The following is a 101,832-nucleotide window of genomic DNA, read 5'->3' as shown; positions in this document are numbered from 1 at the left end:
TAGGCAGCACCACACCAGGCCCCATCCCAGAACATTTTCATTAAAACATCTCCGCTTCTGTAGCCCATTTATTTACATGCAAAACACGTGAGCCCTGTATTACTACATATTCCTATGGCCTATTGGATGAAGTACAGGCCACCCCAACACAAAACAAATGTCTATTAAAAAAGGCTTTCCTGTGAAAGTTTGGCCATAGGTCCTTTTTAACCAGGCCTTTGCCTGACTTGATCTACATCCTATACCCTTTTTAAAATGCTGGCTCTTTTTGGTTTTTTTTTTAATTGGGTGGTTGTTTTTGTTTTGATTTTATGCACCGTATTTTTTGCTCTATAAGACGCACCAGACCATAAGACGCACCTAGTGTTTGGAGGAAGAAAACAAGAAAAAATATTCTGAATCCCAGAAGCCAGAGCAGCAAGAGGGATCGCTGTGCAGCGAAAGCAGCAATCCCTCTTGCTGTTCTGGCTTCTGGGATAGCCGCGCAGCCTGCATTCGCTCCATAAGACACACACACATTTCCCCTTACTTTTTAGGAGGGAAAAAGTGAGTCTTATAGAGCAAAAAATACAGTATTTAATATTTTATGTGAACCGTCCTGAGACCTTCAGGTATAGGGCAGTATAGAAATTAAAGAAATATTAAATAATGTTATCACTCGAAGCATCTTTAGAATTTGTGTCCTCCCTTTACCCCAGCAGCTTAGCAAGTGGATATGCAAAATAAAAATAAAAAAATGGGACCCTTACATTGCTACATTCTCAACTCCAGCCACCCAAAATGCCTCTTTAAAACGAAAGGATAGATTGGAAGGTTGTTAGTGTGACAGCAGGGCAGGAAGACCTGGGGAGGAATGGGGTGGCAAATAGAAATGGTGGTCTGGTCTCCAAGCTGCAGTTTGCTGCTCCAGATGTTTTGCAGGAGGGATTCGATTTCTTGAATGCACTAAAGATCTTTAACAGATACATCTTCTGACAAGGTGGGCCTGTGAAAGCTTCTGCCCTAATCAATGTGTTAGTGCCTTCAGGTGCCACAAGAATCTGCGATCGTTCTCATGCTCTGTTGGTCACTCTTGCAAAACCCCAAAATAACAGGAGTTGGCAGAATGATCTGCCAGCTGTGAGTCTTCAACACATGGATTCAGAAAGTAATGGTCTCTCCCCTATCCACACACTTTAGACAGCCATATGTGTTCCTTTGGTTGTGAAGCACACAATTAACATTTCTCTTCCCTCCCCCCAGTCAAGCCCCCTCCCCCATTAAGTTCTTTGGTGGAATTTACAGGAAATATAGCAAACCAATAAACAATGACTACTAATCGACCAAGACACAAATAGGTATCAAAGCAGCCAATTCCTGTACAAAAGTATTTATTTAACAGACTACTGCATGGTGGAATGTGCACAACTCAGGCACCAATCCTAGACAATTACCAGGAAGTAAGCCCCAAATAACTTAATGGGACTTAATTCTGAGTAAAGGTGCACAAGATGATGCTATTAGACAGTTTCTCAATAAAACCAGCCAGTGTCCCTAAATTGGAAGATCATTTGGATTTGGAAACAGGATTCTCTCCTGAATCTCTCTCTCACACAAACCCCACCTCAAGAATATACCTAAATTACCTAACTGGTCCACTCCCTTGTGGGTTGGAAACCCCTGTTCCACCCACACTGATAGAGATTTGGATATAGGATGTATGTAAAAAAGACACAGAAAAGGGGCAGTTCTACTTAGGATATTTTAATTATTATATTTTAATCCTACTCTTCATCCACGAGACTCAGGCCAGAACAGGTAACTCTCTCCCATTTTCTCCTCACAATAAAGCCTTCAAGGTAAGTTCGACTGACAGTGACTGGCTGAAGGAGACCCAGATAGAGTGGTGCCCGGCAAGACGAATGCCTCGCAAGACGGAAAACCCGCTAGACGAAAGAGTTTTCCGTTTTGGAGGTGCTTCACAAAATGAATTTCCTATGGGCTTGCTTCGCAAGACGACAATGTCTTGCGAGTTCCTGCGGGTTTTTCCCCCCTCCCCCCCTTTTTCTAAGCCACTAAGCCGCTTATCAGCTGATCCAATCAGCAGATAAGCCGCTAAAAGCCGCTAATAGCGCTAATCCGCTAATCCTTCAATGGGCTTGCTTCGCAAGACGAAAAAACCGCTAGACGAAGAGAATCACAGAACGGATTCTTTTCGTCTTGCGAGGCACCACTGTAACTCCATGGCAGAGCAAAGGTTTGAACCCAGGGCCCTCTGACCCAAATCTAGCACTCTCAACAATCCCCATACTAGACTACCCAAGCCAGACAATCTGAAATGTGCTTTGCCATTCTTTGCAATGTTGCAGAAAATGCTCTCCTGTTGGTGCTTTCTAAGATGTAGTGCTGCCCGAACGATCGCTTGGTTTATTTATGTCAGCATCTTTTCCTATCATTGTTCTCCTGTCCCCCTATATTCAGTCACGGTTGGTCCAAGAAGCAAGAGCATTTTCCCTTCCTCATCCTTTTTTTAAAAGGATTCCTAGCTCTGCTTTCACCCCAATGCCTCCCTCAGTTTTCCTCCTCCTCCTGGTTACATTAAGAAAATAAAACTGGAATTGCAATTTCTTTTTCAGCCTTAAAAGCTGCTTCATAGTCTTGTTCTTATGACGGCTTCTCCATTCTGAGGGTTGCTCTAGATCAGTGATGGAGAGACTGTGGTGCTCCAGGTTTCGTTGGTCTTCGACTTCCATCAGCCCCAGTCAGCATGGCCAATGGTCAAGGGCAGGAGATGTGGTTCACCAACATCTGGAAGGCCACAGCTCCCCCCAGCCCTGACCTGAGAGCTGGTCCAAGACTGCCAAGAGTCGCTTGACATCTCCAGCAGGAATCCTAAGGGGAGGTCAGTCAGGTAGAAGTCCAGATTCCTGGTTATATTCTTGCTTGTCCTCAAGTTGGTCCCTCCATTAGGCAGAATGAGATAAGACAGGTGTGATTGCATTCTGGACAAATCCACTTTGGATTACAGATGTGGTAAGGGACATGTTTTTAATGAAGGGGAGGTGGCAAAGCTCAGAAGCGAAGCACCTGTTTTGCACGGAGAAGGTCCCCAGTTCCTGGCATCTCCAGTTAAAAGCTTCAAGTAGTAGGTGGTGGGAAGTCAGCATAAGCCAGGGCCAGCTATGAGAGTAGTGGGCTTGACGATCAGATAGTCTGGCTTTGTATAGCGCTGGTAATTCTCTCGTTCCTATAAATCTCCCTGCATGCAGTAAGCTAACATATCAGCAGACTGCTCTGCTAAAACCCTTGACTGACATGCCAGTTTACTACGTGCAGAGTATTAATTTTCTTATTTTACACAAGGGAAGATGAAAAAAATATATGACAATCCTACTTGCAGGGCTAAAGTGGTATGGGCTCCAGAATGCTACCTGGCTCCAGAATGCCAGGGCAGGAGAACCTGTGGCCAACCAAATCCAACTCCTGAGACCCAGCCAGCTTTGCCAAGGCTTAGGGATGATGGGGAGCTGGCAGTTCCACAATATTTGGAGGCAGACAGCTTCCCCAGCTCTAAAGCAGACGTCCCCAACCTGGTGTTCTCCAGATGTTTTGGTTGCAACCCTCTGCTGGTGCTGGGAGTTGTAATCAAAACATCTGGAGAACATCAGGTTGGGGAAGACTGCTGTACATGGTGTGAAAAACGAGCAGACAATGTTGTGCCCTGTAGATGTGGTTGTACTACAACTCCAATCATCAGCAACTACTGGTTATGCTTGCAGAGGCTGATGGGAGACCGACAACATGGGCAACATGCTGTCTATCCTGGTGGAGAACAAAGCATAGGCTACTGGAACATAGAAAGTGGAGGAATTGGCCCTTTCCCAAGTTATTCGATGGCCTATGAGGGCTTGGTACCTCCTTTCTCTTTGATCCTTAAAATTCAAGCCTGTGAAAAGCATAAATAAAATGCATAATCTAACCAAATCCTGCTGCTTGCCTCGGTTAGACTAGATGACATTTCAGGCTACTTCTGGCAATGAGATTCTTAAATATTCAGAGAGGACAGGATCCTGTGCTGGATGTTGGGACGCTCTCCTGCAGCAGAAGGCTGGGTTTCCTTGCCCGCTTCTGTGAGGAGACTTGCAAGACCTCAGCGGCAGCCAATAATTTCTCAGCTCAGGAATTCTGGTGCTCAAGGGCAAAGACGACAACAAACCCTACAGAACGTAATGGCACCTTCCTCTCGTGAACTGACAGGAATGCAGCAGAATCGAAACCGAAAAGAACGTGAACTATCAGAGCGAATCACCTCCCCAGTCGATGGTACCCAATGGATCAGACTTTGCCTCCATGAGACATCCAGAATCTGCCGCCTGAGGCAAGGGCTGCCTCACTTTGCCTCATAGTAGGGCTGCCCCGGCATCTAGGGAGTATAATGCCGCCCAGGATTCAATGCTAAACTCTCTAGAAAGCCTGGGAGTGGGCTGTGGAAGTGAGAGGCTCCGAGGCGGGTCAGCCGCTTCCTCTCAGGGGGACCTGCTGTGCTCCATGTCCCGCCTCTTCCTCCACTGGAGCATTTTGAGGAGGCTGAGGCTGGCTTTGAAGAGCCGGTCGTGCTGGAAGATCATCTGATGGAAGGCGTTGAGGGGCAAGTTCCCACTGGGGTCAGCGTGCTTGAGGGTGGTGATGGGCGTGTAGAGGCTGTTGGTTTGGTACCGAAATGGAGGCTTCTCTGAGGTGATCACTTTCATAGTATGCTGCCAGGAGGAGTGCGAAGCAGAAGGTTAGAAAACAACAACAACAACCACAACAACAGTCAGCCAGGATCACCATTTCAGAATTCAGCAGGGGGTGCAAAGAGACTGCTGCAGGAAAGGCAGAATTCCTTTTCTGAAAGCCTGCACTTCAGCATGGTTAAGATTAAACACACTAATGATAAAGTGACACGTGCTATTAAAGTAAGACGGAGAATATGCAGGAGAAATGATTCTGAGGAGATATGGAAGGTGTTTGTAGAATTTGTACTGTTAAAATGGAAAGGGGTCGAACCATCGCAAGAGGTGTTGAAATTTTGGGAGGCTGGATAGTTACAATGGAATGGTCTCATGGTAGGGTGCATATTTTTATTCTTATTTATTTATGATTATTACTTTGTCAAAATAATATATATATACATATATATATATATTTGCTTTCGTAGATTTTCACGGGTACAGGAATGCAGGTTTTGGTGTCTTCGGGTGTCTTCCCGTGTAAGAGTTGGGGTGTCTAGGCGACGTTTCGACGAGGTCTCACTCGTCATCTTCAGGCTGGTGCTTTCGGCTTCTTGTTACTGGAACAGAGCAGGATCTCAGTGTTTGAGTTCCTATAAATACTGTTGAGGGGGTGTGGTGTATAGACACCCGAAGACACCAAAACCTGCATATATATATATATATATATATATATATATATATATATATATGCTTTCGTAGATATATATATATATATATATATATATATGCTTTCGTAGATATATATATATATATATATATGATTAAACACACACATTTATAAATAAATAAAATTTTAGGAACTTTTCATCGGGAATTAATCATAGGCAACCATATATCCTGTGCTTATTTTTGATAACCAATAACAGACCGTCAGGAATAAGTAAATAAAATACCGTACTTCTCCATGTATAAGACTAGGTTTTTTTTTCCTTTTAAAAGCATGCTAAAAAATGGGGGTAGTCTTATACATGGGTAGCGCATAGGGTGGATGTTTGATGGGTTGCTGCCGCGGCTGTTAGCAGCTATTGTGCGTGTTATTGGCTGCTGCGTCAATGGGTGGTTTGACTGGCTGACGCTGCAGCAATTGGGCGAGCAATTGGCAGCTTGTGCCAACAAGGGGACAGATGAGAGGCGGATTTTGCGATGAGTGCAGGTGAGAGATTTTCAGCAACTCCCCCCCAAAAAGCTCAACAACTCTGTGCTGCCATCTCCCCCCATTTTCTTAAATCTGAGTCCCCCAAAATAGGGGGCATCTTATACACGGAAAAGTATGGTACCTTGTACACAGATCTGCTATACTGTGGGCGGACTAGAAAGCACTCCATCCCAATATTCCTGTATGTTATCACTAGGGGCTGCACCCCTGTTTGCTCTGCTTGCCGGCACCCTTTTGCTATCCCCACTCCCCCCACACCTGGCCAAGCCCTCCCCCTTTAGATGCCACCCACCCCCTTGCCTATCCCTTCATAACTTGCCCAAACCTCTCCTCTCCTCAGTTTGCCCCTAAGCCCAAGGCCTTTTAACTCCAAACTGCTCTCTGAACCCCACCACAAACCCCACTGCAGCCTTTTTAATGTAGCCTTTCGCCCTCCTTTAAGCAGCTCACCTGGGGGGCTGCCTGCAACCTGGGCTGCTTCCCCCCCTTGCCTCCCTGCTGTTCTGACACCACACTGGAGTTGGTGTGGCCACCGCAAACTGTAGCACGGCAGCAGCCTTGCACTTTTGTGTACAATATGGCTTTAACTATGTTTTCCGTTTGATTCCGTCTGCAAGGAGGTTGCTTGAGACCTGATGGCAAAGGGGGCTGGAGGAGTTAAACCAATCACCTCATTGGACCCAAGACTGGAAGTCACATATATGCATAGAACGTGACCTTTGGCATTTTAATCAAGGAGATACAAAAATAGGAGATGAGCCTATTGTTCATGTCCAAACGTAATCAGTGACTATCACTGCATGTCTCCACAAAAGAAAACGCTATCTGGGTTGGGACTCACTTCATCCTGTCTCTCCAGAAAGCATCTAAATATAGTCGGAAGTGAGGAATGCCAATCAATTGTTCAGTTTGTCTGAAGCTTTTGATTATGAGGGTATAAATACTACAGGCTTCACAGCAAACAATTGTTCTGGCTCCTCAGATCTACTTTGCTGAATATCAGCAAAGCACTTCTCTTAGCTTATCACTTTTTACTTCCCTAAAACATTACTATCTATTTCCTGCCTCTTGGACATTTGTTTCAAGAAATCATCACCCACCATCTCAATGGGATGATGCTCTGCCATAGATTCTGACCAAAGGGTTGAATTCCTTCAGTAATTGTTCCCCAGCTACATTGGCCGGTGGAAGCAGCTACAGTGGTGCCCCGCAAGACGAATGCCTCGCGAGACGGAAAACTCGCTAGACGAAAGAGTTTTCCGTTTTGGAGGTGCTTCGCAAAACGAATTTCCTATGGGCTTGCTTTGCAAGACGACAATGTCTTGCAAGTTCCTGCTGGTTTTTTTCCCCTCCCCCCCCTTTTCTAAGCCGCTAAGCCGCTTATCAGCTGATCCGATCATCAGATAAGCCGCTAAAAGCGCTAAAAGCGCTAATCCGCTAATCCTTCAATGGGCTTGCTTCGCAAGACGAAAAAAACGCTAGACGAAGAGAATCACAGAACGGATTCTTTTCGTCTTGCGAGGCACCACTGTATCTGTTTTCAAACCAAGAACTGGGAATTATGCTGCATCATAGAATCACAGAGTTGAAGGGATCCCGAGGGCCATCTAGTCCAACCCTCTGCCATGCAAGAATCTCAACACAGTCTCCCATCCGATTTGGAACCGTATCAGACCCTGCTTAGCAAATGTGCTAGCAGTATTATTGCTGCACCACTAGGAGACAGTGGCAGGACTATTTTTTTGAAACAACCATCTGACGTTTAAAAGACATCTGAAGGCAGCCCTGTTTAGGGAAGTTTTTAATGATTGATGTTTTAATGTATTTTTAATCTTTTGTTGGAAGCTGCCCAGAATGGCAGGGGAAACCCAGCCAGATGGGTGGGGTATAAATAATAAATTATATTACTACTACTACTACTACTACTACTGTATTATTATTATTACTGTATTATTATTATGAACTGACGAACACTGCTGCGAGGGTGCTGATGCTTCTTGCAGCTGAACCACACATCAAAGTGGCAGCAATTTTAAACCTAGCAAGTGCTGCCTGCAACAAAATATTGTAGCACAACTTCCCTCCTGATTCAGGATTCTAGTTAGCTCTTACCTCCAATCAAGGCATTCTACTTCTCCCCCCCCCCCATTGTAATAGTTTCTCTTTTCTTTCCCTCTGCATTAATGGCTACTGAGTGTTCTCAGGCCTCACTGGGAAGTTTTGGGGTTCTTACCAGCACCACTTTTAAAGCATTGCACTTCTGCACACCTTGGGGCACCTCCATCTTATTCCTCTGTTTGAGCTACAAGCCTAGAGACACTCAGCACCTGAGGTTGCTGTTAGAAGGAACAATGGGCCAATGCCATAAGCCAGAGCTTTCCAAACTGTGTGTCACGACATCTGAAGGCAGCCTGGTTTAGGGAAGTTTTTAATGTTTGAAGTTTTATTCTGTTTAATATTCTGTTGGGAGCTGCCCAGAGTGGCTGGGGAAACCCAGCCAGATGGGCGGGGTATAATTAATTAATTTTGCGGGTGGTGCTGTGGGTTAAACCACAGAGCCTAGGACTTGCTGATCAGAAGGTCGGCGGTTTGAATCCCCGTGACGGGGTGAGCTCCCATTGCTCGGTCCCAGCTCCTGCCAACCTAGCAGTTCGAAAGCACAAAGTGCAGGTAGATAAATAGGTACCGCTCCAGTGGGAAGGTAAACAGCGTTTCCGTGTGCTGCTCTGGTTCACCAGAAGCGGCTTAGTCATGCTGGCCACATGCTGTCTGTGGACAAACGCCGGCTCCCTTGGCCAGTAAAGCGAGATGAGCGCCGCAACCCCAGAGTCGGTCACGACTGGACCTAATGGTCAGGGGTCCCTTTACCTTTACCTATTATTATTATTATTATTATTTTGGCTGCAACGTTCAGGTGTGTCACGCAAATGCTCCCCACACTCTTATAAGGGGCTAGTTTAACCTCCAGTTTGCTAGTAAAACCGAATTGCTGCGTCACGAAATGATGCGTGTCTAAAAAGTGTGTCGCCAACACGAAAAGTTTGGAAAGCTCTGCCATAATAATGAGCTGGGCTGGGCTGCCCGTTCTCCTCCCCCCAGAAGCAGATCCCAGCTAGCTTTCCTGTGGGCTTGAGAGCAACAAGGGAGAAAGCTTATAATCCTACCTCAGCCACCTCTTCTGGAGATTGCCCCAGCGCAGTGAAGACTTCCTTGGAATAGGCCATGTAGAAGCCCTGAAATATATCCAGCGTTTCTTTATCCACCTGAGAGAGGTCCATATTGGCTGCTTCTTCGTAGAGCTTCCTCTCGAATTCTGTTATCACTGGCCCAGGCTCAATTAAACTGATGCTGCAGAATGAAACAAGCAGTAATTGGGACTAATGAACTTCACTGTCTGCTGAGCTGAGAAACCGGGTGGGGTGGGGGGAGACTGCCTGCCTTCACATGACTGAGCTTCACCAGCCAGCATGGATTTTGCCTATAGCCCTCTGGCATTCAGGCCGATCACTTCATCTCTGCTTTAGTAGACTACTATCTGGGTTTAGCATATTCTGTCCTGCTCAGTCTTGCACCGATAATGACCTAAAGAATGGGCTGTCTGCACAAAACACGATACCTGTGTTATAGGAATTCTAAGGTCTTATATATAAAATAAAAGTTCATAAATGTACAAGGCAAACACAGACATAAGTATATAAACCACGTGTCTGAAACAGTACAGGAGAACAATCCTGAAGCCATTTTGAATCTCCCAAATTAGCCTCAAATATTTCTCTGCAAGGAGGAAGGAAATGGGGAAAGCTTTCTTTGAACTGTAGGGGCTTACACCTCCCTGTAAATACAGTCTGACAAGTATCTGTTAAGCTGAGCACACTATCAATATGCGTAAGAGATTCCGGAACTAAGTATTTACCATCTCAAAGGAATGACCAGGCTACCCAGAAAAGGCAATCAGACAATAAGGCATTATCAGGTATCCTGGCAGACAGGAGAGAAGCAACACACTCAAATTTCTGCTGCGGACCGCCTCCTTCTGTGATGTATGTATGATGTTTTGGGGGGTGGTCCTGAGCTACAGGGTAGGCAATTTCAAAAGTCTATATAGGAACTTGCACACCAATGTTCTGGGTTCCTCTCCTCCTTCCCTGCGTGGGGGGAGTGGGAGACCCTGTTGCAACAGTTTAATAAAGATCATGCTTACTAGCTGCTTTGCTTCTCAATATTCTCTGGTTGGCCTCTGTTATTTTCTCCTACCGAAAGAGAACCTACATAAGGACTCTATACCCCAGAAGGGAAAAAGGAGCAGTTTTTTCTTATAACACCTTGTAAGCAAGACTGACCAAATTCACCTGAGAGAAGACACACTGTGGAGTTAAGGCTGTATAATTTTGGTTCACCAGCAGTCCTTTTATATTAACTCTTTCCCCTCAATTTTCAAAAATTTATCTGCCACCAGGAAGTCTTCTACGTGGGCTATATTAAAGCTTCTGCGCAAGTAGATAAATGAAAATACTTACATCCTGTCTTTCAGTCCACAAAAACCCCCTAATAAAACAGAGTGCTAAAACCAGAGAAAATTGTACAGATATTCGAGAGAGCAGAGGTAAAATGAACTCAAACCAAAACACTGTCACTAGGAATGTGAATTTAATTAGGGCATATCTCTCATGCCTTCCTTCAACCTTGAAGCCTTGGGCACATGAAAGGAAAAGTTTCATTCATTGTCCTCCATGCTAATACTGAACTTGGGTGGTCCTGCACATATCAGTTCAGAAGTGAACTCATATTTTTGGGTGGAAGGGTTACCCAAAAATAAGGTGAGGGTTTCAGTCTTCTTGGGCAAATGGCCAGCTACAGAGAAGAATATGAGTTGGTAAATTATTATTTTTTGGGGTGGGGGAGGGAATAGCCAGTAGGCGTCCAGGACCTACAGCGTGTGTGTAAAAAGAAAATGAGGGCAAGGCATAGAATTGGCCTGCTTGTGTTTTTAACAGCTTACAGAACTTGTGGGATTTCAGACTCTGTGAGCATCATGGCATGTGAATTGTGTTTGGCGGAACTCAAGAAACGGCTTCTCAGTGGCGGCTGTACCCTGACTTTGGAACCTCTCTAACCTACTCATCAATAGGTTGCTCGCCAGGGCAAGACTGTCTGAGCATATCACACAAAACCCGGCCCAACTGCACTGGCTGCCAATTAGCTTCCAGGACCAATTAAAAGTGTTGGTTTTGACCTATAAAACCTTAAACGGCACAGGAGGACTGCAGTATGTCAAAGACCACCTCTCCCCATACGAACCAACCCGGCAATCATCCTCTGGGGGCCCTTCTTCATGGGCCTCCTCCATGAGAGGTCCAGAGGGGGGCAACACAAGAACAGCCCTTTTCTGCAGTGGCTCCTCATTTCTGGAATCCTCTCCCCAGGGTAGGGACGCAGGTGGCGCTGTGGGTTAAACCACAGAGCCTAGGACTTGCCGATCAGAAGGTCGGCAGTTCGAATCCCCACGATGGGGTGAGCTCCCATTGCTTGGTCCCTGCTCCTGCCAACCTAGCAGTTCGAAAGCACGTCAAAGTGCAAGTAGATAAATAGCTACCGCTCCGGCGGGAAGGTAAATGGCATTTCCGTGCGCTGCTCTGGTTCGCCAGGCTGGCCACATGACCTGGAAGCTGTACGCCGGCTCCCTCGGCCAATAAAGCGAAATGAGCGCCGCAACCCCAGAGTCGACCACGACTGGACCTAATGGTCAGGGGTCCCTTTACCTTTACTCCCCAGGGTGGCTCTCTAGGTACTGGGTGAAAACATTTCTCTTGACCAGGCCTTTGGCTGATTAACATGCTGTGGCCTTTTAAATGTGTTTGTAGGAGGGGGGGGGGTTATAGGTTTGTTTTGGTTTCATTCTGTATTTTGTGTTCTCATTTTGTGTTTTTATGTTGTGAACATGATCTTTGAATGTATGGTATAAGTAATCATGGCAACGACGATATTATAACCTTCTCCTGTTTAAGCAGGCACTGCCCTTAATGAACTGATTTGTTTGGTATTGCTGTTCCGTTATTTAAACTTAAACACGTTTTCAACTTGCTGCTCCTGCTGTCTTATCTTTTATCTGCTCTGACTTTATTATACTGAGTTTTTGCTCTTTTATTGTTTGTTTGTTTAGAAAGACTGATAGAGCACTTAACTGCAAAATTCTCTAAGCAGTTTACCATGTTACGGCTTATTATGTTATTTGTTTAAGTGTACTGGTTACTTTTTAACTACATATTTTATTGCCAGCTGCCTTGGGCATTGTATAGGGAAAGGTTTATTTAGTAAACGAATAAAAGAAAAAAATCCCCCATTCTTGCACTGCGTGGGCAGATTTCAGGAAGGGGAGGGAAAAGAAAAAGGACACTTTTCCCTTTGCAAACATCCAGGTGCCATCCTTACAAATATATAGCAATTAAGTGTTCCAGTTTAGTGCTGAACCTGTGCACTTTAGCTCAGATATAATAATGCAACAGGAAGTTGTTTCTAGGCAGGAAAGACCAAACAGAAGTGTCCTTCCTGAAAAGCTGTTTGCCCTCCTCCCAAGGGGGCCAAACATAAGAAAATAAGAAATGTAATGACAAAGAGAAGAACGTAAGAAGGGCCTGCAGGATCAGGCCAATGGCCCACCTGGTCCAGCATCTTGTTCTCACAGTGGCCAATCAGATGCCTGTGGGAAACCCACAACAGGTAAAGGTAAAAGGTAAAGGACCCCTGGACAGTTAAGTCCAGTCAAAGGTGACTATGGGGTTGCTGCACTCATCTCGCTTTCAGGCCGAGGGAGCTGGCGTTTGTCCACAGACAGCTTTCCGGGTCACGTGGCCAGCAGGACTAAACTGCTTCTGGCACAACAGAACACCATGATGGAAGCCAGAGTGCACGGAAACACCGTTTACCTTCCTGTCACTGTGGTACCTATTTAGCTACTTGCTAGGTTGGTAGGAGCTGGGACAGAGCAATGGGAGGTCGTTCCGTCGCGGGGATTTGAACCGCCAACCTTCCGATTGGCAAGCCCAAGAGGCTCAGTGGTTTAGACCACAGCGCCATCCACACCCCTCCCACAACAGGGCCCTCCTGTCGCTTCTAGCAACTAGTATTCAGAAGCATGGCTGCCCTGAACTCTCAAGGCAGAGGATAGCCTTAATGACTACTAGCCATTGATAGCTTATCCTCGGATAATTTGTCTCTTTTAAAGGCATCTAAGTTAGTGGCCAGCACTGCCTCCTGTGGGAGAAAGTGCCATAGTTCAGCTATGCGCTTCATGGAGTTATCCGTCCTGAATCTTCCAACATTCAGTTTTGTTGGATGTTCACGAGAAAAGGGGGGGGGGGAACCATCTTTTCTCTATTCAGTTTCACTGTGCCATGCATAATTTTATAATTTTATCTCTAAACATATAAGTCCCAAACTCAGCAACTGTTTCTCATAGGGGACTCGCTCCATCCCCTTGGGCATCTCAGTTGCCTTTTTCTTAAATTTCCCCCAGCCTGACAGTATCATTCTCGAGGGAAGGCAACCAGGCTGGCTAGAGCACAGAAGACAAACGCTCCTGTTAGGGGTACCCGACAATATTTGATTGCAGGTGCCCACCGTTATTCTTATCTAATTTATTGATGTATCTCAGTAAAAATTCCCCCTTTGCTTAAGCATCATACACAGCCAGCGTATACCCCTTACAAAAAAAAAAAAAAACAATTCCTGGTGTGACCTTTTATTACTCCCCTCCCCTACGCATGTCCAGTATAGATGCCTCTGTTATTTGTTATATAAAGCCTCTCACTGTGGAAAAGGAATGCTGCAAATGTGCTGATCTTAGTTCCACTGGGAACATGAATAACTTGCATCTGGGCAAAAGGGAGGACTGGCGTAGGGGATGTGTACACACAGACAGACCTCCTAACCTAAGGATAGAGAGGAAGAAAGAGACCTCTCTATGTGCCTGCTCTTTGCCTGCTGTGGGCTGGATAGACATGGAAACAAGTCCCAATGAACTCAGTGGGATTTTCTTCCAACCAGATGTGTGTAGGATTGGGCATTAAAGCATTTTTTTTAAACCACTAACCAGAAGCTTCCAGCATTTAAATAATGTCCCATGCTCCCTAGCACCTGTAATCTAGTTTATTAAAACATCTCCTCTAGATTCTAAGACCTTTTAGGAATTCCTCTAATGAATTTAAGAACTGTTGGATCAGAAGCCCCCTGGAAGGCTGGTGGGCTCCTGCTGATCAAGCCTTTTCCGTCGTCGTCTTTTAAGCTTCCTGTCACTACAGGGCAGATCTAGGTATCTGAACCATTTATGTAGACTTGCTTTTTGGATAGGCCTTTCATGAGTAGTGGTATGTTGATCCCTTTTAATGCTGACTCTTGGTCTTGGTTTTGCCTTTCTGTGCAGAATTTGTGCTGTTAAATTATCTCCAGTGGGAGATCAAACCTTGCTTTGGAAATCTAATAGGACTGAAGAATGGGCTGCGAACAACCATTTCATGAAATGGCATGTTGATTTCTGCACAAACATAAGGGACAGAACCGTGAAGAATCACTGCGCTTTGCCATTAAAGGCCTGCAAAAGAAGGACACGGGACAGAATACTTATGTACGAGGTTAAGTTATTATAAGAATCTTGGAAAAAGTTGTAAAATAAAACAAAAACGCTGCTAAAATTTTATGCAGTATGGGAATCAGAGAGCAAACTATCAGAATGCTGAAAAAGAAGCCAATTATTTTTTGGTGGGAAGAAGAGAGGTAAACATGGGACTCATTAGTTATTTACTACCCTGTGTGTTTAAATATATATATATATATAGAGAGAGAGTGTGTGTGTAAATCAGGTTCTTCCTACCTGATGCCCTCTAGATCTTTTTGGACTACGATTCCCATCATCCTTGATGCTGACTGGAGATGATGAGAGTTGGAGTCCAACTATACTAGCGGCCAAAATTGTGGAAACCTTTTGGAAACAGTGTACTTCCGAGGTTTGATGGCTCATAACACCACTTTTTGGGAGTAATGCCATAAAATTATATTATCAATGGAAAGATAATTTAATGAAGAATGTAATTCACCTGATAGGTTCTCTAAACCAGTGTTTCCCAACCTTTTTTGGGCAAAGGCACACTTGTTTCATGAAAAAAATCTCGAGGCACACCACCATTACAGCCCCGTGACGTCAGCGCGCAGCGTCACGCCGGGAGGGACGCACGAAAGTGTAAGTTTCAATTTTTTCCCCTCCCCCTTGCCTTCCTTCTGTGCCAACCGCCAAAAAGCCAAGAATCGCGGGACCGCCGGCGGAGGGGGGGAGGGCGAGCAGAGGCAGCGGTGAGCCCCGTTCCTCCCCATCCGCCCCATTCCGTGCAAGGAGCGCGAACAGGTGTGAGAAGGGGGTCAAACCTGCGGGTCGGCGCCGGGGAACCTCCAAGCTTTGGGGGTGGGGGGGGGAGGAGGCAGCAAAGCGAGGCAGGAAGGAGAGCGCGGCTTGGCTGGGTGAGCTTTGGCAGGGGCAGGGAATGAGAGCCGTGAGGCGGGCGCTGCGGACGGAGGCACTGCCCGCCGAGCTCGCAGGCAGCCAGGCAGGCAGACGGCGAGAGCCCCGCGCTGGGGGGCCTCTCCTCGCCGTCGCCGCCCCGCCTCTCGCCGCCCGACTCGCCCGCCTCCCTCCAGGCAACATCTCGCGGCACACCAGGCAACATCTCGCGGCACACTAGTGTGCCGCGGAACAGTGGTTGAAAAACACTGCTCTAAACACTCATGCTCATTGGTCACATTCAAACAAATGAAATCTACTGCATACAACCTAAGCAAGTATTGCTTCCTTTTTCTGGTTATTTGGCTACAACTTTTGATAGAATACAGACAACTGAACAAACCTTGTTGCATTACATTCTTCATTACATTATCTTTATTATTATTAAATAATAATAAATTATTATTATTATTATTATTATTATTATTATTATTATTATTTCCACTGATATATAATTTTATGGCATTACTCCAAAATAAGTGGAGTTATGAGCCACCAAACCTTGGAAATACACCTTTTCCCAAAAGGTTTCCACAATTTTGGCCACTAGTGTACATCTGAGGGGGCAAAAGGGCACAAACAACCGTGAGCGAGGCAGACCAATGAACTGATTCACCAGGGCTGCTTCCTACCACACTACACTAACCTGGCTCGCAGGAGTCTAGCTCAGTGGTAGGAGAACCCCCAGCCATGATGTCTCACAATCCCCCAATACTTACTTGACCCCAAATTTCAGGGCCTGCAGGGCCAAGCTCTCGCAGAAACCTTCCACGGCAAATTTGGAGGCAGAGTAGATGTCGTTGAAGAGGAGACCTAAAGGGAATGGAGTGTTGGCGTGAGAGGTGTAAAATAACTGTGGAGAAAGATGGTTCCTCTGCATGTCCTCTTGCTCCAGAGTTGGGATGGGGGAACTGTGGGCCTTCCAGGTGTTGCTGAGCAGCAGCTCCCATCATCGCTGACCATTGGGCTATGCTGCCTGGGGCTGATGCAACTTCTGGACGGTCGCAGGTTCCCCATCCCTGTTCTGGGCATGGGGGAACGGTTGTAAGAAACACCACAACAAACAGAAACCATTTGCCAGTCGGGAGCAGAGCTGCCAACATTTTTACTGCCCCAGCTCCTGTGCTTTTAACAATAGGGACAACACACAGACGTAAAGCAGGGAAAGTTCTTTCCTGCATGGAAATGTTGATGGGAATCCAACATTTACCTGTATTTTTTAGTTACAGATAGGTAGCCGTGTTGGTCTGCCATAGTCAAAATAAAAAAATTCCTTCCAGTAGCACCTTAAAGACCAACTAAGTTAGTTCTTGGTATGAGCTTTCGTGTGCATGCACACTTCTTCAGATACCAGATTCTTCAGTGGTATCTGAAGAAGTGTGCATGCACACGAAAGCTCATACCAAGAACTAACTTAGTTGGTCTTTAAGGTGCTACTGGAAGGAATTTTTTTATCTGTATTTTTTATTTATTTATTCCAGATTGCTTTTAAAAGCACGGGATCAGGGTTGGTGAAATAGGTGACAACCCTAGTCAGAAATCATGGGCATAGCCAGAGAGGCAGCTGCCCCCCCCATCAAGTAAATAAATAAAAATACTTAACTAACTGACCAATTGTGTCACTGATAACTCAGTTCTGCCCCCCACCCAATAAATCTTGGCTATGCCCATGGTCAGAATGTGGGAGTTTGCCCATCACACCCAGGGGAGGGAGGAAATAATCTTGCTAGCATAAAAGTCCCACCTCATTCATTAGGCCGATTAAGTAAAACAGCAGGAATAGGCAATTTATTTTATGAGCAGCAATTAAAAAGAAATTAGCTTGTTCAGGCAATAGGAAACAACAGCAAAGCAGACATCGCTTTTGCAAGGTATTCCACGATACCATCTGAGATAACAACACGGGAAAGAAGGGTGGCCTTTTAAAGGGTTCAAAAAAAGGCTTTCAGGAAAGAGCTAAAGGCTCCTATGCATGTATTAGAAATCTTTTTTATGTGATTTTACAATAAGATGTCTCCTATTCAGGAGTAGTCATCAGCGGAAGGGGCTTCAGTGCGTGACAGAACTGTTGGATGAATCTATGAAGGATGTGTTAAATTTCTTTCTTGGTACTTCCTTGGGTTCAGAAAAGACCTGCCACCTCACCATGTATGCAATCTTAGGCCCACTCCCCCTTCATTGTTGTCCCTTTTTCCTCCTGTGCACAAGTTTTATTTGCAGAATTTGCCCTCACCTCTTTGCCCTATAGCAGGCCCACCCAACTCCCAAGAGACTGCGATCTACTCCCAGTATAGTGGTACCTCGGGTTACATACGCTTCAGGTTACAGACTCCGCTAACCCAGAAATAGTGCTTCAGGTTAAGAACTTTGCTTCAGGATGAGAACAGAAATCGTGCTCTGGCAGCGCAGCAGCAGGAGGCCCCATTAGCTAAAGTGGTGCTTCAGGTTAAGAACAGTTTCAGGTTAAGAACGGACCTCCAAGGTACCACTGTATTAATAAACTGGCAGTACTTAAGCCGAGGTACCACTGTATTAATAAACTGGTAGTGATCTACCCATTGGTCATTGAGGATTGACCAGAGTTGTTGAGCTTTCTTTAAGGGGGGATAACATAAATTGCTCAACTGAAACAAATGCACACTGTGCTAAAATCAATCGTCATATTCCCAATTGCCAACTGAAAACTCCCAAACACCGCCCACTGGACGCGACAGAGGAACAGGGGTGGGGCAGAGACATTCATTCCCCAGTTCTTTTAAGGCCGCGATCCATAAGGATCCCATGATCGACTATGATCACCTGGGGATCTACCTGTCGATCGCAGTCGACTGGTTGGACATGTCTGCCCTATAGCAACAAAGGCCCATAGCTCAGTGGGCAGAGAATATGCTTTGCATGCAGATGACGCCAGATTCAACCCACAGCATCCGCAGGTAGGGATGAGAAAGGTCCTGATCTGGAGAGATGCTGCCGGCCAGTGCAGGCAAATGAGCTAGATGCTTCCTGCACAGGCCCCCTTGGGCCATGTTCCAGGTCCATACTGTGTCACACTACTGTAGTGGGATGATAAGGTGATCAGTGTGGGGGCAAGAAACTGGCCTCAGTTCATAGGAGGGAGTTAGCTCTGATGGACTTTTTGTGTTCTGCCTGTGGCATTCACTGTGGTCCCAACAGGAGAGGAATGTGTGGAACATGGAGGTTGCTTTGGCAGAACAGTACAGTGGTACCTCTGGTTACGTACTTAATTCGTTCTGGAGGTCCGTTCTTAACCTGAAACTGTTCTTAACCTGAAGCACCACTTTAGTTAATGGGGCCTCATCCTGAAGCAAAGTTCTTAACCCGAGGTACTATTTCTGGGTTAGCAGAGTCTGTAACCTGAAGCGTATGTTACCTGAAGCATATGTAACCCGAGGTACCACTGTACAGGACAACCAGCTCACCTAAAGATTGCAGTGGTACCTCGGGTTACATACGCTTCAGGTTACAGACTCCTCTAACCCAGAAATAGTACCTCGGGTTAAGAACTTTGCTTCAGGATGAGAACAGAAATTGTGCTCCGGTGGCACGGCGGCAGCAGGAGGCCCCATTAGCTAAAGTGGTGCTTCAGATTAAGAACAGTTTCAGGTTAAGAACGGACCTCCAGAACGAATTAAGTACATAACCAGAGGTACCACTGTACTGTTAGGCAGATGTTTGTATTCTCCTAAAGTGAAAGAGAACAGAAGGGTGGCAGGCTGGGCATTATGGGGAATACCATTCAAAGGCTGTAAGAGGTTATTTAAAAATGGCTTGAGGTAGGGAATGAATGAATTTATTATGGTCACAGACCAGAAATATGGACATATACAGCAATAGAGAACATATATACATACATGTATTATTATTATTATTATTATTATCATTATTATTATTATTATTATTATTATTATTATTATTATTATTATTCCCCACCCATCTGGCTGGGTTTCCCCAGCCACGCTGGGTGGCTCACAGCATATATCAGAACATACTAAAACATCAAACCTTAAAACTTCCCTAAACAGGGATGCCTTCAGATGTCTTCTAAAAGCCAGATAGTTGTTTATTTCCTTGACATCTGAAGAGAGAGTTCCACAGGGTGGGTGCCACTACTGAGAAGGCCCTCTGCCTGGTTTCCTGTAACCTCGCTTCTCACAGTGAGGGAACCAGCAGAAGACCCTCAGGGGAGGACCTCAGGTGTCCGGGCTGAACGGGGACTATAAGCTAGTGCACAGTAAATAATGCAGATATAAAACAATTAAAATATCTAGGTTAAGACCTTAGCTGCTAATTTAAAATATGCATATTAAGACATTGGCCATTAGATTCATTCAGAGCTCGTCTCCTTAGTTTTATAGCAGCAGCATCTCTGGTTCCATGACCTCTATTAGATATTTTAATTAGTGGTCACCTGATCTGCTTGGGGTTCATTGCATAATTGGAGTGATAAATATCGAAGTAGGGAGAGATCGGAGGAAAGGCCAAGGAGCAGTTGACAGACCATGTGCTTTGTCCGCAGAAGGTTCCAGGCATATTCATCCTGGCAACGCCATAAAAAAATCAAGGGGACTGAGAAAGACCCAAGAGCCACTCTCAAGTCAGAGCAGACAAGTGTCTCATGTTCCAAAAGGGAGAAATGAACTCTTATTTAGAAGGCTTTGGAAATAGAAGGAATCTACTGCTACCCTGTGTCTTCCTTCCTCCAGAGCTCACCTCACCATCATCCTGTTGGTCAAACAACATTTGCTACCCAAATGCTCCGCATTAGAGTCACCCCCCCCAGCCCACCTTCTTTCTGGCTGAGCCTCACCTTGCAAGCCCAGGACGCTGCTCATCACGACAACATGTCCCTGTCGGCGGCGCTTCATGCCAGGGAAGACTTCTTGGATAAGGCGCACCAAGCCAAAGAAATTGGTATCAAAGAGCTGCTGCATTGAGGCCACGCTCTGGCTTTCGACCGGTCCAATCATGCCTAAACCAGCGTTGTTCACTGCAAGGGGAAGATGTCAGTTAGCAATAGAGAACAGGGCAAAGTGGTGCTTTTCAGAGATGATTATTATTATAAATAATAATAATAATAATAATAATAATAATAATAATAATAATAATAATAATAATAAATTATTATTTATACCCCATCCATCTGGCTGTGTTTCCCCAGCCACTCTGGGCGGCTCCCAAGAGAATATTCAAAACACGATATATCATCAAACATAAAAAACTTCCCTAAACAGGCCTGCCTTCAGATGTCTTCTAAAAGTCAGATTGTTGTTTATTTCCTTGACATCTGATAGGAGGGTGTTCCACAGGGTGGGTGCTACCACCAAGAAGGCCCTCTGCCTCATTCCCTTTAACCTCACTTCTCGCATTGAGGAAACCGCCAGAAGGCCCTCGGCGCTGGACTTCAGTGTCTGGGCTGAACGATGGAGGTGGAGATGCTCCTTCAGGTATACAGTGGTACCTCGGGTTAAGTACTTAATTCGTTCCGGAGGTCTGTTCTTAACCTGAAGACCACTTTAGCTACTGCCTCGCCGCCGGAGCCTGATTTCTGTTCTCATCCTGAAGCAAAGTTCTTAACCCGAGGTAATATTTCTGGGTTATCGGAGTCTGTAACCTGAAGCGTATGTAACCCGAGGTACCACTGTACTGGGCCGAGGAAATCCTTGCTGGAGGTGTCTTCCATCAGTGGAGATAATGAAAGGATGGCATTCATTCTGCCACTTACCTTCCACCAGCCTCTAGATACTGTGCAGCTGGATACCTGATTTAGCAACCAGTTGCTCCTTGAAGAGCTAATGTCCCACAGTTTGAGCTACAAGGCTCCTGCTGAAACACACCACTTCCAGCTGAGAATTCCTGTGGCCGTCTGGGCCTGTTGCAATGTTGCGCTCATGGGCTTTATGCTCATGGGCTTGCCTGCTTCGCCGTGAGCACAGATTACATCTTGCCCCATCCGCATTCAACCTGCTTGCGAAGGCTTTCACAATGGGGTGGAGCCCCACAACCTGTACGTTTAATGAAGCGCTCATGCAAGTGTTTTTTGCGTGAGGAAAAAAGGCACCCTGGCTTGCTTCAGCTCCAGACTGTGCCTGCCAAATGAGCCGTGAGAATTGGCGTAATCTCTACTCCGTACAGTGGTTTAATGAAGTGGCTTAATCCACAGTGGACAATGTGAGATACTTGTAGGGTCCAAGTCCAATCCAGAGCGAGGATGACAATTTAGCCACGGCTGGCTGGGCCCAGCATTACACAGGCCTGTCTGTGCCGAAACAAAATCACGATTGTATAGCCTATCAGGTCTTGTTAGAATACAGACACTGCCCACTTCGAAGCAGGAGGCAGCTACCTGTAGTCTGTTACACAGGCATTTATTACAGCACACTGACCAATAAGAGAAAACGCAAAGTCTCCGAGACCAGGGAGAAGAGATAGTGAAAGAAGACTGGAAGAAATTTAAAGACTATTTACAGAAATATTGTAAAATTAATGAATGCTAGAAGGATGTTGGATAGAAACTAAGGGGTTTCCAGCTGTAATGCTTTAGGAGATATGGAAAAAAAAGGTTTACAAATGGGTAAAAGCTTAATGGTAAGGATTTGCTGAACTAACAAATTGAAGTGGAATACAAAGAAGGGAGGTATGAGGAGGTCTGGGGAAATAAGTGCAAGGAAGATATGTTATGGAAAATTATTTGTTTTTTAACTGTTTTTATGTTGTATTTTGTTTCTTTTTATTTTTCATTTACATTGTTATATTTTAAAAAAAACTTTAATAAATATCTTTTTTTTAAAAAAAAGAGAAAACGCAAAATGTAAAATACAAAACCAAGGCCTCAAGAAAACCAAATTATAAAGAATGACAAGGTAAGGTCAAACGGTCATAGCAGATCCAAGAGACGACGACATTCATCACCTCAGAAATAAATTTACTGAGAAGATACTTAAAATAATTTTTAGATACAAACCAGGAATCAATCTCATTTTAAAAAATGCATAATGATTCTCTGATAACATGATTTAGAAAAAGAACACACAGGAGATCTTTCCCACCTCATAGGATTTATATCTAGCTATAAAACAACCTTTTAAGAGATTCGCCATCTATTCTCTTTGAAAGCCAAATGTTCAAATGGCCCAATAAAACAGCTCTACTGTATTTAGGTCTTGATGAAGCATTCACATAAAGGCGTATAATTGTTAAAAGCAGACCAAGTCATGCTTAAACAGCATGGCTTACGTGGTCCGCTAGCTAATGCATGTAGCTGCCACACTCTCATATCCTTTATTCTCTGTTTACCCAAAGATTTGGCTTGCTCTACTTCCAGTGTCAGCAGATAAGAGGAGAAAAGCCAACAATGTAATTTCTCCCCATTAAGCTCACTTTTCTACAAAGGCCAAGAGGGTTAAACAGCACCTGATGTGCCAAAGACCTGAAGGAGGCAAAGGAACAAATTTGGAGCTAATAAATAACAAAACTTGTCCATTTACAGATAGGTAGCCGTGTTGGTCTGCCATAGTCAAAATAAAAAAAATCCTTCCAGTAGCACCTTAAAGACCAACTAAGTTAGTTCTTGGTATGAGCTTTCGTGTGCATGCACACTTCTTCAGATACACACTGAATATCTGTACCTGAAGAAGTGTGCATGCACACGAAAGCTCATACCAAGAACTAACTTAGTTGGTCTTTAAGGTGCTACTGGAAAAAACGTGTCCATGCCGCGCTACTTCATGAGGTAAGACCAGCTTCTAAATTAAGAATATCAATATCAACACATTTAGGTAGGTAAAAGGTAAAGGTAAAGGACCTCTGGCCGTTTAGGTTGAGTCAAAGACAATTATGGGGTTGCGATGCTCATCTCACTTTTAGGCCGAGGTAGCTGGCATTTGATCACAGACAGCTTTCCGGGTCAATTGGCCAGCATGACTAAACTGTTTCTGGCGCAACAGAACACCATGATGGAAACCAGAGCGCACGGAAATGCCTTTTACTTCCCGCTGCAGTGGTACCTATTTATCTACTTGCACTGGCGTGCTTTCGAACCACTAGGTTGGCAGGAGCTGGCACAGAGCAACGGGAGCTCACCCCGTCGCGGGGATTCTAACCACCGACCTTCCAATCGGCAAGCCCAAGAGGCTCAGTGGTTTAGACCACAGCGCCACCCACAATTAGGTGCGCCTCTAAGGATTGAATTCCTTCTTTAAAAAGTCCTCAAAACCAATACTGAGGCTGCAGAGGAACAGTTTTCCTACCAAGCACATCCACCCTGCGCTGGGGGATGGTGTCCACACAGCGCCGGATCGATTCCTCGCTGGTCACATCCATCTCCTTGATCTCCAGAGTCTTCTCCAGCACAGGCCCTGCATGCTTCACCAGTTCTTGATTCTTCTCTAAATTCCTCATGGTGGCAATAACTAGGGAGAGAAGGGAAAGAGTTACATGACACCACTGGGATATTGAGGGTGAGGGGTGAATTCTTTCAGAAATACTCAAGGCTGTGGGGTTGGGCAGGGGGCATGCACCAACTAGAGTTAGTACTCCAAGATGCTCCTCTGTTAGGGAAGGCAATCTAACAATGCTCAAAGGTGTTCAGAATACCAAACAATAACTGTAGCATCCAAGGCCATGTTCCACTTCAGGCTGCAGGTGCAAAACTGAATGCCTAATGTCTCCACAAACGTGGAAGGGGCAGAAGCCAGAGACCTGCACACATGAGTTTTCCTCACTGCATATAGGAAAACTACAGCATTTTTTGCTCTATAGGACACACTTCCCCCCCTCCAAAAATGAAGGGTAAATGTTTGTGCAACCTATGGAGCGAATGCAGGCTCCTTGGCTTCAGCGAAAGCAACGCGAAGCCTCCAAAGCGCAGAGGGAGCACTCCCTCCACGTTCCGGAGGCTACGCGTTGCTTTCACTGAAGCCTAAAGAGCAAGGGGGGTTGGTGCGCACCGACCCCTCTCGCTCTCCAGGCTTCTGGGATAGCCGCCTGAAGCCTTTGGAGCGCAGCGGGACCTCGCGCTGCGCTCCAAAGGCTTTGGGGTTAGCTGCGCAAAGCCTCCGCAGGGCAGCGGTGTGAAGGCACCCCACTGCCCTGCGGAGGCTTGAAAAGCTGTCCCCGAAGCCAGAACACAGAGACGGAGCGCTGCGCAGCATCTCGCTGTTCTAGCTTGGGGATGCCGGGGCTTTATGGGGAAACCTCAGGCTTCCCCCTTTAGCCCTGACACTGATTTGATTCAGAATATTTTTTACTTGTTTTCCTCCTCTAAAAACTAGGTGCGTCCTTTGCTCGGGTGCGTCCTATAGAGTGAAAAATACGGTAACTTGTCAGGAAGAAAACAAGCCTAGGACTTGACAGGGAAATGGCTTTTTAACCCACCCGCTTTATATACTCTTACACCAGTGCCAAAGTTTTGCATGTTTAAACTGAAGTTGCCACACCTCAGTGTAGAACCTGAAAAGCACCTCTGGGTGCAAAGCCTGGCAGGGACTGAATGCAGCAGTAGGCTCAGGAATGAGGAAGGGGATCCATTGCTCTGATTCTTCCAAGGAGCTGCACTGTTCCCTCCCCGCTCCCTACCAACTGGTCCCTGGGTCCAGGCAGCTCCTCACCTCGGAATCGCTTCAGCTCGTCTCTGGCCAGACGCACTGCCAGGGCGAGGCCAATGCCGGAAGAGCAGCCTGTCACGAGTACATTTCGAACGGCCATCTTACTGTCTGCGGAAGGGAGAGGAGAAAATCAGAGGAAATCCTGAGGAAGTGCGGGGAGAACCATGGTATACGGTTCAAAGGATGCTAGGATTGGATCTCTTCACTCTGACCGTTTCTGGAAGCTTGGTGGCGGTCAAGCTGTTGCAACTCAAATGCCGCCTCTGCCAGGAATGTTTTAAGTGCTCTGAACACTTAAAAAAACAAGTCCGTGCTAAGCATTATTGTGGGCTGGGCTGGAAGCAATACAGGTCTGATGACGTGCCAGCCACAGTCTTACCTACACCACCAAATATTGGACCACGGGATAGAGAGGAAATCACAACACTTGTGACTAGGTGAAAAGACGAGAGAGTAACTTTTATGTTTCTGGTGTCAATGACTGGCTCAAGGTCATTCCCCCTAAAACAGGGGAAGCCAACACGGTACCCTTCAGCTGTTGCTGGATTATATACTATCCAGGATTTGACAGGGAGATATTTGAGTAAGAGAGGCAGCGTTTTCTCCCCCCTAACCCCCCTAAACTTGTTTTCAAGACACCTTGCAAAGCCACAAAACCCTGTGTAATAGATATTACAATGAAAATTGGTACATACATTTAGGGCACAACACAGTCATTCCTCATGTTACGTCCGCTTCATGTTACATTCTTTCAGGTTACGTCCCGTGGTGACCAGGAAGTACCAGAAAGGGTTACTTCCGGGTTTCGCCGCTCGCACATGCGCAGAAGCGCAAAATGACATCACGCGCATGCGCAGAAGCAACAAATTGCAACCCGCACGTGCGCAGACGCGCCGCTACAGGTTGCATTCCTTTCATGTTGTGAACGGGCCTCCAGAACAGATCCCGTTCGCAACCAGAGGTACCACTGTAATCCTTTAAGGCTTCAAACACTAACTCCCTCCCCACACCCATTTTATGTAGCAGAAAGGCGTGCAAAATATATTGCAGTTCGGTATCTGAATTACTTATTATTTATTAAATTTATACACAGCCCTTCACCTCAAGATCACGAGGCGGTTTACAACATTAAAAACACAAAAACGCATAGCATCACAACAAACGGAAACAATAACCCCTGCCCCCCAATTTAAAAGTCCATAGATTGTTTAATTAGCCAAAGGCCTGGGAGAAGAGCATCGCTTTTGCTGGCACATAAAGATATGTGATGAAGGCACCAGGTGAGCCTTCCAGGGGAGAGTGTTCCACAAGCAGGGATCCACACAGAAAAAGAGGCCCCGCAAACAAGGTGCTTTAAATATGTACACTGCACGTTTTCCTGAAAGGAAGCCCCACTGAACAAAGTGTGACTTCCAAGTTATCCTAAATAATGCTGGAGCTGTTTACCGCAAACAGTTCTGAGTCTACTGTCACTAGGTACCACTTTCTGCGCCAAACTGGGAATGGGTGGCCAGTAGTTATAACCCTTGCTCTGTTTGATTTGCCAACAGAGCAGCCTGGGCAGAACCAGGGAGAGAGACTGGTAACTTTTGACACCCCCAGAGACACATTTTCCACCGCTGGTGGACTGAGGGTGTAGAAGCCAGAGCACATCACCTTTCTTCCCGTTTTACCCTTTTAACATAACCAATAGATTCCTCCCCTGCTTGTGAGCCTCTTCTCTCCTTCTTCATAGTGGAAATCAGATTATTACTCTAACATTATTTCAGAGAGCTCTATAATCTATTTACGAACGGTGTGCATTGCTCTTATGCCTGTATTCCGTACAGCATAAAAGACAAGTGCTGAACTAGACCAAACTCAGCTTTGGGTCGTCCCTGGAGCCTGCATCTCACGCCACCCAGTCTGGCTGCTCCTTCGTCACCCTTACCCAGTCCATTTTTCCACCACTCTCTCTATCCTCGTAGTGCACATTTTCAGCTGGGATTATTAAAGCTGTATTTAAACAGTACCCCTTAAATAAGAAAACAGGGGGCTATTATATACATTATATGCTGAGTCAGAGTTCCAAGGCCTAAAATGCTGCTGTGACTTGTTCAAGCTCCCACATGGAGTTTCAGACTAACCTGAGATGGGTCTGAGCTAGTTTTCCATTGCAGATCGGGTCAGTGGTCATCGGAAATACCTCCAGTGCGCTTTAGCTGCCTGTACCCGTGACATGCAGCATATGGTGTGCTGTTACCACTCAAGACACATTCCCCTGCTTCATCCTTCAGCATTACAGAAGAGGGTTTGGAAATAAAGCTGCCACAACAAGGACCAGGACCAGTCTCTTTTCACAGCCTGGTTCAACAGGTGAGGCTCGCTGGGTGGGAGGAGCCTGTGTGGTCTTCTCCAATCTAGCTGGGTACCACGGGGTCTTTTCCACAGGACCTCCTGATGTGATTGTCCTCCAGATACCTGCTGGACTACAATTCACATCACACCTAACCACTGGTCAAGCTTTATGAGGAACAGTTGAGGGAGCTGGGTATTGTTTAGCCTAGAGAAGACTGAGAGCTATATGATAGCCATCTTCAAATATCTGAAGGGCTGTCACACAGAAGGTGGAACAAGCTTAGTTTTCTGCTGCTCCATAGACCCAAACCAATGGATTCAAATTGCAAGAATCATACAGAATAAGAGGGTAAGAGCTGTTTGACAGTGGAATAACCTCCCTGGGAAGGTGGTGCACTCTCCTTCGTTGAGAGCTTTTTAAAGAGAAGAAGAGTTTGGCTCTGATATCCCGCTTTTTCACTACCCTAAGGAGTCTCAAAGCAGCTAACAATCTCCTTTTCCCTTCCTCCCCCACAAAAAACACACTCTGTGAGGTGAGTGAGGCTGAGAGACTTCAGAGAAGTGTGACTAGCCCAAGGTCACCCAGCAGCTGCATGTGGAGGAGCAGGGACGCGAACCCGGTTCACCAGATTATGAGTCCACTGCTCTTAACCACTACACCACACTGGCTCTTTAAACAGAGATTGCATGGCCACCTGCCAGGGATTCTTTAGCAGTGATTCCTGCACTGCAGGGGGTTGGACTAGATGACCCATGGGGTCCTTTCCAACCCTGCAGTTCTATTCTTTGAATCTATGAGATCTGGGCAAAAACAAGATGCTAAGGCACGAGTGTTCAGGGGAGAAACAGTACCCAGCAAACAGAAGTGTATGATGAGGGGTGGTCCAAGACTGCATTTGGGTTACAAAACCCTCCCTGCCCTTCCCAGGTGCATATCTGTTGGTGTATGTATTGCAAAGACAAGAAAATGGACTTTGTGTCATCATGCCTTGGAGCTACTTGTACAAAACAAAGCCTTGGCCTGGAGAAAATGTGGAGGCATCTCGATGTCCCTTGAGACAGCCCAAATTATATTCAGGGTTGCTAACTCACAATTCCTTAATTACACAGACATCAACTGCTGTGGATATGCCATCTGCGGCGATTCAAAGCTTGGATGTAGGAGTACACAACCTAAGATTCACATTCTTTATAATTTGAATGAATATAGGCTTTATTTACAGCCCATTGACCGTCAGTAGAAAGCTACAGAACACGAAATACATAAGATTGTTAAAAGGAAGGAGAGACCCGGGTAAGCAATTGGGGCTTGTCTGAAGGAAATTGAAACATTTAGAAATTTTGCAACTTGCTTAGCAATTTAAAGCAAAACATGAGTTCTCCAATAAAATGGTCAAGAGAGACTCGGAAGAATGTCCTTGCAAAACATGCCCACAAAAAGTGGCCTGGACTGTGGACCTTTGTAGGCTCCTGGTGGTACAGATATATCAATGCTTATTTTGGACACCCACCCACACTTTATTAATACTGGTAATTACTGGCATGGGTAGCATGTTGAAGAGTGACTTGTCCCCCCCAAAGAAACGCTAGCTAGGGTACATTCTTTCACCTTTGGTGGACGTGCCCAAGGATCAAGGCCTTCTGGGAAATGATATATAATGAACTGAAAAAGGTATTTAAATATACTTTCTCGAAGAAACCAGAGGCCTTTCTCCTGGGCATAGTCGACCAATCGGTGCTAAAGAAGGATAGAGCTTTCTTTATGTATGCCACAACAGCAGCAAGAATTCTTATTGCAAAACATTGGAAGACACAAGACCTACCCACCTTGGCAGATGCAACTAATAGACTATATGGAGATGGCGGAAATGACTGGCAGAATCCGAGACCAGGGAGAGGAGTCAGTGGAGGAAGATTGGAAGAAATTTTAAATTTATTTGCAGAAATATTGTAAAATTTTTGAATGTTGAGGACATTGAAGTGAATCGCAGGGGCTTTAGCAACAAAGTAAAATGTAATATTGGATTAATAACAGATAAATTAATAGGATATGAATTTGCTGAATTAATTTCTAAAAAGGGATACAAGAACGGGAGACGTGAGGAAGTCGGGAAAATAAGTTAATTGAAGATGAGAAATTAATAAAGAGGGAATTTTTGTTTTCTGTTATTATATGTGTTTTTATCTCTTTTTTCTTTTTCTTTTGATGTGTTCAATGTTTGTATTTTTGTATTGTATTGTTTTTTGTGATTTTGTATTTTCTTTGTCTTTGCATATTTTCTTGAATGCTTTTTTATTGTGAAAACTTAATAAAATATTTATAAAACACACACACAAAGAAACGCTAGCTAGAGCACTGTAGGAGATGGTCTCCCAGTGTTGTGGGTGCATCATGCGGGGTGCCCTATTTACTTGGGAGTAAAAAAATATCCAGACCCTTATTCCGAAGTGCAGCATGGAGGTGCACTGTTCAAAGTGTGTGCCACGAGTTAGGGATCATGCAATGAGGAGTCTCCCAGCCACAGGATGCATGGTGTGATGTAGCCCAAAACTTATTTTGGGGTGCAGCAGCACAAAAGCTTAAGATCCCCTCTCAAGCAGCTCGTGCATCCCTGTCTAGAAGGGACCCCAGCAGTCTATGAAAGTTCACGCCGGAAGAAACGGAAAGGTGCCGCATTGCCCTTTGTTCTTTTCGTTGCTACCCGTCTGTGGAAACTGTGTAGGCAGATAAGCAAGTGGAAATCGGAAACCGGCCTCGGCCTGCCTCGTTCTCCAGGGGCTCCTGTGCAGCTACAGGTTCTCTATTCCAGGCCCGGGCAAGGAGAGTGATGGGGAAAGCTTCTTGCAAACAGCAGCTCGGAAGACACCGGAGGAGCCCCGCCACCTGGCAACCCAGCGCCGCGCCAGCCAGCCGGCGAGCAGCAGGCGGCGGCAGGGCGATTACTGGCCACGTCATGGGGGATTACAGGGTGTCCTCACCGAGCGGAAAAGGCCGAGGGAAAAAAGGTGGGGGGGGGGACCTTCCAGCCTAGCGGTCACCCGGGATAAATCCACGCTGGGGCGCGGACGCAACAGCCGCAAGCTCTTTATCTGCTACCTCTCCAAGGCGCGCACGCAGCCCGGGGCTATGCAAGCCACAGCCGGCTGCAGCCCGGCCGTGCCTTGGAGAAAGCGGGGGGCACCTCCTGGCTGGGAGATTTCCTGGGCCATGCTGCTGCCCACCCCGCCGCCAGGCACCTACCTACCTCTCGCGCCCCTCTTTACGCACGATCCCTCGTTGAGAAAGGTGAGGAGAGAGACACAACAACAAAAAATATGACCCCAGCGCCCACCTCTCCAAAAGCGCAGAAGCGGGCGCTCGCCCGCGCACCAGCCAAGCCTCTCGCCTCCGGAGTCAGCCGCCCCTCGCGCACTTCCCCAAATTCAGCCTCAAGCCCGGCGATCGAAGGACAAGCGAGCCCGCCCCGAGCCGGAGGACGCCGGGCGTTGTAGTCCCGTCCTCCCCGGCGAGGTCCGGCTCCTCCTTCTCCTCCTCCCCACTGTCGCCGCCCCGCCTTCCCCGGGCGAAGAAAGGGAGGCTGCGCCGCGCTCGGAGCGCAGCCTGTTGGTAACTTAGGAAGGCGATTAGAGAGCGAAATCGCGGAGGAGGAGCGGACGAGCCCGAGAGCTCCGCGGATGCTGCGCGCCTAGGGGCAGCTGCGCACCAGAGAGGGGCGCTATAGGCTTCATGCCTTGCTTGGGCGGGTTCCCGGATTATTTGGTTGGCGCTGGGGAAACAGGATCCTGCGCTAGCTTCTTGTTGTTATATTTAACAACAACAACAACAGTTTCATTAATTAAATGTATATTGTCTCCCTGCTTATTTAACTTATATGCAGAATTCATCATGCGAAAGGCTGGGCTGGATGAATCCCAAACCGGAATTAAGATTGCCGGAAGAAATATCAACAACCTCAGATATGCAGATGGCACAACCTTGATGGCAGAAAGTGAGGAGGAATTTTAATTTTAATGAGGGTGAAAGAGGAGAGCGCAAAATATGGTCTGAAGCTCAACATCAAAAAAACCAAGATCATGGCCACTGGGCCCATCACCTCCTGGCAAATAGAAGGGAAAGAAATGGAGGGAGTGAGAGATTTTACTTTCTTGGGCTCCATAATCACTGCAGATGGTGACAGCAGTCACGAAATTAAAAGACGCCTGCCTCTTGGGAGAAAAGCAATGACAAACCTAGACAGCATCTTAAAAAGCAGAGACATCACCTTGCCAACAAAGGTCCATATAGTTAAAGCTATGGTTTCCCCAGTAGTGATGTATGGAAGTGAGAGCTGGACCATAAAGAAGACTGATCGCCGAAGAATTGATGCTTTTGAATTATGATGCTGGAGGAGACTCTTGAGAGTCCCATGGACTGCAAGTAGATCAAACCTATCCATTCTGAAGGAAATCATTCCTGAGTGCTCACTGGAAGGACAGATCCTGAAGCTGAGGCTCCAAGACTTTGGCCACCTCATGAGAAGAGAAGACTCCCTGGAAAAGACCCTGATGTTGGGAAAGATGGAGGGCACAAGGAGAAGGGGATGACAGAAGACGAGATGGTTGGACAGTGTTCTCGAAGCTACCAGCATGAGTTTGACCAAACTGCGGGAGGCAGTGGAAGACAGGAGTGCCTGGCGTGCTCTGGTCCATGGGGTCACAACAACAACACTGCTCTTCATCCGAGGATCACAGGGTGCCTAACAGTATAAAAACACAACAATGCATAGCACCATTGCAGACAAAACAATGCCCCCCACCTCATTTTAAATGCCATAGATGTTTAATCAGAATGTTTTCACCTGGTGCCTAAAGGTGTATAATGAAGGTGCCAGTCAAACGTCCCTGGTGAGGGCATTCCACAAATGGAGCCACTGCAAAAAAGGTCCATTCTTGTGTTGCTGACCTCAGGACCTATGATGGAAGAGACACAAGGAAAAGGACCTTATCAGTTCATATGATACTATTTTTTACTCCTTAATCTGGAGTAGGTATTTTGGTGATACATTTTTGTATGACTTTTCTTAGGTAGAGACAACTAGGAATGTGGCCTAAGGAGAGCTTGTGAGAGCCAGCTAGAAAGACCTACCCCTGCCTTAGAACCATTCTAAAAATGTCACTCATTTTTCCTCTTGTGCCTTTAAAAGGTTCATCACAGGCCGGAACTGAACAGGTGCCGCTTTCCAGGGATAACAAAATTGTTATTGCTATTATTATCTTTCCTCCCAAAATAGCCCAGGGCAACAGACGCACAAGCAAAAATAATAATTTCAATGCAGATGCAGACTGGGAAAGTGTTCTACTTAAAAGATTTGTTATAATATGACTTTCTTGCTTTCGAGTCCTAATACTACATCCACAACATCACTGAGTGTCGGTGGAGGTTCGTGCTGTGATAAGACTGCATTTAGGATTCATCTGAGGGATCCAGAAACAAAAGATCAGGAGAAGGAAATGTGTCTTGTGAGCATGATATTCCACTGCTGCTAGTTGCAGATAGGTTCTAGTTCTGCAAAATAGGGGAATGCCTTTATTTAATTTATACACTGCCTTTTCTCCAATGAGCTAAGGGCAGTTTACATGGCCCCCCCAATAATAATAATAATAATAATAATATTTTTTTTAATTTTTTAAAAAATAATTTTATTGCTTTTCACAAACACAAAAGAATTAAACAATAATGACCAAGGAAAAAAGAACATAGAAAACAAAATAATAAATGAAACAATCTTTTAAAGTCTACATTCTACGTTATCTTATTTACAAAGCGCATATTAACGCCCTGACTTCCCTCCTCCCCCCATCAGTTTTCTTAATTCGAATCTCCTTCAGATTGTTATACCCCTTCTATATACATCATATGGTTTAGATCAAACCCACTACAGTTTTTAAACTTCTACAGTTTATCTTAATATACACAACAAATTTACCCCATTCATCCTCAAACTTTGATCCCTTTTGATTTCATATTTTGTGAGTCATTTTGGCCAGTTCTATGTATTCAAAGAGTTTACTCTGCCAATCAGTTAATAATAATAATAATTTATTATTTGTACCCTGCCCATCTGGCTGGGTCTCCCCAGCCACTCTGGGCAGCTTCCAACAAAGATTAAAAATACATTAAAATGTCATTCTCACAACCGTTTTCTATGAAAGATGAGGCTGAGAAACTGTGAATGGCCCAAGATTTCCCAGCAAGCGTCACAGCCAAATAACCAGTCAGAAGCTGGAGCCAGGAGGTCAGTAATAAAACTGCCACACACAAGATGGAGCAAACTTGTTTCCTTCTGCTCTGGAGGGTAGGATTCGAACCAATGACTTCAAGTTACAAGAAAGGAGATTCCGACTAAACATACGAGGGGGAAACGTTCTGACAGTAAGGGCTGATTGACAGTGAAACGGTCTCCCTTGTGGATTCTTCTTCCTTGGAGGTTTTCAAACAGAGGCTGGATGGTCATCTGTCATGGATGCTTTCGCTGAGATTCCTGCATTGCAAGGGGGTTGGACTAGAGGACCTTTGGGGTCCCTCCCAACTCTATGATTCTATGACAACACCCAGTGTCAGTGCTGACATCACTTACGCATTCCTCAGGGCATGCTATGTGTCATGCGCACGCTACACAGCTTGCACAATTGACATCAGTACCCCCTGCAGTCTGTGCACACGGCCACTGTGGAATTTTGAGGGGGCTGAACCTCCTCGAATTTTTGGGGGGCCTTGCCCCCCATGGCACCCCTGGCACTGGTTTCTTCAAAATACCTGTGGTGCTTTCTGACTCTCACTTGCAGCCCCTATCACCACCAGTCATTTTTCACCCAGTACAGTGGTACCTCAGGTTAAGAACTTAATTCGTTCTGGAGGTCCGTACTTAACCTGAAACTGTTCTTAACCTGAAGCACCACTTTAGCTAATGGGGCCTCCTGCTGCCGCCGCGCCGCCGGAGCATGATTTCTGTTCTCATCCTGAAGCAAAGTTCTTAACCCGAGGTACTATTTCTGGGTTAGCGGAGTCTGTAACCTGAAGCATCTACAACCTGAAGCGTCTGTAATCCGAGGTACCACTGTATTAGGGCATTTGCTTTTGAGTTAGCCAAACTGCATATTTGACCTAGTAAACATGCAGACGTGTTGCAACAATGTCTTTGGAGATTGTCCAGGTTCCATTTCTATCCAGACCTGTTACTGGAAGCCAGCTGATAACCAACATTTCCCAATTAACTCTTTATTCGGTTGTTTATGCCCATTTTATTGAGCAAAAGTCATCATAACCATACCCTTATTTCTCTACTCTGAATTACCTCCTCCTCAAGTTTCTTTCTCTGTTCAGGGATAGAGATAATGTGACACTTCAGATGTTGTTGGACTCAGGGAACAGGGAACTGTAAATGCTTTCGTTTGTACTGTGATGGAGCACGCGTGAAAGACTACCGTATTTTTCCGTGTATAAGACTATATTTTTCCTTCAATTTTTGAAGTTTAAAATAAGGGGTCGTCTTATACACGGATAGTGAATACAGTGGTACCTCGGGTTAAGAACTTAATTCGTTCCGGAGGTCTGTTGTTAACCTGAAACTGTTCTTAACCTGAAGCACCGCTTTAGCTAATGGGGCCTCCTGTTGCCACTGTGCTGCCACCGCACGATTTCTGTTCTCATCCTGAAGCAAAGTTTTTAACCCGAGGTAATATTTCTGGGTTAGTGGAGTCTGTAACCTGAAGTGTATGTAACCTGAAGTGTATGTAACCCAAGGTACCACTGTAGTGCAGTTTCTTAATTCTGAGTCCCAGTCTTATACCTGGGGAAGTCTTATACACAGAAAAATATGGTATATTTGAGTGACAGTGGCATGCCTGGGACCACACCTTTTCTGTGACATATCTATGATGTCTTGATGATCCTTCTGGAAATGTATTATGGGAAACTTTGGGAAACTTTAAAATACTGATGTAACCATTGTTCAGGGCTTCGGGCTTCTTCTCTTTGTGGTAGCGAGAAGTCTTGTCACAGCAATAAAGATCAGGTCTACAGGTTGCTGTTTTGGTTCTATCTCCTGGCTGAAGTCTCTTGCTTGTGACCCTTGACCTGAACCTATGGGAGCCAAGGTTAGGCAATTGTGGGGTGCTCCAAGGACTCCCTTACACAACTCTCATCGGCCCCAGGCAACATAACTGTCATATTCCAAGTGGATCTCCACAGAGCTTAGGGGCCCAGACCCAGGAAGTATAAGTCTCTCACCAACAAGGGTAGAGTTGCAGTGCGCAGCACACCGAACAAACCAAGACCAGGCACAGAGAATCAGGTACAAAATATGACCTGGAGACCAGAGCAGACAACAGTCCAAGGTCATTATCACAGGGGGCTCAGCAAGGAAGATCACAAATCAGGAAACAGACGCTTGTACTATTTCCCGCAACTGGAGGGTCTCAAGAAAGCTGCTGGTAGAGTTTCATGGGTTGCGTACCCATGAGTAGAGGCCACTTAACCATGACCCTCACAACGACCCTGGGGTGACAGAGCAGGTATGGGAAATCTTTAGCCCACCAGATGTTGTCAAGAGTGTGTGCAGGAGCCAGACCCTGTGACCAGTAGGGCTTCGCAGGACTGGAGAGGCAAGGCGCGGCCGCACAGGTGAGGCCGCTAGGTAACTCACTGGACCTGGTGGCAAGAGCGGGGAAGGGATATAAGGTCAGCATTTCTCTTCGGCTCTTTGCCACAGCAACACGCTTCCTGCCTTGCTACATTTGGCTTCTTGACTCCTTGCTTCCTGATCCTCAGACCCTTAACTCCTAGTTTCCTGACCCTCGGACCTTCGGCTTCTTGACTCCTGGTTTCCGGACTCCCCTTCCTGCTCCCACCCCGCCATCTTGCCCCCGGTCCCGACATCCTCAGCTGGGGCTTCAACCGCCCATAAACTGGACCATGACAGATGTTGAACTACAATTCCTATCCATCTCAGCATGCATAGCCATTGGCAAGAGGTGATAGAAACTGTATTTCAGTAGTATCAGGAGGGTCAGGGGTTCCTCACACCTGACGCAGAGGCCTGCTGTGTCACTGTCCAGCCTGGACCTAGACATTATGTCACCAGCATTCTAGTGGGCTGAGGGGTTCTTTAGGAGGCCTCTGAGGACTGTGTGTCTGGCACCAGTTCAGGGTTAAGCATGACAATAGCCAATGGTCAGGGGTAATCGGGTGGGCACCATCCCCATTGATTTTCCCTCCTAGATGTGTCGGTACAATGTGGATAGTGGAAAGCAGCAAAAAGCATTTTTAGAACACAGATAACAATGTGACATCTAGTAAAGGAAACCTCAGTAAAATAATTGACTGATAAGTGGTCACAAAGCCAGAAAAGAGGGAGAGATTGCCAACCTTCTTGGACCAGGGGGCAAAATGTGAATTTTGAGAGCATACTGCAGATGGCATTCACAAAACAGCTGCCCTGGGGAGGCCTGGCATAACACAAAATGAGAGAGAATGCAATTATTGCTGCTTCCCCTTGACTGCCACCATGAATGACCTGTTTCGGGAGAGGCACGGGTTTTTAAAAACACACAGATAAATCCTTGTGGTTTTTGACAGGCTTGCTAGTTTATTTTGAAATTGCCAGGTTGCTCCAACTCCTCCCCATTTACTGATTAAACATGGAGAGATTGCAAAAGGGCTTGGAAGGGGGCTCAGAGGATAAATACTGAGACAGTAACCTGCCTCTCCTGTTCCTCCAGATCACCATGGAGGGGACTGCTCTCTACCTGGTGGCTGCCCTCTTGGTCTCTTTCCCGACTTCTTCTCACAGCCAACTGTAAGTACAGGTTAGATTTCAGCAGTTCACACCAGCACCACATTTCTTAAGAAGTGGGGTACAAGCCCCACTTCTTTCAATGGTGCTCATTTCCATGTAGACACAGTTAGAATCGATGTCTTGGTGATGGGTCAATAGCCACTTCATTCATTCTGTCTTTAAGGTGCCGCAAAACTTTGTTTTTGCTACAAAATAAGGCCTCCGACTAAAGTAACGGGGGGGGGGAGAGGAGTGTGCTTTAAAAGGGACAAAGATGCCACAAGACAAACATATTTCAACACCCATGGGGGCACCAGGAGTGCCAACTTGAATAGAATATTGGGGAGGCCCCACATGACATGGTGAACACACACCATTTGAAGGCCAATGCCCATTAACTTGGGGGTCCTGGCACCCTCAAATATCTTATGGGGAGGTGAAGCCCCCTCGGCCCCTAGGAGTTGGCTCCTATGGGGGGCCATGCAAATGGGTCCTCAGAAGTGGTGGGCAATGATTAACAGTAGCAGAACTGCAAACAACTGCAAACGGTGAAATCCATTGCGCAAGGAGTGCCCACAACACATCCTGGCAGATGCAGCATGGAGGGGCTGTGATATGAAATTTAAATGCACCAAACAAACTCACTGCTGTGAGCTTTTTCTCCTCTGCAGCTACTCCCTCATCACCCCAAGCGTCCTGCGGGTAGAGACCGAAGAGACGATTGTGGTGGAGGCTCATGGGGCCAACTTTAGCGCAGAGGTCACCATCTCTGTCCATGACTTCCCACAGAAGAGAAACACCCTGTACATGGTCAAAACTCGCATAGAGTCAGCAAGTGGCATGATGGTGACCCCAACCATAAAGGTGGGTGCAGAGCGACGATTAGGGATGATGACATTTTGTGCGCTTCAGTCCTATACATGCAGAAATCATGCTGCAGTCCTATACACACTGAACCTGGTTGAACACAGTACTACCAGCATAGGACTGCACTGTGTGTCAGTTATTTTGGGGTGTCTATGTGTGCTTATAAGGGACGCGGGTGGTGCTGTGGTCTAAACCACAGACCCTAAGGCTTGCCGATCAGAAGGTCGGCAGTTCGAATCCCCACAATGGGGTGAGCTCCTGTTGCTCGGTCCCTGCTCCTGCCAACCTAGCAGTTCGAAAGCACAAAGTGCAAGTAAATAAATAGGTACCGCTCCGGCAGGGAGGTAAACGGCGTTTCCGTGTGCTGATCTGGTTCACCAGAAGCGGCTTAGTTATGCTGACCACATGACCGGAAGCTGTACGCTGGCTCCCTCAGCCAGTGAAGCGAGATGAGCGCTGCAACCCCAGAGTCATCCGTGACTGGACCTAATGGTCATGGGTCCCTTTACCTTTACCTTTACGTGTGCTTATAGTGCAATAGTGGATCATCAGACCTCAGTGTAACAGATGAGAAGAACCAGATTGTTAGTGTCTCTTATACAGCAGATCAGCTTTAGAAGTTAGTAAAATGCACCTTGAGGGTTTTTTTTGCAGGAAATCTGAATTTTGGTGAAAGAGCGAGATATACATTTAATACACAATAATAATTTCCATAGTTCTCAGTAAGCAACATAATTATTTCTCCTTTTTTGAAATCATTTTTATTTGGTTTTCCAAATACAAAATTTTAAATAGCAAATTCCCCCGAATCTCCAGACTTCCCCCCACCCCCTCCATGGGGTCCCATTTTAAACATTTACTACTACATATTCTTCGATACTCCAGTTTTTATATCAAACCATATTATCCATGGTAATTGTTATGCTACAAGCGAGTCAAAATCCTGCTAATGTTTCCATCTGTTTACAGTGGTCTCCTAAGCAACTTATAAATTTCCCCCATTCTTTTATAAAGTTTTCGTCCTCTTGGTTTTTGAGTTTTCCAGTCAGTTTTGTCATTTCAGCATAGTGCATCAGCTTGGTTTGCCACTCCTCTCTGGTACGGACTCTGTCTTCTTTCCATCTCTGGGCTAGTAGCACCTGTGCGCTTGTTGTTTCATACATAAAAAGCTTTTTTCTGTTCTTTTGGGATATCAGTACCTATAATTCCTAATAGAAAAGCTTCTGTTTTCTTAACATAGGTTATTTTAAACATTTTTTTTTTCATTTCATTGTATATCATCTCCCAGAAAGCTTTTATTACCTTACAAGTCCACCACATATGATAAAAGGTACCTTCTTTTTTCTTTACATTTCCAGCAGCTATCTGTACTTGTCCTATAAATTTTTGCCAACTTAGTAGGGGTTAAATACCACCGGCACACCATTTTCATATAACTTTATTTCAATTCACAACCTTGAATACTAATTACTTCTTTTAAATCCACATCTTATTTTTTAAAACCAGCATCACAAAAAACAGTGCACTTTCGCAACCTGAATGTGTTATTTCTCCCACCCCAATCTTACAAGAATTCTGTGAAGTTTTACTAGGCTGAGAATTAGCAACTGGTCACCTACTGAGCTCCATTAATGAGCAGGGATTTGAGTTTGCTACTATTTGCCTTGTAAGCAAAAACCAGGAGATATCCGATTTTTAGCTCCTGATTTGCCCCTGCAGGTTTCTGCCAATGATATGAAGAAGGGTTCCAAGCAAAAGCAGTATGTGATTGTTGTGGCCAAGTGTCGTCAGTTCACATTGGAGAGGATGGTTCTGGTCTCCTTCCACAGTGGATATCTCTTCATCCAGACAGATAAAACCATCTACACACCTGGGTCCAAAGGTAAAGCCTTCTGCTAGTCCCTCCCATAACATTATCTGGAACTGCAGGAGGGGTCTGGAGTGGATAACCTACTTGCAATCTGCAGATCTCTGCTGTTCCCTTGCCACCAGAGCTAGGAACGGATGATCCCCACCTCACACAACTGACAGTTAATGATGATGATGATGATGATGATGATGATGATGATAATAATTTATTTATACCCCGCGCTCCCCAGCCAAGACCGGGCTCAGGGAGGCTAACAACCAATGATAAAAACAAGTTGATTAAAATCCAATTTAAAAGATTAAGATACAACATTAAAACATTAGGGTGCAGCCTCATCACAGGAGGAGAAAGGAAAAAGAAAGAGGGGGAGGGAATCAAACTGATTGTAAGCCAAAGGCCAGGTGGAACAACTCCGTCTTACAGGCCCTGCGGAAGGAAATCAGATCCCGCAGGGCCCTGGTCTCATGAGACAGAGCGTTCCACCAGGCCGGGGCCAGTGTTGAAAAGGCCCTGGCTCTGGTTGAAGCCAATCTAACTTCCTTAGGGCCAGGGACCACTAGGGTGTTGCTATTTAGGGACCTTGAGGCTCTCTGTGGGGCATACCGGGAGAGGCGGTCCCGTAGGTACGAGGGTCCTAGGCCGTAAAAGGCTTTAAAGGTCAAAACCAGCACCTTGAACCTGACCCTGTACTCCACCGGGAGCCAGTGCAGCTTGAAAAGCACTGGGTGAATATGCTCCCATGGCAGAGACCCTGTGAGGAGCCTCGCTGCAGCATTCTGCACCCGCTGGAGTTTCTGGGACAGCTTCAAGGGCAGCCCCGCGTAGAGCGAATTACAGTAGTCAAGCCTGGAGGTGACCGTCTCATGGATCAAGTTGAAGTTCGTCTTAGAGAGACATACACATCACAACTCTTTTACCACTGGTAAACAGGTTTTGCACTTGTTAAAGAACCAGCAGACTCTCTTCTACCAAGACAATCATGGCAAGACAGAAGTACTGTTTTGGGGGGACAGGGGAGGGCAGGTGTGGGGGACGCCCTGGTCCTGAATGAGGTAACTGCCCCTGAAGGACCAGGTGTGCAGCCTGGGAGTCATTTTGGACTCACAGCTGGCCATGGAGGCACAGGTCAATTCTGTGTTCAGCTGCATCTGTGTTCACCCTATCTGCCCATGGACTGTCTTGCCAGAGTGATGCATGCTCTAGTTATCTCCCGCTTGAACTACTGCAATGAGCTCTACGTGGGGCTACCTTTGAAGGTGACCCAGAAACTACAACTAATCCAGAATGTGGCAGCTAGACTGGTGACTGGGAGTGGCTGCTGAGACCATATAACACTGGTCCTGAAAGATCTACATTGACCAGCGGCGTAGCGTGGGTTGTCAGCACCCGGTGCAAGGCAAGTAATTTGCGCCCCCTAACCCCTAACCTGCCGCCGCTGCCAGCTTCTTGCTGCTGCCTGGTCTGGTCTGGTGTGGTTCCCTCCCGCACTCAGCGCTGCGCTGGGCGGCCGCTGCACTGTCCCTCCCCCAGATAGTCCCTCGCTCTCTCTCCGCACCGCACGCCTGGCACCCACCCCCTCCACAGTGGGCGGCGACCCAGCGGCTCGGATCGGATTCGCACAGCCAGCACTGCAGTGAGAGAAAGTGAGTGAGCCAGGTAGGGGCAGAGAGCTGCGAGTGCGAGCGTGCCCCCCCCCCAGATGTTGCGCCCGGTGCGGCCGGCCCCCCTGCACCCCCACGCTACGCCACTGACATTGACTCCCATTACTCAGAGCCATAGCTAGGTGATCTTGTGCCCCTGGCAGAACCGTCCAGATTGCGCCCCCCAGCCATGGACAAATTAGCTCTTCTTTCGGCCTCTCCTCCAACCCCCCCCCCCACCCATTCAAATCACCCTCTATTTAAAGCCTTTTCTTATGAGGCAATAATTGATATTTTTTATTTACAGACATATTTATGGAAATATTTTTAGCTGATTTTGCGCCCCCCCCAATCGCCTGCGCCCCTGGCAGGGGCCCACCTCACCACCCCTTAGCTACAGCCCTGCCAGTACATTTCCAAGCGCAATTGGGCGAAATACGTTGGAACCGCTTACAACAACTTCACATTTGCTTAACTATTTGTAAAAAAAAAAACACTTGAGAGAGTTTATGTTGCAAAGAGTGTTTGTTTCCTGACTGGTGACACTTTACATTAGAAATATAAACTGTGTTCTAGTCAGTTTAACTTATCCTGATCAAGTAAGCCCAACTCCCATAGTTCTCCTGTGTAGGATCTAGAGATCTCCAGCAAATACCGTATTTTCCCGTGTATAAGACTAGGTTTTTTTTAAACCAAAATTTAGGTTTAAAATTGGGGCTGATCTTATACACAGGTAGTGCTGAGGGATGTTTTCTTAATTTGGAGTCCCCCCAAATAGTCTTATAGATGGAAAATTCAGTAATTATCAGCATTCTTAAAATATTGCTGTTCAATGAGTGCTTTGAGGGAAGACATGAAATTTTGTCAAACCAAATGTACAGGGTATATGACAAACATCTTCTCTTCTTTCTCAGTGCACTACCGTATCTTTTCTGTGAATCACAAAATGCAGATTTTGGATAAGCCTGTGATTGTCGAGTTTGAGGTGAGTCGTTCGTGTATGTGTCCTTGTGGTGGGTACAGTGAGAGCCATTTTCATTGGAGAAATGTTGGAGAGTATGCTTTATGGCTGAGCAAAGATTTGCTGGTCTCGATCCAGTGCTCTATTTAGCGCATCATATCTGGTCTCCTCATCTCGATGGTGCACAACTTGTGTGGACACAAGCTCTTGTGCTCCATAAGAACTCTTGCACTATGGCAGGGCTGGATTTCGGTTTGATGATGCTCTAAGTTACTGAAGGTAATGGGGCCCTTTATATGTCCAGCTGTCCTTCGTTAACAACAAATTGTTGCTGTTTTTTGTGTTGAATATATGCTATATAGTAATTTATGGACCTAATAGGTGTCTAAAGCCATTTGCACATAACAAAACATGTATTTTATCAAAGTAATTCTTGAACTGAAATACAATTAAGAAGAAGTATATTAATAATGAAATAATTATTAAGCTCTAAATGTATGTAGGTTTTATTTTATTTGTTTTTTATCTTATATTTTTGAAATGTACATCCAGGTTTTTTCCCCTTTAAATTTTTTTGGGGCCCCCAAGAGAGTGGGGCCCTAAGCTATAGCTTGTTTAGCTTATACGTAAATCCGGCACTGCACTATGGAATACAAATATTAAGTGCCAGCGTTTTTATTATTACTTTTCCAACATCCCTTTAAATATACTTTTCCTCTTTCAGACACCTGAAGGAATTGTTGTCAGGCAGTCATTCATCAATCCTACTTCAAGAAACTTCCAACCTCACCCCTTACCAGAGATTGTCAGGTATTTGGCCATGAATATTACCTCAAACTTAAGGGACACAGGTGCTGCTGTGGTCTAAACCACAGAGCCTAGGGCTTGCTGATCAGAAGGTTAGTGGTTTGAATCCTCGCGAGGGGTGACCTCCCGTTCCTGGGTCCCTGCTCCTGCCAACCTAGCAGTTCGAAAGCACACCAAAAATGTTCAAGTAGATAAATAGGTACCGCTCTGGCGGGAAGGTAAATGGCGTTTCCGTGCACTGCTCTGGTTCGCCAGAAGCGGCTTAGTCATGCTGGCCACATGACCCGGAAACTGTACGCCAGCTCCCTCGGCCAATAAAGTGAGGTGAGCACCGCAACCCCAGAGTCGTCTGCGACTGGACCTGGCGGTCAGGGGTCCCTTTACCTTTATTACCTCAAACCAAATTTGTACACAGGACTGTTTTTTTTCAGCCAGAACGTGCCTGAACTCAGTTCCCGCCCCTCTCAGGTTGGTGCCATTGCCATTCTAAGAGAACGAGGGAGGTCTTCATGGTGGGTTCCAGCACCTATTTTTCTAGGAAAAAATAGCACTGTTTGTACAGAAAGTGAGCTGAAACAGCAATAGGCAAAGAAAGCACATCAATGATGAATTAATGATGTAAGGAGGGAGCTGCAGCCCAGGATAGGAAAAGAGGTAGTAAGGGAACATCTAGCTACTTTAAATGAATTCAGGGCCTGATAAGCTGCAACCAAGGGTACTAAAAGGAGCTTGCAGATGTATGTTCCTGCCCACTTTGGCAAACTGAGCCCCCCACTGTAGCAGAATCATCCCCCTCCCTCAGCCACGGTGCGTTTCTCTACTGGCCTCCAGACAGGACCCTAAACACCATTTTAATTCCAACCACCATTGGGGGGAATGAGCATTAAGGGACATAGACTACATCCTAACCTCACCCATGGTGAGAAGAGGCCCTGCAGCCGATTCTGATTTCACCTTTAATATCATGAGTTGACAAAGCAGAAGCAGTGAAGATTCCTTCCTTTTCCTTCTCTAGTTTGGGGACCTGGAAAATTGTGGCCAAGTATCAAGATTCCCCACAGGAGACCTTCAGCACGCAATTTGACGTCAAGGAATATGGTAAAGAGGACCATCTCTGCTTAGCACTTTTCCTGGTTCATCACAGGCATTGTTTCCTCTTTAATCCCTTGGAAGACGCCCTTTGGTTCTTCAGCTCTGCTTTGGGATTGCTCATTGAAATATACTCGGAGTCCAGTGTGGATTTCATGCTCTTTATTCAACTCATAGTAATGAGGAATGGAACTTCCCCCGAAATGTCTGCTTTATATACGTTATTTACACAATGGGCCCCATGTGATTGGCTAGTTCCGGGATTCTCCTGTAGGCCAATCAGGTTGCAGATTCACTTCCACCTGGAGTTGGATTGGGTGGCTCCTGCGGACCAGTCAGTCTGCTGCCTTCTGGATCCTATTGTTCTAGGACCAATCAGACTGCTGCAATTTGGATCCTATTCAACTCAGTACATAACACTCATACTTTTCAAATTGCAGACACTGTCCTAAAAAGTCACATCTCTCCTCAAATATTTATATGTTCTTCTTCCCCTATTTTTTTCTTTAGTATTGCCAAGCTTCGAAGTCATAGTGGAGCCATCGGCTAAATTTTATTACATTGACAGCAACAGGGATTTCAGAGTGTCTATCACTGCAAGGTGGGTGTCTGCAACTGTGGGAAGGTAAAGACGAGGTATTACCTGCGTGAAATAAAATTAACATATCTAGAATTAATAGCATAGCAGGGAGCAGCTGTGCCCACTGAAGGTGGCAGAGGTGCCGTCACCCCCTCAATATTCCTTACCAGGGGGTTTAGCCATCCCATTAGTGAGGGGCGGGGGTGGTTGAACCACAGAGCCAAACACAGCGCAGCATCAAAGGCACTGTGCAGCAATCAAAGCCATTGAAGCTGCGCGACTCTGGGCAAGGCCTCCTCCCGACGATGTGCGTGTGTCGCGTCCCACATTGGGTGTGTGATGTCACAGGCGCATACCAATCTTTGCCTCAGGGTAGCACCTCTGGCGGGGTGTTAATAGCAGCGCTCTCTCTCTCTCTCTCTCTCTCTCTCTCTCTCTCTCTCTGTGTGTGTATGTGTGTGTGTTTGTGCATGGTTTATGTTGGGATCCCAGCACAGGAGGAAAGTTTTTCGGTGTGATGTGAGCGCAAAAGCCCTTTCTCTCCTTGTTATTCCCAGCAATTGTTACTGAGAAGTAGGGTGCCTCTAACAGATAGCCCTTTCCTTTTTTAATTTGGCCCTTATTTTCATGGAACTTTGAAGTGTCAGGCATAGCTCTAATGGCTTTAGCCCAAACGTAGCAGAGTTTTCCTGCACAGCGAAGAAGCTAGTCGAGGTGGAAATGACTAGTCAGCTAGACTCAGAATAACTATTTACAGGATTTATTAAAAGGAAAAATAAAACCAGCAGAGTTTCTGCATACAAAACAAAGCAAAATAAATCCTTTCTCTCTCTCTCTCTCTCTCTCTCTCTCTCTCTCTCTCTCTCTCTCTCTCATAACCATACACAGCACTTCTACTCCTACTCCTAACACCAAACTGTGCTAGCATTTCTAGATAACAGAGTTGAGTGCTGGTCGTTAACCAATCAGAGTAAGTAGTTTCTAGGTCAAGCAGACCTTGGCTTTCTGCCAAGAGTAAATTGACACTGCCTTGAGTTAATTGTGTGAAGCCAGAATCTGTAAGTTCCCATGAGAATCAATTAACAGAAACTGAACATATTTGTCGTTGGATTTTGTTGTTTTAGGTTCCTCTATGGGAAGAGTGTGGAGGGTATGGCCTTTGTCCTCTTTGGAGTGAAAGTGGATGGTGTCAAACACAGCATTCCAGACTCACTCCAGAGAATTCAGGTAGGGTGTGTTTATGTGTGTGTGTGTACTCTCTCTCTCTCTCACATACACACATGTACAAACACATGTATCACTTGGCTTACCTCCCATTTTCCTTTTCAGATGAGTAATGGAGAAGGGGAAGGAATCCTGAGGAGAGATATCCTTCAGACCCGATTTCACAACCTCAACAATCTTATTGGGCACTCCCTCTATGTCTCTGTGACAGTGATGACAGAGTCAGGTGAGTGTCAGTCTGAAAACCAGATGGAATAGGGTGGAATTTTATTATTCATTAAATTTTTATACCGCCCTCCTTCTGAGGATCACAGGGCGGTTTGCAATATAGATAGACAAAAATACACAACATAGTAACAAACAAAATACCTCTCCCTGCCCCTGCAGTTTAAAAGGCCATAGATTGTTTAATTAGCTGAAGGCTTGGGAGGAGAGGAATATTTTCGCCGGGCACCTAAAGATATGTGTTGAAGGTACCAGGCGAGCCTGTCTAGGGAGAGCGATTCACAAGCGGGGAGCCAGTGCAGAACTCTCGTGTGTCACCGTCTTGGTACCTCTTGTGAATGTTGGAGTCTGACTAACCTGCCGCAGTTCATAATGTTGCTTTGAGACTATTCAGCCCCTTCTGATTTGGATTTTTACAGCCAGACATTTTATTATGTGACATTATGAAGCCAAAATATTTAATCTTGCAAAGAAATAATCTTCACCCAACTCCTGGAAAGAAAAATATATTAGACCTGTATTTTGCTGCCTGCGATGAAGAAGGTCAAATGATGCTCTCTACCTTGCCATTAGGGTTGGGATTTTAAAGAGCCTTGCTGTATCATTTAGACACCAATTCCTGCCTTCATTTATCCCTTTACAAGGCTGCAATCCCTAGTCACGCTTTTCTGAAAGTAGGTCCCTTTGAACTCAGTGGAATTTACTTCTGAGTAGACCTACATTGGCTTCTCCAAGGTATCTTATTATTTTTAATGATTTTAACTATTTAGTTACTGAAATTTTCAAGTGGTGTACTGTACATAAAAATGACAAAAAAGCATACAGTGGATAAAACTAATTAAAATTCATCGTAAAAACAGAAAACCTCCTTTAAATGCCTGCTGAAAGGCTCTGAAACAATTGGAAGATTTCTCTCTCCCTGTCAAGCAGCTTGGCTTCATTTTTTCCTCTGAGTCCGCTCTTCTCCTTCCTGCAGGCAGCGACATGGTGGTGACTGAGCGATCTGGCATCAGCCTTGTGACATCGCCCTATCAGATCCACTTCACGAAAACCCCCAAGTACTTCAAGCCGGGGATGCCCTTTGAACTGATGGTAATGTTCACCTGAGTCTATCTTCCTTTCATGGCCCAGTCCCAGGCTCTTGGAAATCCACAGAAGCGAACATAAGGAGCTGTGGGAAATCTCTTAAATCCACGGATGTCTTGGGAAAAGTGGTGTTGGCTCTGCAGAGATGGCTGCATCTCACGCTCATTCACCTCTTCCTTCTCAATTGCTTAGGTGTTTGTCACCAATCCTGATGGCTCCCCAGCTTCCCGTGTACCTGTGGTGACAGAGCCAATTGGAGCTGATGGAACCACCCAGAATGATGGGACAGCCAAGCTGATCCTGAACACGCCAGCAAACAGCCAAGAGCTCAGAATCACAGTGAGTCCCCCTGAGGCCCTGCCAGGTTCCCTTCAAATGCATGAATTGTGCTATTGGCAGTTCCTGTGTGTATCTTCTGCACACAGAATCAAAGCAACTGTTCATGGGGGTACTTAGGGATTTTTAAGGAAGGGTCCATAGCTCAGTGCATAGAGTGTTTTGTTAGCCCAAAAATGGGAAGTGAGCGAGGTCCCAACCAAAGAGGATTGACAACTTAAGTTGACAGAATATGCACAACTTACAGATTTAACATATAGAATAAGAGAGCAAGAAGAACATACGTTTAAGGAAGACTGCAAAACATGTATTCAGTATATGGAAAATAACTATACAGCTGAAAACGCTGGCAGCTTTAAGATGAATTCAACAGAGTAAATAATTTTTGATGAATGTAAAAGTGGAAAACTGATTTGAATGGTTATACAGTGGTACCTCGGGTTACAGACGCTTCAGGTTAGACGCTTCAGGTTACAGATTCCACTAACCCAGAAATAGTACCTCAGGTTAAGAACTTTGCTTCAGGATGAGGCCCCATTAGCTAAAGTGGTACCTCAGGTTAAGAACAGTTTCAGTTTAAGAACGGACCTCCAGAATGAATTACCGTATTTTTTGCACCATAACACTCACTTTTTTCCTCCTAGAAAGTAAGGGAAAATGTCTGTGCGTGTTATGGAGGGAATGCCCACGGGTGGCATGCCTACGGATTTTCCTCCTCTAAAAACTATGTGCGTGTTATGGTTGGGTGCGTGTTATAGAGCGAAAAATACGGTAAGTTCTTAACCCGAGGTACCACTGTAGTAAAATATGCAGGGATGTATGATATGTAAAATGAACCATGGGAAGAGAAGAAGGGAACCATTGGATATTTTAAAGTTTGTAAAATGTTTATTTGAAATTGTAAAATTGAAAATTTAATAAAAATTATTAAAATAAAAAGTACTGGGAAACAGACCGGGAAAGTGTGGACCTGTACCTAGAAAGCACAGGGCAAAAGTGTGGATAAGCCCCTAGATAACTTTTTCCACTTTCCACTTTCTGTAGGTAAAAACCAAAGATCCCCAACTTTTAAATGAACGCCAAGCAACCAAGACCATGATAGCTACAGCATACCAGACCCAAGGAGGATCTGGAAATTATCTCCATTTGGCAGTCACAGCTATGGAGCTGAAGGCTGGAGACAACTTGCCTATCAATTTCAATCTGAAGAGCAACAACCAAGAAGTGCTGGATCAGATCCAATATTTCACCTATATGGTAAGTACTGGGCAGAATGGAAGCCTGAAAGCCAAGTCTCTATACGCCTGTTAATACTGAAGGTGGTGAGAGAGGTGTCTAGTCCTCATGGAAAAACAGGTTTCAGCAGTCTTTCCTACAGCACCTGCCTTCTTGCTTTGGGTTAAGCTTCACATTACAATGGCACTTATAAAGGCATTCCCCAGAGATGGAAGGGAGACAAAGTCCCGACCTGAGAAGAATGGCTGATAAAGATGATGGATTAGGCCAAAATGGCAAAAATGACTGGGAAGATCAGAAATCAAGAAGATAGAAATTTTACTAAAGAATGGGACAAATTTATAATTTACCTCAGAGAGCACTGTAAACAACTAAAAACTTTGGCAGGACTGTAACAACACTTGTAATGTAACAAGAACAATGGGAAAACACGGATTTTTAAGAAAATGGAGAATTTTAAATATTGCAGTTAAAAGAAAAGAAAAGAATGCAGACGGAACCCATAGAGGGGCAGAGGGAAGTCCAAGGATTCATGGAATCCTATATGTAAATTGTGAAAACCAATAAAAAATGTAAAAAGAAGAAGAAAGGTATCCCCCAAAACAAACTTTTCCATGTCGCTGTGCTCCATGAGGTGAAAAACATTTGCATTACACTTGTTATGTGAGTTAGCCCAATTGCATGGAGTTTTGTTCAAACCAATCTATGCTTGCTAACCTGCTTCATGTTAAACAGGATGTCTTGTTCACCACCAGATCTTGACGAAGGGGAAAATGTTCAAGGTTGGGAGGCAGCGCAGAGAAGCAGGACAGAATTTGGTGACCTTTTCCTTGCCCATCACCCCAGAGCTCATTCCTTCCTTCCGGATTGTGGCTTACTACCAAGTGGGGAACAGTGAGATTGTGGCTGACTCTGTCTGGATGGATGTGAAGGACACCTGCATGGGAACGGTAGGTCAATCTTCTCATGGATTTCCCGTAACAGTGCAAGCTATTGCCGAAGTGCAATAAATTCACTTCCCTCCAACCCCACCCCATCACTCACTGTTTTTAAGAGCATTTGGAATGAGAGTCCTCTCACAGTTTTGTTTCACTTTGGGTTAGAAAATGAGTAGAACCTTACAATGTACGTGCAAATGTTTTAACCCATAATAACTAAAATGGGAGGGGGGAAAGAAATTCAGCTCATATTTCAATGCAAAACCACTGAATCTGTCCAATCTGAAACCAATATGAGAACCAAAACGCAGCTATTCTTTGAAATTTGCATTTCTCTGAAAGTTCTCAGGCACTTCTCCAACCAAATAATGCATCCACAGAGGTGTTATATTAGAGGAATGTGTGCATATGATACAGATATTTGTGGGAAAGGACATAATATATAAAAAACCAGCATATTAAATTTGTTATATTCCTGCAAAAAATGTGCATTTTAGGAAAAATTGCATATAAAAATGTGCACATGTATGTATGCACATATTGGGAGGAATTATGAATTGCCATGAGGTATTTTAAAAGGTACAATTACAGAAAATTAAATTTAATATTAGAAAAATGATAAACTCGGAGAAACAAAAATATACAAATTCTTCCATCCTACCAAATATGTGTTTCTTCACACATACAAAAAAAAGAACACCTGTCATCGTACAGCCCCCTTCATTGGAGGATTTGTACTGTGGTCTAAACCACAGAGCCTAGGGCTTGCCGATCAGAAGGCTGGTGGTTCGAATCCCCGTGACGGGGTGAGCTCCCGTTGCTCGGTGCCAGCTCCTGCCAACCTAGCAATTCAAAAGCACGTCAAAGTGCAAGTAGATAAATAGGTACCACTCTGGTGGGAAGGTAAACGGTGTTTCCGTGTGCTGCTTTGGTTCGCCAGAAGTGGCTTAGTCATGCTGGCCACATGACTGTACGTCGGCTCCCTCAGCCAGTAAAGCGAGATGAGCGCCTCAACCCAGCGGCGTAGCGTGGGTTATCAGCACCCGGGGCAAGGCAAGTAATTTGCGCCCCCTAACCGGGGGCAAGGCAATTAATTTGCGCCCCCTAACCCAGGGCAAGGCAAGTACAGTAATTTACTCTCCCAAGCAGCAGCAGCGAGGCTTCTCTTTCCCCCGCGCTCTCCTGGAGCTGCCTCTTTTCTTTCCTTTTTTCCCCTTTCTCCAAGGCTTTTCGCTTTCTCTCCTTAAGTGATTCCTCCTCCACACCGCAGCGTTTCCTGGCTGCTTCCCCCCCCCTTCCCCTCTCTCTCCTCCTCGCTCTGCTTGCCTTGCCCTGCCCTGCCCTGCCTGAGGGCGCCCTGAGGAGACTCCGCTCTCCTTTTTGACCAGGCGAGGTGGAAAAGTCTCTTCCTGCCCCCTCGCCAGACTCCCTGCTCGGCTCAGCTCACTAGCCAGGCGGCCAGTGGAGAGAGAGCCGCAATTACCATAAAGCTCCTCTCCCTCTGCTTCGCCAAGCTGTCAAAGCCCCGGCAGCAGCGGCAACGGCAGCAGCAGGCACAGCCAGACCCCCGCCAGCCAGCCCGCCCGCCCGCCCGCCCGGCTTCCTCTCCTTTTTTTGCCCGCGGCAGAAGGCTTCGCTCTCCCCCTTCCGCGACCTCCTCGCCAAGCCGAGCGAGTGCGGGCTCCCTAACCCGTGGATTTTAGTAGGGGCAGAGAGCTGCTAGTGCGAGTAACGTATAGTTAGCAGAGTAAAAACTTAAACACATTGCAGGATTCCCCCAAAATAGACCAGAGGCAATTGTATTTCATCCAGTAGAGCTATACTGCTACTGAAGGTGAATGAGCATAATGGTCACAAATCCAATACATTCAGGATTGGCACTGTCCAGAAGAAATCCAGTTGCAGCAGACTTAACTTAAACCTACAACTACTTATAATTATAAACTTTAACACTATATACGGAACACCACACCAGAAGGAAAAGAGATGGAATGAGAGAATGAAACCCAGGCTCCTTCTTGCCTCACTGTTATAGTCAGCATGACCTTGACAAAAAGAGATAACAGAACCAGTTTAAGCCTTCTCAGAAGGAATATCAGTAACCTTCTGCTTGCTTCTTTCACACAGAGAAGCTTCCAGAATTCTCTTGAATTTATTAGAATAGGAAAGATCCCTGCACATCAGATCAATACTTTCTACACCAAGACATTCAAACTGAGAGTTTGTTTCTACTCTTTTAAATGTCAACAAGGAGAAATAGCAGAGATGGGTACAAAACAGAAGCTAACACTAAAATGCTAACATAACAAAGTTTTCCTCAGCTCTCTTCTTGCTATACTAAAACCTTGCTTTAAACTGCCACTTTTCCTCCTCAGTGGGTCATCCCCCCCCCACACCGCTGCTGCTATCTCTACTCAACCTTGGCCATTGTTGAAAACCAACCTTTTCCTGTCAGCGTGTCTCCATCCCTGCCTCTGCTTCCTTTCCTCAGCTGCCATGTGTGTGTGAGATAAAGGATTCAGAGCCCTCAAATATTCCATAGTAATTTCACAGAATGTATTTCCTGGCATCATATGCTGTCTTCAACATGAAGTTCCAGATTCAGTCAAGTAATTTAGAACAGGTATTTTATTAACAGGCAAACATCCATAGATATAGAACTGAACTGAACCTTCTCTAAATGAACAGGCTAACTGACAGGCTTGATTTTAAGATTACAGTATGTTCATCTTAAGTATATCCAATTTATGTGCTCCAAATGTCACTGTTTACCAGGTTGCACAGTGTTGATTGACTGTCTGATCAGGAAGCTACCCTTTGCTTGTCCCCTTGTTCAGCTCTCGGAGAAGGAAACGTAGGGGAGATTGGCAAAGTATCTTTACAAATATTTAATATGTAATAATATACTATATACTATATATTATATATTACATATTACATATAACATATAATATATTATATATAATAGCGATTCTTCTTCGCTCCCAAGACAGTCATTCAAGCACTTTCCCTGCCACAGAACTGAACTTCTTTGTTGCCTTGTTCAAGCAGCTGGTTGTGAAAGGAGAACATCGGGAAGATGACCAGATTCACGAGCCAGGAGATCAAGTGGCTATCAAACTCGAAGGAGATGCAAATGCTTGGGTTGGTCTTGTGGCTGTGGACAAAGGAGTCTATGTGCTTAACAAGAAGTACAAGTTTACACAAAGCAAGGTGAGGCCGAGAACGATGCATGATGATACAAGAATGTACAAAATTCAGTTGGTAAAGGCACATTCACCAGGGCAGGGGCTGTTGGAGATTGATTGGGAAATGTACGCAATTACTTCTTCATGTAAGAATTATGTGCACGTTCTCCATGAGGCCTGGATGAATGTGCACAATGGTGGATTGTGATGTACATTAACCATTCACCTTACATTTCCCCTTAACGTTTATTGATTGATTTCCCCCTCTCATACTGTGCCTCCTCCATGTCAGATATGGGACTCAGTGGAAAAGAGGGACATTGGATGTACAGCCGGCAGTGGTAGGAACAATCTGGGGGTGTTTGAAGATGCTGGACTTGCTCTGGTGACCAGCAATAAGCTTTCCACGCAACAGAGAACAGGTATTATTGGGGAGGGTGTTGGTGCCGGTGAGATGGCAAAGGAGTGAGAAAGACCTTTCACCTAAGAGCAGGGCCTAGACCAGCGGTTCTCAACCTGTGGGTCCCCAGATGTTGTTAGACTACAACTCCCATCATCCCTGACCACTGGTCATGCTGGCTAGGGATGATGGGAGTTGTAGTCCAACAGCATCTGGGGACCCACAAGTTGAGAAACACTGGCCTAGACTCTTTTCTGGCTCAAGTGCTAGCATGGCATTGTCTGCAGGTTATGCCCCAGGATGCCAGACAGGGGGTGGGGTGGGGGTGCAGGTTCTTGGACTGAACTGTCCCACTACTCCCCACTGTGTGATATGTCAATACACATGACAAATCTCAAAAGACTGCTATTTCTAAGAAACAGCTTCAACAACCAGGACAATCAGCAACACCCTACATTGCACCCCTTGTAAGAAGTCTTAATGAGAAATGGCAACTATCAGGAGTTCATTGTCACATGTGTAACATGTAGTTAAGCCTTACATCATAGGACTCAGTGGGAACCACTTTTACGTAAACATGCATAAGGTCAATCTCCATAGGTATTAGAATTCAGCGGTACTAACAGCTTATTTCAGTTCCAAACAATTAGTTCCTGTTCCTCCCTTTTCTACTCCAGATCCAAAGTGTCCTCAGCCTGCAACACGCCGACGCCGCTCTGTACAGCTCATTGAATCTAAAGCAAGTAAAGGTATGTGATGCATGGCAAAGGCTTCATCTGCAAAAATGGATGCAGTGGTGCCCCGCAAGACGAATGCCTCGCAAGACGGAAAACCCGCTAGACGAAAGGGTTTTCCGTTTTTGAGCTGCTTTGCAAGACGATTTTCCCTATGGGCTTGCTTTGCAAGACGAAAACGTCTTGCAAGTGTTCCGATTTTTTCCCGCTCCCCCCCCCTTTTCTAAGCCGCTAATAGCCTTTTAGCCGCTAATCCGCTAAGCCTTTAATAGCCGCTAATAGCCTTTTAGCCGCTAATCCGCTAAGCCTTTAATAGCTGCTAATAGCCTTTTAGCCGCTAATCCACTAAGACTTTAATAGCCGCTAAGCCTTTAATAGCCGCTAAACCGCTAATAGCGCTAATCCGCTAAGCCGCTAATAGGGTTGCTTCGCAAGACGAAAAAAGCGCTAGACGAAGAGACTCGCGGAACAGATTAATTTCGTCTTGCGAGGCACCACTATAATTTTGCAATCATTGAACATGAATTCCAGCTCTTCAAAATCTCTCATTCAGCTGCCAAATGAGCCCATTGATTTCCACACGAGTATTAATGAACATTGTCAATGCCAACTTGTTAAATAAATCCAACGAAATTAATGACACTCTTTCTGAACCCAGAACATATTTAACAATGATTTCTTATACTAACATTGCTCCGTTCATTGTCTTTGTTTTGGAGTGATGGTAGGCATTCACATTTATTGTGATGCACTAGTCCTAGATACTGCTGAGTTCCAGAAGAGGGGAAAAATCTTTCAGAAATATTGTAATTTGGAGATGTGATTTTAACTGACCTGACCTCAGAGGTTTCAGAAAGAGATTCAGTGCCCGTTTCCTCAGGAGAGATGGTGGATTGGAGTGGTGTCAAAACAGCTTCCTCGTTCTGCTGAGCCACGTGGTCAGAATCAATTCACTCTACAATGGCTAACAAATCAATACTTAGCCTTTAGGCTTCCTAAAACGCAATCCCTCTTGGCAAAGTTTTATTCCCCATCCAACAGCTTCACTCTTTCAGGCATTCCTGGCATATGCCACCCTTTCTCAACTTCTGGGCCTTAGATGTTGTTGGACTACAACTTCCATAATCCCTGACCGCTGGTTGTGCTAGCTAGGGATGATGGGAGTTGTAGTCCATAAACATCTGGGGACCCAAGGCTGAGAAACACTGCCTTATATGCTCCACCATCTCACCACCACCAGGAGAATCCAAAACAATAACATTCATAGCATTTATTTGCACTAGGGGCTGCGCATCTGCTTATCTTGCTTACCAGCCCCACCTACCCCCCACCCCCACTTGCCAACTCTCCCACTTCCTTTACACCTCACTCAACCCCTATCTCCTCACAGTTTACCTTACCCCCTCATACCCACGATCTCCAGTCGCTGCCACCACTGGAGAGGGGAGACAGAAAGAAGCCCCTCCATTGCTTCTGCCAGTGGCAGCAGTGATGACAAGGAGAGCATGATAACACCTTCTTGGGCTTCTCACTGCCTGGCCTACCCGACTGCTCACTTGGCCTGCTTGTATGCCTCCCTGGACTGCCTGCCTCCTATTGGCAGCCATGCAAACTACAGCATGACAACATCCTTATATTCTTACTATAGAATAAGATAACAGCTTTCTTCTGATGCCTGTTGTGAGTAGCAGAACAACAGTGGTATGGGAAACATTCTTTGATATTTCACATGTTGTTTGCATATTTCAGCTGGCCAATTTCAGAATCGGACACTAAGGAAGTGCTGTGAAGATGGCATGCATGAGAACCCCATGGGCTACAGCTGTGAAAAGCGTATACAATACATTGTCGATCAGATTGAGTGCCAGACTGTTTTCCTTGAATGTTGTTGCTTCATCAGAGACATATTGAATGAGAATGAGCGGGATGAAGAACTGATATTGGCAAGAAGCAAGTAGATTATTATTATTATTATTATTATTATTATTATTATTATTATTAATTCAGAGGCACACTATTGGGGAGATGGTAAGTAAGTCTCTCAGAACACTATGGAAGGGCTGCAAAACCCTTTGTTACTTATGTGATCCCATTGCCCTATCTGACACTTTCTGCTTATGTAAAGATTGGGCCCTGGTCTGAGAAGACTGCAGATTTGACAGAAGGGAAGGGAATGAGAGAGGGGTGAAAGGAGTGAAGAGAAAGCAGAAGGATATGAGAAGAGAAGACACGAGGGCATGCACAAACGCAGTTGCACCCTTTTGGACATTGTTTCAGGTGGAGAGGAGTATCTTTAGATCAAACCAAAAGCCTCATAGAAACAGTGGACATCAGGTGTTTGATGGAAAGGAGGCGCTACATAGGTGTTCTAGGAAGGAATTCAAGGTGTGTGACGGCTTAGAGTTTAATATAGTCTTGATTTAAGCCTGGTCTATACATGCAGAAAAATTAGTAGAACTCCTGAGGTGGTAGAATAGACTACTATTTTTAACCTCAAGAGGGTGTGTGTGTGCCATTTTTGAATGTCTTCCTGCTACAATAACTCCCTGCAAGTACAGTCGTAACTTGGATCTCAAATGCCTTGGCTCCCGAACAAATCGGCTCCCGAATGATTGAAACCTGGAAGTCAGTGTTCCGGTTTTCGAGCGATTTTCGGAAGCCGAATATCCTGCACTGCTTCTGCGGCTTCTGATTGGCTGCAGGAGCTTCCTGCAGGCAATCAGAAGCCACACTTTGGTTTCCAAACATTTTGGAAGTTGAACGGACTTCCGGAATGGATTCCGTTCGACTTCTAAGGTACGACTGTACAAAATTATCTACATGCAAAGAGTTCTTAAAAAACAAAACAAAACTCAAGCCAAGGAGTATTAAAGAGTTACAAAACCTCCTGCAGTGATCTAGCCCATTCTGTTGCCTCAAGAATCTCTTATAGTTTTGCTCAGGGGGAAGCACTTCTCTTGTTCGGCCGCTCAACCCAATGCCACAGGGATTAAGTTAAAACTTTCACCTCCAACACGCAGCCCTGAGCACTGTGCTGCCTGATGCCTCTGTTGCGCAGCCCCAACGCTGTGCAAACAATGGAATACGGGAGGTGCCGGGAGAGATAAAATAAAGTACTTCTTTACACACAACACATGCTTAAACTTTGGCACTTGCTCCTGCAGGGATGGACTTCTGGCCACCAACCTAGATAGCTTTAACAGAGGATAGGGCAAATTCATGGAGGAGAGGGCTTTCAATGGCTACTAGCCCTAAAGGCTAAACTCTGCTTCCACAGATGGTGGCAGCAATTATTCTGAACAGTGCCGGATATACGTATAAGCTATAGCTTAGGGCCCCACTCTCTTGGGGGCCCCCCAAAAAATTAAAGGAAAAAATAAACTGGATGTACATTTCCAAAATATAATATAACAAACAAATAAAACAAAACCTACAAACAGCAACAGTATTTTGTGTTGTGTAGGCTCCTATGATGTAAAGTCATGGGCCCCGCCTGCTAGCCTGCTCCCTAAAATATCACTGGTTTGCTCATTTCTATATATAGGGTGCCTACATTCTGCATGGACTGGTTGCATGGCAACCTGTGCAAATGGCTTTAGATACCTATTAGGTCCATAAATGACCATATAGCATATATTCAACACAAAAAACAGCGGCAATTTGTTGTTGACAAAAGACAGCTGGACATATAAAGAGCCCCATTGCCTTCAGTAGCTTAGGGCCTCATCAAACCTAAGTCCGGCCCTGCTTCTGAACACCAGTTGCTGAAAACCACTGGAGGGTTTTGTGCTTGAATCCTGCTAGCGGGTTTCACACAGGCTTCTGCTTGGCCACTGTGAGAACCAAATGCTGGACTAGTGGGGCCCGATCCAGGAGGTTTTCCTTATATCAGTGGCAGGGGCCATAGTGGGGCCTTTGTAGCTGCCCTTCCACAGCAGGACTATGGTGTTCAACAATATGAATGCTGCCGAATCCATATGCATTAGCCTGCCAAGCATGTTGAGATGGTGGCCTGATGTGTTCTTTTCCTGAAGCTGCTGCTCTTAATGAGAACGAACCCAGAAGTAAAGTTTTGGGTCTGTTGGTCACTTATTGCAGGGACTTCACAGTAACAAAGGCCATTGCAGCTAAGTCTTTGTCTCCCGTTTTCCCAGGTGACTTTGAGGATGATTTCTTAGCGGATGAAGACATCACTTCTAGAACTCAGTTTCCAGAGAGCTGGTTATGGCAAACAGAACAGCTGACTGCACCTCCTAATGATCAAGGGTAAAAAGCTGTTATGGCTATGTTCTCCTTTGCAGCCTAGTGTCTGCTCTCCAGACTTAGGCTGCAATCCTACAAGATGTGATCGGAAAGTTTGGTGGATGGTCACAGAAATCGGACAGTGAGAAATATTTGAACATACGTACATACCTTACAGGCCTTCAAAGTAGGCCCCCTCAGATACAATGCACCGTTGACAACGTTCGTATAACTGTTGGAAACTTCTGGAGAAGTCCTCTTGTCATACTGCTTTCGGTTCCCTTGTCATAGCAGCTTAAACATGTGAAATGTTGGAAAATCTGTGTCCTTTCAGTGCAGATTTCAGTTTTGCAAAAAAAGAAAGAAATCCGGTGGGGCCAGATCGGAGAATATGGAGGGTGGGACAACTCAGTAACCTCAGTAACAATTTCCTGTGGAATATGCAATTCTTCCGCCATCATTTGGATGGACAAATCCTGATCCCGCATCAATAACTCACAAACTCTGTTGACATTTGCCACCGTTCTGCTCGTTGATGGTCTGCTAGACCTAGGGTCATCTTCGATGGTTTGCTGCCCTTCATTGAATCTCTCAAACCACTCATACACTGTCTTTTGAGTTACAGCTTCATCTCCATACACAATTATTAGCATTTCTTGGGTTTCTGATGCCTATCGTATGTTCAAATATTTCTCACTGTCCAATTTCTGTGACCATTCACAGAACTTTCTGGCCGCACCTTGTATATCCATTTACTTGTAGCAAGAACCATTTAACTCAAGTATACACACACACAGTGCAAGAGAGAGGTTATGCTATATAGCTAGCTTGGCAAGAATTCCTTCTTCCCAAAGGCTAGGTATCTTGACAAGAGACTTTTCGACACCTTCACCCAAACTACAGTTCCCAGGATTCTCTAGAGTAGGGGTAACCAATGTGGGTACCGCTAGATGTTGCAGGACTCCAACTCCCATAAGCCTCAGCCAGCACTGCCAATAGTCAGGAATGAAGGGAGTTGTACTCCAAAACAGCTGCATGGCACCATGTGAGCTAGCCCTACTTTGAATGCTAAGCTTGTATGGAGCCGATATCTATCCATCACACAATTTGTCAAAGAGGAAGAGCAGGGTGCGCGATGTAGCTTTTATATGAAGGATGGTGGCTAAAACACTTGGTTCAGAGCAAACCAGTGGCGTAGCGTGGGGGGTGCAAGGGGGGCAGGCCGCACCGGGCGCAACATCTGGGGGGCGCGCTCGCTGCCTCCGGAGTCGCCGAAGAGCCTCGGGCGCAGGCTGTAGCAGAGCCGCATGTCTCGCGGCGCCCGGCTGAAGGCGCCCGGCAGGCAGCGGCTCTCAGCGCTCGCCGCGGAGGACGCGCCAGGCAGCCCCTCCTCACAGCCCCGCCTCCGCCGCTGCTGCTGCAGCTGCTGGGCCGTTGCATTTTCCTCGCCTCTCTGCCCCCCTCCTCCTCCGGGCAAGCGGCGTCGTTCGGGCAGCAGCGCCAGCGGCAACTCGCAGGTTAGGGGGTAGGGGGGGCGCAAATTACGTGCCTTGCCCCGGGTTAGGGGGCGCAAATTACTTGCGTTGCCCCGGGTGCTGACAACTCACGCTACGCCGCTGGAGCAAACACACATGAGGCATGAGGAAAGCCCACCAGAATTGTACTGGTATGGTCTTAGCTGTCTCAGAGCTTGGTCCCAGTGGAGGAGGAAGCCGTTCGGGCGGCACACCCAGGAACAGGGCGAGGGCAGGGCAAGCCACCTATGGGGTGGGGCGCACCGCGAGGCCTCTAGAGTGCCTGCCTCCTCCCACTCAGCCACCCTACAGCTGGGGGGAGGCAGCAGGCGAACCATTTGGACAGCACGGAGCCTGCGCGCACCCAAGCCACCACAATTCTTGGGCACGCTGAAGGCACGACGGTGAGTTCTGCCTGGCATTTTGTTACCCCCCTCAGTGGTGACACCCGGGGCAGACTGCACCCACTGCACCCCCCTTCCTCCACCCCTGCTTGGTCCCTAGAGCTTTAGGTAAAACCTGGATGGAACTCCTCCAAACTCTGGTCAGCTGGAACAAATAAAACATGGATTGATCACCTCAACATATGTAAGAACAGAGATGACCGAACATGTCTCAATCCATTCCAATATCTATTCACATTTTCAATGGGTATTTTCTATTCCACAGCAACTGATTTATTTTGCACAAGTCTACATTCCATTCTGATGTCTACTGATATGATAATATATGTAATTTATTTTTTAATTTTTTTTTTACATAGCACCCAATACACATGCATTATCTTCGCCACCAACAGATATTTGCTTATCCATTATGTTCCCTGTGTAGCAGCTGCACTCAGGTATGACATGGTAACCTTTCTCGTTGTTCCTAGGATCTCATCCAAAACAATACCTCTTTACCTGAAGGATTCAATCACCACCTGGGAGGTGCTGGCTGTGAGCATTTCAGACACAAAAGGTGAAGAAGAGCAGGTGGGAGACGGGCTGGGGAGATGATGCCAGGCCACAGTCTGCCTTGACAAAAATCTAGGATGGGCAATGTTCACGTTCTTTTGGTTTTTCAACCTGCTTCCTTCCCTGTTGGCCCGCCTTGCAGGGATCTGCGTGGCTGACCCTTACGAGATAACTGTCAGGAAGAACTTCTTCATCGATCTACGGCTACCCTATTCAGTAGTGAGGAATGAACAGGTGGAGATCCGAGCTGTTCTCTACAACTATAGGAGGCGGGATCTCAGAGTAAGTGCAAGCTTTTGGCAGAAGCATTTGATGTTGATGATTTCATGCTTAATTGGTTTTACGCAAATTGTGCGTTGCCTGTTTATTTTTACACTGTAACTTGCTCTGGCATTGTTTGTTATGTGTGCACACTTCAGTCCAGCTGCAGGGAAATTGCATTGCAAATCCACACTGTAAGGAGTACTGTAAGTATTTGCAGGGGCCAGGCCCTGAGCGCAGTGGGAAGTTGCAGGACTCCTTGCTGTGCTTGTCTTGGGGGAGTCGGGTGCGGCCTGGCATGTGTGGCCAGCAGTGGCGTAGCGTGGGGGGTGCAGGGGGGCCCGGCCGCACCGGGTGCAACATCTGGGGGTTAGGGTTAGGGGGCGCAAATCCACGGGTTAGGGGGCGCAAATCCATGGGTTAGGGGGCGCAAATTACTTGCCTTGCCCCGGGTGCTGACAACCCATGCTACGCCACTGGTGGCCAGATCAGGAGATGTGTAGCATCTGGAGGCAAGCCTAAAAGGAGTATATAAGGACAGCATTTCCCCCTGGTTCTTTGCCACAGCAATGTGGTTCACACTCTGCTGTTACCAGTTCCTGCTTTCGCTCCTGATCTTGCTCCAGCACTCCTGTCCTCGTTCCAATTCCTGATCCTATTTCTGTTTCTGCGTTCCAGCCTTATCGACTTTCCATTCTCCATTGAACTGCTATCACGATCTCTTTCAGCTTCTGCCTTCTGGAAGAAGGTGCAGGGTTATAAAGACTAGGACTAGCCGCCTGAGAAACAGTTTCTATTCGAATGTGATTTTGGTTTTAAATGCAGTGTAAGGTAGTCTCTATCGCGGTATATTGTATTTAATTATAGGGTATCAGAGTTTTTAGGGGGCTAACCAGGCTGGGATAGCTGGCATAGCAGGCTTGTTGGTTTCTGAATGTCTGATGTAGATTTTCAGTTTCGTTGTTCTGTATGGGAGAAGGACAATAAAGATTATTGTATCGTACCATTGTTACCACCCACACCCTGGTCCCGGCGGGTCAGGCCTGGACTCCTGCCGCCTACGACCCAGACTGTGGCGCACAGTTGCAATGAGGCATTGCTCCTAAACCTGCTGAGCCAGGGATTGTGGCCTTCAGTGGGTTTAGCAGCAATGCCTCACTGCAAGCGTGGATTTGCATTGCAACGAGGCGTTGCTGCTGGAACGAAGTGCACACACATCTGTGCAAAAGAACTGAGCACTCTTTGGGTTCAGGAAACATGTTTTAAATATAAAGAAAGTGTGGATAGCCTGTGTCCCCAAGTGTTACTTGTGTCCATCTAATTTCACACAGCTGTCAGCTTACTTTCATTTGGGTTATGAGGAGGGGGGAAGTGGCTGGCAGAGAAAGAAAGAAAACGTGATGACAGACGAGAAAGCAGAAAATGGAAGAGTGGAGAGAGAGAGAGAAAAGGGGCACCCCCCCCACTTTGTTTTGTCAGAGCTTATTGTTGGCTTTGGCCTTGCACATCCTTGACATGCAGCTACCAAAGAGCCATCAGCAGGGGATGTGGGGTACGCAGCCAAAATCACAAATGCATGTTTTGCTAGTCATGCAAAGGACAAGCACACAGAGAGTTCTTGAGCTTCCTCCTGTGTGTGGTCACTTCCTTTGCTTCCTCTGGTCAGGACTTCTGCAGCAAAGGAGACAATCCTTTGTATTTCCTTCTGCCTTTTATGAGACGCTCTTTCCACCATGCTTCCAAGCTGGCCAGACGTCCATGGCTAAAGCTCCTGCTTTCAGGAGCTAAGACTACCAGCTTTTATTTTACTATAACAAGTTTTTTTTTGGCACATTACTTTACTGTATGTGCTGCCTGCATTGAAATGTAAGTAAATCCTGCTTTCCTTTGACGTTACCAAAAAAATGTGTGGTTCATTCTCTGCAATGGAGGTGAAGAAGGGGATGTCAATAGACTGCAAACAGAAGGGATAAAAAGGTGTAATTGCCTATTAATAAAAGGTAAAGGACCCCTGACAGTTAAGTTGTCGCGAATGACTCTGGGGTTGTGGCGCTCATCTCGCTTTACTGGCCGAGGGAGCCAACACTTGTCCGCAGACAGTTTTTCTGGGTCATGTGGCCAGCATGACTAAGCTGCTTCTGGCGAACCAAAGTAGCGCACGGAAACGCTGTTTACCTTCCTGCAAGAGTGGTACCTATTTATCTACTTGCACTTTGATGTGCTTTCGAAGTGCTAGGTTGGCAGGAGCTGGGACCGAGCAATGGGAGCTCATCCCATCGCTGGGATTCGAACCACCGACCTTCTGATCGGCAAGCCTTAGGCTCTGTGGTTTAGACCACATAACCACCCGTGTCCCCAATTGCCTCTTACCAAAGCTTTAATAACTTATAAGTGTTTTACTCTGCTAAGAAGGCTTCACAACCAGATTACTTTTGTATTTCTCCCCCACACTTGGGATAGGATGTTTAGATCTAAATCTACAGGTTTAATCCTCGCTCCATCTCCCAGAGGGGAAAGGTCCCTCACTCACTCCTGGTGTGAAGGATCTGGCAGCTGGAGCCTTTGGGTGCCTCCTAGTTGGAAGCTAAAGCATCACTCTACTTCATGAAGGAGACGTTCCCTCTGGATGGTCCTTTGATCAGGGAGTTGGCAAACAAAATAGCAGGAGGGCAAGTCTTGGGGAAAGCGGAGCTTGAACACTCCTCTGCAATGGGCCTGGAACAGAAAAGCATGTATCCTAGACAGGGGATAAGAAAATAAAATTATTCCAGCTTCCATAGCAGAGTTACACGTACACCAGCCATTTAGAAGGAGAATCTTCTCTGAACAGACTTATCTGGATTGTGCTTAAACTTGAGCTCAAACAGCTAGCCAAAGCAAGGGACCTCTGCTGCTGGAGAGGAGCTTGTCAAATGCCCTGTTCCAGCTGCTTTCTGTATACGAGAGGAAGCAGCCCAATCAAGATTTTGGAGATGGCTGTGGGCTGGTAAATTTCCCATTGTTCTCTATTGGCATAGATGTAGCGTTTGAAGCACGGGTAGGCAAACTAAGGCCCAGGGACTGGATCTGGCCCAATCACCTTCTAAATCTGGCCCCCGGGCGGTCCAGGAATAAGCGTGTTTTTTCATGAGTAGAATGTGTCCTTTTATTTAAAATGCATTTCTGGGTTATTTGTGGGGCCTGCCTGGTGTTTTTGCATGAGTAGAATGCATGCTTTTATTTAAAATTCATCTCTGGGTTATTTGTGGGGCACAGGAATTCGTTCATTGCCCCCCCCCAAAAAATATAGTCTGGCCCCCCACAAGGTCTGAGGAGCAGTGGACTGGCCCCCTGCTGAAAAAGTTTGCTGACCCCTGGTTTGAAGGATAGCAGAGGCTGTTTGCAAGGACCTTTCCTGTCATTAAAGCACACATACTTTCCCCCCACCCAATCACAGGCTGAATGATCCCCACCCCCTCATTATAATGGATCACTTCATTCTCTGTTTTCTCCTCAGGTGCGGGTGGAGCTGATACACAACCCAGCCTTCTGCAGCGCCTCCACTGCCAAGGAAAAATACCAACAGATGCTCACTATTAGAGGCCAGTCCTCCAGGGCGGTGCCATTTGTGGTCATTCCACTAAAGCTGGGACAACATGACATTGAGGTCAAAGCTGCTGCCTTGGGAGGCGCTGCGGACGGCGTGAAGAAGAAGCTGAAGGTTGTGGTACGTGACAAGTTGTTGCAGAGGAAGGGCCACTAAGATGATCAAGGGTCTGGAAAGCAAGCCTTATTTATGTGGAATGGTTCTGAGCGTTGGGTCTGTTTAGCCTGGAAAAGAGGAAACCGAGAGGAGATATGATAGCCAACTTCAAATATCTCAAGGGCTGTCACGTGGAAGAGGGAAGAAGCTTGTTTTCTCCTGCCCTGGAGGGTAGGACCTGAACCGATGGCTTCAAGTTACACTCAAGGGGGTTTGCTCTCTAGAACTGAGGGCACCTGGAGTCACTCCTCCTTGAGAGAAGGACTGAGGAAATGAGATAGCTTCCTTCTAAGCTAGGCACCATGTTCCCACAATCCATGGCTTCTATTTCTTTCATGGCCGATTGCAGCTGGGGTAGAGTAGGCATGGAAGAGTTTCAGTTTAACTGGGCATTTAGTTTGGAGACTGAGGAGGTTTTTACTCACTCTTAGCCTTTGGGAAGGGGTGGTATAATAATAATAATTTATTTGTACCCCGCCACTCTGGGTGGCTTCCAACAAAGATTAAAAATACATCAAAATGTCACACATTAAAAGCTTCCCTAAACAGGGCTGCCCTCAGATGTCTTCTAAATGTCAGGTAGTTGTTTATCTCTTTGACATCTGGTGGGAGGGCATTCCACAGGGCAGGTGCCACTACCGAGAAGGCCCTCTGCCTGGTTCCCTGTAGCTTTGCTTCTTGCAATGAGGAACCGTCAGAAGGCCCTCGGCGCTGGACCTCAGTGTCCGGGCAGAACGATGGGGGTGGAGACGCTCCTTCAGGTATACTGGGCCGAGCTGAGGTATAGAAAATGAGTTGTAAATAAACAGGAGCAACCTTGGAGAGAGAGAAAGAAAGAGTGCATTGCAGGGTGTGCCATTTGGATTTCCCAAATTTAGATTACTCCCGTAGAGGAGCATGCTTTTCACAAGTGCCACAGGGTCTGAAAAGAGCTCTCTCCCTTCTCCTGATGGGCTCTGTCAGCCAGGGGCAAAGCAAGGAGAACCGGCACCCAGTGCCGGGTATTGGGGGCGGGGCAAACCACCCGGTGATGCATTCATGTGTGCCGTAAGTAGGGTGCATGCATGTGCCATACGTAGCACTATTGTGCATGCACCGCTAGGCAGTTTGCCGACGGTGCCGCTTGAGTGCCATGGGAACGGCGGCGGAGGGTGCAGCTGCGAGCGGAGGATCCTCCACACGCGACTGCGGCGGGGCGATGGTGGCGGCTCACACCACCATTCCTGTGGGCAGCGGGGAGAGCCCCCCACAGGGTGGTGCCTTCTTGTTGACAGAATGGAATCTGTGACTATCCAGCAAAGCACCATTAAGGACAGGTTGGTGCTGCCTATGGATGAGGGACTATGGACCCCAACCCAGGATTGCTACAATGCCTTAGCTACTGGGGATTTATGGGGCTGACCTGAACCTATTCCTGTGTTATATTCAGGCACAAACATGTAGCTGAGTCATATTGCAACAGAAGCTAGATCCGATCATAGCTGTCAACCTTCCCTTTTTTTGCGGGAAATTCCATTATTCCAGCACCGTTTCCCGCTGCTTCTTGCTGCTATCCTGAATTGTTAGATACCCCGTAGACTGTCTCCGGGACAGGCGAGGCTGCTGATCCCTTATTTTCAAATCTGAAAATTGACAGCTATGGATCTGATGCATATGTTTGCCCTGTCCTGCTGCCTTTTTGAATTGCTCTTTGCTGCTATGTTAAGTAATATTTGCATTGAGACTCGTTCTGTTCTTTCTTCTTGCCCCAGCCTGAAGGGATACAGAGAAAACTTGTGAGCGTCATTGAGCTGGATCCTGCTACACAAGGGAACAGCGGTAACACTCATTCTTCAGGAGGGCTTCCCTTTTCCTTCTCTTTCTTCACCCTTGGAAAACCACCTCTCTGTTTCCCAGCTCTTTCATTTGCTTACAAGGGAAAACGGGTATCATTTTGTCTAGAAGATTTTAGACGGGAGTTCATTTCTCTTGTGGAGATGGTTCTAAGCCCAGAGGAAGGCATCTGTATGTAAGGGGAGGAGCTCGCTGGCAGATTAACAGGTACCACTGTGATGGAAGATAATAGTACATACACTATCCCACCTCCTGCCAATCCCTAAAGAAGGTTAAAAACGCAAAAAGTAAGATGAGCGCTTATGCAAAATCACACTTATGTGGTGTGTCTGTACATCAGGCAGTTCTCCTGGCAAGACCTCGGAGGACGGACTCACTTACTGACCCAGCATTCAGTTTGGTGGCAGTGTGTTTGTAGCACCAGCTGTGAAGTGGTGGTACAAACATGGTAGAGCAGATGTGGGTGGCGCTGTGGTCTAAACCACAGAGCCTCTTGGGCTTGCTGATCAGAAGGTTGGCGGTTCAAATCCCCATAACGAGGGGTCTCATTGCTCTGTCCCAGATCCTGCCAAACTAGCAGTTCGAAAGCATCCCAGTGCGAGTAAATAAATAGGCACCACTCCGGCGGGAAGGTAAATGGTGTTTCCGTGTACTCTGACTTCCTTCACGGTGTCCCATTGCGCCAGAAGCAGTTTAGTCCTGCTGGCCACATGACACGGAAAGCTGTCTGTGGACAAACGCCGGCTCCCTCGACTTGAAAGTATGATGAGCGCCGCAACCCCACAGTCACCTTTGACTGGATTTAACTGTCCAGGGCATATTTTGCACGCAGAACGTCCCAGGAACTGTCCATGGAGCTCCCAGTTAAAAGGATCAGGTAGCAGGTGATAGGGAAAGACTTGTGCCAGAGAAGGTGGCAACACTGGGCTGGATGGACAGATAGTTTGACTAAATCCATTGCCCTTCTATACCCATGTTCCCTCTTAGCTTGATAATGCCCTGACAGGGCTTTGTTGTACACGTATAGTAGGTACACAGAATATAATGTGTGAACACCCTCCTAGTTTTCTATGAAGTTCCTGCGTAGAACTTCTGGTTTAACGCCACTTTTAGAAACGGATGTGGAAAAGCAAAACTAAAACAGTTTAATTATGGAAGCAACAAGCAACTCATGTTTCTGCCTCCTTGTAATTTTCCTCTTTTTCCTTCCTTTTTTCAGATGGAGTCCAGGAACATCAGGTCAAAGCTAGGAGTTTAGAAGATATCATTCCTGGCACAGAACCTGAGACCAAAATTACTCTTCAAGGTAAGCACTAGTTACAGTAGTGGCCAAAATTGTGGAAACCTTTTGGAAAAAGTGTATTTCTGAGGTTTGATGGCTCATAACACCACTTTCTTTTGGAGGAATACCCTAAAATTATATATCAATGGAAAGATAATTTAATGAAGAATGTAATGCAACAAAGTGGGTTCAGTTACCTGTATTCTATCAAAGATGATAGCCAAATAACCAGAAAAAGGAAGCCCAACTTGCTTAGGTTGATATGCAGTAGCTTTCCTTCATATAAACCTCAGAAATACACTTTTTGACCATTAGCGTGCTTCGACATGCAGAAGTCTAGGCTTGCAGAACTGAAAATGATCAAAACCCCATCCTGACTTGCCCCCTGCAGCAACCCACCAGCCCCAGGAATATGCTCCTGGGGCAAGCCCTCCAATAATTTTTGATGTGATAGACCATGCAGCAGGCAGAGCCTTCTCTGCTGATCTCAGTGAGTGTGGCAGGTGGAAAAAAAGCTTTAAGGCTTTCAAGGGAATAAACCTTGAATTAGGCTTGGAAGCTAATTATACCAGCCCTTGATGCAAAGCGGACAAGGCCGGCACAAAAGAAAACTAGCTGGAAGAAGGAGGCAAGTCTGAAAAGAGCTGTCCGTACTTACTGGCGGGTTTTATTAGGTAGGTGAGGGAATATAATTAACTGTACCTACAGACCCGTGTGTGTGTGTGTGTGTTAGCAGACAGAAAGGATCAGCTTACCACTTGTATTTAAGAGCACGAGGCTGAGCAGAGTTTAAATCTCATCTCCTGTGGTTTAATTGAAAGCATAGGAATTAGCCGCTGGGCTGATCTCCCACTTTGTTGCCCCAAATGTCAAAGAAACAGGTTACAGACTGAAATGTAAGTTTAAAGCTTACAGTTTACTCACAGTCCAGCATTCGTCCTTAGAAACAGCAGCAGTAAAAATAAAATACTTGTGTTTACAGCAATAACAGCTTCAGGTATGGGCCTAATGCTGGAGCAAGTGGGAAGACATCTGACTCTGTTGTTGATTGAATAGAGAGAGGGGAGCAGGAAGTACTTCATTGTTTTTTCTTTCCTCCCAGGAGAGGAGGGGGAAATGATATCACACAGAGCCTTCTCTACCACTTGCCTTTCTATGGTCTGAGTCTGCCTATCAGCAACGCAGCTCTGTGGTTATAACCCATTCACATGCCAACTAGCAAGAAAGTGCATGGTTAAATTTGACTGCTTATCTCCCACACTTACAATCCAGCAAGGCTAAGATTGCAATCCACACAAGTATTAGTTTCTGTTTATTGCCACTGTGCAGTTCTTGGAGTCACAAGACTCTGTTTACATTCCAGAGATTCCATACTGTTGGCAGTCTCACGGGAGACGGATGTGACGTTACTGGTTTCCTGTTCCTTTGTTTTTCCAGTTGCTCTCTGCTCTCACAGAGAGAGGATGTATTTTCTTTTCTGTCTGCATAGTTAGCAATAAAACCTAGCAATGTAGCTCAAATTCCTCGTCACTTCTGCTGCTTTGAAACTCTGCATAATGGGGAACGTGCTTGGAGTCTCATCAAAGGCTCAGGTCGTTAATCACGTCGGAGGGCGATTCCGGAGGAGTCGCTCAGTCGAACGCAGGTTCCGACAACAAGTTCCTACTGCATGCTTGGGCTCACATGTCTGCTATCATTCTTTTTGTGGCCAGGAGACCCTGTGGCTCATATTGTTGAAGACTCAATTGATGGGACCAAACTGAAGCACCTCATTGTAACGCCCGCTGGCTGTGGGGAGCAGAACATGATCACCATGACGCCATCGGTTATTGCCACCCACTACCTCGACACCACAGGGCAGTGGGAGAAGCTTGGGATGGATCGCCGCTCCGATGCAGTCAATCAGATCATGCAAGGTAAGACAATCGGGTGTCTCCAGAGCTGTTCCTCCTCCAGCTCGTGCATAGGTCTGTCCATGGCTTCTTGAGTTGTCCATTCATAGAAACACTGAGTTCAAGACCCTCCTAGATCAAGAGTCCCACAGAACTTGCAACAGGTTTCAGGCAGCCTCTCCCCATAAAAACCACCCCAGACCCTGTAATCATCATGTGAGGCCCTTCTTTGTGTGCCTCCTTCATGTGAGGTCCAGAGGGCAGCAACATGAGAACAGGCCTTTTCTGCAGTGGCTCCCCATCTGTGGAATGTTCTGCCCAGGGAGGTTTGTCTGGCGCCTTAATTATACATCTTTAGGCGCCAGACGAAAACATTCCTCTTCAACCAGGCCTTGGGCTGATGAATATTCTATAGCCTTTGAAATATGTTTGTGGGAGGGAAGGTTATTGTTTTGTTTTGTTTTTGTTTTAACTATTTATTTTGTGCTTTTATCCTGTATTTTTATCTCGTGGGCTAACCTGAGATCTTCAGATGAAGGGCTGAATAATAACAACAATAATAATAATCAAAAGTGCTTTTTTCTAAAAAATTGTTTAGGGATACTCTCATTTTGACTCAAGGAAACCACCATTTTATAGTTCAAATTGGGAAAAATAAATACAGTAAATGGACAAAAGTACAAAGAACATGTATGTATTACACAGCTAACAGCTCACACTAACTTCCACATTCCTCTGCTAGATTCCAACCCCTAATTCACACATTAAACGCTTGCTTTCGTCTGAGACTCAGGAAACACTGTGATAGGAAATGAGGCCGCCATCGACGGTAGCAACAGAACTGACGATTCACCGTGTTTCTTCTCCTGTTAGATTCTTCTCCTGTTAGATTCACAAATTGTTTAGGGGTACGCATCCCCCTGCATCCCCCCAGAAAAAAAGCATTGATAATATTTTATTAAAGAATGGGTACCCACTGGTAATGGCCTCTGAGAAATTTATAAAGGCTACTTGAGTTGCCTCCATACCCATTTACAAGGTTTGGAATTTCCATCTACCTTTTTTCTCATCTGGAGAATCCTAAGATAACAAGAAGGAAACTGCCCTTCTTGTTATCAACTGCCTATGCCTCATAGTGGCGGTGCCTGTTCTGCTCTGTGTTAAGGTCTTGATGGGGAAAAGCAACCCTGTTCCTCAACTGGTGTTCTGCCAAAGCTACAAAGAGACCAGAAGGGAAAGTTGAAAAGGACACAAGCAAAAAGGCATATGCAAAGGAAGAGCAGATGAGGCAGTGCAGCAATTAAATAAAAGGGGCATGGAGCAAAGTTTCTTTCTGTGCAGGGTGAGTGCCAGTCAGCTGTCTAGATGCATTTGTCTAAGCCAACCTAAGAGGTTGGCAACCTAAGGCCCGGGGGCCGGATACGGCATGCAGGGGTCATTTAACCCGCCCTCCAAGTCACCCCCGAACCCTGCCGCTGTGCTCGGGGACTCACTTCTGCGGCACTGGTGGGGCTTCCTATCAGCTGCAGGAAGCTCCTCCTCCGGCGCCTCCTCCGTGCTGGAAATAGCGTCTATGCATGCGCGCACACATGCAGACGCCTCCTCTGCGCCGGAATTGTTATGTACTGAAGTTCTCACCCTGGGCCAGCAGGGGGGTACTGTAGATAGTTTTCACTCAGGTCTGCATATGCAAATAAGGAATTGAAAGTGACGTTCAGTGATTGGATAGTTACAGAAAGTTGTTACTGTTGCTTTGTAGTTAAGCTTTATATAAGCAGGCTGCCTGAACCCTTCAGTTCAGTTCAGTTCAGTTCAGTTCTGGCCTGTGAATAAACAAGAGCTGTCTGAAGAATCGCTGTGTCGTCTGATATGTTCACCCACAACTTAACAGGAATGCACGTGCGTGAACCGGCCTGCGGAGAGATCTCCGGGGGAGTCAAGCAGACCAGGCTGCTTAAGCCTTGCTGACCCCTAGTCTAAGCTGCTGAAGCAGCATTTCAGAGTTCTGTTTCTCTTCCTTCCTTTCTAGGTTATACCCAGCAGATGACGTACAAGAAAGAAGACCACTCCTACGCTGCCTTTAAAAACCGCGAAAGCAGCACTTGGTAAAGGCAGTTCTCATATGGCAGTATATATCACGGATGAGCTTTCCAGATGTTGATTGTAGCCCGATAACATGGACAAGGTCCTTTCAGCAATGCAGCCGATAATGTCTCCTCAATTGTTGCCCCTCTTGGCTTATTAAAACTTCCCAACTGGATATGACCTGGTGGATTGAGGGAGCAGACCCTCCTGATGTCCCTATTTTCCAGGGACAGTCCAGATTTACAAAAGGCATCCCAGTTTCTGATTTGATCCTGGAATGTCCCAATTTTCCTTAGGATGTCCCTATTTTCATTGGAGAAATGTTGGAGGGTATGGAGTTTGGCAACTATGCAACCTTGAGAAGACATCTAGGCAGCCCTGTATAGGATTTTTTTAAAAAAATGTTTAATGTCTTGTTATGTTTTAATGTATGTTGGCAGCCGCTCAGAGTTGCTGGGGCATCCCTGTCAGATGGGTGGGGTATTAACAACAACAACAACAAATCAATAATAATTAATAATAGAATAGGACATCCCTATTTTCTTCGGAGAAATGTTGGAGGGAAAGTGACTGCAAAGGCTGTGATGAAAAAAGTGCAAGTACTCTTAAATGAAACTGATTATTTCTCCCCATTACAATCTGGATTCAGGCCTAGTTATGGATCTCTTATCAGGCTTGGTTGCCCTGATGAGTGACGCTTATTGGGAGAAGGGCAGGGAGGGTGTAACCCAATTCTTCTTAATTTATCTCTCAGCATCTTTTGAAACCATTGACAGGGTATCCTTTTGAGCTGACTTAGTGAGATGGGTATTGGATAGACAGTTATACAATGGTTCTGATCTCTTCTCCGTGGTTGATTTTAGAGAACAGCATTGGGTGTTTGTCTTTTACTAATATCATCATCATTCTCATTATTTTAATATAATTAGTTGCTTGGTGTCTAAAAGGTGCCCAAGCAACTTACATCTAAAAAATATATATTCATTAAACCTGTAAAAATTAACATAAAACATAATTTTCCTCATACAAGCGAATATAGTTCATTCACACACTACAGCCAGAAGATTTAACAGCACATTTGACAGCAGACAAAATCAGCTCAGTCCATAAAAAGCCTTGGGGGGGGGAGGGGAGTAAGCTTTTAAAGGTAAAGGGACCCCCGACCATTAGGTCCAGTCGTGGCCGACTCTGGGGTTGCGGCGCTCATCTCACTTTATCGGCCAAGGGAGCTGGCGTACAGCTTCCGGGTCATGTGTCCAGCATGACTAAGCCGCTTCTGGCGAACCAGAGCTGCGCACGGAAATGCCGTTTACCTTCTCGTTGGAGCGGTACCTATTTATCTACTTGCACTTTGACATGCTTTTGAACTGCTAGGTTGGCAGGAGCAGGGACTGAGCAACGGGAGCTCACCCCATCATGGGGATTCGAACCACCAACCTTCTGTTCGGCAAGTCCTAGGCTCTGTGATTTAACCCACAGCGCCACCCACGTCCCTTTTACCTGATGCCAAAAAGATGTTCCACAGATGGGGAGCCACCACTGAGAAGGCCCTCTCTGTCATTAACCTCTGAGCCTCCCTTAGAGAGAGAAGGGTCTCAGGTGAATTTCCAAGGGTTGAGTACACTGGGAGAAAGGAAACATAAAGTGTGGTTGGAATTTAAGTGGGGTTATATGATATGTTGGTGTAGAACCTGGCAACTGGCAAACAGCCATAATTTGCACTTAACTGAAGTTTCTGAACCATTTTCAGAGACAGCCCCCATGTAAAGCACATTGCCATGCTCCAATAGTTCAGCCGCCAGTTTAACATGTATGTGAAGCGGTTGGGAGATTAGGAAATCAGAACACACAGAGCTATTTCTCTGTAACATTTGAATCAGGAAAGGCCATGTAAGTCTCGGACTGCTGCCTGGATACAATGGTAGGTTGGATGAGGGCCAACAAACTGGCAATGAATCTTGGGAAGATGGAAGTGCTATGGGTGGGTTGTTTGAGGGTCCAGATAACAGGTCCATTGTCGTATCCATCTCACAGTGGCTAGGTGTGCCTTTTATCAGCTTCAGGCTTGTAAGATAGATACAGCCATTTCTGGACTGGAATAACTTGATCGCTGTTGTCCATGTGCTGGTAACCTCCAGGTTGGATTCCTGCAATGCACTCTATGTGGGGCTGCCCTTGAGGTAGGTCTGCAAGCAAGTGCAAAATGCGGCAACTCAGAGGCCTGTTGGAGAATATGCATTATGACTACAGAATATACAAAATTCAGTTGCTATATAAACGTTGCCCAAGGACTTTTGGAGTCTATACGTATTGATTGGGAAATAATAATAATAAAAAAATAAAATAAAAATAAAACAAAATACTTTTATTTGTACCTCACCCTCCCCAGCCAGAGCTGGGCTCAGGGCGGCTAACATCATAAAACTAACACAGTATACAAAGAACATAAGAAAATAAAAACAGTCAATCAGTCAATTAAAATACATCTTAAAATTAGTTCAGAGCAAATTAAAATCTGGACAGAGGGCAGTCCACGGGTAAAATTGGGAGTGGTTAATATTCTTCTAGGCCAACTGTTATCACTGGTCTTATAAAGGACCTGTGAGTGGGCTAGGAGGCCTCTTTAATGCTTGTTCTTATACAGGAAAAAAAGAATCAGACTGAACCCCGACCAAAGGCCTGGTGGAACAGCTCCGTTTTGCAGGCCCTGCAGAAAGATGTCAAATCCCGCAGGGCCCTGGTCTCCCTGGGGCCACGGCCAAAAAGGCCCTGGCTCTGGTCGGGGCCAGTCTAATTTCCCTGGGGCCTGGGATCTTCAGGGTGTTATTATTTGCAGACCTTAAGGTCCTCCGTGGGGCATACTAGGAGAAGCAGTCCCGTAGGTACGATGGTGTGCACAAGTTAGCTCTTCATGGGTAGATATTGTGAACATTCTCAATGAAGTCTGGGGAATGTGCACAATCGCTGGTTGTTAAGCACATATCCACTCAACTTGCATTCCCTTTAACATATGTATAACTTCAGTGCAGGACAGTACTTCATGCATCTGATAAAGTACATTGTAATTCAAAAACTTGCCCCATAATTAATTTGTTAGCCTTTAAGGTGCCCAACATGTTACTCCTGTTTAATAGTGGAGCTGATGCATTGTATTCTCTGCAGGTTAACAGCTTATGTCATAAAAATCTTTGCCATGGCTTCAGGAATAGTATCTTCTATTAACAACGAAATCCTCTGTGGAGGTGTGAAGTGGCTGATTCTGGAGAAGCAGAAACCAGATGGAATTTTCCATGAAGATGCCCCTATGATCCATGGAGAAATGCAGGTATGCTTTCTTTCTGCTACTAATGGTGCTTGACGTGAATAGAATCATAAAACTGTAAAGCTGAAAGGGGATCCTAAGGGTCATTTAGCCCAACCCACAGCAATGCAGGAATATCAACTAAAGCATCCATCACAGCTGACCATCCAACCTCTGCTTAAAAGCCTCCAGTGACGGAGGAATGCCTTTATTGGCACGAAAGTGAGGTTGCGATGGACAAGAAGCCATTATAATCACAACCGTATGGGGCTGCAGAACCATCAAGAAGGCCCCCTCTGCCAATCTTAACATCCGATAGCCTCTGCAAGGAGCTAATACCTGATCTATGTTGATCTATCGATCCACATTGCTTAGATCAGGCATGTCTAAAGTCTGTTTATGCAGCCCCTGTGGCAGTTTATTTCTTGGGGTCAAACAAGCTCAACAAGTTCAACCCTAAAAAAAAGCTCCACAGCTTCAATCCTAAAAAATGGTCAACAGTTTTGGTCGGCCCTCACAAATGGTCACTTCATCAAATCTGGCCCTCTTTGAAAAAAGTTTGGGCATACTAGGAGAAGCGGTCTTCTCCTGGCTTAGATACATAATTGTGTTTGTGCACAGAGAGATGGTGGTATGCTTTCTTTCAGCTGCTTGTCCTTTCTGATAATAAATCCATGTATTTTCTGGCTCCTAATTCAGAAGAATCAGTCAACAACAACAACAACAATAATAATATTTTTTTGTTTATATCCCGCCCTTCCCAGCCGAAGCCAGGCTCAGAGCGGCTAACAACAGTAAAAATAACAATAGACTGTCTTGCAGGCAGGTGGTCCTTCAAGCCTTTTGTCCAATGACAGTTTCCTGCAGGCCAGGTTCTTTATGGAGGGGTTCACAAAGAGGACATGGTGGTGAGACATACCCCTACCTACCACTGTGGCTGCTGTGTTACTTTTCTGTAGTGCTGTCGTTGTGCAAACCACCAAGGCAAATAGCTTCCCAGGGGATATGCCATCTGCAAAAGATGGGGGAAAGTGGAAGACATATATGTCTTTAAAATCCTTTGGGTTCTTAATTTTCTAAGCTTGTCAAATTTCTGGTATGTTCAGGCTTGCTTCCCCTACCTTCCTCCCCACCCCACTGCCTGTACTTCTGAGCTATGTTTTTGGTGGGAGATCTGTTTGTGTGAACCAAACACATTCAATTGTTCTTGCCCACCCCCCCTTGCTTCCTTCCAGGGAGGTTATAAGGGCGCTGAACCAGAAGTGTCATTAACAGCTTTCGTCCTGATTGCATTGCTGGAGTCCAAAGACATCTGCAAGGATCAAGTCAATGTAAGTACCTGTCTACCCCTAACAGTCCCTTTTGCCCATCCCTCTGAGTTTTGGCTGGCAGGGAGGTGAGAGAGGTCTCCATTGTTGCTGCTGTTTGTGTGTTATTTTATTTGTTATTTAATGGGTTTTTTTTCCTTTTAACTTTTGTAAGCAGCTTTGCATTTTTCCATTTCTTTGGTAGTAAGAAAGGTGGGAAGATAAATTTGTAAATAAGATTCTGGCAGGAGCGCTCTATCAGGATCTGATTCCTGCTTGTAGAAGTGACCGTTTGCTCCTGCTCTGCTCTGCTTGTATATTTATAAATAACACAGATTTTAGAAAGGCTCCCTGAATCTAATTTGCTTTCTCAACCAAAGGAAACTGGGCTCAGTAGTGCAGCCCCTGGCGCTTTATTGCATTACGTTTGCATGAAATACATAATGTCTGCAGTTGTTCTCCCAAACACTCCTACAGTGTATATTTTGTCCTTTTTACCCAGATTCTAGAGAGCAGCATCACCAAAGCTTCTGAGTATTTATTAAGACAATATGGGAAGTTGGAAAGACCTTACACCGTGGCCCTCACGGCTTATGCTTTAGCCCTGGCAGGAAGGCTTAATGATGACAAGGTACTCATGGAAGCATCAAGAGGTACGTTTGTGGCAGCACACTCAATGCAAGAAAAAACATGGTCAGGTTTTGAAGATGAGCTGTTCCTGTAAGGAGATGCTTGGAAGACTTCTAGGAAGGAGGACAGTGGCAGCAGCCAGGCCAAAAGCAGCCTGTAAGCGGCTGCCCTGTGGGAACTGGGAATGCTTTCCAGAGTACCAAGAGAGTATATCCTGACTCTATGCACCCTTCCCTCTCCCTCCTGGCTGCCTTGTTCCTTCTGCTGTTGGGGAGAAATGGAAAGGTTGTGTCTGCAGAGCAGCAAGAGAAGGAAAGGGCCCCGTGGTGGTTGTGGGTGCCAAATGAAGCCAAATACAACAGTGGAGGGGAAAGGGACTTTTTGCATTTGCTTTACTTGTTGGAAGGGGATGCATGGGCCGACGAGGAGCAGAAGCAATGTTTGAGTCCCAGACTCTAAGTTTATGGAATCAGTGTGTGAAGCCTGAAAAAGAGTGGATGAAATGCTGTGTGGTTGTGGGTGGTTGTGCTTGTGTGGATGAGCCTCAGGGCTGTCTTTTAATTGTTGCTGGCTTCTTCCTTTAAACAAGGGGATGGTCTAGATGACACTTGGGATCCCTTCCAATTCTACCATTCTATGACAAAGAGATATTTTGTTTCCTGCACTGGTTTTCAAAATTCTGCGCTTCCATAGCTGTTGTAAATTTGTTCATAAACAAATGCTTCATCACAGCAGCTTGGCCCAATGGCTGGGGGAGGGAGGAGGCTTGCAGGCAAGTGACAGGCAGTTTTTAATTTATAATGTATTATGCAGTACATTGATAATCTCTGAATGGAAACTGGTGGGAACTGGGTGGGTCCTTAGGACACTGAGCTCATCCGCCCATCAGGATCTGTTTAACAAGGATCTATTTCATTGCTGGTATTTAGGTAAGAATCGTTGGGAGGAATATAAGGCTCACACCTACAACATCGAAGGCACATCCTATGCTCTGCTGGCCTTGCTGAAAATGAGGAAGTTTGATGCTGTTGGTCCCATAGTCAAATGGCTGACAAAGCAGAAGTATTATGACGGGACATATGGACAAACCCAGGTGATTGTTTGCTTTATTCTCCTCCTCTTAAAAACTGAACTGCAGCCTCCATTTGCACCTAGTTTTGAGTGAAGTGATCAGCCTGCATCTGGGCTACACCACTTTAGATTGCTGGTGGGGTGACCTCCATACAAAATAATTTCCTACACTTTGAAAACTAATGGGTTCAGCTTCCACCATAGCCTTTCTGTTTGGCATGTTAATACAGTGGTGCCTCGCAAGACGCAAAGAATCCATTCTGTGATTCTCTTCGTCTAGCGGTTTTTTCGTCTTGCGAAGCAAGCCCATTGACGGATTAGCGGATTAGCGCTATTAGCGGCTTTTAGCGGCTTATCTGCTGATCGGATCAGCTGATAAGCGGCTTAGCGGCTTAGAAAAAGGGGGGGGGAAGGGAAAAAACCAGCAGGAACTTGCAAGGCATTGTCGTCTTGCGAAGCAAGCCCATAGGAGATTCGTTTTGTGAAGGACCTCCAAAATGGAAAACCCTTTTGTCTAGCGGGTTTTCCGTCTTGCGAGGCATTCGTCTTGCAGGGCACCACTGTATCTTAAATGGGGGGGGGGAGGGCTCCACTTATAGCGATGTACCCCTGTACCCACCACAGTCAGTAGACTCAGATGGTGCTACAGTTCAGACACTGGTTAATCACTTCAGGGAAAACGAGGTGAGGCTGATGGCCAAATTACATGTTCAACTGCCGCTACTTTCCATGTTTGTTTTTGTTGCTTCCTATTTACCTGTCAGATGCTGTTGGTGGTTGCTCGTGAGTAACCAGGCAGGACTCCGACCTGCCTTTTACGGGTTTTATTGTGCAAACTATTTACAGTGCAGATCAACAAAGTTAATGTCTGTCTTATACACTTGCAGAATCCGGGAGTGGCCCCTTCCGGCTTCTCCCCCAGCATAAGAACTTTGGCACCCGAAACCTCCGCCTCCTCTCTTTGCGTTTCACTCCTATGCACAAGCTGGGTGACGGAAGGGGCGTGTGTCCCTCCTGCCCAGCCCGGCGAGGTGAGGCGCTGGGGCTCTCAGCAGCATCCTTGAGCCCTTTCCTCGCTTGGCTGGCCCTTCCCTCTCTTCTCCACTGGAGGTGTGGCTTTTCCCACCGCTGGAAGAGGAAGTGCTTCTCAGGCGCTTCGGAGGCTCTCCGTATCCCAACGGTCCCCCTGCTTCTCTCCCCTGTTCCGATGGCAGTCCCCTGACATTACCCTAATTTAGATTTTGCTCTAGGGGGCTTAGTTTGGTAAGAATTGAGTATGCATTTCCAAAGTTAATGCTAAATCGATTACTTCTGGTAAAGGAGCCACCATAGCCGCTAGAGGGCCATTAAATTTTTTGTCCCAGGATTTTTAGACTTGTCTGCCCCTGTACTATCCGAAACCAAAGGAGTGCATTGGTTGCCAGAGGTGATTCCCGCCCCCCATCTCTACTACCCCACTACTTAGGAGACGATGCTTTACAGCAGAGGAGGGGTAAGATGATGCTTCCTCCTTATCCCCTTTATCATAGAGCTACCCACATGTTTTGATCAACAGGGCAAATAATAGTTTACAGGGGGTGATTTTTATCTGAAAAGTGGTGCAGTTAAGGAATGGCTCCAAACTGAATCAGGGCCTCTCCTAACGAATATTAATAACTTTGTAGGAGATCCTGTTCACAGACCTTCTGTGTCATATATCTAATCTGCAGAAAGAGGGGCTTAAAATTGTTTCTTGAAAGTTTTTAGCAAGTCTTTTAAAGTTACGGCTTCGGTCAGCTGTCACTGCTTTCACTTTTGTTTCAGCGGAAAGGGATCGACCTCCGTATTTAAATCCCTTTCAATCCAATTTAAAAGTCCGAATTTAAGTCCTTTTTTTTTTACTCACAATTTTCGAATCTTAATTTAGTCAGAGAAATTGGTCGCTCATGATCGCCGGACTCGGAGCTTTGCGCTGTGGAGAAAGCGAGTTGATTCCACAGTGCCCACGTCTCCGACCCCGCTCGCTCTCGGGGCTCTTATTAGAGCTTACCGGGGAGCAGGGGAGTCGCTCAGGGCACCCGCCAGAACACCAGGTCCTCAGAATGCTCGATCTGAGGTTTTTTCAGGGTTCCGTGACGCTCTCACGGTCACCCCAATCTTCAAAGCGCCGGGGCTCTTTCAGCTGAAAGAGCTCCCGTCCGCCATATCGGGCGACCAACCGGAAGTCCTCTCTGCTCTCATTTCCTTTATGCTAAGGTCCCTGTCTAGATAGCCACTGCAAGCAGGTGCTGACCCACCACCACTGCCCTGCTGCTGAAGCCTCCCTTATCTTGGTCGCAGGGGCAATGGAATAGGTCTTGCAAAATCTCGGCAACATCTCACCGGAAGCCGCCAATGCTGCCGCTGCTTCTCTGCTGCCAGTGGAGATGGCAGGGCGAGTGAGGTGCCCTTGGGGCACCACCTCTTGGGGTTCTGGTGCCTGAGGTGGCTGCCTCATCCCAGCTCATGGTCCGGCCAGCGCTGACTGCAGGCTGAACTCATTGGACTCCATCTTCTTCCTCCCATTTCAGGCAACCGTCATGGTTTTCCAAGCTCTTGCCCAGTATGAGATCGACATCCCTACCCATAAGGAGATACAGCTGGCAGTTTCTATTAAACTGCCAGGACGTCGAGAGATTATTACTTTCCGTATTGACTACGACAACGCACTCTTAGTACGATCAGCAGAGGTACAGCTTTCCTTTGAACGAATGATATTTTACTTAATATTTCCCCCTCTGGAAATAATTGTTTATTACTCTGTGGCTAGATTTTGAACTTGGCTTTTTGCAAGAGCTGAGGGGAAGAGTGCGACCCAGCAAAAAATGTCAATGAAACACAAACACAACGATATAAGACGCCACGGTAGGCCGAAACTACTTTCTACAATGTCATGTTGAAGTGCCCTCAGCAACATTACTGACTTAATGCCAGCTTTTAAAAAATGGACACCCATCGCTAAATATGTCATGGAATTCTACTCACTATTGATCCAGAGCGGATTCCACTGTATAGTTAGCAGAGTAAAAACTTAAACACATTGCAGGATTCCCCCAAAATAGACCAGAGGCAATTGTATTTCATCCAGCAGATCTTTACTGCTACTGAAGGCAAATGCGCATAATGGTCACAAATCCCAATGCATTCAGGACTGGCTCTGTCCATAAGAAATCCAGTTGCAGCAGACTTAACTTAAACTTACAATAACTTATAATAAGACTAAACCTTAACACTATATACAGAACACCACACCAGAAGGAAAGGAGAGAGAGAAAGAGAAAGTGAAACCTAGGCTCCTTCTGGCCTCTTATTATAGTCAGCATGACCTTGACGGAAAGAGATAACAGAACCAGTTTAAACCAGCTGTACTGAGCTTCTCTGAAGGAATATCCCAAACATCATGAACCTTCTGCTTGTTTCTTCCCCACACAGAAGCTTCCAGAACCCTCTTGAGTTGATTGGAATAGGAATGATTTCAACACATCAGATCAATACTTTCTGTACTAAGAAATGCAAACTGACAAAATAATGCTTTGGTATGCTGCCTTGCAGTGTTTAGCCACTGGTGAATGGTGAATAATTTTTTATGAGGACTTTGTAATCACAAAAAAATGAGGATTTGCCATCTGTTTGCTTGCGTCATAGTGTTATATCTCACCTCTACTACAACTTAATAAAACAGTAATAGCAATCAGTAAAATTGAATGTGTCAAGAGAGAATCAAACCAAAGGCACACTGACTCTTTTTGTTTTTTCAGACCAAAATCAATAAAGATTTCATTGTGAAAGCATCTGGTCAAGGAAAAGCAATTATGACCATAGTGACGGTGTATAATGCAAAGCTACAGGAGAGCGCAGAGCAGTGCAAAAGTTTTTCTCTGCAAGTTTCTGTTGAAAATGTCCAGCTGAGTAAGTATGAATGGTGGGCTTAGGTTTGCTAGAGCTAAGGTATTCCACCCCCCCATAAAATATTTGAGGAGGCCAGCCCCCCAAAAATGTTTCTGGGCATTTCCATTCAAATGGTGTGCATACACCATGTCTTGTGATCTATTATGCGGGCTGGGAATTTAGATGAGGCAAGTTATTGGACTCCATGTCTCATCAGTCCCAGGCAGCATAGCCAGGGCTCAGGGGTGAAGGGTTGTGGTCCAACAACATCTGGAATGCTACAGGTCCCCACACCTGGTTTAAACATGGGCATGACATCCTTCAGGAAGGGGCCTGTTGGTGGGCAGGCCAGCAATGGCAGGTATGGACAAATCCCTTTTTCATAAATGGACAACCCAGCCTGTTAGCTCTTCTGCAAAACACCTAAGATTGACACTGCATGGAATTTTACAAAGTGACTAATTCTTTTCTCTTTCCCCCAATTTCAAGGTAGCAGGCAGGAAAAGGGAGCCAAGGGTGCAGTCAGGATCAAAATCTGCACCAGGTGAGCATTGGGGACTTTCAGTATAGACATACGTTGTCATCACTGAACATTCAGAGGAACAACCAGGAGAAACATCAAAGGTGGCTTAGCATGAAAAATAACTTACTCAGCTTTGTCTGAATGCTTCAGGAGTTGGGGATATTTTGACTCTTAAAGTCTCCCTCTGGGCCACCGCACTGCAAACCTCACTCCACAAATCTACCTCCAAGTGGACTTCCTTTGGAGAGCTAAACCAGGGCAGGGGCCAGCAAACTTTTACAGCAGGGGGCTGGTCCACTATCCTGCAGACCTTGTGGGGGGCCAGACTATATTTTGAAAAAAAACCAAATGAACAAATTCCTATGCCCCACAAAGAACCCAGAGATGCATTTTAAATAAAAGCACACATTCTGCTCATGTAAAAACACGCTGATTCTCGGACCGTCTGAGGGCTGGATTTAGTAGGCGATTGGGCTGGATCAGGCCCCTGGGCCTCAGTTTGCCTACCCATGATCTAAATAAACACACACACTGATATGGGAGGAGGTGTTCTTTCAGTTATGTGTGCCCTTTCTTCTTCTTTTTTTTAAAAAGGTGGACAGCTTGCCAGATGTATAATGACTGAGGGACGAGGAGTGAGGCTTGTTCTTATGCAGCTGTGTAATGTAGGGCTGCCCTATTTCAAAAAGTTGATGAATAACCTACTGTGACTTAAAATCTTATTATTTAGATACTTCAGTAGACACTCTGCAGTGGCCCTGCAGCAGTGGAAGAGTCTTCCTTGTGAGGCACACCTTGCTTTTACAATACAGTGGTACCTTGGTTTTTGAACGTCTACATTGACAAACATTTCGGTTTTCAAATGGCGTAAACCCAGAAGTGAACGCTTCGGTTTTTGAACAGGCCTCAGAAGTCGAACATGCCATGCGGCTTCTGTACTGAGTCTTCCATATTGATTTATCTGTACTGAAGCTTCCGTGTTGAGTTTTTGGTTTTTGAATGTCTCAGAACTCAAACGGCCTTCCGGAACGGATTACGTTTGAAAACTGAGGTACCACGGTACTTTCATTTAGACAGGAGGTAATGGCACACCTCTTTGCCCAGCCTTCTGGACAGGGGTTAAGTTCATGGTGATGGTATATTTTCACTTCTGCTGCCTGTATTCAGTTTTAAGCTGTTAGGATGCTGAGGTTGTGGGAAGCTGTCATTCTAAATCCTTTCAAGGTGTTGTGCATTAACCAAGTTGATCACATTGTACTTCCCTTCATCCTCTCTGGTTCTCAGTGTTGAAACCTAAAAGCCTGAGAATTGACTTATTGCAATAACATTAATATGGGAAGCAGATAGAACTGAAGCCAAACCCATTTTTAAACCATGAAATTCATTCCGGTGTCATTTTCCCTCTGTCACTGATTCTAGGTATCTTGGTAAAGTTGATGCCACAATGTCGATCATTGATGTCTCCATGCTTACTGGTTTTGCACCTGACACTGAAGATCTCAAGAGGGTAAGTGATGCTGAAACCAACTGCTCAAGTTGTTATTTGAGGATATTGCACTGGAAAATTCACTACAGTCAGTGAAAAACTTTAAACAGATATCCAGAGAGAATGGAATAGGATTTATCATCTGTGCGCCACCAGTTCCCCTTGCTATGAAACAGCAGCTTACTAGGCTAGATGCAACAGAGGATGTCTGTTTCCTACCAGTTACAGATAGGTAGCCGTGTTGGTCTGCCATAGTCAAAATAAAAAAATTCCTTCCAGTAGCACCTTAAAGACCAACTAAGTTACAGTGGTGCCCCGCAAGACGAAATTAATTCGTTCCGCAAGTTTTGTCGTCTAGCGAATTTTTCGTCTTGCGAATCACGAAATCCCATAGGAATGCATTGAAAATCAATTAATGCGTTCCTATGGTCAAAAAAAGTCCAAACAAAGCCAAATTTGGTACAACAACAGTTTATTAACTGCTCTTTAAAGTCACACATACTGTAAAGAGCAGTTCAAAAATTGAAGGGAAAATAAATTAATTTATAAACAAAACATGTCTTTGTTTTTAGACAAAGGAAACAAAGTCGCGGGACGTTTTCGTCTTGCGAAACAAGCCCATAGGGAAATTCGTCTTGCGAGGCAAATCGAAAACGGAAAAACCTTTCGTCTAGCGAGTTTTTTGTCTTGCGAGGCATTCGTCTTGCGAGGTACCACTGTAGTTCTTGGTATGAGCTTTCGTGTGCATGCACACTTCTTCTGTATCTGGTGCTACTGGAAGGAATTGTTTCCTACCAGTTCCTTGAAGACAGGGGTCTGCGCAAATGTGACCCTGGCCAAAATTGGCATCTTTTTATTATCTGTTATTCTTTATGATTTGTATTAGTGTCCTTGAACAGTTCAGGCTGGATCCTTACTAGAGCAGAGCTCAGAGGTTACTTTAGCAGGAGTTATCCTCAGACTGAGGCTCAAATAGGAGCTGCAGCTCTGCCTCTGTTCCTAGCAAGTCTTACCTTTGCTGACAGCAGTTCCTTCATTTAAAGGGGCACAGTTAAATTTAGCAGCCATGAGCTGCAAGAGATCAAGGGGAAACGGCTCAAGGATGGGCAAAAGCTCCCTGAGGGATGTTGGGAACCTTATCAATCACAGATACAGGAACTTCGATATTGCCCCTGCCCTGGCAAGCATGACTGAGAGTTCTGTGGAATTTCCCCGAGAAATTTCTCTAGCTGTGTGAAAATTCATTCTGCCTCTCTTGAAATCCTTCAGATGCCTATCTGAAGCCTGGCTCCTCCAAATTTCCTCTAGATGAAATGCTCTACCCCTGAGGGGTTGCATGCGTGGGTTAACTCCAACCCTTGGTGCCAATGATTAATAATAATAATAATAATAATAATAATAATAATAATAATAATTTATTATTTATACCCCGCCGATCTGGCTGGGTTTCCCCAGCCACTCTGGGCAGCTTCCAAAAGAATATTAAAATACTGTGATACATCAAACATTAAAAGCTTCCCGAAACAGGGCTGCCTTCAGATGTCTTCTAAAAGTCTGGTAGTTGTTGTTCTCTTTGGCATCTGGTGGGAGGGCGTTCCACAGGGAGGGCGCCACTACCGAGAAGGCCCTCTGCCTGGTTCCCTGTAACTTGGCTTCTCTCAATGAGGGAACCGCCAGAAGGCCCTCGGTGCTGGACCTCAGTGTCTGGGTAGAACGATGGAGGTGGAGACGCTCCTTCAGGTATACTGGACCGAGGCCGTTTAGGGCTTTAAAGGTCAGCACCAACACTTTGAATTGTGCTTGGAAACGTACTGGGAGCCAATGTAGGTCTTTCAAGACCGGTGTTATATGGTCTCGGCGGCCATTCCCAGTCACCAGTCTGGCTGCTGCATTCTGGATTAGTTGTAGTTTCCGGGTCACCTTCAAAGGTAGCCCCATGTAGAGCGCATTGCAGTAGTCCAAGCGGGAGATAACCAGAGCATGCACCACTCTGGCGAGGCAGTCCGCAGGCAGATAGGGTCTCAGCCTACGTACCAGATGGAGCTGGTACACAGCTGCCCTGGACACGGATTTAACCTGTGCCTCCATGGACAACTGTGAGTCCAAAATGACTCCCAGGCTGCGCACCTGTTCCTTCAGGGGCACAGTTACCCCATTCAGGACCAGGGAATCCCCCACACCCGCCCGCCTCCTGTCCCCCAGAAACAGTACTTCTGTCTTGTCAGGATTCAATCTCAATCTGTTTGCCGCCATCCATCCTCCAACCGCCTCCAGACACTCACACAGGTGCTCAATTGTTTTCATTCTGTGTTCAGCTCTCTGAGGGAGTCGACAGATACATCTCCAAGTTTGACATCAACGACGCCATGTCTGAAAGAGGGAACCTCATCATCTATCTGGACAAGGTAAATACTTGCAGGGGAAGTACTGGGAATAACTGGCATAGCTGAGAGTAACCATTTAAAGGCTGGCACCCAAAGACTTGTTTTCTCTTTTGTTTTTCCATCCTAGGTTTCTCACACGGAGGAGGAATGTTGGCAATTTAAAGCTTACAAATATTTTGAAGTAGGTCTCATTCAGCCAGGATCTGTCAAGGTGTACAGCTATTACAATCTAGGTAATGACTACCGTAGTGTAAAATGGGCTTGCCGATCAGAAGGTCGGCGGTTTGAATCCACGTGATGGGGTGAGCTCCCGTTGCTCTGTCCCAGCTCCTGCCAACCTAGCAGTTTGAAAGCACGCAGTGCAAGTAGATAAACAGGCACCGCTGCAGCGGGAAGCTAAACGGTGTTTCCGTGTGCTCTGTTTTCCATTGTGCCAGAAGTGGTTTAGTTGTGCTGGCCACATGACCCAGAAAGCTGTCTGTCGACAAACGCTGGCTCCCTCGGCCTGAAAGCGAGATGAGCGCCGCAACCCCATAGTCTCCTTTGACTGGACTTAATAGTCCAGGGGTCCTTTGCTAGTTTTTTAGTGCAAAATGTACACTTTACATGAAGGATAGTGACCTTAAACTTAGTCTGAAACTACTCTCGGCTTTGTTGAACTGAAGGACATAAAACCCAAGCTGGATTCCCTGAACATGACATGCAGCTCTTCCAGTGGTCTCGGCATAGTAGAACCCAGCCAAATAGGAGTAAGGATTCTGAGAACAAAAGGCAAATGTCAAGAAAGCAGAGACCCACAAGTAGCACTCAGCTCAGCAACATCCCTGCTCTAAGCAGCCAGATATAATTTCCTTCCAAGGGCAGTGAACAAAACCAGGGTGGCCTGGCTCCTAGTTCCCTCTGCTCTACCACTAACCCAGCCAGGGTGCACATAAGAAAGGCAGAATACTTCTTTCTTTCTTTCTTTCTTTCTTTCTTTCTTTCTTTCTTTCTTTCTTTCTTTCTTTCTCTCTCTCTTTCTTTCTTTCTTTCTTTCTTTCTTTCTTTTTCTCCAAACCTTTACAGTATTAGGCATTACAGATACAGAAGATCTTGAAAGATCCATATAACTAACACACACACACACACACACTTTTTCATCTTTGTTGGAAGCCGCCCAGAGTGGCTGGGGAAACCCAGCCAGATGGGCGGGGTACAAATAATAAATTATTATTATTATTATTACACACACACACACACACACACACACACACACACACACACACAGCCATATAAGATATATAGTAACAGAAATTTTCATTGGAGTGTCTTCCTGTTAAAAAAGGGGGATAACATATTTTATGTAGCTGGTTGTACACTGGACAGTAGAAAAGTAGCCCTCTTGATGGGTTTCCCTACAGGACTGCCTCTCCTGGTATGCCCCGCGGAGGACCTTAAGGTCCACAAATAACAACACTTTGGAGGTCCCAAGTCACAAGGTGGTTAGATTGGTCTCAACTAGGGCCAGGGCCTTTTCAGTACTGGCCCCGACTTGGTGGAATGCTCTGCCACAAGAGACTAGGGCCCTGCGGGACTTGACATCTTTCCGCAGGGCCTGCAAGACAGAGCTGTTCCACCTGGCCTTTGGTTTGGAATCAGTCTGACCCTTATATTTCCCTCCCCTTACGGTTTTGATTTATGGGCTACTATTAAAATGAGGCTGCATTTTAAATTGTATTTTAACCCGTATTTTAATAAATTGCGTTGTTGTTGTTTTTGTCCCCCCCTCCCCCATTATGGTTTATTGTAATTTTATTGATGTTAGCCGCCTTGAGCCCAGCTCTGGCTGGGGAGGGCGGAGTATAAATAAATTATTATTATTATTATTATTATTATTATTATTATTATTATTATTATTATTATTATTATTAAATTAATTAATTAACTCAGGGTGATGTGCCACTAGTATTCCTTTTGGTAGAAACGGGTCACCCACTCCTGCTCTGTGCATTTCCTAAGGCTTATATTATGGAATCAACCCCCCACCAGGGAATCAAATCGGTGAGCCACACAGACATGTCAGTGTGGACGTAAGGACTTCTCTTTCATTCCTCCTTTCAGATGAGCAATGCACCAAGTTCTACCATCCCTCCAAAGGGAGTGGCCTCCTCGATAAGATATGCCATGGCGAAGTTTGCCGGTGTGCAGAAGGTAAGGCGGGGGGCGAAGCAGAGATGCTGCTTCCAGTCACCCAAACACAGCTCTGGGGATGCAGGGAGGGTTGGTCAGCGTGGAAACAAAGGTCCTGTAGACATTTGTGGTTTCTGAATCACAGGAATTAATCTAGGGCAGGGGTCTGCAACCTTTAGGACAAAAAGAGCCACTTGGACCCGTTTCCGAAGGGAAAAAAAACTGGGAGCCGCAAAACTCGTCATTATAAAAATAACTTTTTTGTCACTTATTATTATTATTTCTTTGTTTGACCCCTCAGAACTACTCCTCCTCATAGAAATAAACGTTAAATTAACAAGTTACCTTTTTGTGTGTGTGTGTTCTTCACTCCCCTTCAAAACAGTGACCAGCGTACATGCCCCCTTTCAATGCAGTGACCAGCGTACATGCCCCTTACAATGCAGCGGGCGGGTGGGCGGGAAGGTGACGTGGGGGCGGTGTGTGACTAACGCACACACCGCCCCCATGCGACGTCACAGCCAGTACAGCGCCCACCACAGTGGGGAGTGTCGGGGCACACAACGCGCCTCCTCCCCTCGCTAGTATCCGCCCCGGAGCCGCGGCAAAGGTGTAAAAGAGCCACATGCGGCTCCGGAGCCACGGGTTGCAGACCCCTGATCTAGGGTGTATCTATTATCTAAGGTGGCATAGCGAGGGATGGGGTTGCTATTAAAAGAATCAGGTCTTTACAAGATTTGGCAAAATCACGAATGATGGGTTTGGACTTGGTGATGCTTCAGCAGTTTGATGAAGGGCCTTCTTGGTGGCTGCTTCCAGACTTTGGAACTCCCTCCCTGGAGAAGCCAGACAGGCTCTCTCCTTCATGTCTTTTTGGCAGCAGGTGAAGATCTTTTTCTTCCAGCAGGCTTTTGAGATCTGACTACTTTTAATGAAAGGGCTATTTTTATCGTAATTATTTGTCTCTCTCCTCTTCTCCCAAAGACCACTGCTTCTTGCAGAACGATGCAGATAACCCTGTTGATGTTGATGCACGAATGGAAGCAGCCTGCAAGCCAGGAGTGGATTATGGTAACTGAAGTTTAGATTGCCAAGCCCTGTAAATTCAGGAGTGGATGTGTTTTCATGTTAATGACCACCAGCACCTTAGCAACCCTTGGGGGGTGGCTGCCTTGCATTTTCTCATGGTCGGGCTGCTTCCCTCCACATGGTGAGTTGCTACATCACAGAAAACAGGCACAGGCTTGTTTTGTGGACACTGTATTACAGTTTGTTGGTGTATGTAGAGTCTCCAATCTATCACAAAAGAACTTACGTATTCTAGAATCAGACCTGAACCGATGAGGAGGCTCTGTATATAGAGGAGCCAAAATGCAAACAGATTTTCCGTCTTTCCAGAAATGTTAGCAGCACTGTTGATGAGGTGTCACTGATGGGAGCTTAGACCAGGGGTCAGCAAAGTTTTTCAGCAGGGGGCTGGTCCACTGTCCCTCAGACCTTATGGGGGGCCCGGACTATATGGGCTGGGGGAATGAACAAATTCCTATGCCCCACAAATAACACAGAGATACATTTTAAATAAAAGGACACATTCTACTCATGTAAGAACACGCTGATTCCCGGACCGTCTGTGGGCCGGATTGAGAAGGCGATTGGGCCGGATCCAGCCCTCGGGCCTTAGTTTGCCTACCCATGGCATGGACCTTCATGAAAAACACAATACAAGCTGAATGACTTGTTAATCCTTTTATGTGGAAAACATGCAACCATCAATTAATGACTTTTCTCTGTCTTTGTTTTAAAGTGTACAAAACCAAGCTGAGTCATATAGAAGAAGAAAACGATTATAACAACTACTTCATGGAAGTTCTGGAAATTATTAAAACAGGTAAGAATTATCCTCCTTAAGAAAAACATGTCTCGGATACAAAAGCAGGGACTGTTTATAAAAATATTTATTGATTTAAACACTTGCTTTTGACCAGTGATATTCAGTCTGTGTTGTTATGGGACCCCAAGGTTCCTCAGAAACTTCCCTGAAAGGCAGCAGTCCTTGCACTATAACCAAATCAGTAATTTTTTTATATAAGTGTAAAAACTACTCTGAAAATGTATTATTCCAAAAATGAAATCTTCATCTGGTTGTAAATATTAAGATTATACCAGCAACAATGTCTTTTTGTAAAAAAAAAATAAAAATTAAATCAAGCCTTACTGACTAGTGATTTATATTGATTTGAATTAAATGCAATCCACCCTGATTATGAATAACAAACCTTTTTCTGATGAGTAATAACTCGGTCTTTACTTGATACCCAATGCTGAACAGCATCGGTACCAGTTGTATCTTGGGATGAAGGAGGTCCAAAGTTGGGACATCTCCACTTAGAAACCTCCCCCATACATTACTACAAAACAGTTTGACATTAAAATGTAACAGTACCACAAGACCTTATATATGTATATTTATAAGCCAAACTTAACATTCAGATAGGATCTTGGCTCAGATCACAATAGGGGTGTGTCCTCACTTATCTTTCCTCCACTTTTTCCAGACACAGGCCATGCTTTAAAGCTCTGTGTCGGAACACTTCCCACGCCCTCCGGCTCTTTCCCCTTGAAAACTCACTCTTTAAAGCTCAATTGGACAAAACAGCAGTCCTTGGAAAACCCAAATTGACGTTGAATCCATTTGAGCACCAGAGAGCATATTTTTGCCGGGAAAGCTCAGAGGCAAAAAGAAAACCTTACACACAGAGCATTTAAGCGCAGATGTGTGCCTGTTTTGTCTGATTCCTAGGGAGTGATGCAAACCCAGAAGCCAAGCCCCGCAGGTTTATCAGCCACAAGAGATGCAATGAATCTCTGAATCTGGTGGTGAACAAGGACTATCTAATCTGGAGCCTCAACAGTGACCTGTGGCAAACCAAAACTGAGTATGTATTTCATTTATTTAACGTATCCTCTGCTTCCTGCACCATCAGGTCCATGGAGTGCCTATCGGGAAACAATTCCTTCAGTCCCACTTATTATAAACATGTTTATAAGCATTTGCGCTTCTTTGATTTTTAACTTTCTGGTGGAACTTCATGCCACTATAACTCACAGTTCATCATTGTGACCCTTTCCCACTGCCACCGATTCCCTTAGAAAGCTTTCAGAACCTCCTGTCAGCTTAGTATAGGTGTGAGATTGACACTGAGACAGTCTCGACACCTATCCATGGGGTAAGACCTACTAGGGATGAGCTGCTGTGCCCATTAGACCTGACACCCCACCAAGTCTGTGCATATTGTGTTCTTGCATGTAAAGAGTTAACTCCAGCTTTAACTGCTGGCTTGCTCCTGTCACTAATCTGCATCAGCTGATAGCTGATGTCTGGATCAGTGGTGTAGCGTGGGTTTACAACCCGGGGCAAGGCAAGTAATTTGCGCCCCCTAACCCGGGGCAAGGCAAGTAATTTGTGCCCCCTAACCCCTAACCTGCCGCCGCTGCCAGCTTCTTGCTGCTGCCTGGTCTGGTCTGGTGTGGTTCCCTCCCGCACTCAGCGCTGCGCTGGGCGGCCGCTGCACTGTCCCTCCCCCAGATAGTCCCTCGCTCTCTCTCCGCACCGCACACCTGGCACCCACCCCCTCCACAGTGGGCGGCGACCCAGCGGCTCGGATCGGATTCGCACAGCCAGCACTGCAGTGAGAGAGAGTGAGTGAGCCAGGTAGGGGCAGAGAGCTGCGAGTGCGAGCTCGCCCACCCCCCAGATGTTGCGCCTGGCCCCCCTGCACCCCCCCCACTATGCCACTGGTCTGGATTCATCCACTCCATTCAGGTCAGCCAGTTTACCTGTGGAGTACCGATTCAAATCTTCCCTTCTCCCCTTTCCAGTTTCAACTACATGATTAGCAAGGATACCTGGATTGAGAAATGGCCAAATGATGATGAATGCCAGGACGAAGAATTCCACGACCTGTGCATTGACTTATCTCAATTTTCTAACACACTGATGACTTTCGGTTGTAGCACTTAATGATGGAGATGTCAACTGGAGCCCATGAGATGGGTTTGAGTCAGTGTTTGAAGAACACCTTCCCTCCTAAAGTTCACCTTAGGTTTTTTGCTCAATTTCTCCTTAAAGGGGGGGGGGTGTACATGTACCAAATAAAGAATTGATTTGTTACTGTTGTGTCATGTTAATTCTTTGCCAATCACCTTATGTTTCTAATGCTCTTTCAGTTTTTATTCATTTAAAGCACACCATCAGTGCGCATGAATGGGAACACAGGTCTAATAACTTGACACAGGGAAACAACAGAGATGGGAGGCAGGGGTAGATAGTCAAATGTACCGTAAATTTCGCTCCATAACATGCAGATTTTTCCTCCTAGAAAGTAAGGGGAAATGTCTGTGCGTGTTATGGAGCGAATGCCTACAGATGGCGGGGGAATCTGCTGCAGTCGTGAGCAGTCCATGGCTCACTTTGAAACAGCAAAGCGGGTGTAAGCGGCTCCTGTCAGCTAGCGGAGCCGGGGAGGAGGGAGAAAAGCAGAGCGGGAGTTGGCTGCTTTAAAACAACCCCTGCTCTCTGTCCCTGCCTGCAGTTTTTTGCTGTCCGATTTTGGATTAGGCACTGTAGGGGCTGTGTGTGTGTGTGTGCTTGAGCTATCGTTCTCCTCCTCCTGCTTCCCCTTCACTCTCCCTGCGCCCCTGCGACTTTTGAATCCACACTCTGTGTGTCTGTGTGTGTGTGAGGGCTGCTTCTCCCCTTGCTTCCCGTTCACTCTCACTCTCCCTGCGACTTTAGAATCCACACTCTGTGTGTCTGTGTGTGTGTGAGGGCTGCTTCTCCCCTTGCTTCCCATTCACTCTCCCTGCGACTTTTGAATCCACACTCTGTGTGTCTCTCTGTGTGTGAGGGCTGCTTCTCCCCTTGCTTCCCGTTCACTCTCCCTGCGCCCCTGCGACTTTAGAATTGACACTCTGTGTGTCTCTGTGTGTGTGAGGGCTCCGCTCCTTCTCCTCTTGCTTCCCGTTCACTCTCTCTGCGCCCCTGCGCCCCTGTGACTTTAGAATTGACACTCTGTGTGTCTCTCTGTGTGTGAGGGCTCCTTCTCCTCTTGCTTCCCGTTCACTCTCTCTGCGCCCCTGCGCTCTCCCTGCGCCCCTGTGACTTTAGAATTGACACACTGTGTGTCTCTCTGTGTGTGAGGGCTCCTTCTCCTTCTCTTGCTTCCCGTTCACTCTCCCAGCGACCCTGCGACTTCCAGCGCCCTGCGACTTTAGGGCCAGTTCTCTCTGTGTGTGTGTGTGTGTGTGTTGACCTCACTGCACTTGTTGGGGGAAAGTGTTGGTCGCAATTTTTCTTGATTTGTCTCAGAGTGGTTACTATCGTGGTTTCCTTGCTGGGGAGGAGGGAGAGACGCAGAGCCTGCTTGTTTTAAAGCAGCAAAGCCGGAGAGGAGCCTCTTCTGCATTATTAGCAGCATCCTTCTCCACACCCCCCACGTGTGCTCCTTGTCCCTTGAGTGCTTTTCCTTCCCTCCCCACTTAAAACGTGGTTTCAAAGCACGGATCCACATGGATCCTCAGGATTTTTGCACTGGGTCACCCCAAATTCACCATCAGATCACATAGCATGTCCATGGCTACAGCCTGCACCAAAAAATACACGCACCCACTGTTTCATGGGGCCGCAATGGCGCAAAAACGTGGTTACAAAGCATGGATCCACATGGATCCTCAGGATTTTTGCATTGGGCTACCCCAAACCCACCGTCAGATCACATGTCTGTGGCCACAGCATGAACCACAAAAATCATACATCCACTGTTTCGCTTAGAATATTTTTTTCTTGTTTTCCTCCTCTAAAAACTATGTGCGTGTTATGGTCAGGTGCGTGTTATAGAGCGAAAAATACGGTAATTGCAAATTTCTGATGGTTGCTAAAAAAACATTAATCAATGAAGTTGACAGATGCATTGTAATATAGGTGATTCCTGCATTGGACCTGTTTAGTTCAATAACCTTTTTCCCTGATCTCTTGGGCAGCTACAACAAACATAGAAACCTTACAGGCAACATATTTATCTCTATAAATTGATACCCTGTTGTTTAAAGGAAACTCACTGAAGAATCTCTTTCAAAAGCCTTTCAAAATCTCTTTCAAAAGGGGGAAGTATACAGGATGCAATGTAATACATAATCAACAATATCCTCCTTCTCCCCCTGGCCGCAAATGTGTAGACATGTAGGAAAGTGCCCATTTGCTTTCAGGGATAAACTTAAAACTGAGCTAGAACAGATGGTGCACTTACAAGGAAATGCAGGGGAAAGAGAGAGAATCGAATGGAGCCGGTAAGCAGCGGTGGAGCAAGACAGTAGTTGGAACATTTTGTTTTGCTTTCTCACAGATGGCAGGGGAAAAGAACAGGAGATGTGTCTACAAGCAAGGAAGCTATTTTATTCTGCCCGATTATGGTAGAATAAAAGGAAACCAAGGTTCTGTGAAGTAGAGAAAATGCAGGTGAATCCAGAGTTTCTTACCACTGTTTTTACACAGAGAGAGACTTTATTCTGGGGTCTAATGTGTTAATGGTGAAGATTTGATACAACAGTTTGGGAAGGATACATTAGACTGTGTAAGTGTGCATTCAAGATCAAATCTAAATTATTGTGTACCCTTCAATAAGACTCTGTTCCTATCCTTCCCCGTATTCCTCAATGTCTGCTTCTTCCCCAGAAACAACTACCATATTCGCCTGAATATAAGCTGCACCTGCAAATAAGCCACACCTTTAAAATTCAGGGAGGGGGGAGAGAAAAAAAGACAATACCCAAATATAAGCAGCTCCCTTAAAATTCCACAGCTCACACCTGTAAATGGCAAATGTAGAAGAAAATCCTATAGTAATATCGTAAAAGCCAATTTTTGTAAGGTCATGAATTTAAGCCGCACTTTAACTTTTCACGGTCAGAATTTGGAAAAAAAGCGAGGCTTATATTCAGGCCAATATTGCTCTCTTCAAGTCCCCTGCTTCGGAGCTTCTTCCACTATTATTTTATAAGAAATTGCAGTTTATAAATGCAATATTTAAATTAAAAATTCTTTAGCAACCCTGAACAACCTTTCGGCTGGGAGCAGGCAACAGTCAAGGTGTGGAAGAAGGTGCCTCTTTATTAGGAATGTTTTCTTGAGGAAAACACGGGAGCTTGCTCAATTAAATGGCCCAGGTCCAGTGGAGAGATAAGAATGTGAATTTATGGCTCTAAGCTAATCAAGCAGTTTTTGCACAAATAATTTGGAAGGGAAAGGTTCAACAACTGCGTTGCTAAAAAATGCAGACTTTTGGCCATCTGTCTTGGATGTTTCATTGAGATCCCGGCATTGCAGGGGTTGGACTGATGACCCCCGCACTCTACAGTTCTAGGATTGTAATATTCTCTTCACCCAAATTAGAGCTGCAACCAGATTGCTCCCCAAAACCTGCAAAATCCGACTGCAGGTGTTAATGCTCTACAGAAGCTGGTGACTCTGATATTTATAGACCATTTGAAAATAATATATTTTGACAGTATCTGATTTGCATCTGGTATGTACTAATGGGCAGTGTGACATACAAGTGGAGTCAATGTTTGACAATATACGGCATGTTGCAGTTAGAGTTTACCCCGACCTGACTTGTATGTCATGTAAAGCGATGGTTTCGATTATGTATATAAAGGCTGGGACTTGTGGGCTTCTGGGTTCCTTCTCCTGCATGCAGAAGACTGGAGTTTCATCTTCTGTTTTCAGCTAACCACAGATACCAGTTTTGCCCAAACCGAGAAATGTGCTTTTTGTTACGTAAGGTTTAGAGAAACCAGCAAGAATCATAAGCAAAAGTTGGTTTGTTTTTCTAAACCACAGATAAGACTAACCACAGTTTGTTTGTGCGTGTGACATATCAGCAACTGTTTTGTCAATTCAAAGTGGAAGCAAAGATTTCCAGGCTCCTCCTTATGGTTGTACTAGAGGAAAAGTGATTATGCAGGCCGAAGATTCACTATGGCAGACCCTCCAAGTGTCCTTATTTTCCAGGGATGTCCCTGATTTAGAGAAGCCGTCCTGGTTTCTGATTTGATCCCAGAATGTCCCACTTTTCCTTATGATATCCCTATTTTCATTGGAGAAACGTTAGAGGGTATGAAGTTATCTGAACCCCCGAGCTGTCTGAAGGCAATCCTGTATAGGGAAGGGTTGTTGTTTTTTAAATGTTTTTATATATGTTGGAAGCTGCCCACAGTGGCTGGGGCAACTCAGTAAGATGTGTGGGATATAAATATCAAAATTATCATTATGGAAAGGGATGTCTCTATTTTCATTGGAGAAATGTTGGAGGGTATGCTATGGCTTGTGGTGTTATGTCTAAACAGAACCAGTTTTCCCTTTGCTACTTTTACGTTGGTTTTCAATTGTTGTACCTTGGAACCACAGAATTGTAGAGTTGGAAGGGACCTTGAGGGTCATCTAGCCCAACCCCTGAAATGCTTGAACCCATGACTCTGAAATTAAGAGCCCCATGCTCTACCCACTGAGCTATCTGAGTACTTACACTGATTTTAGATGGTTCTTGCTACTTTGATTTTTATAACTGGTTTTGCTGTTTCGTTGTGTAGAGTTCTAGATGTGTTTGTATACATTTGATGTTTCTAAACCGCCAAGAGAACCTAATCCTTTGGGGCCATATAAATTGAAATAAAAGGTGGTGGTGGCCTCAGCTTAGAGACTTTGAGCTATGCAAGGAACTTGGCTGGGCATACCAGGAAAAGGAAGAAGAAGAAAACTGATTCAGGGGTGTCAACCATGTAATAAAATGCCTGTGGGAAAGATTGTGGGGCAGGGAGGGGGGGGTGATAGAGAGCAATGATGTCAACAGAGTTGGACTGGTATAAAAGGTAAAGGTAAAGGGACCCCTGACCATTAGGTCCAGCCGTGGCCGGCTCTGGGGTTGCGGCGCTCATCTCGCTTTATTGGCCAAGGGAGGCGGCGTACAGCTTCCGGGTCATGTGGCCAGCATGACTAAGCCGCTTCTGGCGAACCAGAGCAGCGCACGGAAACGCCATTTACTTTCCCACCAGAGCGGTACCTATTTATCTACTTGCACTTTGACGTGCTTTTGAAATGCTAGGTTGGCAGGAGCAGGGACTGAGCAACAGGAGCTCACCCCGTCGCGGGGATTCGAACTGCCGACCTTCCGATGGAGCCAAAAGCAATGACATGGGCAGCCAGTTTTCTCCTCCTCTTCCCTGTTAAGTTCTTAACAAAGGCAACACATGGACTGTGTGTATATTAAAGCCATAAAATGCATCCAGGTTGTTCTGACAGGGCAAGGCCCTACTCACATGAATGGGTTAGTCTAGATCAGAGGGGCCTTTTGTAAAGTACCGTATTTTTCGCTCTATAACACGCACCAGACCATAACACACACTTAGTTTTTAGAGGAGGAAAACAAGAAAAAAAATATTCTAAACGAAACAGTGGATGTATGATTTTTGTGGTTCATGCTGTGGCCACAGACATGTGATCTGACAGTGAGTTTGGAGTAGCCCAATGCAAAAATCCTGAGGATCCATGTGGATCCATGTTTTGTAACCACCTTTTTGCACCACTGCGACCCCAGCCCACAATGGGTGCATGATTTTTTTGGTGCAAGATGTAGCCATGGACATGCTATGTGATCTGATGGTGAATTTGGGGTGACCCAGTGCAAAAATCCTGAGGATCCATGTGGATCCGTGCTTTGTAACCACGTTTTAAGTGGGGAGGGAAGGAAAAGCTCTCAAGGGACAAGGAGCACGCATGGGGTGTGTGGAGAAGGATGCTGCTAATAATGCTATTTAGCGAGCTGAGTGGGGAGGAGAGAGGGACAGAGAGCCTGCTTGCTTTAAAGGAGCCAACCGGACAGGAGCCGCTTACACTCGTGTTAGCGGCTCCTCTCCTCTCCCGCTTTGCTGCTTTAAAGCAAGCAGGCTCTCTGTCTCTCTCTCCTCCTCACTCAGCGGCTCTTCTCCCGTTTTGCTGTTTCAAAGCGAGCCACGGAGGAGGGAAGGAAGGGGAACCATGGATCCTCTGCTCACGACTGCAGCAGATCCCCCTGTCATCCGTAGGCATTCGCTCCATAATACGCACAGACATTTCCCCTTACTTTCTAGGAGGAAAAAAGTGAGTGTTATGGTGCAAAAAATACGGTAATACACATACCCAGGCTGATCCTTCAGAAAGTTTACAAAGCCTTTTTAAGTATAGGTCTGTAATATAACTCCAGAAGAGAGCAACATCATGGGGGCAGGATGTTTTCCGGTACAACACCCCCCTTCACCCCACCCTGAGAAGGCTTATAAAATGGCGCAGGAGGGGGATTGCGAGGGATTTTTCTAGGAACGAGGTGAAACTGTCGAGCTCCCTTGTTATTTTTGCTGTCGGATGTTGTTTATAACATTGCTATATTTATAAAACTGGAATATGTTTTTTTTGTTATTATATTTGCTGCTGTGTTGTTTCGCTATGTTTTTCTGAAATGGATTTTGCCCTGTTTGGTTTCGAAATGCATTCCTGTTTCCTTTGTCGGAAGCTACTTTGGGCTGAGATCTTTTTTGTTGCTGTGGTAGAAAAGTGCAAATAAAAGGAAGGAATGCCTTATCACCTCAAGAGAGCCAAACCAGTCCCCACAATAAGACTCTTCCACCCAGAGTTTGAAAATACATTACTGCACAACTGAGTACAGTGTCTTTTCATAGTGACTAATCTGTGTCACGGGGTTTGCAAGAATGGACGCTGCTGTCAACGAAGGCTCAAGTCCAAAAGGTTTCAGAGCATGAGTACTGTACTTATGTGAGAAGGAAATGTTGTGTTTTCCCCCAGTTTGGTAATTGATGAGGGGATTTCCCTGTTATCTGAAAGGGCTCACCGTTCCCGCCCACCCCCTGCTGTTGATTAGAACTGTTTGTTTAGCTTTTCTCTGGAAACACTCTTGGCCTTGTTCTCTGGAATTTCAGAAGCTGGCATTTCCCTTTCCTGTGCTGGAGGGATAAGAAAAAGCATTTTTCTTAAAAGAGAAGGAAAAGTGACCAACTGCATATGCAAATGAGGGACCTAGTTTGCAAATGACCAGAGGAGATGCAGAGGGCATGTGAAGGGATAGCAAGGCATGGTGGTAAATGTAGAGAAATTCATGTATGAATAAACTAACCTGCAGCAAATACACCATGGGTATGCAAACTAAGGCCTGGGGGCCAGATCCTGCCCAATCGCCTTCTAAATCCGGACTGCGGACAGTCTGGGAATCAGCATGTTTTTACATGAGTAGAATGTTTCCTTTTATTTAAAATGCATCTCTGGGTTATTTGTGGGGCATAGGAATTTGTTCATTTCCCCCCCCCCCCAAAAAAATATATAGTCCGGCCCCCCACAAGGTCTGAGGGACAGTGGACTGGCCCACAGCTGGAAGAAGTTGCTGACCCCTGGTCTACACGCAATTCATAAACATGCAGATATAATAAATTAATAATAATAGTAATTTTTTATTCATACCCCACCCTTCCCGGTTCAGAAAACCGGGCTCAGGGCGGCTAACAACAAATTTAAAACACTTAATTGTAGAAGCAGCATAAAATACAGTATAAAAACATGAATAACAATAAAATTCAAAGTTCAGAAATCAATTTGGGGGAAATCCATCTAATAAGCATTAGATTAGGCTAATTAGCCAGGGCTAGCTGGCTGAATTAGTCCTACTTGGGCCAGCAAGGAGGCCAGGGGAGAATTAGCTGTGGGGATCTCAGAGCGGGTAATCTTCATAAAAGGGGAGGGGGAGGGAAGAAAAGGGAAATAAACGATCAGGCTGAATTCAAATTAAAGGCCAGGTGGAATAGCTCTGTCTTACAGGCCTGATGGAAGGAGGTTAAATCCTGCAGGGCCCTGGTCTCATGGGACACATCATTCCACCAGGTCAGAGCCATCACTGAAAAGGCCCTGGCCCTGGTAGAGGATCTGATTTCCTTAGGGCCTGGGACCTCTAAACTATGGTTATTCATGGACCTTAAGGTCCTCTGCGGGGCATACCAGGGGAGGCAGTCCCGTAAATACAGTGGTACCCCGCAAGACGAACGCCTCGCAAGACGGAAAACCCGCTAGACGAAAGGGTTTTCCGTTTTGGAGGCGCTTCGCAAAACGAATTTCCCTATGGGCTTGCTTCGCAAGACAACAGCCCATAGGGAAATCTCCGGGACAGCGGAGAAGCACAGCGCGTCTTCCCCACTGTCCTCGGACCTCCTCCCGCCGCCCGGCTTCGGAACGAATCTCCGATGCCGGGCGGTGGGGGGGGAACGCCTCCTCCCGCCGCCCGGCATCGGAACGAAGCTCCGATGCCGGGCGGGGGGGGGGGAACGCCTCCTCCCGCCGCCCGGCATTGGAACGAAGCTCCGATGCCGGGCGGGGGGGGGGGAGAACGCCTCCTCCCGCCGCCCGGCATCGGAATGAAGCTCCGATGCCGGGCGGGGGGGGGAATGCCTCCTCCCGCCGCCCGGCATCGGAACGAAACTCCGATGCCGGGGGGGGGAATGCCTCCTCCCGCCGCCCGGCATCGGATGGCTTTCCTGAAGACTTGGGGTGGGAAGAGGGTTTTCCTTCCCACCGCCAACATTCAGAATGCTGTTCTGAATGTTGGCAGTGGGGAGGAAAAACCCTCCTCCCACGCAAGCCCCGGGAACAGAGGGAAAGCGCTGCGCGCCTTCCCCTCTGTTCCCGTACCTGTCCTGAAGGCTTGCGGTGGGGAGAAAAGCCCTTCTCCGCACCGTCAGCCTG

General features: G+C 45.9%; 2 protein-coding genes across 3 annotated transcripts; one reads left to right on the top strand and one right to left on the bottom strand.

Annotated features, from left to right (window-relative positions):
• Positions 1–2,219: 2,219 nt before the first annotated feature.
• LOC310696958 (retinol dehydrogenase 8-like) lies at positions 2,220–30,948 on the bottom strand. 2 transcript variants are annotated; one of them, XM_083483191.1, is made up of 7 exons: positions 30,663–30,948; positions 25,084–25,188; positions 23,725–23,886; positions 20,286–20,465; positions 16,177–16,270; positions 9,075–9,258; positions 2,220–4,736 (listed from the first exon to the last, which is right to left on the bottom strand). In XM_083483191.1, exons 2-7 carry the CDS (start codon positions 25,178–25,180, stop codon positions 4,506–4,508), a joined length of 948 nt encoding a protein of 315 aa, XP_083339317.1. In that variant the 5' UTR covers positions 25,181–25,188; positions 30,663–30,948; the 3' UTR covers positions 2,220–4,505. The 2 variants fall into 2 exon arrangements, with proteins under 2 accessions (XP_083339317.1, XP_083339316.1); XM_083483190.1 differs by having other exon boundaries at positions 30,750–30,947.
• Positions 30,949–37,099: 6,151 nt separating this feature from the next.
• Positions 37,100–93,171, top strand: LOC310696847 (A.superbus venom factor 1-like). Its single transcript, XM_083482895.1, has 40 exons — positions 37,100–37,253; positions 37,904–38,096; positions 39,819–39,981; positions 42,524–42,594; positions 43,295–43,380; positions 44,393–44,475; positions 44,977–45,067; positions 46,171–46,273; positions 46,376–46,496; positions 47,472–47,587; positions 47,774–47,920; positions 48,962–49,174; positions 49,909–50,103; positions 53,143–53,304; positions 53,572–53,701; positions 54,357–54,428; positions 56,163–56,363; positions 58,568–58,679; positions 61,047–61,132; positions 61,271–61,410; positions 64,886–65,095; positions 66,883–66,949; positions 68,184–68,270; positions 69,959–70,162; positions 72,168–72,243; positions 75,386–75,548; positions 76,760–76,855; positions 77,334–77,484; positions 78,391–78,554; positions 81,082–81,240; positions 82,309–82,459; positions 82,928–82,982; positions 84,381–84,468; positions 86,763–86,852; positions 86,959–87,064; positions 88,932–89,021; positions 89,985–90,071; positions 90,805–90,888; positions 91,801–91,936; positions 92,880–93,171. The coding sequence occupies exons 1-40, from the start codon at positions 37,183–37,185 to the stop codon at positions 93,019–93,021; spliced, it is 4,962 nt and encodes a 1,653-aa protein (XP_083339021.1). The 5' UTR covers positions 37,100–37,182; the 3' UTR covers positions 93,022–93,171.
• Positions 93,172–101,832: the final 8,661 nt, after the last annotated feature.

The sequence above is a fragment of the Podarcis liolepis genome (assembly GCF_965112155.1).
Source record: "Podarcis liolepis genome assembly, chromosome: 17".
Taxonomy (NCBI): Eukaryota; Metazoa; Chordata; class Lepidosauria; order Squamata; family Lacertidae; genus Podarcis; species Podarcis liolepis.
The sequence above is the reverse complement of the archived record's forward strand: the minus strand, read 5'-3'. Positions and strand labels throughout refer to the sequence as shown.

What these genes read in the sequence shown, in the direction of transcription:
- LOC310696958 (XM_083483191.1), bottom strand. Translation starts at nt 25,180, where the DNA reads ATGGCCGTTCGAAATGTACTCGTGACAGGCTGCTCTTCCGGCATTGGC. An exon ending in GCCCTGAAATTTGGGGTCAA is followed by an intron (nt 9,259 to 16,176) that starts GTAAGTATTGGG and finishes TTCATTCTGCAG; the next exon opens with CATCAGTTTAATTGAGCCTG. An exon ending in CTCCAGAAGAGGTGGCTGAG is followed by an intron (nt 4,737 to 9,074) that starts GTAGGATTATAA and finishes TCCTCCTGGCAG; the next exon opens with CATACTATGAAAGTGATCAC.
- LOC310696847 (XM_083482895.1), top strand. Translation starts at nt 37,183, where the DNA reads ATGGAGGGGACTGCTCTCTACCTGGTGGCTGCCCTCTTGGTCTCTTTC. An exon ending in ACTCACTCCAGAGAATTCAG is followed by an intron (nt 46,274 to 46,375) that starts GTAGGGTGTGTT and finishes TTTCCTTTTCAG; the next exon opens with ATGAGTAATGGAGAAGGGGA. An exon ending in AACCGCGAAAGCAGCACTTG is followed by an intron (nt 72,244 to 75,385) that starts GTAAAGGCAGTT and finishes TATTCTCTGCAG; the next exon opens with GTTAACAGCTTATGTCATAA.